General features: G+C 38.4%; 1 protein-coding gene across 1 annotated transcript; it reads right to left on the reverse strand.

Annotated features, from left to right (window-relative positions):
- Nucleotides 1–25,989: 25,989 nt before the first annotated feature.
- Nucleotides 25,990–99,443, reverse strand: LOC113080796 (ephrin type-B receptor 2). The gene is made up of 15 exons (XM_026252847.1): nt 99,438–99,443; nt 97,587–98,271; nt 60,760–60,915; nt 58,303–58,638; nt 44,115–44,239; nt 42,782–42,944; nt 41,176–41,284; nt 40,845–40,909; nt 38,844–38,966; nt 38,504–38,751; nt 33,887–34,102; nt 33,643–33,792; nt 30,244–30,437; nt 27,250–27,405; nt 25,990–26,410 (listed from the first exon to the last, which is right to left on the reverse strand). The coding sequence occupies exons 1-15, from the start codon at nt 99,441–99,443 to the stop codon at nt 26,302–26,304; spliced, it is 2,841 nt and encodes a 946-aa protein (XP_026108632.1). The 3' UTR covers nt 25,990–26,301.
- Between the last annotated feature and the right edge of the window lie 10,009 nt (nt 99,444–109,452).

The following is a 109,452-nucleotide window of genomic DNA, read 5'->3' on the forward strand; positions in this document are numbered from 1 at the left end:
CGTGCGGAAGTAATCAGTAACTTCGTTATTTTTTTAAAAAAGTAATCCGTTATTTTAAGGAAAGGAAAATCCCGACTGCAGCCTGCTTTTTGTCAGACAGTAGGCCTAGGTCTACTGTGCCACCTGCGGATGTATCAGCGGAGCCGAAGCTCTGTGATTGTAAAGTCAATGGCTGTGATACGTCTGTGCCCTGCGCCTGACCCTGTGTGTGTGTGGCTTTTTTTTCGAACTCCCGGCAAGATGGCAGAGAGGACAACGTTTGGTTTATGGAAGTAAGCACATTATTTTCAATTTGTCAACGAAAAAGAAAAGAACATAACGGTAAAATGCACACTCTGTGAGTGACACTTTAATAATAATTAGTTCGGCTATTAAGCGATTTGTCATTTGCCTGTGTGGCAGTGAAAGATTTAATTCGGTTTGTTATCATTTTTGTTTGACAGGCAGCTGTTAATTTCTGTTAGATCGTTGGCTGGCTGATTGTTCATCATTTCTAAATGGATTTAAATCTGCAAGCCTGTTTAAGGTTGTGTTTACAAGTAAGCATACTTGTACTTTGATAACTGCATTATTTAAAGTTAAAGAAAAATCAGGAGTTATCTTGTGGTGCTCATAATATACAGTAGCCTAGGCTACCCGGGCTGGGTAGGTGCGAATTTTGATTAATAATATGTTCTGTGATAATAAATAAATAAAACGCCATGTGGAATAGCCTATTGCTGACTGTCTTTCCTGTTATTGTTATCCAGTGTTAATTTAGTCGGATGACTGACGTTATTCATTGTCGGGAGTCACGACTTTTAGGTGAATTTAAAGGGACCGGGGGCTGTGTCTGTCATGTGTGAGCCGCTGCGAACTTCTTTTAATTTTTGGTAACGCATGAGTACTCTAACGCGTTACTTTTATGAATAGGTAACGCTGTATCATAACTGATTACTTTTAATTGATGGTAACGTTGTAACCTAACTAACTACTTTCCAAAGTAACTATACCCAACACTGTCTATAACATCACTCATGACTTCATAATGGTGCACACTCCCAAAGGTAAAGTTCTCTATTGAAGCTCCATGGTTGACTTTGCATGGTTGATCCCACAAATTGTCTTTGGAATAAGGCCATATTACAATAAAACTGCACAATTAATAAGATGCACATTGAAAACATGTAAGGGGGAATGTGTGTCTGTGACAGGGGATTGGAATCATGACTTTCATTGCATGGGAATAAACACTATACTGTACATAGGACAAAGATATGCTTATTTAAGACAGGCCATATAAAAAATGCCTTTTGCTGGAAGAATTGTATATATATATATAGAAACTGTGTCTGTATCTCATTATTGATTCCTGTTATTGATATTTTTGCCATGTAAAGTAACCAAGTCCAGTTAAAGTTTTATAGTTATGTAATTAGAACTACAGGAACAGAGACTTGCCAAACACAAAAATGGACTTCCTTTCTGTTATATTTAATATCACAACTCATGTAATGGCTGTATAGTCACTATTAATGGAATTATGTATATTGTAATGATGTCATTTTACTTTGTTTCTTCACATACTTCCAGGGCTAAATGCACTCAGAAAACAACTGTTAATACATGCATATTAAAACATACTAAAAACAAAAGTGTGGGGTAACATGACAATAAAACCTAAAAAGAAAACATGGTAAAACCTCAAAATAAAAGGCAAATTACACATTATTAATTGGCTGAAAACGAAGAAGCATACTACTAATCTTATTAAAATTCACTGTATATTTTTTCTTTAATATTTTAAGGTCAAGACTGCAAAATAACTATTTCTTATGGTTGACACTGTTTGCTCTTTATTTAAAAATCTGCTCAGCTGTGCAGACAGCTGTTTACGTGGCCTCTAAGAATTATAAAACCAGCCCGGACCTCTCAGATTTACTGTGCTTGATTGTTTGTCCATCATACAAATTAGGCATGTTCACACTTTTATATATATATATATATATATATATATATATATATATATTTATATATATATATAATTTAGTACTTTCTTTCTTTATTTTGTTGTTGTTGTACCTATTGAGAAAAACAAAACTAAAGAAGGTCATTTCTTTGTTGGTTTGGTGTTCTCCATGGCTTTCTTCTCACAAGAGAATAGCACTTCATGAAATAAAACTGTAGCCTACAACATGTGGTTCCCATCTTGCTTATGTTTTTGGCTCTGGAACTAAGGTGCTACGCTTTGTGGGTGGATTTAGCACCAGATGCTGCTAATGCAACTGAACAGTTTGATTATTAAAAGTGTCAGCTGTTTAAAAAGTTTATACGAATGTAAAAAATATGCTAGACTAAAGTCACCAGTTAATCGTCTTCAGATATTAATTAGGACATTACACTTATCAATCAACAACATTTACCCTATGTTTGGGAAGGTTGTTTTACTGCAGGTGTTATGAAACAGTAAGTTTCGCCAAATTACTTATTAAATCAATATAACTCACAGCTTCTACTATGAATAATAAGAATGTTAATAATACCACAATAATACACAATATTACATAAATCTCTATAAATCAGTTGTCATCACCAGTATTCATTAATCTTTGTACCTGTGAAGTTAGTTAGTCAATCTAAATTAGCAAATTGATCTAATATTTTAAAATAAGTAATCTGACTTAAGTTAAAAAGCACAGGGTAAATTTGTAAAACTTGGTAAAAAAAATAATAAATTCCAATCAGGTAGAAATCCAATCCAATCGTTCAAATCCAATGGGGGCAATCCAAGAAGCAAGAACGTGAAAACAGGCAGAATCGTACACAGACAGGCATTCAGAATAATCAATGGGAAAACACTTGGTAAGGCAGGTAAACTAGCAATACTTCACAATGTGTGAACACGCTGACTCTTACACGCTGCTGTTAAATAGTTCCAAACAGGAAATGATTGTAGAAGCAGAGGGAGCGGTGAATAGTCAGTCCTCAGGTGAGGGCTCCCTCTGCTGGCGTGGCATTACAACACTACTGCTAATTATGATTTACACTTCATTACAAGAATTACTAGTATTAAGCTGCAAAGTTGTTTTTGCAGAGTGCTTTTCCAAAACATGATAAACTCTATGTATGTTTTTTTTTTTCTCCTTCTTAAGAAGACAAATTATTTGTATTGTAAATGCATTGCTAAAGGGCAAGACAACCAGCACTGCCCAGTATGAGACGATGAGAGAGCTGGTTTGGGTTGGTATGAGAGAGCCAGCTGAGGAAACAGACTGAAAGCTCCCCAGATGCAATTAAAGCCTTCACATCAATAAGTAATGAATGTCAAGTGCAGCATGTTGTTTGGCTCAGCAGGGTGCTAGTGGCCTGTGGAGGCAGATGTCCAGTGCAGGATGGGCAAAAGTGTGGGGGGTAACATAGAAACAACAGGTGTTAGTGGATGTTGCCCTTGTATTCTGTTGCAAGAGCAGCTTTAAATGTTATGTCACAATTGTTACCGATAAGCATCTAGACAGAGCTAGCTGGTCCGGGAACAGAGCAAAAGTGCAAGATTTTCCCAAAGGAGGGGAAACAGAGGCTTTGGAAATACTTGAAATGTCACCTCACTTTGAGCCGATCTCGCAATGTGGTGGACATTCAAAACGCTTGCGCAGCTGTCTAGATTAAAGCTGTGGACAGAGCAAAAGGATGCCAAGTTTTTGCCAAGTCAGAATTGTGCTTAGTTATCAGGGATGAATGTGTTATCGCGAAGAAGAGCAGGTGACGAAAGCGAACACATGTGATCCTGAGCCACGATAGTGTTGATTCACACAAGTGTGCCTTCTTAATGTGCATGTTATGTAACTCACTATAAACCAGAGATATATTACACAGAAAAAGTGAGAGCTTCTAAAAATTATTTTTACATTTTTGTGTGAATGAGACACAAGATGCACGTCATGCAGCCTATTGAGATTAATGCACAGAGCTACATAAATGCAATCTCTTTCAATCTCTGGAAATCAATTAATGTTTTCCTTGTACTCACTGTGAATATAAAACAGCAATAACCTAATGACCTAAAGATGGCATACCAATGTCACATCAAGAGTAATATAGATAGATGATGTACTGAGTTTACTGGGGTCTTGTTCTTGAAAGCTCTCAGAAGGTCAGCTGTGCATTGAGCAAATGAGCACAGACAGAAGCAGATGCAATGAGAAAACAGAACAATTCCTATTTTTGCAATGAGTTTTAGTAGAATTGTCAGCAAGCCGCCTTCTTAAAGGGATAGTCCAGCCAAAAATAACAATTCTGTCATAATTTCTCACTTTCAGGTTGTTCTAAAATGACATTATTTATTCCATGGAGCACAATAGGAAAAATGTACTGTTCACTTGTCTCCATTTAGTTAGTTTGAAAACAACAACAACAACAAAAAGACACAAAAAAACATAAGTTATATCACACACATACAAAAGTTTGGAGTTGGTGGACTGCATTTATTTGATCGATAAAGTACAGAAATATACAATCTAATATAAGTGTTTTCTATTTTAATATATTTTCAAATGTAATATATTTCAGTGATTATTTATTCATTCATTATTCCAGTCTCAGCTTTTATTATTATTATTATTATTATTATTATTATTATTATTATTATTATTATTATTATTATTATTATTACCAATATTTAAAACAGATAAATACTTTTTTTTAATACTGATACTTTTAGATTTCTGGATTTAAAAACGATAAATCTCAACTGTTTAACTCTAGGGAGTTGGAAAATGATGCTTTAATTGTGCTTTTGCTTCCTTTATTGAAGCTTGAAAGAATCAGTCTCCGTTAACGGCAACCAGCAGAATTCTCAATTCACATTCCAAAAAAAGAGAAAGACATACAGGTTTGGAAAGACATGAGGGTGAGTAAATGCTGACAGGATTGACTTCTTAACTGGTTATGTCTGAAGTCAATTCATGTATTTTGTTTATTGTGAGTCTTGTTCATCATTGCTTCGTCAGTAGCATCAAGCAGACAGTCTGTGGCAATGCAAAGTCAGGTCTTGTTCCGGTGTCGTACAGTGAGAGGAAATTAAAAGTATAGATTGTTAGGGTACCACATCGATCCCCTCGCGGTGGGAACACACTGTCTCACTCTCTTTAAATGTGTCACGTCTCAGCAGGGGGAATGGGTGCGAATCACTCGCCTCCCTCCACCACAAGAACCCCGTGAGGCAAGAATGACACAATCCGCCTTGAGAGAAAAAGTAAAAAAAAGATTAAACAAACAGGGCAAGCTGGAGGTGACATCCATTTAGTTTCTCATTCCCTCATCACGTTGTTTGCCACCTGCCCCTGTCGCCCGTCCCCTCAGCGTCCTCATCCCTCTGTCTGGCTGTGGTTTGCTAGACGACAGCATTAGCATCATATTGCTCGAGCCGCATCTCAGCATCCTTTACACCCGTGCTATTACAGGAGGCGTTTATGTGAGCGTGACAGCCAAATGATGACGTGGCTAACAAAGTGAGCTCTATGTTTTTCTCAGCTTCAGCAGCTGTCAAGTTCTTTGGTGCCACTGCATTTTGCTTCGTAAAGAGGGATCTTAAGGCCATGGATTTTGTATGTCAGCATCAGTATCTGTTTTACTTTTAGTAATTTTTAACGATCATTTAATGAAACTTTTTAGGGAATTTATTATTATTATTATTATTTCAGCTGACAAAAACAACACTGCGATAAATATTTAACATTATTTCCAAAAGCACAACTGGACGTGCCTCACTGAAGTACCTAACGGATGCCTATATGCTAAGTGTGCTACAGCAGAAAATTAGACCTATGGTCGCACAGCTGAACATAATTTTTATAATTTTATAATTATAATTTTTCTTCTACATCGTTGTGATAAGTCATTACGACATGAAGTTAATGTATTTGTCTGCTGTGAAGTGTCTAAAGGGCATTATGTATCTGAAATCAATAAAGCATCATACAACATATTCTGAATGTCAAGATGCCCTAACATAACAACCACTTCTTCTGTTCAGTGCTGAGCTGTAATAGCGTCTCCGCACCCTGTCATGAACAGCAAAATCTCCTTCTCTCTACCTAGTTCCCGATTAGTCTGCTATTAGGGCATGAAGGTGCTCCTCCCTCTGTTAAATGTCAGCTGCAGGGGATAAATAGTATAGTATACTTTGTTATGATAGCAGTAATTTCAGCAGTTTTATTTCATATAGTCAAAGATAAAAGGTCATGAAATACAGGCTTGTTTCTGTTAATAGCTGTGACTGAAAGCTAAAGCAACAGAGCATGAAATGGGAAAACAGACACGTTTGGATTCAGAGGATTTTGAGACGGCCGTTTAAGGTATGGAAAGCCCTTAGAGCTAACAAGTGATGGCTGCCCTAATGCGACACAACAGAGGTGATAGCAGTGAGAGTGACAGGAGCATGTGACAGCTAGTGCAAGTTTCCCATGAACCTCTGCAGTAAGCCCACACTGGTCTGGGGCTTAACCTCGACAGCACTGTGTCTCCTGAGGCGGTAACTGAAGTAGCCGCTGATGGATATGTCGGCTCTAACTGCTAGCGTTAGCTGTTTTGCTGAGAAGGACATTATATGTGACATAAGGTTAGAGGACTGTGGTATGTTTAACAAGTTTTCAAGTCAATACCTGAAAAGAGAAATGTATTACTAATGCAGCAACTACCCAGAAAACCCCTGCAGCCATCCAGAACATCCTTGCAACAACTAGCAACTCCCAAGAACACTCTAACAGCCATAACATCTTAGCAACATCTTAGCAATTGCCCAGAGCATCCTAGCAATCTAGAACACCCTAGAGAGTGCACAGCAACTTTAGCAACCAAACAGAACACTTTGGCAACCGCATAGCCACCCTTGCATTGCGGTTGTGAGTTTTTATGTAAGTGTCACTATTATTTAGAGCTGCAATAGGAAAAAAAAAATTTATATAGTGATATGGCTTACTACTATAGTCAAATCACGAAGGCTTTGATTAAATTAAATTAATATATGCACTTCCAGTTTCACTGTGTATATGCATAAGCATATTTAGTGCATTTATTTATTTGCTGGCAAACGGTCAAAATACAATTTTGAAGTTTAGCATTCCAAGAAGAAAATAAAATGCTAATTTATTTGACAAATTAGAATTGCAAATTTACAAGTATCTTTTGTTTATATTATATATTTATTATACACAAGTATTATTGTAATGTTCTTATCATATTATAAAATCATATTATTTTAATTTCCAGTCATATAGAATGGGTCAAAAACAATGAGATTTTAGCCCATGAACCCTGAAATGGAAAGGAATTATTTGAATCATAAAACAAACAAACAAAAAATGTATGGTTACTGTTTGAGTTCATTATTGCATGTGTATTTATATATCGCGGAAAAAAAATTGCAATGTTCTTTTAGGGCAATGTTGTGCATCCTAACCTAACTTAAAAATTTGCTGTGTAACTCATCCCACAAGCTTAAGTTGGTCTATCCTATCTAGCCAAGCAAGTATTCAACTGGTTTCTCTGACTGGCAAAGTAGTCTCTGATCAGTTAGTCTCAGCCTCAGACGTCATGCCCACAGACTGTTGGCTGAACGTCTGATGCATATGGCACACAAACACAAAAAGTGGAAATGCTCCAGGAATGTTGAAGTCGTCATCAGATTGGTTGAATTCTACAAGATTTTCCTGTGAGACGTGTGTGTCACGTTCTTTAATGTTCCACCTGGAAACAAAGATGCTGTGGTGCCAAACCCCTTCACGAAAAAACAAAAACACCCCCTAACTAGCTAAAACCTGCAAATCAGCTAAGGCTGAAAGAACTCATTTTTTCAGAGTTTGATGTTGGGCTCCTTTAATTTCGGCGGGTATGCAACCACCTAGCAACCACATGGCAACACACTAGAAACCACTCTGCACTATTTTGGCAGCCACCCACAGCACTCCAGTACCGTGGATGTGAATTCTGCTTAGGCAAACACCACTCACATTTTCTTCAGGAAATGTAAAACTCTAGTTCTAAATAATTATAGTAATTGAGCTGAGCTAGTAATGTCATAACACTGGATCATGCCACGTTTAACACATAACAACATACCGAACACTGCAACTGCTGACAATAACGACTAGTGCACCTCACCGCACCACAGCTCTGTCACACTACAGCACCACATGACCTGATACACAACTTCAACCTACACACATGATCCCACACACACATCCACTCCCATGGCTGCTCGGCTTCACTTGACTAATCGAATTTGTCTCTGTTGCAGTCCTTTTAGTTCTGGGATGTGAGGTTTTTTGCCCATGAGCGGTGTGAGTGTCCCATGACATGTCATTATTCTCTTTTAGTTCTTTTACGTTTTGTTGCTCTCACTCCACCACCCCAAACTCTCTCTCTCTCTCCCTCCGTCTCTCCATTTTGTTCTCCTTTGCTGTCTCTCTGAATTAGATGTTAGCAAACAGGCATGTAATTAGCACTGGCAAACTGTGTCCTGCTTCCTGAAGAGTAAGATTACATAGCAGATAGATGCTAACTACATGTTGAAAGCCTTTAAGTCTGTATATGCTCCATTAGAAATGCACTCACCCACTCTGTTTTTATCTGTCCACCTGTGTTGTCATTCCACATTGGGTTGTAAAACACACCTGGACATCTTGATTCGACATCCTGTCAGCTTTGTAGGGATGTGGGAACACTTAAACAAACTGCTTGAGAAAATAGTTGCTCTGGGTAAATGCAGTACTTTGATGGCAAACTTAAAGACTCGTGACAGCCTAATTCTCCATTAATGCTCACTGACTGCTGATGATGGCAACACACATCCAGAACAAAGTGTGAGTGCTGTCAGTTATTATAGCGAATTGCTATTTTGCTACTGATAAAAACATGCATCATACACATAATATAATGTGTGTGTGTGTGTGTGTTTGAAAGAAGGCTCGCCAAAGCTGCATTTATTTACAGTAATATTGTGAAACACTATTAACATTTTAAAATATTTTAAATACACTTTAATGTAACTTATTTATGTGATGGCAAAGCATCCATTCAGTATCCATTAATTTAGTCTTCAGTGTCAAATGATTTTGCAGATGTCATTAAAAATTCTAATATGGTGCTCAATAATTATTTTTTATTATTAATGCTGTGCTGTGTAACATGCTTTTTTATTAAAACCATCATATGTTTTATATGTAAGATTCTGGAATGAAAAGACAGTGATATTTATTATAATTTAATATTTATTATTGTAAATGTCGCTACTGTCACTTTGGATCAATTTAAGGCATCCTTGATGAATAAAATAATTAATGTGCATATACCAATTCACACACACATAACATTTTTACAATACTGTTCTCTGAACTTTACCACCTCTACAGCGAGACTTTGGTGCAGAAACTAAAAACAAAACAAAACTATTAAGTAAAAACTATAGGATCTTTTAAGAAATATATAAATAGTATGGTCCTTTCTTATTATGCACCATTATGCAAAGCAGCTCAACAGACAGTGGAAAGCAGCATTTGACTTCCGAATGATTTCAATGGCAAAACTAGTGCAACTGTCAACTTGAGGCTGCTAGTGAAAACTCCCTCTACTGCTCAAAACAAACAGCACACGGTTGAGGCAGTATCCTAAAGGCTGTTGCTCAGGCTTTATTGCTACATTTAGCATTGCTTCACTTTGCAAGCGGTTTAGAATGCACAGTACAAATTGTTTCCATAGACAGCTCCAGCAAAATGGGGCATCTAGTCACCCTAACTCTGGGTCTCAGCAGACTGTAGAAAAACAACATGCATAGGTAACACATGGCAAGCCACAAATGGGACCATGGTGTCAGCATCTGTCTGGATTGTAAAGCTGGGTACAAGTACACCATGCATGTGTTTATGATAAACTAAATATGCATTTTTTTCTGTGTTTAATGATCTAATGTCTAATATGCTATAATGAGTTCCTATGGATAGTCAGATTGCAGCGTGAGTTTTCAGCCCAGTATAACTTCAGAGAAGCTGGACCATCTCGCAGTGATCCTGGCACACGATCTCAGTGCCTCAGAGGGATCTGGCACTCTGTCTCCCAGCAGTTCCAGCATATCCTCCACACACACACACACACTGCTCTCCTAATGCAGGACTGAGAGCTTTCCGCTCTGCCGTACAGGGCATCTCACATCACACGATATGGCTGTTTGTATCCTTTAAGGATCCAGTTCTAATTCTAGGAAGTGTTTATCCACTGAACATCTGCATGGCTTTTGCAGTTTATTAATTTCATGCAGCGAAAGGCTGTTCTCAGTTTAAAAAATATTTATAGTGGTCTATTACATAAGGTTAACTAATGGCACTTTCATTTAAAAAAAGTACATTTTCATAAGTTTTTATTGAGATTTAATTCATTGTAGTGAAATGATTTTTTTAAATTACAAAAACATACTATTTAGGGGATTTCTATATATATAATTTAGTTCCAGAATACATTTATCAAAAGTGACAGTGAAGACATTAAATGTTACAAAAAAAAAATCACTTTTGAACTTTTTTTCTTCATGAAAGAATCCAGGAAAAAAAAAAAAAAAAAAAAAAAGACTAACTGTTTTTAACACTGATAACAGGAAAAATCAGCACATTAGATTTGCTTATAAATATAGATTTGATTATAAATAAAATAATTATTAAAGAATCATGTGAGACTGGAAAATTGGAGCAATGGCTGCTTATTTTTTTTTTTAGCTGTGCCTCCATAAGAACAAGTAATTTAAATATATATATATTAGATATATAATAATAACCTTAAAGTAAAATTGATCTAACATGTTTTATATTATTAATATAAAACAACATTATTTATTTTCTTTTTGTTTTATTTAATTCAAAACTGTATTTAATCTTTTGACACAAATTTCAGAGAATTTCAACAACTTTTAATCCCAAATTTCAGTAACAGAACTGAAGAAGAAAAAAATGCAATATTTATCTGACCTCCTAGGAGGTGCATAATGCATCTTCTTTGACTGGCCATCTCATAAATAAAAAGGTTTCAGGTCTATTGTTATCCCTAAGAGCTATACCCATATTCGTAGAAACCACCTCCTAAAGCAAGGCCTCCATGCTTTTCATATTTTAAAATGTCACTAATACTGCTTCCTTGCTGCTGACAAGGTCAACAGGTCAGCTGAAGAGATGGCATCATTAACATGCCACCACCAGCCAAGCGGCTAGAGGGCAGGCCAGAAATAAACTAGATCTGGAAATCTGCTCTTTTTCTCCTCTCTATCGTCCCTTTTCCTCTATGCCAGAGCGACTTTACTGATTTAAAGCAAATCTCTTTCAACAGCAAAAAGACAGAACCTCCAAATACCACGTACATGTATAATCTATCATAAACGACCTGCTGACATGGATTTATTATTGCTCAAGTCTAACCACATCATGATTTCTCCTTACAACTAGAAAGGGCACATGTGAATTATGCGTCCATTAAATATTTCCATTTAATTCAACTGTTTTGGGATCAGCGCTAGGACACCCTGGCATGCCGGTTGCCATGGAGATAAGTCCCCCATGTGTGAGAAGTGACGTAAACTGCTGCGATTTAGCATTCTGCTCCCTCCTTACATTGTAGTGAAGAATCCCTCTGTGGGAAGAGAGGCCACGTGACACGCACATCAAGACACAGTCATTCTCTTTCAGAAAGGACACACACTGACTTTTATCCACGTTCTATCAAAGACATCCACTCGTCGGAGAGAGTGACACCAGAGATGTCCATTCAGCGGGCAGACAGGCGGCGGGTGAAAGGATGGGCCGTCAGTCATGGTGACTAATCTCTGGCATGCTTGATGACAAAATGTGAGATTTAAGTGGAGTAGGGTACATCTTGACCGCCCCGGGGACAGGAGCAGTGTTACCCTGCTGCAAAAAGCAATTTTAACAGGATTACTAACTACACAGTCTTGGGCGACTCTCAGTATATTTTCAGACATTTTCATTAAATATAAAATAATGAACAGATTGACCAGATATAGAGAAAAAGGCTCGAGGTATGAGCTATTACTATTATTTTTATTCCTATTTCTTTATGTATACATATTACCAGTATTCAAGTTTTCCATAAGAAGATTTCAAAAAATTATTAAGTAAACAGATACTTTTTATTCTGTTTTTCCCTCAATCAAATTTAGCATCAAACTAGTCATCAGAAAGGGGATATATATATATATATATATATATATATATAGTGGGGGGTGGGGGGCAGCAAAAGCAAGGCTCTGACTCTGTATATATCTTAGTATATATACACATATATACAGTAGAGGTGGATATTCAGCATTTCTAATACATTTGCAGATCAATAGGCCTACATCACACCAGAGCTGTTACATAAATAAATAAATTAATATTATGTTATGTATGTGTAATCAGAAACCCTCTTAATAAGTCGTAAATGTCACTATAGTTCAGGAGGAAACATCAGCTTTTAATGCGGATCTACCTGTAAAAGTATACGGTCTCTCCGCAGAGCTGTTTGTGTGGATTCAAGCAGCAGAAGCAGCTGTAGAAACTGGCCCTGATAGTGCGAGACATTAAAACAGCCAGTGAGGGTGAGAACTCACTGATATGTGACAGCCATTTTACTGTTGAAGTGAAGAGCACAGCTGTGTCTGTGTGCTCTCAGATAAAAGTCACGTGAAACCACCATGAGAAGAGAAGGATGCCGTGTGGAAATCTGAGTTTAATGTCAGACAGAATCTCCAGATTTCATTATAAATCATCTGAACATCTATAGGAAGGAACATCAGAGAAATAATATTATGCCTTTACAGTCACACCAATCAATCACAGCAATCGAGTGACATCACTTTTATTCTAGAATATCAGGTTATTTACATTTTAGACACAAAATTGCAGTTTCTTTATGTTCTACCGCCAAAAACAGTACCACATAAAGCACATCACTGAATCATCATTCAGTTACTTGTTTCAGTACTTATTAAATCAGTTTATTGAACGAATCGTTTGAGAGTATGATTCAATGAATCACTCATTAAGACAGCCACGCCTTTTGTTCCTGAATGAATCAGTGTTTTGAACAAATCTGTTGAGTGAATGAATCAACGTGTAATTCATAAATACAGGCACTTTCGGTCATAAATAACTTATACTGTATCTCTCTCTCTCTCTCTCTGTGTGTGTGTTGTAATGTGTATTGCAAATACGGATTCACTCACTTGTCGCCATCTACTGGCTTAACAATGTAATCTCAAAAAGATTCACTGGACAGACTGATAGTCCGTCTACATGTAAACACTAACAGGCAGAGAGATTCAAACAGTGAAAAGTCCCAGTGCTGTCTTAATATGGCACCCCCCCCCATCCCCCCCCCCCCCCCCTCAAACTACAAAATATTATGTTTTCGCTCCAAATACAAATCAACAAGATAACACTGCCATGTAATTTTATTGTGATTTATTTTAGCTATAAAACAACATAGAGTGCTATACATTATTAGCTGGTAATGATTTTGGTCTTGAAAGTCATTCCTGAGCCGCTGGCTGTGCTTCCTGGAGTGAGACAGTGCTGTAAGGTGGTCACAAATCTAGTGTTGTCCTCATAACTTCCCTGACCAATTGGCTTGCTGGTCTCTGCCAAATGACTCAGCTGTCCCTTCCAGGGTCCAGCCCATCGCTCTGCCAGAATAATGCCACAGGAAGCCGCTCGGTCATCATTCAAACTAGTAAAAAACGGATATAGAAAAAAATGATTTAAAAGTGGAGTGCAGATGGATTTGCCTTTCATCAACATAAAACTGATTAGTTATATGACTGATTCCATCTGTTATGGAAGCTTTTGGGATTGATGGATGAGGGGTGGATTGTGACTGAGGTAAGTAAAAGAAGAGATGTCCAAACCTCATCTCAACACAGTCCACCCTTCTGGAATCAATTGAGCTGGCCTCAATTTTATGCCCAAGCAGCAAAGTAACTGAAACACAGCATTAAAAATGAAAGAACCAAAGTATTAAACTTACAGAAACTCATAGCAAACTGTAATTGATATTTTTTATACATATATAAAATGAAAATGCAGAAAAAGCAGACTTCGGCTTTGTGTGGTATTGCTTTAAAAAAAGCCATAAGTGATTGATAACTGTGCCATGCTTCAGAGAACATCTCTTCTTCTGTGGATTCAATTTATTTGAAAATGTAAAGGATGTGTGTTACTGAAAGCTGGTGAGCAGGATTTACTGACACCTTGAGTGCATGAGGATTTGTTGAATCATAAATTCACTAATATGCAGTGTGCACTGAAGAATGAGTTTAAGTTAAAGATAATTAAAGATGAAAACGGCACCTCAAATCAGATAAAAAAATAAAAAAAAATCGAACAGTGAACTGTGAAGACAATGCTGCCATCTGCTGATCAAAGCAAACCATTGTCATTTCTGCAACTAAAGTAAAAAAAAAAGTAAATAAATGCTACTCTGTTATTAGCAGCATTTATTTATTTATTTATTTATTTATTTATTTGTTAATAGAAAGTTCAAAGGAACAGCATTTATTTAAAATAGAATTAAAATCTTTAAAAATATTTCAGACAGATCATGTGAAGACTGGAATACTCACTGCTGAAAGCTCAGCTGCCATCATAGGAATACATGACATTTTAAAATATATTATTATAGTAAACAGTTATTTTCAATTTTAATAATAATCCACAATATTACTGTTTTACTGTATCAAACACATGCAGCCTTGTTGAACACGAGATACTTCTTTCAAAAACATTACAAAATTTCTTGATTTATTTATAAATAACTTTTGATTGGTACTGTACATCACGATACATACTATATACATTTACATTTATTTACAAAAGTAAATTACATTATGTTTGGACAAAATACTTTATCTACAAATGTCAGACATTTTCAAAATTTTCACCACTTATACACTTTATAGCATTCAGAAATTTGAATAGGGTGAGCAGTTCAAAAGATGTTCTCATGCCTAGCATAGATATCAATCATTAACAATGTATTCAATTATTCAAGACGTTCTTTGTCGGTTTAGATAGTATATAAAAGAAACACATTTTTACCTACAGAATGCAAAATAAATAAACGTCCCTTTTTTCACTCTTCTTCTCTACCATTATATACTAGGCCTACGCACAAATTGTCACTAGATGGCGACAGAGTATGTGATTTTTTTATTTTATTTTTTTTCTCGCCAACTTTTTATTTTTCTTTCAGCGTGGCAGATGGTATAATAAAAACAATCTAATGCCAGAGAAGTCTTTAATGAAGCTGCAGGGTATGTGTGCTGTGAATGCTGGAGTTACTCAACGAGTGTTAAGTAGGTCAGACGTCTAGAGGACCGGTCTGTCATGATGAACCTCACACTCCACAGTCCACAGTGTTAAATAGGTCAGTCACAGCAGGTCACACACAACCATGTCGACCGTGGAGTAATTTTGGTTTGTGAAGTTTGTAAGAGTACGTGTGCGCTGTAAATATTAAGGTAAAGTTTTTTTTTTTTTTTTTTTTTTTTTACCGCATCCTAGAATGAAATTTGGTGTTAGGGTTTTCAAGCTTTTAGAATCTACAACCCCCAAAATATGATCAAAAGGCAGCTATATATTTTTATGAATAAAGACCCATTTTTTTTTATTTTTTTTTTTGCGCTACTCAGGTTCTGTACTATTACATGTATTTATTCATTTTTAACAAACATGGTCCCACTTTATATTAGGTGGCCTTAACTACTATGTACTTACATAAAAAATAAGTACAATTTACTTACTGTGTTCATATTGTATTGTAAAACACTTTTGCTGCTATTGAGGTGGGATGGGGTAAGGTTAGGGAGAGGGTTAGAGGTATGGGTAAGTTTAAGGGTGGGTTAAGGTGTAAAGTATGGGTCAACAGTGTAATTATAAATGTAATTACAGAAATTAAATACAGATGTAATTACATGTCGGTTTTTTAATTTAATATAAGTACAATGTAAAAACATGTATGTACACAATAAGTACATTGTGCTAAATTATTAATTAAAATGTAAGTACATAGTAGTTAAGGCCACTTAATATAAATGTATAAATAAACATTATATTATTTGTTTATTCTAACTTTTATATATCCTTATTTTAATTCTAACTTTTTTTTTTCTTTCTCTAAACCTTTCTATGGACCCCCTAGCACTCCCATGCAGCCTCTCATTTCATGTACAAAGACCCAGTTTATATATTAAAAACTCATATTATGACTAAACATTTTAATATATATATTAAAATTTGTATTATGATACATTATTAAGTTTTTAACCCTAATGAACTTTTAAATGAATGTATTATTTATAATACATGTTTTTGTTTATTACAATTTATTTATATATTTCTAAAAAGTTTTTTTCTAAAATCTTCTATGAATCCCTAGCACTCCTGTGCAGCCCCTCATTTCATGTGTAAAGACCCATTTTATACTGTAAACATATTATTATTGATGTGTAAAATATATTTTACACATCTATACTCACTAAAGTACAAGATATTTTAATGTATTTATTTATAATAAATATTTTATTTATAGAGAATTAAAGATTTAATTTATTACATTTCATCTTATTTTTATTATATATGAATATATTTATAAATAAATATTTATGTTTATTTAAAAATAGTTTTAAATGTATTTTGTTTTTCCTCTAAACTTTTACCCGGACACTTTAGCTCTCCCTCGCAGCCTCTCATTTCCAGCGTAAAATCTAATGTTATCGATTCTAATTTTACAGTCACTGACCTCAAATTGGCTTTTATAATCATCCTTAGAAAATATATAATACGAGTCTTTATCAGTTATACACAAATCACACAGCAAGTCACTTTCTATATTGTTTAATACCAATAGACTTCTTTCCATCCTTTTTAAAGCACTTAAATAATGCCTTACCTCAGTTTTTAATGTTTCACATGTGCTGAACACTGGCATCTTTTCATCCTCATAGTATATTTTCCATTCCTCTCCATTTCTGTCTTAGAAAAAAAGATAATTCCGTTATTATGAACATCATCACTGTATCTCTCTGCCTCGCTTTTCTCTCTATCTGGCAACTTGAGTGGGTCTGGGACAAATTTGCAAAGCCTTCAGATCTCTGTTTTGCATTAAGTTCCTCCACAGACCTTCAAAAGGCTCAGGTCTTTGGTTAAAGTTAGAGAGATGTGCAGATGATGTCTGGTAATTGTGGGGTGGAAGAGCTCCAGATCATCTATCTTAGAGCCCATCAAAGATCTTTCAGGGTTTAAGTGTTTTAAAAATGGTGGCTCTCAAAAGGAATGTGCTTTGAAGCAGCAAGCGGCAGACCTCTCATAATACGTCTTAATTCACTTATGTGTGTATCTTAATTCTATCCACGGTGTACAGTAAAATGGAAACAAATACATTCGCTATGATTTTGTTCCACATAAAGCCTGAAGGACATTTACAACTGCTGCTACTGAAATGAGAATTGACCATATACTGATCTGGTAGTCGGTTAGAATTAGCTTTTGCCTAAAACAATTACACAAATACATCCAACTGCTCAATAATTTGCTTAACCGGACCACTCAAAAATGTACATTTTGTGAATAATTTATGCTTTGAATGTTATAATTCACAAATAATGACTATGTTCTAGGCTGCTGTAGTACTATAGTGTATTATTACAGTACAAGCGTGCTTTTTACATTGAATTATATTATGACTGGAAAACCTTTTTACAAAGCTATTCTCTTTCTGTAACAAGGCAGGCCTGGAAAATTCTTGCATGCCGCTGAAATGTTTAATGCAAGCATTTCGATTTTTTTATGGATTCTAATGACCCCCTTTTCTTGTGTATTTTAAGCATTGTTAAAATAGCATATCTAACTTTTTCACATACCCCCCTAAACAACACACACCGACACTTTTTTTTTAATGATGATAATAATCACAATTATCATTCATTTATATAGTGGCTTTCCAAAAGTCACTGTACACACAGCAACAACAACAAATACTAATAATAATAATAAGAAGAATACAGATCTATATAGAAATTTGTACAAGAACAAACTGTGTCTGTTTTTTTTTTTTTTAAACATACAGTAAATGTTGTATAAATTGTACATTGTGAAGAGAGCAAAAAGCAACGGAAAAGCAGGAAAAAAATAAATAAACTTACGTAATGAATTTACCTAATTTAGAATCAGGCAAAAAAAAAAAAAAAAGGATTCCAGCTCAGGTTTCCGCGTGTAAGCAGCTGCTCTCACACACTGTCTGCTGCAGTCTAAATCAACACTTTCAGCAGTCTGACGAAAAGCTTCCACACCTGACCAGTGTTCATCTCATAACTGTCCTAATGATGAAGAACTCTGGGAAAGTGAACTGTTTAAAAAGGCTCATAGGTTTCAGAATATTATTACTGTGTTGAAATCTTAAAATGTTTTGATGCGACACTTTTTCTCTATTTTAATTATTATTATTATTATTATTATTATATGGTTGCAGTTGAAATGTTAGAAAGAACAACAGAGTAAGACAATTTATTTTATACAGTTAACATAATCTATATAGATAATTTTATTTATTTATATAGAACATTCTATTTTTTTTTTTTATCAGAATTTTCAGAAATAGTAAACATCATGTGATTCTGAAAGATTATTTTCAAAAAACCATTCCAGTGCAATTTTTGTTTTCAGTGCAAATAGTTTTAATAATAACAATCCATAAAGCAAAGATACATTTAGATAAATAAAAACAAATAAAGAATTTAGTAAAGTTTGTTCTTGAAACATTTCTAAAGAGAAAATAAAAGCATTTTAAGAATGTGTAACAACAGATATGCTTAAGAAAATAATTTAAAAAGTGTTTATTTTTTTATTTTATTCTCTCTTCAAATCTGTATTATATAGCTTTAAATGTTATTTCCTCCCATATTATTTTAGTAGTTTTAAGAATAGAAATATCAATATTTATATGAACGGAATCAATGAAATCATTAAGTTTTATGAAATCAAAACTTCATGTGACATCATGGGTAAGGCTTTCCTATCAAGGCTATCATACTTCTGTTTATTTTTTCACACAGCATGATTTAACATGAAAAATATTTTCATGATGCGGAAAGCTGTAATCGTGAGCACAAGTGGTCTTTTTGAACCGCTCGCACTCTCATGATTCTCTGTAATGGTTCGTTTGAATGGTGTTTCTGATATTTGTACGGACAGAGTGCAAATATGAGAAATGTTAGGGATGTGGAAGTAAGTCTTCCCAGCATGCGATGATTCAACTAAAATATACACGAGCCGAGCAAAGCCAGAACAAACCATCCGCTGTAAATGACTTCCACTTGTGATAGATGGATTTTCACAGTACGACGTGGCCATCAAAATCGGCCAAACGTATCAGTTGTCTATGCACTCATCATGGACTGGAGAGCTCACTGACTGCACTTTGATTTACCTAACACTCTTTTAAATATCTGCAGGTCGCATATGTGGAACAATGAACATAGTGGCCAATTAAATAAGTGAATCACAGGGCGGCGCACATGGCCACTGTTTACATAGATTTATAGTTTCTGTATTTCCTTAGCTTGACCACAGCATGATCTTTTAAAAATGCGATTCACAAGCAATGATGTGTGAGCGCAAACTATTCTGGTTAACAAGCGCCTACACTGTCATGACCATGAATGAAAAAGCACAGGGCGTTTCCATTAATCTAGATATTTCACGTGGAGTCTGGTCACTTTCATGTGCATTTCCAGTGAAAGATGATCGGTAGGTTTTTGGTCGCATTCTGTTGAGGGTCTGGCGCTCGTGCTGTTCCCACTGAGCCCGTGGTGACGGTGGTTAACAGGGCGTAAAGGAGAGGGAAGCAAAGGCGGTCGGGATTAGACGAGAAGAACTGTTTTGGATTGTCAGCGGGTTGCACACTGAACTCCTGAACTCCCACTTCTACTAGCAGGGGCTGCCTTTTTTCTTTCTTTTTTTTGCATGCCAGTCTCAGTGAGGTCAGTGAGAGGTCATTGGGCTTTCACACATTGGCCCGTTAACAAGGTCTCCGAAGCGGGGCGAGCTGTGAGGAGACACTGGGATCCGGTCAGAGAGAACAGCAGGAGGGGGAGCACAGAACCCAAACACCCCACAGGAACATCAGCATAAAGGCCGGTCCTGTGAGGAGTGATTTGAGGCGTTCAAATGCCTTTGTCAATTTTCTGCAAAGATATTTCAATTTACTCCTGTCTTCAGGGTAATTTTACATTAGTTTAGCATGCTGGAATGACTGTAAGGACTGGGAAAATAAAACAACAGGAACTTAAAACATTTAAAGCAACATTGCTGGTTCAGTGCTAGTTATTTCACAAATAATTACAAAGAAATAGTAAGCACAGTGAATTAAACATGAAATATTTGTAGATGGAAACAAATAGAAGTTGACTACAGTAATCTTTGTTTTAACACAATATTGAGGTGACGTTGAGGCACTTGTAACAGAAGTGAAAGAGGACAGTCTTTTGAAGATTCAAAAGCAATCGTTTTATAAATTACTTACATTAATTCTTCTGTTAAGTGCATTATTTGAAATGTAAAACAGTTTAAATCACTGATCTATATATTTTTATAGGGTTGATTGCATTGTCATAGTTTCAGGTTATTATTTCTTTAAGCATATTTTTCCACACTAAAACCATGTCAATGCACACACACACACACACACACACACACACACACACATACAGTACTCATTTTAATATTTTGTAGCCACTTTTATCTGAAACAATTATAGTGTATTCTATCCATAGATTTTTAGTATTATGCATTCCCTGGGAATTCAGCCCATGACTTTGCTGACGCTGGTGCAATGTAACAAACACAGAGGCTAACACACACATGCACACACACACACACACACACAAAACACAGAACGCTGTATAACAGATCTCATTTCATGTTTTAATGAGGAGAGTCAAGTTGGGCTTTTTTTCTTTTTCTTTTTTGTAATCTTTAGAAAATAAACCAATAACAATATTACAAATAATAAAATTGTTACATCATTCACAGGGTTACAGTCATATGTACATTTTATACAGCGAAACAGGACCCCCCCATCTCAGTCACAGTGGTCCAGGTGGGCAGTGCTCTATTTGGACTAGCGAGAGAGAGACAGAAAGAAAGAAAGGTCTGCTGCCCTCTAATGAAAATCAGGGCTGATGGACCTTGGGAAGAATGCACTACTGCCTTCCTAACAGCAGAGGGTGCTGCGGCCCCACAGCCACCACAGCTTTGTTCAGGGAGCCATTTTCTTTCTGAGAACTTCCCACCATATTTGGAGGATGCAGGCAGAAATATGGACCAATGAGAGTGAGCTGGAGCCAGCTTGTATTTTCATTCACAGTCGCAAATAATCATCATAATAACGGTTTTGCACTGGTATTATGCTTCGGCGGTAGCTGTCCACAGTTGCTGTCATCCAGCTTTCAACAAAAATCTTTAAATGGTGCACGGTTCTGTGCCGATCACATTTTTGCTTGCCAGAAAGAACATTTGCAGTTTGCATGTCCACATAATGGCAGCTCATTGGCTATTTTCTCAAGCCATCTGAACAAAAAGTGTTTTGAGTTTTAAAAAATGCCTACAGTATGTACCATCATTTGTATGAAGAAAAGAACTGTGCTGTGGTAGAAGCTATGCATTTAAGGTGATAATCCATGTGGGAAAAAAAACAATAAGAAGTGCTTAAATCTCTCAGCGTGACATTCTTTCACACTCTTGATGCCATGTCTCATTTGTCTGTGGTCTACGTAGTGTTCTGTTAAATGACAAATGAGAGAGGGAGATGTATGAAGTAATTAGTCCCCTACTGAGAAACAAACTTGAGTGGTTAAAGATTCAGTGGAAAAACAGAATTACACAAGACCTCCGCGATGAACTATTTCTATGTAAATACAGGTTTGTTGAAGAAAATGCGTAGCAAATGTCAAGCATGTCATAATCTTTCAACATATCAATATCTTAAAACAGAAAGGCTCATTGGTTGTTAATGTTCCTTCGGATCTCTCGATGCAAAGTGCCAGAAACTCATGTGATCATCAGCGCCAAGATGCAAGAAAAAATTGTTTTTGCAAATAGCACAGACCCATGAAACAGTACTTATGAAAGGACAAAATTTCATTGGAAGGAAAAGAAGATGAGGATCAGGAACACAAGATATCCCTTCAACACTGGATTTCATTCAAAGCTCCGGTAATCATGTGCTGTTAGGCTGATTTAAAACATGCTGGAACTTGTGGGCAGCACCTCTAAATATTGCCATGAGTGTCTCAACTTCTGAATTTCTGTAGGTTTTCTAGACAGCAGTGTGGATCCTGGTATGTGTGCTGGAGCTTTGAGTGACAGTGATTGTCCTAGGAAGGTGAAGCAGAAGCAGTGTTATTCTGAGGAAGACGAGGGATTCAGAACCTTAGGTTTCACAGTGCAGCAGTGATACTGCGCAGCCATTAAATATTGAGAGGATATGCTGAACAGACAGGTAAAGGTGGCTGCTGGCAGATTTATGATGTGAGAACATTTTTTACTCTCAATCTGTCTCTCACCTTCCTGACTCACTCCTTGTCCCAACCAGCTGCTGAACGCAACCAAGATGTCACGTATGGTATACCATAAAAATGGGTGTTTTAAAGGTTTTTGCATGTATTAAAATGTATTGTATCAAATTAATTATTTTAAAAAATATATTTATTTAGCTTATCTGTTATTTTAGTTTACATTAAAGCTGCGGTATGGAACTTTTGAAGCTCTAGCGGTTAATAAACAGAACTGCTTGCGTCTTGCGGAAGAACATCGTAGCCGGAACTACTTCTCTCTGTTTATGACTATGAAGAATCACGACGGTACTGGGTTACTCCGCCGCGGTATTCCCGAAGCAATCTAAAATAGTCTGAATATAAACACTTATTATAGGTGCACCCTAATGATTCAGAACAAGCTAAAAACACGGTTTGGAAAATGGATTCATGGTGTACTCGCTTATTATATACATTCTTCTACATTTTGAACACAAACAAAGTTACGGACCGCAGCTCTGATTGGTTGTTTCTTAACGGGAGCGGTTAGTAACTGCAAATGGCAATAGGACCACTGAGAGGAGCCAGAGGAGCTTGATTTTTTTCACAGATTATCTGTCTCTTATTCTACTGTCAGGACATAATGACAGATTTAACAAATATGTAAAAAAATATATATATTTACAAAAGTTACCTACTGCAGCTTTAAGTTTTTAGTTGATTTTATACTATTTTATTTTACAGAACATATTTTCAAATGCTTGATATTCATTTCAATAGTATCTTGATAGCCCCGCCCACAGTGAAATCTCATTTGTCCACATACACTATGATTCTAGTTTGGGCTCATTAATATAAATATATATAAATAGATAATTATTACTTTTATTCAGCAAGCACACATTAAATTGAAAGAAAAAAATAACTGACAGTAAAGGTTAAAGGCTTTCTATTCATCAAAGAATCCTGAAAAATGTTTTTATTGTACAGTTTTTTATAAAACTGATTCAGCTTTGCCATCACAAAAATAAAATACATTTTAAAATAAATAGAAGATATTTTAAATTGTAATAATACTTTACAATAATGCTGTCTTTTGACCAAAAAAATGTAGCCTTGGTGAGCATAAGAGACTTATCTTACGGACCCCAAACTTTTGAACGTTAAAAATTGGCTGTGACAGTGCTGCAATGAATTTTTGCTTTCAGTGTCGATGGACAAATTAAACGTTGCTGGTAAGGACAAGGTGTTAAGTCCAGATTCATTTCCTTTCTCCCTGTATCCTCCTGCTGGTGATAAAAAAGTGACCAAGAACGACTGAAAAGCTGAGACCTAAAACTTAAGGGCCATTTAGTATATCAAACTCCAGGGGAAGTAAAATCCTACCGTCTTTCTGGACACAGAAGAAAGTAGCCATCCGAATTTATGGCTACCTTTCTCAAGAATTCACACCTGGGATGACCTGTCTGCTGGAAGTTGTGTTTCATGCCCAAACACTGAACGACTGATTCTTCAGTCTAATGGAAGCATTATGTAATGGGAAGAACAGAGAACGGTCAACACCATCTGTTTAGAACTTCAGCAGCACTCTGAGATTCAGCCAATGGACCTTACCTACAGTAAACTGACCTCACAGTACTGCATGCTTTTAACACAGATACATGTTAACCCTGAGGTCATGGAATACAGCGAGCCCCTCGACGGCTGAGCGAGAAGTATATTGTTAAGCACAGTGACCTTAATGCTGGTAAGTGGACGTACCTGCATGTGCAAACACACAAACACACTCATTCACACACATAGACACTCCAGCATGGTTGAAGATACCTCTGGCCTGTTCATCTCTACGGCTGCTTCTCATCTCTCAGCTAGTACAAAACGAAAGGCCCAAAATAAATTCAGTTTTACCAACGCATAAAAATATTAATATGTACACTCAAATTCAACAGTTTCAAAAAAACCTCTCTCTGAGGGGGACGTTTCTGCTTCAGAATATTACATACAGAGTTTTATTGTTCTTACGCCTATCATGGAGGTTAAAAATCACAGAGAGCATTGTGGAAGTACCATACCATGGAGAACGGTAGGATGTATTTTCTGTAAAAAATAATATAACACCTATACACACTAATTTAATTTAAATGTCCTATGAAACTCCAAATGTAAGCTTGGCCCCAATTAGTGAATGTAACCAGTTCAAAAATATCATACAATAACAATATCCTCATATAAAACTATGCTTCACAATGGACAATCACTTCCCTGTTATGAAAACGTCCTCTAACTGCATACTTTATCAGATATTAAAACCCCTAAACACCTTATTATAAAACATATTTTTTATGATAGAGGTGGCAAAAAAATAAGCATATCAACACAGTGATCTGCAAAGTTTATCAAACCCAAGCTTCCTGTGAACTGGAGCTCCACGAGGCCCTTACACAAACACGCACGCACGCACACGGCAGGGATCCAAACATAAAAGAAGAGCGTAGATGATGTGAAGACCACAGCATACATGCACTCGGGGTCCTTTTCTGTAAGCAGTTCATGTAAAGAACAGGCTAAAAATGTTCCTTTATGCATCTGCGGGGGAGAATATCTTACGCCGTCTTTCAAACTAAATCATCTCAGCCCATGACTAAAAGGAGGAAGAATATAAAAGATGACCCCCTCAAGTCATCTACACACATGCACATGAAAGAAAATCCATCAAATGTCAGTGTAGATCCATCTTATACTGAAACTGAAACTTAACGTTTGACTACATCAGGCTTGTACTGATGACCTCACAACGTCAAGTGCATCTGATATGTACAGGACGAGGTACAAAGGGATGATGCTCTGTTTGGCAGGCTCTTATGAAATCTGTAAAATATTTCTTTTTTTCTCCCCCCAAGCAATGAGAAATCTGCACCACAAATTCTGTTATAACTATTTTCTTTCCCCTCCATTTGTCTGTTTGTTTATGTTGATATAGTAAAAAAAAAAAAACATCGGCTGCCAAAAGGAAGTCCCATTTCATGTGCTTCACATACTTTTCCCTCGGCTGTCAGCGAGGGGTTTTAAGGTCCCGCAGGTTTTCCCCTGTGTATTCATTGAGCAGACAGTCATTATTTCTACTCAAGATTTCTCTAAAACATTAGAAAGAAGCATGTATTGTGGGGCGAGTTTTTTTTTTTCTTCTTTTAATTCCTGTTTCTTCATTGCCCTTTTAAAGGGTAGCCTTTCGATTCAGTCCACCATATTCAGTCTGCAATTTTACACCAATCTTGTTTTCATGTTCTTGTTTCTTGTTTTAAATTCTTGTTTTCATATCTTTACAAAAACTCTTTTAAAAATAAGACAAAAAAAAGAAGAAAAGAAGAAAATTCGAGGAAAATACGGGGTGGAGCCTATTGCTGGCAGACTGAACGGTCACCCTGTGATTGGGGGTGGCTAAAGCTAAACGATCAGGTGTTGTGACCATATTTTTCAGACGCAGCTTTCCAGAGTCGAGCCCATTAGGGTGTCTGGGGGTTAATGAGGGATTCAGATGACACAGATGGAGAACGAGAGTGTTTCGGAGAAGGGGGCAGGTGGATATCCTAGGTGGTCCAGAAGGAAAATCAGGCTTAGGGTCTGTGGTGGCCGCCCCATCCCTTCACGTTGGCCTCCACTGCCTCCTCTTGTCCTCCTCCCAGTCTAATCAGGGCACGTGGTCAAACCTCTACCGATTGGATCTGGTTCATCTGTGCCCTCATCATCTGAACGCTGTTGAGAATCTTCTTCTGATGACCCGCTAGTGTCACTCCGACCCTGAGAATGTCCCTGTGTACACACACACACACACACACACACACACACAGAAAGAGGCAAGATTAAACACGAGCGCTCTTAAGCATATACCATAATGTTGTAGTGACACATTTTTATTCACTGGCTTCCTCACATGATGCCAAAGTAAACTGAGCATGTTAGTTCAAGACTGAGTAACCGGTAAATTCTTTTATCCCTATCATCCTCTGTTTGTTGCACAATCCAAGCGTCTATAAAACAACAACACCTCCTTTGTTTTCATGGCGTGTCTGGTTTGGCCAGGTGACTGCTGAAGTGAGAAGAGGAGAAGAGTCTAAGCATGCACTTCTGTGGCTTCCATTTCCACTGTGATTGACAGCCAGCAACAAAGATGAGAAAATATACCTTTATTTATTCTTTTATTTGAATCCATAAAGTGTCTAATCATTGAGGGATTGTTTTAGACTGCAATTTATAATTCTTTTTTCAATTTTAATGTATTTTAAAATGTCATTTATAGCTGTTATGGCAAAACGGAATTTTCAGCAGCCATTATTATTCAGAAATCATTCTAATATGCTGATTAGCTGCTTAAGAAACATCATATTATTAATGCTGAAAACAGTTATGCTGCTTAATATTTTTGTGCAATCCATGATAGACGTTAAGATTCTTTAATAAATAGAAGCAAATTTTATACTATAGTGTGTAGCCCTAATATATAGACTGAGAAACTTAGTGCAATATAGAACAAAACTAGGTATTGACAATCAGTGCTAATAGAGTCAAAGATCCCCTAGAGGTTCTGCTGACTCAGTGATCAAAGCGTGGCTGTTTTCTGAACTGTTTTCTCTCGTAGGTATAGCACTTACTCCATGGTCATCTGGGAAACGAGGTCAAAGCTGGTGAAGTTGCCATTGGCGAAGTTGTCTTTGTACTGGCCCATCTTAATAGCGTCCAGCCAATCATCCACAGTGTTAAAACTGGAGAAGTCAGGCACACTGCGGTCAAGCAAGGGCAAATGCACACTGGAGGGGCAATGAAAAAGAGATTGAGAGACAGATCAGTCACACTGTTGTGAATGTACGCAGTAAAAATAGCCTTTAACCACCAAGTACACACTACAATCTGGAAGTCACCAGTCATATATATATATATTTCTTTTTTTTTAGGTACAGAAACGTAATAAAGTAATCAAATTTAAAATAGCATTGCATATTTTACTCTATAAATTGAAGATCAGTCCTTATTAAATTGACAAAAGCTATTCTTCAAGAGCAGTGAGTGATTTCCTTGTCTTTTGTTGTTTGATTAACATTAAAAACACAGATAGCAGGTATATAGCCTGCTGTCACTTTAAGACAATGCACATATCTACGTAGTACATTGATACTGTACTGTACGTTCATCTGATGAAGTCTGCTAAGATTCTCACCAAGACTGGCATGTTGACATCATTTTTGTGTGAATTTGTCCATTCAAGCACAAGACTTGAAAAATAACTCAATATTTGCATGCTGTGAGTTTGCACAATTTGGATAAGCGCGCACACAAATCTTCTCACTGTGCACGCGAGTTCTGATTAGCATCTTCTGGCTCTTTAGTGTTTAAACTGGTAAGGCTTAAATGCGTTTAGTTTAAACACAGATAGCAACGTGTGCTGTTCAGGTCTCACTTGCGCACGTTAGCAAACAACACCCGGGTGATGACGTCGGTTTGGAAAGACAGAATATGTTTCTATCAACAGAAACATACATTAGCCAAATTCTATTTTCTTTTTTATATGGTGTTATTTTAAGATTTAAGTTGATCTACAGTGCAAATGTGTGCCGAACCATGGGTGGAGAATTGGTATGGATCGTTTTTTACAGTGAACCATTATACTCCTACTACAATCCCCCCATGGTATACATGGCACATTCCTAAAGTACACGTGGTTCACTGTTATTTGGCATATTATCATCAATGGAAAATAAATAAATAAAATCTTGTGCATATTTTTGGCAATTGTGATACACTTGGGAATACTGAGCTATATTATTTCTTGGTTCAATATAATTCAATCTCTGGAGAGGAAAAAAAGATCTTAGGGAAGAATTTAAGTGCAAAATATCCTCTGCCCTGCTTAATTCTTAAAAAATGTAATTAATGTCCCCAGATGACTGCACTTTCTAGCAACATTACTGTAGTGTTTAAGCCTCCAGGCAAAAAGAGCTGGTGAGAAGCACGCAAAACCCAAGCCTCTCACCATCAGCGTGATGACAGAAGAAACTGGCCCACTTTACATTTGTCCACAAAAAACTGACAAGAGTTGCTTCATCTCCCAGATTTACCAATGTTTCAAGTGTATTACTGGCTAAAGCCTTTAATAATGATTTGATCTATCAAACACAGTTGATTTTATTTACATAGCAATTCAATGCCAAAAAAAAATAAATAAAAAAAATAACTTCACAGCATCAATAAAGTCCACCACTGATATCAGAAGTAAAACCAGAGCATTGACCAAAAATTGAAAACAGAACAGAAATAATTTAGAAGAAGGGTTTTAAAGGCTCTTTTAAGGTCATATTCCATTTGGTTTTGTAAATATGCCTTGAAGGATGCAAGTGAGTCAGGTCTGGCAAAAGGTCAGACAGAAAATTATCCCCCTAAATGAACCATGCATGCAAAAAGGACACATGCACACAGACATACACTTCAGTGTAACGGTGAAACTGTCAGACTAATCTAAGTACTAAATACCTTAAAAAGGAAACTTCAAAGCAAGTAATAAAGTTGTTTTTGTAGCCACACATATATCATGTAACATGGATGGATCTGCACCTCTCTCCAAACAATACAGTATTATGTATGTGCAACGGTTAGACTGAAAACATCATTACAATCCCTTGATGCTGCCATGGCATACCATAGTGTAAAGTTTCACATCTGTGTCTAAAGCGCTTTCCAAAAAGGCAATGTGTCTCCATTAACTAAACGCTGTAGAAACTTGTTTAAACATCTTTCTGCATAAATATGATTTATTGTAATGACTATTGCACACTGCCTGAGTTAAATTGTGTCAGATGAGTCAAAGTGTTAAATGTACACCCTGTTCCAAAGCCCAGTGGGATGCCTAGCTGTCTACAGCCTTCTAGGTAGAAGCCTAAGTCAAAGGAAACCTCGAAAGTGACTGATTTGGAATGCTCTACACATGACATTCTTGAGAAACTAGATCTTCTTGATGTTATAAAGAAGATCTAATATGCATCAACCAACATAGCACACATATATATTTGGTAAAATGTTTATATTATAATCCACATTTGAATTTTTTTTCACTCGTTGTTGCAATGCATTCTGGGATTGCATACTCTAATTCATTATTTACAACATTTAATTGTACATCCTACTCAGTGTTGTCCTCCAAACAATGTGCAATCTGTAGTAAATGAAAACAAATATGGTGACTGTGTCTATGTAGGTTATTTTCAATTACACATTATCAATGTCTAACAAGAAATATTATGCTGTTACATTATTGTGCGCCGTCTGTTTGATGCACATACACACACTGGTTCACTGTACTTTGCTTAACAGAAATCCGTGAGTTTTTCCCACAGCCGCTCACTCCGCTGTTTTCCACGTCCATATAAATGTATTATTCACAGCTGTAAAGTGACGTTTCTGACAGATATTTTCTGTGCATAGTGCACAAACTCATTGTCAATTACATACATCAGTTATTATTGATAAGTTGTTGTAGCACTAGTTGATTCCTATCTTTTGCAACACCCTTCACGTAAAATGCTGTCTGGGTTTTACAACCACTCACTCATTTGCTTTTGATCATCCAAACAAACTGAACACTTTTTCCAACTCACCCTGATGACAGTGGAGTCATGGCCTTCAGGCTGTTGGGGTTACGGATCATCTTGTCCAGGTTGTTGACAATCTGGCTGTACTTGGGCCGGTTGTTACGGTCTTTCTGCCAGCAGTCCAACATGAGCTGATGGAGGGCACTGGGGCAGTCCATGGGAGGGGGCAGCCGGTAGTCTTGCTCAATAGCATTGATGACCTGCAGAGGGAGGCACAGATCTGTGAGGGTCTCGAGCTGGTTATTAAAAGGGGCGAAGAAAGATACACTAGTTGCATCCCAAGTCATCCCAAATGTCAGTGACAGGTGACAAACGATAGTGGGAAAGAGGGAGGGATGGCTTCAGGAAATGACACAAGCCAGATTAGAACTTGGGCCTCCTGCATGAGTAGCACCATGCAACATGCCTGCCTCACTATTTAAACTGTTCTACAATATAACATCTGTTATTGTTTCTCAGCCCTAATCATACTGTGGGCAACATTAATGTGTAACATTATAAGATAATCTAATGTTTAATCAGTATTAGCAGACGTTAAATTCTCGGAACTGTAACTCAAATGTTAAATAATGTGTAATGCATTAGATTTAAATTAATTTAATTTAAATAAATGTAATAAATTGCCATAAGCTATTGCTTTGATAGGAGCTGTCGGCATGGCGTGAGGCAGGTGGCAGTAGATATGAGCCAGCGTCTGGGCAGGGGGGTTGTAACACAACAGGAGACAGAGGATTGATCTGCAGTCTTCATAAATGCACTGTGATCATTATCTGGGTCTTAGAGGGACACAAGGAAGCCATTTGTCATTGGCCACAAACACAGATGATCACACACCCTTTACACTTACAAAACCACACACACACAGACAGACTATAAATAAGCACTCATAGTCAGCTGCTATCTAAATACCTCCTAAATCAGCTAATAGATCTTGATTATGAAGGTGCTGATAACAACAATTTGGCAGTACATGTGTTTCCTCTCTGATCAAATGTGAAAAAAGAGCGGCCTTAGTGTTACTAAGTTTTTTGGCAGCATATAGCAAGAGTCTGGCTCCCATCCGTTCTATTCATTTCAATCCATGCAACATCTGTCAGATTAAATATGATTAACCCATGGCCTGTAATCTACACGCTGACTAAATTGTACATTTGGAAAATGTGCTGCAATCTGTAACAGGAAATCAAGAACGTCACTTAAATAAAACTTAAATACATCTCCAGCAAATTAACTATGTAGCATCACTAAATGTGCAAAAAAGGTACTGAGCATTTATCCAAAACTGAGCCGACGGATGTACTGTCAGATCTGAATGAAACAGGGTGCTTCAAGTGGCCTTGATGGCCAGAAAAGAAATGCATGGCCACGAAGTGGAAAGTGCGTGCAGGACCCGAGTGAGACCCGCCGTTTCCCAACTCATTATCGTAGCCATTATGGTGTACCATTCAAGGCCTCATTAATCTCATTCAAACGGCCAGCCCGATGGGAGGACCCAACGCTATCTGGAGCTGCTAATAAGATAACTGCGGTCCCTCTTAGCGCATTAGCATTCACACTTTCAATTTGAAACTATTTTCATTATCTGGACCTATAATTTGCCTTTTCCCAGCCACCCAGAGGGATGCTAGAAAAGGGAGCTTTCTTCAAGGGCAGGGACTGTTTAACGTGGCACCGTGCTTTGCATGTGAAATAATCATTTTATTCAACAGGAAGTGAGTGTGAAATACAGTTGATTTTTTTCTGGTAGCCTTTGTGACAGATGCATTTGGTGAGTAATGATAGCCATGTCAGACTTTGTACTTCCGCTCAATTTCAGTTCGCTTCTGTACTCAGTCTGAGATAGCAAACCATCTCCCAGTTGGCTCCAAAACAGCTGGCCAATCAACAAACAGAGGGCAGGCTGAGAGCCTTGACATAGATGCTAAGCGCTGAATTTAAGATTGTAGTTTAGGTTAGGAAAATCAAAAACCACAGCGGACATGGAGAAACGGGATGCTATTCACTCTGTTGTGGAGAATATTCCCAGCATTTGTCAACTGAAGCCAGAACAAGAAGAGTGTTTGTTTCACATTTTGAATGGAGGTGATGTTGTGGCCCTACTCCGGACAGGTTTTGGGAAACGTTAAATTTATCAACTGTTACCAATCGTCAGCGAGAAACTGGGGAGGCAAAAGTCCGGCAAGGCGATAATTGTGATTGTGTCCCCTTTGGTTGCTCTCATGCAGGATCAGGTTAAGGAGGCAGTGAAACTTGCTCGATGGGTTTGTTTTTGCAGCATACCTGTGTTTACAGTGGTAGTTTAAGGCGGCTGAGCCGGCGAATAACACACGTCATAACTAAACGTTATGTGATTGGCTTACGGGTACACCAATGATTTAAACTTCAGACAAGCGCCCCCCAATGAGAAAGTAAACACTTGTCAATTATGCCCTTCCAGACTCTGTCTACGAAGCAAAGCAAAGTTTGGTATTAACAGGCTAAGTAAATGATCCCCTTTGACACAATACAAGGACAACAGCTTGATGATACTCTCAAAGTCACATGACGTACCCACCAAGAGCATATGTTCTCCAAAATAAACACAGATACAGTTCAAACCTCTTATTTAAACCCCAAAAATGTGATCTCTTGAAATCCTTATGTCTTCTTCTGCATTCTGAGGCGAATCTGATGTGATGATCGGTGCGGCTGTTTCTGCAAAGACTGACTACACTCATGCAGTGTTTGGGGTCTGAGGTTTGGCCTCACATACAACAGAGTAGCACATGGGCAGATTTAAGACGTGCTCTCTCTGCTGTTTACCCTAGCCTCTGATTCAACATTGCTGCACAGCATTCATCTATTACGCGCTAACATACGGCAGCCATCCAACAGCCTCTGGCACGACCATTAGAAAATTGTTTTATAAGAAATTGGTAGTTTTACTTTATAAAGATAGGGGATTTGCAGCTTAGAAAAGGTTATGAGGTTGGAGCACAAATTGGAAGAATTGAATAAATAAATAAAGTAAAAAGATTTATATAACTGTATAATTGTATAACTTGGAATTAAAATTTAACCATGAAACAAATCAACTAATAAATGTGCACCACCTTCCAAGATTAGGGTGAGTAAGTTTCTTTTTTTTCTCTCTCTCTCTCTCAAATTCAGCATATTAACCAGCAAAACTGCTTTCAACATTGATCATTTTGTATGAGAAATGTTTCTTGAACACCAAATTAGCTTGACAGAATAATTTCTGAAGGATCGTGAGACTTTGAATACTGGAGTAATGGCAGCTGAAAATCAAGCTATAAATCACATTTTACTATATTTTTGATCAAAATACTGCAGCCTCATTGAGCTCTACGGCATTGAGCCATAGAGACTTGTTTCAAAAAGTAGTGTAAGCAGTGAGATACGTACGTCTTGATTGGTCATGTCCCAATATGGCCGCTCTCCATACGACATTATTTCCCACATGACAATCCCGTAGCTCCATACGTCACTGGCGGAGGTGAACTTCCTATATTGGATGGCCTCTGGGGCTGTCCATCGAATAGGGATCTTCCCACCCTGTATAAACCCAAATCACAAACATCAATTCACCTCAAATCAAAGCACAAATCTGCATGAAAGTTTCAAATCAAATATAAAAATAACTTCTCACCAGGGCACTGGTATAGGTGGGATCAGATGTGTCGTCCTCCAGAAAACGTGAGAGTCCAAAATCGGACACCTTGCATACAAGATTACTGTTAACTAAGATGTTGCGTGCCGCTAGGTCCCGGTGCACGTAATTCATGTCTGCAAGGTACTTCATCCCAGAGGCGATCCCTCGTAACATGCCCACCAGCTGAATCACAGTGAACTGCCCATCGTTTTGCTGTAAACAAGTACAGAACATAAATGGGTCAAGACATAAAATATTGGTAATACTGGCCTTGATGTAAATCTCCCTTTTACTATTTAAAATATTCTTATTTTATGTTGTTTTATTTTGAGGATTCAATGTGTAAATATATTTATGAGCATATTATGCAGTACAAATGTTTTTAACATTGATAATGACAAGAAATGTCTCTTTAGCACCAAATCAACATATAATAATGATTTCTGAAGGATCAAGTGACATTGAACACTGGAATAATGAATGCAAAAAATTCAGCTTTTTGTCACAGTAATAAATTACATGTTAAAGTATATTCAAATAGAAAATATATTTATGATTACAAGTTTGTCTCTAAATCACAATCACAATTATTCACAAAAAACATGATTATTTAAAATTGTATCTTAAAAATCGATTCACAGCCCTACTTCTTATAAAAGGCATTTGTAAAGGTGAATTGTGCATAAAAAAACTAGGGATGCACCGATCATGATTTTTCATGGGCGATTCCGATACCGATTTTTTTCCAAGCAAACTGGCCGATTCCGATACCTATTTCAGATTTATTTATTTTTTAATCTTTTAAGCAACAAACAAGAAAGCAAAGTGTGCATAAACAAGATATTTGGTATTTAATAGGCCAAACTGGCTTTTGTCTATTGAAAACAATAACTGTTACCATCTGAAATTAACAGCAGTAACTGCACAGTAAGTAGCCTACATTCAATATAAACACAGATGGTACAAAGATCAGCATTTAGCTTTTGTTTTTGAATTGGGTTGAAACTACAGAGAACTGGCCTTAAATAAAAGATTAACTGTAACCATGTGAAGTTAAAGGCAACAACTGCATAGTTATACAGTCCAAACAACACAATCAATACACATTCAATAAGAGGTTTCTTAATCAGCATTCAGTATGTTTTAATTTTTACATTTGGTTTTAAATAAATAAAAAAAGGTCTTTACCAGTGAGACTAAATAAAAGTATGCTATATAAATACATTTTCCAAAATGTTAAAAATCTTCACGGTCTACTCATGTTCAGGGCGCGGACCGGTACAGTATAGGCTCGCGCAGCTTCAGTGCACAGAAAAGGGACTCTTATTTGTGCGCCAGTACAACAACGGCTGTTCGCTTCCTGCTTTCTGTGCCTCAGACATGTAGCTCTGCATTTCCAGTACTGATCGGCTGCCTGTGTCCTGTGCACAGATTTCGAAATACTCTTCCACACAAATGACATAGCGAACGATTACAATGTAGTCTGTGCACGCAAGCGCACTGCCGGAAAAATCGGCCTAAAAAAAAAAGAACAAAAACCGATTTATGGCCGATCAACCGGTGCATCCCTATAAAAAACAATAGCATTTTGCACATTCCTAATAAGTAATTGTGTTTCAGTTATCTCTGGGAATCCTATAAATTCCAAACAACAGCAATAAGGAAAGAATAAAGCTGTGAAAATCACGGTTAATGTTGAGTATGCCCAGTCGGATAAGAGTAGAGACTGAACACAGTGCATTGAGTCAAGTCTGGATTGGGTTGGCTGTGCAAACGCTCTGGTGAGGATTGGTAGAGTTTATGCAAAGCAATGCTAGATCAGACATTCGATGATCAATGCGGGCCGTGGCAAATCTTGCAGCTGTTGACCATGGTGGTCAGAAAGCCCTTTGCTCATGAGGAGGTCCAGCAGTTTCTGACCCAGCTGTGCTTGCAGCTGCCTCCATCTGCAGACCCTCCGCAGACAGCCATGAGGCAAGCAACATTCAGCTTCTGATCAGAGGAGACGAGCGCAGCAGGCATGGTGTGGACAGACACGCACGCGTCAAGTGGAGAGAGATGGAAAGCAATGGATGTTGGATGAAAGAGCTACAAGATGTCTTCATTTTGTGTCACATGCAAACCCTTCCTCCTCTGAGCAGCATGTGCCACATTTAAACCCTTCCCCCACATTAAGCCGACTTGATTGAATTTCTCCTCACCCTCCACAGCAATTAAATGGCATCCATTATTCATGAAGCAGAAATCCTTCGTAAATACAGCCTGGCACTCTAATCTGCTCACAGTGTTTGCCTATAGTTTAATTGGAGGGATTTTTCACTCAAAAGTTATTTGGAGTGAAGCAAACATTCTTAATATGTGAATTATTCTATCCATGCTGTTTCTTCTTAGACACGTCTTTGCTGTCGGTTCGGCTGTGCTTAACTTTTCATTTTAATGCTTCTCAAATCTGTCTGAAAGTTTTGGTAGCATACCTTTTTGAATTTCTCTCCCTTTTGCTCTCTTTCACTACTTAATCAGCCACAAAACAATGTTGGAAGTTGGATCAGTGCAAGGAAGACAGGTTAGTATCGAGTCTCCCTCTCAGTCGTGTCTTACAAGAGCTCCATCAGACTCATATTCTAGCACTTCAGCACTAACACAATGTTTTCTTCCGCTGTCATAGTGAGGTGCCACAACAGACGCATGTTTTTTTTTAAAAAGAAATCAGCATTCTGTTAGAAATGGATGACAGTCTTGCAGAAACAACACAATTGTACAGCTACACAAAGATCTGAGGAGTTTCAAAGCTCTTGCACACCACCAAACTGATGTTATGAGAGCAAAAAAAAAAAAAAAAAAAAAAAATTATTTTTGAATGCTTTAATATAAAATTGTGATTTGAACACAGAGTAAACCTGATGTATGAGGTGGTGTTGTAATATTTTCACTCTTCTACTTGTGTTATCAGAAATCAGTCATTTCTTCACTTAGTGGCACGGTGGGGGATGTGCGTTCTGTCGTAGGGTGGGCTGTGCAAGTATAAACACGAGCAAAACAACTGGCTAGTCAACAGTTAAAATAATATCAAAACCTCACAATTACAGAGGTTAGCAAGAGCTGGATCTGATTGTGGTGAGAATAAATAAATTCTGTTCAAATGTCTAACAAATGGCGGGTCATTTAGTTCCTGTTCACTCGCCTTCGTTTAAACGGCATAACCATGAAGGTTTCTTGTTTCAGATAATTACACTTCCTGAGCCTAACACTCCGAAAAGCTACGTGTCAAGGATAAAATAAATGTTATCTCGTGATAGATCAGAGGCAAAGCCTTGCTAATGAGCAAAACAAATCATCCCTTCCCCAAAGATTACATATTTACATAAATCAAAGGCTTTTTTTTTTGACGCAACACACAGTGAGCCCAATTACCGGCGATCAAGGCATCCAGATACCTATTTTATCCACATCAGCTCTAAGCTGAAATCAAATTGACGCATGCCAGTCATCAGCTGACAGCAGCATTTTCTTCTCATTCCAATGCAGATAGATACAAAGTATTTTTCTCATGCTAAGAGTTTTCAGATTATTGCACCAAGCACAATTTTTTGATCACTATGTGTGTTCTGTGATAAAGGTCGGAAGCAAATATGGAGCCTCAGTTTATCAGACACCGCTCTTCTAAAGCATGTAATGCAGAGAACGTGGTCGAGAGAGCATGACCAATGCAAAATGAGGGCACGACTAACCACAGTGCAACAATCCAACTATTTCTTTAAAGAGACCGCTTTAAAGCAAATGTTAGTGTGGCAACCCATAGAGACGAATGGAAGAGAACTGAGTTTATTACAACATTCCTACAGCTGGAATCAACACTGAGAGTGTTTGTTATGGGGGTAGCTGGGTATTGCAGAGAGATCCTGTGGAAAATTACCAGATGGACAGCATGAGAAATTAGGAGGAAACATTTGTATGATGCTGAGCATGCTGATGCGCATACAGACCTGCTGATGAGAGATTGAACTGGAATTTGTGTCATGTTTTAGTTACTGCGCTTGTGTTAGTGTGGGAAAATCCACATTATTTTAGTGAATCAGTTCATTGAGGAGGTTTTAGGAATTACTTGAAAAAAATATTAATTGTGATTTGTGATTCATTGACCTGAGACGCCTTTTTTTTCTTCATTAAAATAGTATGGGTGCACTTATAAATCCTTTTTGTCTAATTAAATAAAAAATGAAATGGTTAATACAGCACAATATTCTAATATACAGTATGAAATGTTAATATTAATACTTTACTAAATATTATATATATATATATATAGAGAGAGAGAGAGAGAGAGAGAGAGAATATCATATATCAGCCGATTCAATCAAGTAAAATGTAATCTCTTCAAACTAAATTTTACATTTTACTTTTTTAAATGTACATTAAAATTTTTTTAATATAACTCTGACTGTATTCGTCTGAAAACTGAAAGTCATATACACCTAGGATGGCTTGGGGATTTGTAAATCATGGGGTGATTTTCATTTTTGGGTGAACTGTTCCTTTAATTTATCACTGCTTTCGATTAGGTTATGTAGATTGCAACACAGTTATTAAATCAAGACTCTGGGCAAAAATGCTCACCCTGAGGAAAGAGTCCAATGAGCCATTCTCCATAAATTCTGTGATGATCATAACAGGGCTGCTCTTGGTCACCACTCCCTCCAAATGGATCACATTGGGGTGATCAAATTGCCCCATGATGCTGGCTTCACTCAGGAAGTCTCGTCTCTGTTTTTCTGTGTAACCAGTCTTCAGTGTTTTAATGGCCACAAACATTTCCCTCTTTCCTGGGAGCTTTAGGTTACCACTGCACACCTCTCCAAACTCGCCTATGGATAGAGACAAGCGCATCGTTCTTTAAGTCAAGGCACAAGAAAAACTTCATGGTAGAACACTGTTGGACATTTGGAGGTTTGATTACCTGCTCCAATGACCTGCTCGATTTTCACATATGAGATGTCAATCTCCTTAGCAAACTCCCTCACAGCTTCATTGGGGTCTTCATACGTAAATGGATCAATGTAAATCTTCATTCCTGGTGATACTTGAAAAAATTAAAAACAGCTATAATATTTAAATGCTGCAAAAAATACTGTACATCAGAATAGTCAGAGTAAATGTGAGAAAGAATTAGAGATGCGAGCCTCTGGGAATTCTGGAAATGGCTGGCTTTCCAGCAGCTTTGAATTCTGAGCATGACATTGGAAGAGCTTATGACTACAGTCAGTGGAGTGTAACAGTGTTTGCCAAGAGAAAGATTAGGCGTTTTAATGGTATGTATCACCTCTGGGGAGTCATAGTCCCCAGTGAGGACCATGTATCAGCACTTTCCATTGCTGCCAATCAAACTGCTTTTGATTGCAGGTAAATTGGCTTAAAGGTGAACTTAAGTGTGTGAGGACTTAAGTAATTCCTGTTTTAAATCCGATTATTCAGTCTTTCGGCTCTAAATCTATCCAAAGGTATTTTAATAGACATAGTGTGTTTTCATGCAGCCTGAGAGGTTTTCTGTTGGTGATCTGTCTGCTCAGACGTTTTTGGAATTGATACATGTGCTCTCGCAACAGACAAGAAGAAAATAACAGACAAGAAGAAGATAAATAGAGTGAGAGAAGCGAATGGCATCCACTATCAAAGGATCTGTGAACGTCACACTTCAATTCATGAGGTTATAGTGTATCAGCTACGCTGGAGAAAATTATTCTGAGCAGAGCTCTCTCTTTAAATGATAGTCTACCCAAAAATGAAAATCTGTCATCATTTACTCTCCCTCAAGTTGTCCAAAACCCATGTAACATTCTGTCCTCTGTGGAGCACAGAAGGAAACATGTTCTTGCTGCTTTTTTGCACTCACTGAACGTAAATATTTCCATTCCCTTTAATGATATGGACATGAGCAGCATTCTGCCTAACATCATTTTTTTCACAGAATGGAATGATAAGAAGGTAAGCAAATGGTGACAATTTTTCCCTTTAAGATTAAGAAACTGTTTAAGACAAAGACAGAAAGAATGAACAAGATACACGTACAATTGAGAAAATGAGAGCGCTTTCTGACTGGTGAGCACTATTTTGCAGGTTTTACTGGGCCCACACTGGCCCAGGAATCATTTCAAAAATACAGAATTTACAGCAGCTTTTGCCATTGATTACACAGCATAAAAGCTGTTTAAATTGACAATGAAGGGCAAAGAAAAATAAAACTTGAGGAAAAGTGCCAGACCATTTTCATTCAGCAGAGCGAGCAAGAGAGAGATAAACTATAAGCCCTCAGATTGAGAGCGAGCAAGAGCAAGTAAGCGAGTTTAGCTTTAAATTATTGCCTCGAGAGAATCTTAAAGATTTATTTCTATAAATGGAACAGCACTCCGAGGCTAAGGCGGTATTTACTGAAGTATTGCTCATTTTATGATGAATCTTTGTCGGATCTTACTAACTTTGAAACACCTGGCACTGAGCTTCTTTAGCATTAGTTTTGTGTACCGCTTTGATGGGAAAATAAACAAGTGGTGGAAAAAGAACTGAGCAGGAGAACAAAGATGAACAATGAAATCGCTTCTAGGGGATACGTGGTTAATTCACTCTACGATGGGATTTCGAGGGAAGCTGTGGGGTTAATATTTTACAGATTAATCAGAAACTGAGGTCCAACTTTGAGATAAAGGTGTGTTTGATGGTGAAAGAGATACAGCGGCTAAATAGAGCTGTGTGAGGGGGGAAGTGGGGGAAATTGAGGGCATTAGTATGTGTATGTATGTAACAGAATAAAGATTCAGGAAAAAACAGAATTGATTTAGTAACTGATGATGAGCATTTTTCAAAATACATTAAAAAAACTTACAGTTTCTAAACTTTTGAACCTGTACATACATTTTAATTGTATTCATAGTGTGTGTATAGTAGTCAAGACCGAAGAACTCACTGTGGCCGCTGGTGTAGTGTTGCAGCTTGTCTGTGTATTCTGAATCTGCTCTCTCGAATCCACGTCTGCAGGCGAACAAATACAAACAGCTCTACTTGTACTGTTTAAAAATGTGCTAAAGCCATGGAAACAACACTCACTACTGACCACCGTCATCTTGTTAACACAACCCCATCATTAAGTGAGTTTTTACAAGCTCTGCTGCTCTGTAAATGTCCGCTAATGAAGCAAATCAGGACAAAAGCGCAGGATTTTTATAAATGTTGCTGGTATAATTAGGGGAAGCTATACTAATGGTTTACATGTTAATAACACAGCAAGATGAACTCACCGGTTGCAAACAATGATGATGACCACCACCGCAATGAGGAAGACCAGACCAGCAGCCGCCGAGCCAATGATGAGAGGCAGCTTCTCTTGAATGCTAGTGTTGTACTCCTCTGTAGGCACACACACACACACACAATATCCAAAGTTAGCACTTCCTGACAAACCCCAGCAGAGTGTCTCTATATCTGTTGTAGCCTGGAGCAAGTTCAGACTCCACTTAGACACAGGAGTCCTGCAGTGAATGTCTTCACAGATGAGAGACCCTCACTTCCCCACTTTCACAGTGGGGAATCTGGGACAGGAAGCCTTGTGTGAGATACCTTCAGGCAGATGGGGCCGTACACTTGGACTGCTTAGCTCCAGCAGCATATGGGCATGCGGTGGAAGAAATGTGTTGGGTGGTGTGTACGGGTGCAAGACAGACGGATTGGGATGTTGGGAAGGCCTGGGGAACTTTCTTTTCCTTTCCTCTCCTGACTAGCTTTCTCATTCTCCTCTATTCGTGTATAATTACAGACTATCCGTTCACAATGCAGACAAACCCCTGTGCTCACTCTGCAACCCTAGAGGCTAAGTACATGCTAGCGTGCTACCAGATTTTACAATATTTAAACACTTGCTCCAAACTCCCAAAAGCTGAGGTAGTAAGTAAACAAAAACCTGAACTTCGTCGGGTCTCATGTGAATTCAACTGCACTGTAACTTCCTTTTTAATCGGTTTTAAACCTCTTGGTTTAAATCACTCAATGTGAGTGCAGCCTGCTGGCATGAGACATCCATGTTTGGATCACCTGGCTGAGTTGCTGTCTCTCATCATGCCAGCAGAGAGCTCAGGAGGATAGATCAGACTAATTCTGACTCTGCTCATAATAAGCGGCTTAGAGAGCGAGCAGGCATGAGTGAGGCAGCTGCCTCTGAATGAGGTGATCTGGGAAGGGCACAACGATGGGCAGCCATCCAATGACATGTTTCAGCTACCATTCTTTCTCTTCAGCATTTTGGAAATGGGACTGAATCAATAAATAAATAAATAAATTGTATATATATATATATATATATATATATATATATATATATATATATATATATATATATATATATATATAAAATATAATATAATATAATATAATATTATTGTTATTATTTACAAAATATTTAGTGTAGTGCATCTTTAACAAGCCTTCATATAAATATGTTCATATTTTCATTTTTGTTCTGCGCTATTATTCATGAAAGTGAAAGTGAAGTGACATTCAGCCAAGTATGGTGACCCATACTCAGAATCCGTGCTCTGTATTTAACCCATCCAAAGTGCACACACACAGAGCAGTGAACACACACACACTGTGAGCACATACCCGGAGCAGTGGGCAAACATTATATGTTAACTTTTTATCAGTTGATTGCACGCTTTCAGGATAAAAGTATTGACTGAAAAGTCAATTACACACAGGTTTGCTTTTATGATAAGATGTGGGAGATGTAAGAATGATTGGCAGAATCATATGCATGTCATTTCTTCTCAGAAAGACCAAATCTGAAGAGATGATGAAGATTTTTGGATAAAACAAACCATCATTTTGTCATTATTTTGATTAGATATTCACCCTCGGTCATGGTCTGGAAGTACATCTTGCCACTGTACCGTCCGAACCCTGCCACCGTACGCGCTCGGACCTGGAAGACATAGATGCCTCCGGGTTTGAGACCACGGATGACTGCGGTGTTGGTTTGACTCTTTATTATGGAAGAGTTATGCTCCGTCTGGTCCTGAAATAGAGAAATAACCAAAAAAAGGGGTAAATACATACATTTTACAAATCCAGTGGCGTTTTGGTCAGTTTTTCACATTGGAGGCTCACAAGAGACTCAGAGGTGTTCATATGGCTCTCTAACAGGGCTATCTATCTCATCAAACCTCATCAGTAGAGCTCGACTGTGGGTGCTGGGCAGACACTTTCAGGCCAGCCACGATTCATTAGTCTGGCCTGAAAGCTGTGGCCATTGTCACGTCGCTTGAGTGTCTGTTTGTGTAAGCGAAGAGAAAGAGTGATAGCGAAGGAGAAGCAGAGAATGTAGGACTCTGTGTGTATGTGTGTATACATGTACTACTTGAGTGCTCCGCTTTTTTCCTGCCAGCTCTATTTCTGAGCTCTGTGATGTGAGTTTTGCTGCAGTCTGAGAAGAGTGTTTTGACAGGCAGTCCTTAGCACTGTCTGAGAAAGGAATTATACTGAGGAAAGAGTTAGAACAGGAGCAGAACCCTGGAGACCGTCAGCTTGTGTATGTGTATTACAAAGGAAGAAAGAAATGCGGGTTGTATTTAAGGGTGTGGCTGTCTTATGTGTGTCAACCAGCGGAAACAAAGTGAGTGAAATGGGAGACTGAAAGAATATCGGCATACTATGTGGGCGTGAGTATTTCTGTGTGTTTTCTGTGGCCCGTGTTGACTGAGAGGAATCTGTTAGGGAAATCTATATTTTTTTTTTACTGCACTGAAATCTAACCACAACAGTGTTTTGAGAGTCACTGCGTACAGTATGTAATAGTGCTATTCGCTTTTCACATCCAACAGCTACCAAAAGCCTCAATTAAACAGAAACTGTAAATTAACAATCATTTTCACAAGGAACTTTAATACATCAACATTAATAAAGATAAAATAATAATACTTGCTTGCTGCCTTGCTTGCTTCTGTAGTGCTTGGCCCCTTAATTGCTCCTTGCAGCTATATTTATTATTATTATTATTATTATTATTATTATTATTATTACATTAATAAAAACAGCAATTTAATTTAACTTATGCATTTATAAATCACTCTTACAACACTGACAATTTTTAATGCATGCTTATAATAATGTCAAATGCACTGCATGCATTCTGCATTAAAAACGTGTATCATGCATTATACATTAATCAAGTGTATTAATGTGATACCTTCTCATAATACTGCAGCTCGTAGTCGAGTATGACCCCATTGGGCTGGTCTGGCTGGGACCAGGAGAGAGTGATGCTGTCAATGGTGCGACTGACCTGATGCATGATAGACACTGTAGAAGGAGCTGGAAAAAAAAGAGGCATATTATATACCGTATTTAAAAAGTAATGCAAATCACCCAGTGGATCAACTTACACATTAAATCTAGCAACAGTGATATTAAAGCACAGATCCTGGTGTGTGATTAAACAGATGTAAATTACACTGTGCCGAATGACATAAACAAAGTGACTAATTTTGTGGTGTGCTGAAAACAAATAAAACCAGTTTGATTTCTACTCGTGGAAACCACAATTATGGTGAACACAACTGGTGTTTTGTGTCTTTGAATTTGCGAATCGTAGAGTTTATTTTTCATCAGCATGCTTGGTAATTGCGGGGGAAAGAGTGTCAAACCTTATATTAGTGTCTCTTTGTGTTGGACTTGTCCAAACTAACTGCTGTAAAAGAAAAAAAAAGAAAGTTCCCCCTTGTTTATTACTGAAATAAACGTTCAGGGTGTTCCTTACGGCCATTAAGAATTAGAGCGTGGCATACCGGGTCAGAAAAACTCAATGGAGTTGCTCGAGAACGCAGTTGGAGATGTATGGGGCTTGGAGAGGCAGAAATTTATGGACCATGCCTTCACCAAGGCTCAGGCCCTTTAAGACATGGGCCTCTCCTCTGGCATGCACTTCTCTATGAAAAAGCCGCTCTGTGGGAAAGCCCGTGGCTGCTATCAGCTTGAGCTTACAGTCTCTGGGGTTGAAGGAGAGCTTAAGTGGCTTATTCATGTGCTTATTTCCTGCTCTCTAGATCACAGAATGACTTGTAAATATTTCTCAAATGCACAGGTGATACAGGTGAAGAGGTCTGAAGATCACTGTTCATTTTCAGCAGTTTTTCTGCCCTAGGGGAATCAGCAATATTTTGGCTTTTAATTAAATGTCATAAAATGAATTGTGTTTTATGATTTAATTGTCTGTTTAGTTCATGTTACTTACAGTATAGGCGTAATATACATACTCCTTAAGACTTAATGTTTAAAATTTTACGTGAAATAATAAATGTTAGCAAAAGTTACAAATAAAATAAAATAATAAAACATAATTAACGTGTCACTTTGTTTATTGCTAAAATTAAATACAATTAAAATAAATCTAATTTGTCTAGGCTGACTTCTGAAAAAAAAAAAACATCCCCCATTTATTAATAAATGCAAAATAAAACAATGGAAAATATTTCAATGTGACTAAATAAAATAATAATAATAATAATAATAATAATAATAATAATAATAATAATAATAATAACAATTTAATAAAATCCATTATGTTCATCTTGACTTCTATACAACGGAGAGTTATCCTGTTTATTACCAAAAAAAATATATATATATATATAAGAAATGCCATTTCTGTTTCTGAATGTTTGCAATATGTGATTTTAATTTACAGTGCACAACAATCTAAAAAAAATTACGATCAGACAATTATGTAATAATTGCTACAGGCCTAGTCTGCGGTGTGGCAGCAGGTGTTCATTTATCCAAACATACTTATTGGAAAACATAGGACATAATGCTGAACAAGCTGTAGTCGTGTTGTCCCAGCCAATTAATAAATATATGCCAGAGGTTAATAAATGGCTTCCCAGGACTCTGAGCACTACAGGAGGGATTGTGAATCCTCTGTCAGTATGCATCGTCGTGCTCAGTCCAGCCCAGAGCTGTGCAATGAAAGACAAGCGACCTGCAGCATCTTGTCAACCTTAATGTTGGTATGCAGAGGACTAATAAGGCAAGCAGTCAGGCTTTCTCAATGGGGAGGGATACATGCATCTTATTAAACATGAATATTTAAATTTAAGGGGATACCAGATTAATTTTTTTAAGCTTTTTTTTTTGCATATAGTCAGGTTTCTGGCGTATGTGCTAGAATAGAAAAGCTGAAAAGAAAACACACAGTTTGTAATGAGCTGTCTGAGACTATGTCATCCAGCGAGCAGTTTCAAGAAACATACCAACTTGTGAAAAATGAGCATCTGATATCCCCTTTAAAGGCTGACATATGCGCTTTGTGTGCTGCATTTTTATCACGTCCAGCCTGTCTCTGGTAATCCAATCTGGGCTAATGCAAACAAAGTCAGAACATGTACAACAGCTCATTAGGGGTGAACATATGCTGATTTGAGAGAGCTGAGTAGGCAGACTGTTGAGGTTTTCTGGTTACTGGGGGATGTTTAACTCATTGTGGAATGACAGCCATCCATCACTGAAAGTTCCAGGGAATCACAGTTGAAATGGAAGGAAAACAGTAGAATCATGGGTAAGAAAGTGACAACTTAAAAAATATCTTAGCTAAGAAAGTGCACTCACAGTCATGATTATCACAGCTAGTAAAATGTCCATTCTACTTTTGCTAAATTCCAGTGTTTACACACAATTGCTCTCTGTAGTACAGTTGATGAGGACTATTTATCTGCAAGCCTAGATGCTTAACGTTTTCCTGGCAGGTGGAGTGTTCAGACACATTGGAACGATCACAGTATGCGCTGCACGTGGTCTCTGAGCGTGAGGTGCAGAAAACATCAGCATGAGGAATAGATAACTGTTGCATATGGGTGCTAAGATGGGATGGAACAGTCATGTTTAAAAGTTGGATGGAATAATAATGAGTTTATAGATACATACATATCCAGATAGTTCAGTGGTTATTTAATCATCACGGTGCTGGGCATCAAAATTTATATGAGCTATTCTACTGAATCTAATATGATAGACACTAGGGTTTTTGCACCCTTTATGACAATTATGCAATAGTTTCTGAAGCCCAATTCCTGCCTTTATGCAAGTATATCTTTACTTCGACGTCTACAAGATCTATTATAAATAATATATTGGGTTTACCGAGTTAATTCCACTCATATACGTTTACTGGTCTTTAATGTGGCATGGTCTTGCATGTAAAAAAAATATATATATTGAGCTCTGCTCCAATTGAAGCTGGTAAATAAGTGCCTCTTAGCCATTATAACTACAGCCAGCCACGTCATGCTGGATTCTATCTCAGAATCTTAAAAAATACTATGCACAAAATTCCAAACAATAAAATGCATAAATGTGAAAAATGTTTTAACGTTAATTAAAGGTGACAGTAAAGACTTTAGATTGTTAAAACAAAATGTTTTTTAAATAAATTTGGTTCTTTTGAACTTTCCATTGATCTAAGAATGCTGAAAAATGCACAATCTTGCGAAGTTGTGTTGTAGTCAGTGATGCTCTCTATACTGCACATTGAATATCTTATTTACATCATCCTAACCAATCAAAAGCTGTATATATTTAGATGTATGCAGATATTTTTCACTTGCTGTAAGTGTTTTTTGAGTAATAAATGGAAAGCAAATAATTCTTGTATTGCTTTATTCTATTTACTCAAAGGATCTCCAATTTGATCAATCTCCCTTTTCATAATTCATTAAGTATCAATGGCTAAAAAGTAACCATTACTCTGAGTAGAATTTGTTTATGCTTAGTTTTACGTTAATCTTGAGTACCTATGGAGTAGTACTACATTCTTCATATCTCAAAGTGTTTTTAGTTATATCTGATTTATTAAAGACATATACAGGTGCACTACTTCTCTCTGGAAACAGTCGAGCTCCTAGAAGTGTGCCGTGATCCACGAACATGCAAAGATTTGCATAGCGACTGACTGTGACATCGACATAAATAAACAGGAACAAAAACGTTATTGACTTAAATTAACTATGGCTAAAAAGTTCCAGCAATATACATTCGATCCAGAATCGGATCCCGACATATTCCAAAACCTGAATGAAGCACCGGTGGGCGTGCTTTTGCTCTTGCTCTGATTGTGTGGGCACAATTCTTTCTGGAGAAATGCACATTCAAGGAAACCCGCCTTTTATGAATTCATACAGGGCCATACTCGAAAAAAAAAAAAAAGAAACTTTCCAAGCCTTATACAAAACCTGCAGGAGTGTCTTTGGCACAGAAATACTTTGTCATACTCCCAACTCGTTTTTTGAAATGTAATCATGTTTAGTATGAGAATCCAACTCCTACAGTGTATAATGAGTGCATGAAATTATCCCCTTTAAGTACTTTTTAACATATGTACTTTCACTTGTAATTGAGTATTATGTCATTAATGTAACAGTACTCAGACTTGAGTACAAAATTTTCAGTACTCCACCACTGACAGTGAGTGAGCAAAGAATGTGTACCCAAAAGCTTGGATTAATCATCATATAAAAGTCTCTGACTGATGTGGAATGTTCTCTCAGTCCCATTGGCTCTTCATTATGGGTCTGTATAATAGGTTTGGGAGGCATGTGGATCTCATTTGGAGCTGAGTTGTGGTGCGGAAGAGAGACATAGTGATTTGGTAATGTTGGTAGAAGTAGCCCTTGCAGGTCAGTGCTTATAAATTTTGTCCACCCCATTGACTCCTCTAGGTCCCTTAATGGGAAAACTTCCCCAAAGTGCAAGTTTTTCCCAGAACAATCTGACAGCAGCTGCTGTTCTTCTCCTGCGCGGGAACGTACACTGTGAGTATCCCCTATTTATGAAACTCATGTCAAAGAGAGCCAGAAAGGAGGGGAAGAACCCACTACATTTGCATGTAAAAATAAAAATAAAAAAGAGGTAGAGAGAAACAGTGCGTCTGGCAGGCGTCCCTATTTCCCATCTTTATTGGATTGAGGGTTTATGTCTCCACAGAGTACAGAATTCCAGTGCCGTAAAGCAGCGCACCCCTCTTTCAGTGCTTCAAGCTTTAAACTACCTGCACTGGAAAAGATTGAAACATTGATGTACTCATATACACACCATAAGCTGATTTAAAAATAGGCACTTCAGCGTCTTAAGAAGATTGCAGACACTTACAGAGAGTTTGAGTCTAATCTGAAGCCCTCTGTACAGTTTCAATGCTCTAAGAACTCTGGTGTTTAGAGAACACCTGGGTAAGTCTGCAAATGGCAGCTGTCCAATGACGTGCATTAGAATTCATTCTTTTATGCATATATGCATATGATGTATATCGACTGCCATCTGACAGATCTCACGATCTTCTCAGACAACCAGAGGTCTGTTGGCACATCATATCTAAACAAAGGAACCTGTTCAACTCTTGTTCTTTCTGTTTACAGAGATAAGGACAAATTATATTGACTCCCTCGATTTTATTATCCTGCCATGATTTATTTGGGTCAAGACGTCATATTTAAAACGGTTAATCTCAACTTGAATTTATGAATTTAATTGCATGCCATCTCTGAGCCTCATTAAACATCTGAGAATAGAACTACAAGCACTTTTGTGTACAACTGAATTTTGTTAATACTGATTTCATTTGATTGATAACTTATTCTTCTGATTAGTTTTTTTTTTATTCTATTGTTTTAATAATAATAATAAAAAACTTATAAAGTTAATTTTTTTTCAATTTGACATAAAAAAAATAAAATTGCATTTGTTGCAAAATGGCATTACAAAGGTAAAAAAAAACACACATAATTCCCCTGTAGGTCATTTTAAGGAGTCAAATATCACCTCTTCATGGGAAGGCTAATTTTTTATTAATCAGAAAGACTGCTGTACTCCTAAAAAGAAAAGTAACCGTAGATCCCCGAAAGGTTGTTTGTTGTATATTTTAAAGCCTCTGTGATTTTCAGGGTCACATCAAACAGGGGTTTTACACAAATTACACTAGATATTTGTTTATTCTTATCTGCCTTTTTAAACATTTTAGAACATCATGAATAAATACTCCACTTCCAGCAATAAATCAATATGTCTAATTAAGCTTTGCACCTGTCACTGCGGTACTTTGCTAATCCAGAATGATTACAGCAAAATACACTGTTCGTTGTAAACATTATTGGCCGTGATTAAATGAAAGTGATTTAAGCACAGAATCCATGTTATTTTTTATTTTGATGCATACACAAAATGTTTTTAAGCATCAAAGCATTAAGCAATTTCCAAGCTTTCAAATTTACAACATTGCACTTATATTATCGTTTTTCCGGTACACATGCATAATGAAATGGATATTTTATGCACTGGTCACTGCATAGTCAACAGCTCCAGCAGCCTGCCCTGCATACTTAAGAAGGCCTTTTCCCCTGGCTAATGCAAATGACACAGCCCTTGCTTTCCACCACTGACACCTGATGTGATTAGTATGCAACAGCATGTGACGGGACGGGAGCTGTGAATTTGGACTTTGCCAGTGCTCCAGGTGTCTGGTGTAGTCTCTTGACCGGCTGCCCCCTGACCCCACCTGGCACCTTCCATATGTGCCCTCTCTGCCACCTTCTGTCACAGTGCTCCCACATCGGCCACCCGCTTTATATTTATGATGCATGGCATGAAAAGGGGAGCCTTCTCGGGGAAAGATCAATGTCCGAGGTGAAAAAAAACAGCACAGGCTATTTCTTCAGCATTACAGGTGGCAATCTACATCCATCTGAATGCCTTACCAAAGTACTCACAAACTGAATATCGAAATAGACGTCAATCTCGGCATTAAGTTCAAGAAAGTAAAGTACAAGAGTGCACTTCTCAATTACATGGCAATACAATCATCTAGCTCACTATTGCCACTTTCTCCGGAGGCTGCCGGTGGCATCACTGTCTCTGGTGGCCCGGCGGGAGTTCGCTAAAGCAATTCTGCAGATAATTAAGTCATAAATCTTCCACCAGCACCCGACAGCGCCCGAGCCAGATTACCAGACCCATCTCTTCATAATGTAATTCAGTCATACAATGATTCCCCCATCTGATAAGGAACCAATTCATTTTCTCAGGTATTAAGCAAAGGCTGACACATGTGGTACTCCTCACCTTTGGCTAATGAAATGGATAAACAAACTGTATCTGGGGTGTATAATGCTGAATTACGCAATAGAGTAACGGAGTGAGCTGGCAGACGGAAATGGCATATGGGTCGGTCGTTTATCTTGGTGTGCCAAACTCTGAAACAGAAAGATACTGCCTGGGAGCTAAAGTTGCCAGGAGTTTGCCGTGATAGGCAACAACTGTTACACACAAACAGCGTTAGACTGGAAACATGCTAAGCAAAAATCTGACCATCTGTGTATATATATATATATATATATATATATATATATATATATATATTAGGGTGGTTAATCTGTCTGATTTCCCGATTCGATTCGATTACGATTATTGAAGTCCCGATTCGATTACAGTCGATTTTCGATTATTAACGATTCTCCATTAGCGATTATTGATTTTCCGTTTCACAACAGTAAGTAGTAAACAAACTGTGTAAATCATTACTAATAAATGGTAGAAACAAACCGAATGCATGTAGCGGTTGGGATTTTCAGTTTCTACATGCAGCAGGCACTCTGATTCCATGTATGGGGCACATATATATTATTCATATGACACACAAACACAAGTAGACAAGACCGGTTTAGTTCAAAATCTATGCCCCGTGTCACATCACCTCTGCTTCTGCTATGAGCAGCGCGGCCAGATCTGCCTCGCGCACGCGCCGAGTGTGCACAGCTCGGACTACTGTCAGTGTCATTGCTACTCTCCACCTTGCCTCCTAACTGTCCTATGAATACTTCGACCTCGTCTAATATACCCAGAGGCATTAGACAAAGTCTCCACTACAATACTGTCACCGCGATTGCGGAGAGGTGCGGTCAGAAGAGAAGACAAATATACATGTCTAGCGCGGAAAAAATCTCCCGCCTCATCCCCGCAACAATAACACGCCTGCTAATTTCGCAATGAACACTCCGACCCCTGCAAACATTGTTCACACTTCTGACATTTGGCAAAGGACAATTTACATTGGGCAAAGGATTCACCGTTTGTGCTTGGTGTAGGGCTATACTTTCAGTATCACCGTCATCTTCTGAATGCAGATATTCCCCTTCAGAATCAGTGTCCGCGAATAGAAGTCCCAACACTTCATTGCGGGTTTATTGAAGCTTTATTGATGCCATTAGATAATAATAATAATAATAATGATAATAATAATAATCTAATGCCAATACTCGCTGACGTTGACAACATTGGTCAGATAAAATGGCTCACTCTCACACTAGCTCCGCTTTTTTTCGCACTGATTCAATGCGCTCTCGAAGAATTTGTTAAGGAGCATGACGTTTTTTGAGTCAGAGATTAAGTATTACATGTCAGGTGCAGGGGAGGTCGCGTGAAATTTGACACCCTATTTGACAAAATCGGCCGTTTTATTCAGTGCCGTAACTCGACCCTGGCACCAAGAGGGCTAGAGCTCCTGCCATGAAAACCAAAATGAATCCACTCGCTTGCTTTGAGCCCAGATGGAGCTGGGTGGATCGGTTGGTTGCTCGTTCCTGTTTTTTCCATTTTACACACCTGCTCTGGCTGCTTGCTAACTGGAACTGGGCGCGTTCGTGACGTTCAACTCCCGGTATAAATTGTTCACAAAATAAAATAATGCAAAAAAAAAAAAAATCGATTTTTGAAAATTTAATAATCGATTCATACTCGTCCATAACATAATCGCGATTAATCAATAATCGATTTTTTTCACCACCCCTAATATATATATATATATACACACACACACACCGTATTTTTCGGACTATAAGTCACACCTTAGTATAAATCGCATCAGTCCAAAAATACGTCATGATGAGGAAAAAATATATATAAGTCGCACTGGACTATAAGTCGCATTTATTTAGAACCAAGAACCAAGAGTAAACATTACCATCTACAGCCACCAGAGGGCGCTCTACGCTGCTCAGTGTAGACTACAGGAGCACTGAGCAGCATAGAGCGCCCTCTCGTGGCTGGAGAAGGTAATGTTTTCTCTTGGTTCATCTCTCTTGGTTCATGTAAAATTAATTTTGATAAATAAGTCGCACCTGACTATAAGTCGCAGGACCAGCCAAACTATGAAAAAAAGTGTGACTTATAGTCCGGAAAATACGGTAAATACATTGTTTCCATCGATAGCTGTTATAAGATAAATGTACCACATACTGTAAATTTTACGCAAACATTTAAAACAGTTCTGAAAACATTCATTAAACTTCATTAAACAATTTTTACAGCGAGGCACTGAATTCAGGACATGGCAAATGAAGTAAAGCTCAACCACATGGTTCTTAGTAAATATCGTTGACAGAATTGTTGATATTTAATTTCCATTGATCCATCTCTGCATGGGGAAGAACAGAAATATGTATAAAGTAGGGATGCACCGGTTGACCGGCCATAAATCGGTTTTTGGTCTTTTTCCGGCCGATTTTTCCGGAAGTGTGCTCGCGTGCACAGAGTCACAGACTACATTATAATCGTTCGCTATGTCATTTGTGTGGAAGTATTTCGAAATCTGCGCGAGGGACACAGGCAGCCGATCAGTACTGGAAGTGCAGAGCTTCATGTCTGAGGCACAGATAGCAGGAAGCGATCAGCCGTTGGTGTAGTGGTGTACAAATAAGAGTCTTTCCTGCGCACTGAAGCTGCACGAGGATATCTGTACCGGTCCGCGCCCTGAACACGCGTGGACCGTGAAGAGAAGTTCAGCTCAACTTCTCACGTGTTGGATGAGAAACGAAACGGACTAAACTGTGACAAAACTTAAATGTTTTTATTATTATTATTATTATTATTATTAGAACTTGCATACACGTTTGAAAAGCCAGAAATAAACGTCAGTTCTGCATTAGGATGATTATTTTTATTTTACCTTAAAATTACATTTATTTATTTGCTTATTTATTTGATTTAAAAATCACCTGCTGTAGCACACTCAAAAAAAGTGTTCATTCATCCAATTAAAATATTTTAGGGTAATGATTCACATCTATATTTTTTTACTTGAGACAATAAGTTATTTATTTTTCATTGGCTCAAGTAAAAAAATATAGTGAATCTTTACCCTAATTTTTTTTTTTAATTGGATGAATGAAACTTTGTATCTTTGTTTTATTCGCACAAACATTATTTGATTTTAACATTTTGGAAAATGTATTTATATAGCATACTTTTATTTAGTCTCACTGGTAAAGAACTTTTTTTTTTTTTTTTTTAACCTAAAATACTGAATGCTGATTAGGAAACATCTCATTGAATGTGTGTTGATTGTGTTGGTTGGATTGTAGAACTATGCAGTTGTTGTCTTTAATTTCACATGGTTACAGTTAATCTTTTAATTTAAGGCCAGTTCTATGTAGTTTCAACCCAATTCAAAAACCAAAGCTAAATGCTGATGTCTGTACCATCTATGTTTGTATTGAATGTAGGCTACTTACTGTGCAGTTAATGCTGTTAATTTCAGATGGTTTCAGATGGAATCGGCCATGAAAAATCATGATCGGTGCATCCCTAGTATAAAGTGAAACTGACTGAGCCATGTGGCTCTTTGAATGACCCCTTGAGTGGCACTTCCTAAGTACTTTCTGACTGCAGGCAAATCACAAATCGCAGGTGATCTGTCACACACTGCTCGGATAAAACTTTCAGAAGAAAGTGACACCTGGGCGGATGTTTTCTATCCTTGCCCTGATAAATGCCAGTCTCAAATGCATGTGTGGAGTCAGTTTGTGTTTACTTGATGACTGATTAACCTTACATGCCCTGTTGATGCAGAACTGCAAGGGACAAGGGAGGAAAGCCAAGTAGAAGGGAAAGATAGAAACTATCTTTGTGTCTCCAGCTGCCTGACACAGACGTGCACTATTACTATAGCTGCCCAGAGCTCAAGGCCTTCATTCCAGTTTGCCTCTGTAAAATTGGCTCAATAAAACATTGTGCCTTTCTTCAATATGGCTTTGTTAAGCTTTCTGGTGAAAAATTACTAAACCAATGAAGGCAAAGCATGCAGTTTTTGTTTAGACCTCTAAGGGACACTGATCCAGATTGCCTTTTCTGTTGATTATCATCACACTATTATGTTCAAGGACACTTAAGCCACTTAATGTATGCACATCACTGTATTACAACAAATTATAAAACCAAGTGATTCAAAACCCTTAAAATTAGAGGTTGGCAGATATAAAAAAAAAAAAAATCAGGGAAAAATGGCAGAAGGAAGTGAACCAAACAGTTTTTGCAGCTTTGCTCACTACTACATTCTGGGTCAATGCACAGAACAACACCAACCTGATACTTAGTGGGCAGTCCAGTCATAACTTATCAAGATCTGGAAAAGAACTTTCCAAGGCCGAGATCATAACACTCACTCCATAATAGCAGTGTTTACGGATTGTTCATCCCTTAATAAGTGTGCACGAGGACAGTTTAAGCCCATGATGTATCACACATAAATATAACTCGCGACCATACAGCATACAAACATTCTGAGTTTTGCTCCCTTTGTCTGCTGTGCTTTTGGCCATTTGAGATGAGCTTCAACTGTATTGTGTGTGAGATTGTGATGGACAGTGTGAAAAGGCCTTCCTGAAGTTGCTGAAAACAATGCCTGAGAACAGAGAGAGAATACTGAGAGAACCGAAAATAGGAATTTCAATTCATCTGTCTATTGCAAATCCCATCATCCAGTCTAAGATCTAAAAGGGGGCCACTCGCATAAGAAAACAAATACTTTTAACGGCAATCACTTCTTATTTTCTTGTTTGCTTCACTTGCAGAACATACCTCTCCTGTTCAGCAGCCAGGCTTCAAAACTTGCTTAATTGATGCTTGCAAATGGACACGGCGAAAATGCGCACACAAAACTACTGCGTGTACAAAATGAGAAGGGGAAGCTCTAAGCCACCTTTGCTAATGAGGGGTGACAAGATGTTTATGTAACCCCAAAGCCCTCCAATCCAGATGAAATTAAAGGCCCGGACAGCCTGACCCAGGCGCCTCAGTCCTAGTGCCCTGTCCCAGCGAGCTGGAGTGAGTACTTTCACAGCTCCCCCTGATGGAGGTCCTGGGCTGCTAATCCAATGTGACAGGTGGAGCGGGGGAAGAACGTCCCAACAGCAGGGAGGGACCCCAGAACGAAGAAAGCATGGGTTAGAGCAGGGCACTGTCAAATGAAAACATATGGAAAACAATCTTTCTATAAAAATTATAGAAAAGCAATAGTAATTAATTATGTAAAAGGTATTAAAGGAGCCATATCGCCATATCTTTTGAAATAAAATTAAGTATTCTAAGAAGACCAAGTCTAAAATGTCAAATAAAGTGGTTGAGTCAGTTCATTCACTGAAACGTTATCACAGCTTAACTATTTAACATTATTTTTTATTAATTCTGGATATTTACAAACAATTTAATTAACTTACAGCCAACCTCTCAAATGCACATTAATGCATGAAAGATTTACATATAAACCCATACATTCAGCAACATGGCCCACCTTGATGTACCACTTAGGTTAGCAAACGACAGCAACAATAATCATGATCATCATCACAATCATTTAAAAATGTAATCTTAAACCTAACTTTAATTCTAAGATCAAAGAAAAAAAAAAAAACTATAAATGGACTAAAAAAGGTGAAAATATGGCCCCAAAATGGTTATTTAATAAGAAATCACATTTATCTTCTGTGATTAAATTGCCAGATGTTCTATGAAAATATATTGTAATTTTCACAACTAAAAACGTACTCTTCAGTAAAACCCAACATTTACCATATTGACAACACAATGCTAAAATCACATAACATAACCACCTATATTTAAACATTAATGACTAATAAAAGATCAGAAATCTAGTCAGCCCAGAATGTAAGCACCAAAGTACACCACCCAGGGCTGGTACTCATATTGCAACCAATGAGAGAGAAAAAAAGAATTATGTGTACTTAACATCGTGTGTTTAATTTTTTGGAATTTATACACAAAAATGACTGAAATTACCCCTTTTAAAAAATAATTGGGTTGAATAAAATGAAAAATTTAAATACAAATACTGAAATATTTAACAAAGACTTTTAACTTTTAATTGTAGTCCCAGTGTGCTTTTATGGGCAGTAATGTAACATAAATGTAAGGTTTGGGGAAAATGGCACAAATTCTAGGCGCTACTCCAAGAAGAATATGTGGACACATAAAGCTTGGGGGAAAAAAAGTTGGCTTTCGTTTCAAAGATGCCATTCAGTTGACTCAGTTGAAGCAAACCTAACCTAACAATCCTTCTGTTTTCAGCCAATCAGTCGTTTCTTGTTCAAAGAAACATTGAAAGCCTCATCATTCAGCTCTCATGGCAGTTTCACATACGTTCACAAGTCCCCTAAATGTCTCAAGTGCACTCACTGTAACTGTTGAGAGACTTAATGTAAAAAGTTGAAGTCTTAACAGGATCCCCCTGTCAGTTTATGAGAGTGAGTCTGAATCCGCCCTTCATGTCTGAGACCTGCTGCGCAGAGAACACAACATATGTACATCTACTAAATCCTCATGCTTACTCGTGCTTCGGGTCAAGAGTCTCGTCAGTTGTAAACACATCTCTTCCAGCATGCTTTCTGCACAACAGATTGTTTAAAGCCTCCCCTGAGCGATGCAAATGTTGGAAAATTGCTGAATTTTGAAGTTAGCGATGTGTCACAACCAATTAAAATCCTGTCAAATGCTAGAAAAAAGAGCTTTACTAGGCTAAAGCATGGATGGGTTTGATCTGTCTGTAGCCAGCAGGGATGAGGAACATAAAATAGTAGCTGTCTCGGTTCGAGCCCGTAAGAGCTCCCAGTTCTGATCTGGCACGATCAACCGCACATTTCATAGAGACACTTAAAGTACAAATCAATGATGCAGCCCTTCTGAAATAATTGGAACACAGTAATCTAAACCACAATGGCATGAGTGAAAAAAAAAAAGCAGATTTCTGTTGCCTTTGCAATGGCAGTTTCTGATTGTACGATGACTCCCAGCCATGGCTGCTGATTCAGGAGGGAGAAAAATTGTTTTAATCAGTAGCAAGAAGCTGTTTTTCATTAGAAGTCACCATTGGCTGGAGAGATTTTAGGTTCCGGATAATCTGTCCCACTATGGTTTGGGTTTGATTCAACGTGCATCACGTAGAGTTTTTGGAAATTATGTCTAATCTTATGGTGACGTGGTGGTATGCGAGCCAAAGAGTATAATCAGGATGTAAAATAAATAAAAAACTGATGGTGTGGACTTACCAGCTTGGTTAGTAGTGATGTTGACTGATGCATATTGGGGTGAATAAGGGCTCTGGTCCGATACTCCATTGACAGCCTGGACTTCAAATGTGTACTGGGTGTGGGCCAGCAGGTCACTTATGAAGACCCGGGTCTCGGTGAGTCCCAGCTGCCGTGGAACAAACTGCACGTTGTCCCCACATCGCGTGCAGCCCCCTCTGCCACCTCCGCAGCTCTTGCAGATGATGTTGTAGACCACGTCATCACGACCGCCAGTCTCCCGCGGAGGATTCCACTCCAGCATTAGGGACGTCTCGTTCACACTGGAGATGACGTTTTGAGGAGCCGACGGCACAGCTAGAGAAACACACAAGATGTACAAATTAATAATCTTTATAATATATATATATATATATATATATATATATATAGGTTTTAGTTTTTTTTACTAGTTTTTTTACTTAAAACTAAGAAAAAGTTAATCTGAAAGAAAAAATTATTTCCATCGATAAATGATTCAAAGATTTTACATGTATATTAATGTTTAAAAGGGGAAAAATATTATAAAAATATTATTTATATTATAATAATAATAATATTAATTGTGTTTTTGTTTAATATATATATATATATATATATATATATATATATATATATATATATATATATATATATATATTAAACAAAAAACACAATTAATATTTGTATATTCATATATTTGTTTTTTTATTATTGTATTTATTTGTTTTTTATAATTATTTTGAATCTTTTTCTTAGGTTTTTTTTCTTCTGTATTTTTTGTCGTTCAAATGAAAAAAAAATTCAGACTTGAGATACTGCTTTTAAAACAAATAAATAAAAATATAAAATCAAACCTTTATTAAAGGTAAATTAAAGTGATAAATGAAGGCATGAAAATTATTAGGAAATATCAGTTAGATTTGAACCCCCAACACAACCCAAACCCAACGTTTGCTAACCACTAAGCCATGGCTCTGTCGACTTTGGTTTTCATCTTTGGAACTGATGGAACTTTGGAACTTTGGAACTGAGGGACTGAATAATACAATGAAAAATGTTTATGCATTTCAATGTGCATTTTCTCATGCATTGCCGTCAGACTAATTGAAATTACGGTAACAATGCACAAATCATAGGCTTATTTGGGTCTAGTCAAATTGTTCCTGCTCTGTTCCTGTGTTTGTAAACATCATTTGTGTTCGCTCATGCACACGCACAGTATGTTGGAAAGAGAGTAAGAACATCCCAAACAAATGCACCTCCAAGATCTCCTTCTGACTGACAGCCCAACTAAAACTAACAATACCCCGTGTTTATCTTCAGCCGGCATGTGCTCCCAATTACTCTGGGTGTTCCTCTCGGAGCATGTGAGGTAATCAAGAAACAACCCACTGCCTTTTGCCCTTTTAAAAAAGCTACCCCAAGATAGAAGGCCCCAATTGATTACTTTTTTGGGGGGGGCCATTAGGAGGCATCTCTGTCTTAAAACTACAGCTTTGTCGCACGCACAACCGTTTCTAAACATCCCATTCCCAGGTTGGTGGGCGGTAAAGGCTGCCGTTTCCTCTCTTTAATCAAACCAAGGCCCACTGAGCTTCAGCTCTGCGACACGATGCTGATCTCTTATTCACAACAGCTGCTCTCCTCCCAGGGCCAAGCTTTTGCAAATGGCTTTTGTAAAGAAGCGGTCTCGTTCTTCCCCTTCATTCTCCTTCTTCTCTGCCCCCACCTTGCCTCTTTCAGGGAGAGACAAAAACATGCCACTCACAACAGCATAAGGGAGCTGTCTGCCACTCTCTCTTCATCTTCATGGTCTCATCTGTTTCAGTAATAAGGCCACAGGTCTGTTTTTTTCTCTGCCTGATCTTAAATCAGTCAGAATAAACAGAAAAGGCTGCTGTTTACATGTGGTGGAAAAAGAGGTGTGTTGTTGGCTATGCTGTTAGGATAATGACAATGAAAGTGAGCCAGAGGGGTTAGGCAGTAATCAAACTTTCCAAACTTTGTCTCATATGTAGCATATTTATGTATTGCCCAGTTTTGTGAATCCGTTTATATGGATTTTTCAGTGCAATCATGTGCAATCATGTGCATTTATAAAATATATTTAAAAAATATTTAGTTAAATGCTGCAGTCCATCAACATGCTTGCATCTCGTTTCTACAAATTATTTTTTCTATTTAGTGTAAATTTATTTTGAATTTAATCTAATTCATCTATTTGGGATTAATAAAGAATAATGTTGTGCAAGATATATACTCAAAGATTAAAAATACTTTTTAAAATGAAATATTTTTTCCATTTCATTTTCATACCAATACAATTATTATACTATTTCTATTATACTGATTACAAGTACTGATTAAATTACAGGTATGAGTCACATTGAGAGTTTGGAAAATATGGTTTGAAGGTATGTTTTACATATAGATTGAGACAAAGCAGAGAAGACGCACTTGTGCAGGGCATCTCTAAGGGGTCCGAGTCTGTGCGGTAATATCCATTTCTGCAGACGCAGTTGGTGGCTCCGTTGTTGGTTGTGCGGCTGTTGATTGGACACTGCAGGCATTTCTCGTCACCTTGTGCTGTCTTGAAGAAACCTGAAGGGCATGCTGAAACAAAGATAGCAAAAGTGATGAGAAAAGATGAAGTGAAGAGAAGATGAAGAAAAGATAAAGAACTTTTCAATATTACATGATGGCAAGGGCCAGAGAGCAACTAGGAAGTCATGGGCCACTGCAGTCAAGTTGAAACACACTTAAAAGCATTTCACACATATAAAAAGAAGCACTATAGTCAGTTAAACATAGAATGTTCGGTATATAGAGCTGAATTATTTAAACCCTGAGCTCTTGCATGACATGCTAAGAGCATTCCACTTGTCATCTGCTCATTGATGTCCTGGCTTCTATAATTAATAGGAATATTATACAGACAGCAAGAGGTGGTAAAAAGGAAGAATAAATGGAGAAAAAGGCCAGAAACATTCTACACGAGTACAAATACTCTGATGAGTGTATGTTTCATGTCTTAATGACTGTAACTCATCCTTTCTTCTTACTTTTGCAGAATCTTGTAATTTTCACCTGTGACACCCTACATTTTGGTTGGTTCTGGAATCCCTCCCAGAATTCAATGCACATGTAGAGTGTCAAGCACTGTTTTTTAATCTGTTCTGGCTGGAACAGATGTGTAAAAGAGTTCCCTCCAGGTAACACACACAATGTCTTACTATTTTCCCAGAACCCGCATCTAACTGTTAAGGAAGTCTTAAAATCAAAATGAAATGGCATTTACAACCATAGATTTTGAGTGAAAGCGCAGGACTTGATTTCATCCATAGGGAATTGACTGAATTGTGAAAAGTAGCCTCCAAAGCCAAAATGAAGCTAGAACTGATTGCAAGTTTGAGGTGGAATGCACACACTTTGGGCTGTGGAGGTCATGTTCACCCTTGAGAGCATCTCAACATAATGGTAATGTTTCTTTTCAAATCTACCATTATTTTCTGCAATTGCTGCTTTTAGCCTCTATTATGTTTACTAGGCATTAAAGAAGTCACTTTGTCCTTGTATTGAATTCACCCAAGTTGATTTTCACTAAATGATGTGTTTTATGTTAAGCAGAAGAGAGTTTGGAATGCCAAGGCAGCAGAGTTTAAATTTTCAGGTGAACTATCCCTTTAAGACCAGGATTGTGCATTAAGAAGATGAACAGGGTCATTTTTAATTTCATGTCAACTATTTTTATGTTTGCTGTTTTAATTGCAGTTGGTTTACCAGAGAGCAGGGGTGTATTTTCATGTGCACATGCCAGAATTCCCTGGAGGCCTTTCAGACCAGGAGAGTTTTCATATCCGTACCAAACAAATAAAACACTTCCCAATGAGAGGAACAAGCACTTGACCAGGATGATCAGTACATTGCCATGGAATACGTCCCTCGACACTAACCCAACCCTGAGCAGAAGAGAAACCAGAGCCAGCAACGTAACACATCAACACACTTCTGGAAGGGAAGGCCGTCTAGGTTTGCCAAGTTTGAAAAACCCTGTCACCCCGTTCACAATGGGCGACCTTGCTTCCACGGCGAACGATTTCAACACACCTTCAATATCTGAACTGTTTTAGGGGAGCTAAAAAACAATAAAGTGCATACGCTCGGCCTCCATAGTTTAAGCTAGCAATCATAGCAAGGATTTGCGCAGCGGGCCGGCCAAGGAAAATGTCTGTCGACTGGTTTATTTGGAGAAATCAACTCCAGTCAGGGTTCAGCTGTGCTCTTAAACACGCAAAAATAAGCCGGACTGTACATCCGCTGAGGCGGTGAGATCACATTCTTGCAGCTCAATTATAGGGACCAGAGGTTAACTGGTGCACAGTGGTCATTAAAGGGTGTCTGTTATTTCAGTGAAATGTTTCAGACAGAAAGGGCGCTATTCCCCATTTCCCCTCACCTGCTCACCCCAGACCGTCTTTCTTGATCCCATTTCAACACCCTGGCAAACCATAGGACCGGCTCAGCATCCAGGAACACTTTAGATTTCCATACATGGACACACGAATACATGTTTTTACATTCCCTCTTTGCACTCAACACATCCACACTCTTTTTCTTATTCCAAAACACCCACACGCTTTCTCCCTCTTAAGAGTTTAAGCAAACTTAGTCTTTCCCACATCCAGCTGTCAGGTCTCTATAAGCCTCCATCAGGAAACCAACAGCCCAGTTTCCCAACACACACACACACACACACAAAATGCTAAATCATGGTTAAATATCCAAGAATCCCAAGTGAAAAAGAATATAATAAACATTTAGAAATGGACTGGTGGAAAAAATGCTCAATGTGAAAGCGATAGAGCACCTCAGTTTAATATTAGATTTGGCATGTTTTTCTTTTCAAATGATTTATGGCAAAACTAGCCATGTGTAAAGTGAAATATGAGGCTTGTGTGTTCAGAGAACGTGTCATTGGAGTCACAGAGACAAGCACAACTGCAAAGCTTCACGATTTAGGATGAAACTCGGATAGAAAGGTAATAAAAAACTGCAATGGGAAAGAGACTGGACCCAAATAGACTGAGACAGAGACAAAGACAGGAAGATAGGGGAAAACTGCATCTATCTATCTATCTATCTATCTAACTATCTATATATATATATATATATATATATATATATATAAAACTTCTGTTAACAAAAAACAAAAACAAAAAAGTCATGTGGTGCAATCAACTTGCAGAAAAAAGCAAAATATAGAATATCATAAAGAGGACCCCTGCAGACCCTAATACTGTATGTGCAAAGGTCAATACATGTCACAAAATGTCAGATAATATGACCTTTTATGAAATGGTTAATTCAGGTTGCACGATATCATCTGGTGTGACACATTTTGTTTTTTTTTGTTTTGTTTTTCGTCATTGACCTATCAGCAGTTGTCTTAACACCTAATATTGTAGGTTGACATACTCTAACTAATGCTGAAAGGAAAATTGCACACCTTCCCAAAAAAAATAAAAAAACTGAGATGGGTCCGAGCCTCCCTCTACAAACTCTGCCAGCATCCTAGAGAGAGCTAGCTTATGCCACACTGACGAAGGAATTGAGAATCTGTGCCTGACTCCACCACTTGCTGTCTGGGCATGACCTTGCATGTCTTCATACTTGCTTCCAGATGGTTCCATCCAACCAATGGATATAATCAGCTGTGCTGAAATCATGGGGACTGTGCTGAATAGAGCTGTTGAAGCATACAGCTTAGCTTGCAGACCTACCCTGTATGGAGGAATGCAATTTGAGGATGAAGAGAAAAAGTGTCTGTAGCCCCAGGGATGATAGAACGCCTGATTAAAGAGCACATCAGTACTTTGATACAGCTCACATCCAGATTGGAAAATATCATGTTGTTTGATCACAATGTTTCTCTTGCAATCTTGGCATGAAAAAAAAATAAAAAATAAAAAAAATAAAAAAAAACTATATATATATATATATATATATATATATATATATATATATATATATATATATATATATATATATATATATATATTTGATGGAAGTGATGAAGTTATTTCAAAATACTTCTCTTGCTTAAAAAATATGCTTATTTCCAGCATTGATTTACAACAGCCGGTCCAAGCTGACCAGCATGTTCTTTAAGCTGAAGTTGCAGATTAATAGTTACAAATGTGTAAAATTACATTCACATAAACAAAATGGTTAAAAATGTATACAATATATTTACTTTATATACATATACAACTGCCTTAATTCCTCGTGGCATATATTCTAAGGGGCCCAAAGTGTGCCAAGAAAATATCTTTGAGACAAGACAAGAGGGATCCATGCTTTCATGTTGCTTTCAAATTCTGACCATACCATCTGAATGTCGCAGCAGAAATTGAGACTAAATGTTTTTCCAATCGTCTGTTGTCCAATTTTGATGAGCCTGTGTGAATTGTAGCCTCTGTTTCCTGTTCTTAGCTGACAGGAGCGGCATCCGATGTGGTCTTCTGCTGCTGTATCACATCTGCTGCAGGGCTCGACATGTTGTGTGGTATTCTGCATACCTTGGCTGTAATGAGTAGTTACTTGAGTTACTTTGGCCTTTCTATCATCTCTAACCAGTCTGCATATTATCCTCTGACATCAACCAGGCATTTTCATCCACACAACTGCTGCTAACTGGATATTTTCTCTTTTTTGGACCATTCTCTGTAAACCCTCGAGATGGTTGTGCATGAAAATCCCAGTAGATCAGCAGTTTTTGGACAACGATTCCATGTTCAAAATCACTTAAATCCCCTTTCTTCCCTATTCTGATGCTCGGTTTGAACTTCAATAAGTCATCATCACCACATCTAGATGCCAAAATGAACTGAGTTGATGCCATGTGATTGGCAGATTAGCAATTTGTGTTACCAAGCAATTGAACAGGTGTAACTAATAAAGTGGCTTGTACATTAGGGGTGGTGAAAAAATCGATTATTGATTAATCGCGATTATGTTATGGACGAGTATGAATCGATTATAAAATTTTAAAAAAATCGATTTTTTTGCATTATTTTATTTTGTGAACAATTTATACCGGGAGTTGAACGTCACGAACGCGCCCAGTTCCAGTTAGCAAGCAGCCAGAGCAGGTGTGTAAAATGGAAAAAAACAGGAACGAGCAACCAACCGATCCACCCAGCTCCATCTGGGCTCAAAGCAAGCGAGTGGATTCATTTTGGTTTTCATGGCAGGAGCTCTAGCCCTCTTGGTGCCAGGGTCGAGTTACGGCACTGAATAAAACGGCCGATTTTGTCAAATAGGGTGTCAAATTTCACGCGACCTCCCCTGCACCAGATCGCAGACATGTAATACTTAATCTCTGACTCAAAAAAACGTCATGCTCCTCTTAACAAAATCTTCGAGAGCGCATTGAATCAGTGCGAAAAAAAAGCGGAGCTAGTGTGAGAGTGAGCCATTTTATCTGACCAATGTTGTCAACGTCAGCGAGTATTGGCATTAGATTATTATTATTATTATTATTATCTAATGGCATCAATAAAGCTTCAATAAACCTGCAATGAAGTGTTGGGACTTCTATTCGCGGACACTGATTCTGAAGGGGAATATCTGCATTCAAAAGATGACGGTGATACTGAAAGTGAAAGTATAGCCCTACACCAAGCACAAACGGTGAATCCTTTGCCCAATGTAAATTGTCCTTTGCCAAATGTCAGAAGTGTGAACAATGTTTGCAGGGGTCGGAGTGTTCATTGCGAAATTAGCAGGCGTGTTATTGTTGCGGGGACGAGGCGGGAGATTTTTTCCGCGCTAGACATGTATATTTGTCTTCTGACTGCACCTCTCCGCAATCACGGTGACAGTATTGTAGTGGAGACTTTGTCTAATGCCTCTGGGTATGTTAGACGAGGTCGAAGTATTCATAGGACAGTTAGGAGTAGAGTTGTGACGTTCGCGAACGAACCGATTCTTTTGAACGGCTCATAAACATGAACGATGGGAGCCGAGTCGCGCTGGAGGGGAGCCGTTCTTTCTGTCATTCATTTTCCCTATGCGTGTTTCACACAGATGCACTCAAATAAGCTCCTCCGCGAGACAGAACAGTTATAGGGGGAGGGGCGCACCCAGCGTGATGATATTAAATTTGCCCAAGGACAAAAAAAGAGAGGCAGAAAAAGCCATAAAGTAAGGAACTGCTATGTATTTATTTACATTGAATTTTGTGTTCATTTAAAACTTGTTCTTTTAAAAACATTAAAATGTTCTTTTGTGATACTGTTCTTGTATAGAAATGTTTCACTAAAAGCTGTTTTGCACAGACATTCATTGCAGCCCACTTATTGTTCATTGACTTGAAGGGGCTGATGTCCTATTTGCAAAGTTTACAGTAGTAATAGTATGTAGTATGTAGACATTTCCATTTTATTTATTCTAATTTTATCTACTTTAAATATTTTTTTGTTTTCTATCAAAATGTTCTTGTGTGATGTGATAACAATGTTCTTGTGTGGAAGTGTTTGTAGTAAAAGCTGTTTTGCACAGAAATTAATTGCAGCCAGCTTTGTTTTTGATGTTTATTTGTGAGTAGGTATTGTATGAATAACATAAGTATTGGTGTGTCATATCTGAGTTTTAATTATTTGACTACAAATCTCACCTCATCATTCCTCCCAGTGATTATTTCCAGGATAAACTGAGATGCCCCCAAGCTGGCTTCTTAAAACTGACTAAATATTTAAAAAGAGCCAAAAGAGCCGTTCTTTTGAACGGCTCTTTGAAAGGAACGGATCGTGAAGATCCGGATCCCCTCAAAGAGCCATAAATCCCATCACTAGTTAGGAGGCAAGGTGGAGAGTAGCAATGACACTGACAGTAGTCCGAGCTGTGCACACTCGGCGCGTGCGCGAGGCAGATCTGGCCGCCGCTGCTCATAGCAGAAGCAGAGGCGATGTGACACGGGGCATAGATTTTGAACTAAACAGGTCTTGTCTACTTGTGTTTGTGTGTCATATGCAGGGCTCTCAAGTCTCACGCATTGGGCGTGAGACTCACGCATTTCAACCCGTTCACACGCTCACACGCCACACCTTGTATTTCTCACGCACAGAGACATTACGAGGATAACGCCCACCAAGTTGCGGCGCTATTTTTGTAAACAGTGAAACAGGTAACGTAGAGGAATCAAGTGAGTTCCCCGAAGGCCCTGACACGCACCAGCTAAACGAATAAAAAAATATAGCTACCGATCAACCAATCAGAAAATAGCATTGCTGTATCCGGGTAAGATTTTTACAGGCTCGTGTGCAACACAGATCCAGACGCTCGCTGAAGTAGGTAACGTTACGGTTACAGACTTGTCAAGACAATGACACAGATTTTCACTATATGTTTTTTTTATCAATATATTAATTTAACATTTTTTAAAAACAGTCTAAGATACGTTTTGGTCTGATGGTTATTATGACCCCGACACGCACGCAATTTTGGCCATTATACGTGGTCGGCCGTAGCTTTTGTGCCTATTATTAGCCCACTATTATTTTTTTATTGCCAAATTAACACGTTGAAGAGGATGCGGGGCTACTCTGACAGTTTTATATAAGATACTTCTATAATAGGCCTATTCAAAATACTTGTATGGCAGTATCCATAATAGTTTGAATTATTTTTTGTTTTTTCTTTCCTTTTATTTTTACTGCACCTCATCCTGGTCCCCATTTTGAAAACGTTTTGCCTAGGCTATTTCATTATATTTTATCCAATGTATAATATTGATTATTGCATTCGTCTATTTCAAAGATGTCAGGGAAGAGGCAAAGGAGCAATCTTTCATGCTTTGTTCTAAAAGATCTGGGCCCGTATTCATAAAGAATCTTAATGCAAAAAGTAGTTCCTAGTGACAAAATTCTAAGAAAATTCTTAGAAATATGGGCGTTTACTTTTAAAATTAAAGAAAAAAATCCTAGTTAAGAAAAAAGTAATTCAGAAAGCATCTTATCCCTTAAAAGAGGTCTTAAGGTAAAATTTGTTATGAGCACAGACGAGGACTTTTAAGAGGCTTAAGAGTTTCTTTAGCAGAGGAGAAAATGGCAGAAAGATGAAGAGGGAGAAGAAATGTGTTGCAGACAATGGATGACAATGAGTTAATAAGACGGTATAGATTATATATAATTTAATATAATATAATTTAATATATAAATTAAAGTAATCACTACATTACGATATTTGGCAACTGGGAACATGCAACAATGCAATAGTGATGATTTGAGTCTGTCACAACCTTCTGTAAGCAGAGTGATCACACAAACAATTACAGCACTTTCAGAACATCTTATTGTGTCGCAGTTCATTTCGTTTCCACTGGACATTCCCACCTTACAGGCTCAAAAAACTGCATTTATGAATATAGCAGGCTTATAGGTGCGCACAAGCAGGGGGAATGAACCGTTAATAGTTTGTGCTATACGCTCCCATGTCTGCTTCTTGCCCTTGCTGTGTCTGAATTTTCCTTTAAGAATGTCCTGGTGTTCATCCACTAACTGGGCTAACAGTAAACACTGTTCCTCTGTCCAGTTTGGCTTTCTTGCCCTTCTTGGCTTTGATTCCATGTTTGATACATTAAAACCAACATTCAAACCGCCACTTAAATAGGACAGCAATCACTGTAATTAGAAAGAGTCGAGCAATTTTTATCATTCTAACCAATCAAATATCTTATAGGAAATTAAAAGCATGGTAAATAAAAAAATAGAATTCATATACACACATATAATGTGTGTGTGTGTGTGTGTGTGTGAGAGAGAGAGAGAGAGAACGGTCAAATAGGAAAAATTACGCATGTAAATTCAAAGTGAGAATTAGAATAGACCCTATACTTAAAATCACTCTTTTTTTCCTTCTTGGACAACCAACCAATCACAGTCTTCAAAAGATTGTGTCATACATAGCAACGGGGTCAACCCCGCCTCCTCACTAAGATGAACGTTTTTGTCTTTTCCTTAGTCAGAGTTGCTCTCAGATCGGTCCCGAATCGCTTTAAAGCTAAGACTCCTACGTAAAAGTTTTTAAGCTAAATTAAGAGTTTTCTGAGAGGACTTTCTTAAAATCATTATGAATGCGGGCCCAGCTCCCTAAAAAGGTGGCTAGGTCAGAGGAGGAGGCTGTGGAGAATACAGTAGGGGAGGGAGTGCCAGTAGAGGATGGGTGCATGGAAGAGACTGTGGAGGACCATAGAGGAAACAGTGGAGAAGCCACTGGAAACAGGGAAAAAGAGAGGGTTATGTAGAGCAGCCACCTGTAGGTGTTCCTTTAAGAAGGAGTGGTCAACACGATGGCCATTCATCACAATGGGAACCACCAGCTCTTTTTACTGGTGCTTAGTCTGCAGACAAGAGAACTCCTGTGTCCATCAAGGTGTGAGGGACATAAGCAGGGAGGCTTTCTAAAATAGCTACATTAGTGTTAGTGCTCGCTCATTCAAATGCCTATGCTGAGAGGGTTTTCTCCATGGTGGGATTAAACAAGACCAAAACCAGGAACAGCTTAGCACTTGATGGAACTGTGAAAAATGGCTGGCCTGGAACCACAGTGCTTCAAATGGGAGCCACCAACCCCTGGCCTCAAAACCAGCTACCAACACCTACAATAAACAACACTGACCATTTTCTCTCTCTCTCTCACACACACACACACACAAATAAATGCTGAATTAAATAAATATTATTTTATTTGTAAGAATATGTGTCATTTATGAGATCAGACACCCGTCCCCATCAAACCCCTGCCGCCATCGCGACCGCGGGCAAAATCTCACTCTGAACTCAGTTCAAAACTTGAGAGCCCTGCATATGAATAATATATATGTGCCCCATACATGGAATCAGAGTGCCTGCTGCATGTAGAAAACTGAAAATCCTAACCGCTACATGCATTCGGTTTGTTTCTACCATTTATTAGTAATGATTTACACAGTTTGTTTACTACTTACTGTTGTGAAACGGAAAATCAATAATCGCTAATCGAGAATCGTTAATAATCGAAAATCGACTGTAATCGAATCGGGACTTCAATAATCGTAATCGAATCGAATCGGGAAATCAGACAGATTAACCACCCCTATTGTACATACACACATTTATGGGCTTTTAATGCCTTAACTGTGAGAGGACAGTTGACAGGAAAGTGTTGAATGGAGAGAGGATGAATGACCACCAGGAAGAAATCAATGAAACAAAATGGGCTGATGGCACAATACGGCTGTGTGCATTGTCATATCTGCCAAGTTCAAGAGTCTATAAAAAAAGACTAGTAATGTAAAAAAAAAGAAAAAAAGTATTTAAAATGTCCCTTAGGTCTGCTCTAACATGTACTCTATATGGCAGTCAAGAAACCACACTGCAAAATGGGTTGATGGTGCAATAGGTGGCACACTGTGCATTGTCCTATATCCTAAATTTAAAGGTTTCTTGTGTCCACACAAACGTTTATTTATTTTTTGCAAGGGTCAAAGGAAGTTATTTAATACGGTGCTAAGAATATTGTGTGAAGAAACCCAACATTCTTATAAAATGCATTTTTGTATAATGAAAAACTGTCATGTTTGACAATCATTGAAAAATCACCAAACATCCGCCATGAAAACACACTTCTTATATAATAAATGTATCTTCACTAAATTCTTAATTTTCTATTAGGGAAAACTAAATAGAGGCAGAAGTCTGGAAATGCAATTATTTCCTCTAACTTTTTTGCCCTATAGATTTCCAGACCTCAAAATTACACAAATCTAATTCCATACCTTTCAAAATTGCATAGATATCCTGTATAAAAGTCCATAAGGCTCAAAAGTGCGCAGAGTTAAATAAACCCCCATAAACTGTCAATCTAGTCCAGATCACATCAAAGAGGTTCAAGACCTGCCGTCGAAAACTTAGTTGCTGAATTTCAGTGACTGTTGAGAAGCAGAGAACACAAACTGCCTGGTGCTCTTTCAAACTTTGCCGTACTTGTGTTTATTGCCTCTAATAACATGTGCAGACCGAGGAAAAGGTAGCAGTGGCATAATGTCAGGCTTAGTGGGCTGTGCGAGTAAAATCCCATTGTGAATGTATGCTCGGCTGCCAGAACGCTAGTCATGTTTTATTACAGGTAATTCGCTGGTGATTTCAAAGATTGCCAGAGCGTTTTCATCCAGCCTGATTTACGTAGGTGCTAAAGTTGGCTGCATGTGTGGGGCTGGTTGATAGCGGGGCAGGAATGTGTGTGTTCATGTATCGGCGTATATGGCTCTTCCAGCTGCGTACACTTCAGGAGCCAGCAGTGCACACAATGGCGAAGCATCTCAGGCTAACATTTCCATCATAGCTAACTGGGCATTATGCGGGATTTTCTACAGCCACTGCTGGGTGTACACACTGTCTAATACAGCTAAAGTTACAGTTGTTTAGAAAAAACACATAACCTGATCACTTGTGTATATGCAATGAACATTTGTGTACCCCAACCCATACACAGAGTTAGATATCCTTTCTTTTCCCAACAGAACAAAATGTATCTTCTTTGTCTGGGGTGACTGTACAAGAGAAAAACTGCCCTCCCTTTTTTATGCTGCCTGTCTATTCAGCCAGTGAATAGCTGTCTCGAAAGTAATAAATTTAATGTAAAGCTACATTAAAGAGAGACCTGGGACAGAGGTGTGTGTGTGTATGTGAAGAGAGATGCATAGCAACAAAAAAAAGAAAGAAAAGTGAAGAACCAAGGGATGTTCAGTTTTGCTTAAACAGCAAAAAATGTGCTGAAAGCAGGAAAATGGGGCAGAGTCTGAGGGGTTTCGTGTATGAATGGGGGAAGTCCTATTGTGACCAAATAGAGCAGTGTGTGAAACAGATGGGTTGTGTGTTTGTTACACAACATCTAACTGTGCTTTAGAGCAGCTTTATAAACAGTATAATCAAACCTTTAAATCCATTTCAAATGAACTGGTGGTGCTTAGAAACCTGCTCTTCAATGTATTTAAAAAACAATAATGTGACATTAAAAGCAATGTGTGCAAAAGTATATCAAATTTAGACAGATATTTAATTGTGCATGCTATCTTCCTCTATTTTTCTATTTAAATGACATTTGCATGTCATATTTTAATGTTGTGATGCCTACATTCACTTCTTGCATTTAAAACAATTGATTTTAATGTTGTATTATTAATTTATTTAGAGAAAACTGTTAGTATCACTTATTTATTCATTATCGCCTATTACATTTAAATACTTTACTTTAGTTTACTTTATCATATTGGCCATAATTTTAATACTGGCCATAATTTGAATTCCTAGAAATAATAATCCACAGTCTTTCATGATTGAGGATATTCAACAATATGCAAAATGATGCAATAACAATAAATGGATGTGCAGACAGTAATTTGCCCCTTAATAAATTGGATACTAGTAGAAATTACTACTAATAACAAAAAGTTCTAAATTATTTTACTTTTACTAGTAGCTTAGAACATGATCAAAATATTTAATATATGAACATGCACAAATGATGTGTAATATGAACATGCAAGAAAGGTCTTTTGAATTCTGCTTTAAGATTTAAGTAAATTATTACTAGTTAGTAATTACTGGCAGTAATTACCAGGCCTAGGGATGATATACAGACTAATAAGTAATAAAAAAGTGAGTGAGAAAGAGTTGGATAACGAGCTCAGTTCGGAGAAGCATCAGTAAGTCTTGGAATTCAATTAAGGCTCAAGCCTGACCAGCTAATTCAATCAAGACTGTGTGAAAGCAATTAGACAACTGGCATTCACCTCACCCCGCCACACAGGCATAAATTACACCTTTATTTCCCTCTCTTTTTGTCTGATGCAATTAACATGCCAGAAACATGTTTGCCCAGCCTGTTAGTGAGGGACCAGGCTGTGGTCCAGGGAATAAAGGAGAGCATCAATGATCTTCTCAAGGTCTCTCAAAGTCAACTCTGATTCTTTCAGCACCATCAGTCAAAGTAACTGGTAACACAAAAAAGGGTAGAGTTTGACATAGGTTAAGCAGTGCCATATGCTAGGCTGTCTTGCCACAGTAAGCCCAGAATAGACACAATATTTAATTTGACATGAACAGAATCAAGTACAGCCCATTCAATATGAAACTTTGAAATGACTTTTCAATTTAAAGTGGATTAAAAACAAATGTGGAATATTATGAATAAATATTGGTCATGAATATTCTAAGCCTTAAAGACAAAAAGACTGCTACTTCTATCCATCACAACAAGGTTTTCTTTTACATCCAATTGTATTGCTGATCTATTCTGCCTGAAATACTGCTGCAGAATTTCACAAATCAAGTTATGTTAGCTACCGTAAATGAAAAGTCTTTAGACATAGACACAATGTGACATATATGTATACAAATATGCATACTTTTCTGCTTCCTGCAAAGACCAGTAGATCCAGTAAGTAGGATGTCTGTATAGTTAGGGATCGGTACAGAGAATCTGTATTTTTGCAGTAAATTTTTGCATTAAAATGTCAATTCAGCGGTAGAGTTACACTCACGAGACACTGCACTTATTTGCAATCAAAAAAGTACATTATTTGCGAGCCTGTCCTTCAACAAAAAACGACCATATAGGTTGTTTGTGCAAGCATTTATTACGACCTATATTTACGTTTTAAAGTTGAGCGCCCTCTAGCGGGCGTAAAAATAATGGCAGTATCGCGTTGCGTCTGTCGTCATGAATTGACGTATAACGCCATTACCAATCAAAACGCATGTTTTAAACCGATCTCACAGTATTTCCTACATATTTTACTACTGTAGGTGGCTTATTCGTTTGAATGACCACACCTAACCCCACCCCTGAACCTAACCCTCACTGAAATCATGCTAAATTATGACTTATTGAGCATATATATTTTCGTGCACGTCCGTTCCCTGGGATCGAACCATGATAGCATGATTACATATCAAGGTATAACGCAATAATCTACTAACTGAGCTACACGAAACGCAAACCAGAGGGCAAATAAAAGAGTACAAAACATTAATATGAAAACGACCTTTTGCCTATAGGGGCGCAATTGTAGTATACACTCTGATGGGTCGTATTTCAAGGATTTGGACAAACGACCTATACAAGCGTATTGGTTGGAGGACAGGTTGTTATTTGCGTGTGCTTTAAGGCCTTGCCGGTAAAACATTTTATTCGCGTGCTGTACTTGTGCTGTTCTAATATGTGCTTATTCAGAGCGCGTCTGTCAGGATCTTGGCAAGGAGGAACTCAGGTGCAGACAGGATTTACAACACAAACAGGTTTATTTACAAAAAGGGGAAAATAAAAACCCACGAGGGGGAAAACAAGGACTAGGGCAGATACAAAATAACTAAACAGGACCGATAAGGCAAGATAAACAAAGACTCAAAACTAGAGAACACTGACTACAAATAAACACTCACGGTATACAGGACACAGTATCTTAAAGGGGTTACCAGGGTATTATCACAATCCTTAGGGAACAAATCTCAATGAACCGACGCAAGACAGAGCACACTAGGAAAGCTAAATAGGGGGAACAATCAAGACACGACAGGTGGCACAGATGGGACAATCAAGACACGACTAGGTTAACAAGGGGGGCGGGGCAAGGGAACGAGACAACACAAGCACATGGCCCAAAGGCAAGGCCATGTGCTTGTACACAAAACACGGGTCTGCCATGATCCTGCCTCAAGACTAGGAAAAATCAAGGACACGAGGGCAGAATCATGACAGAACCCCTCCCTTAAGGAGCGGCTTCCAGACGCTCCTCAAGGGAACATCAGACACGGGACATGACTGACATGACAGACTGGGACACGGACACAAACCAACAGGACATGACAAATAACAACAAAGGCAAACATGAGTACACAACGGCAGGGTTGGGGTGACAAATCAAAAAAAACAAACAGGGAAGGGGAGGCGGCGGGACCACAAAGTTCATGGGGGACAGACCAGGGTGAGTGGGTGGGGCAGGAGTTTTAGGAGGACAGGACGAAGGCTGACGACGGGGGGTACGGGCAGGTCTGGGTGGTGAAGGGCGGGGAGGGGTCTCGGGACAACTGACAGGGGACATGATAGGAGCAGACAAGGGACGCGGGGCAACACTTACGGGACGCGGGGCAAGACTTACGGGACGCGGGGAGACGACAGCTGGACACGGGGGGACAACATCTACTGGACACGGGACGACAACATCTACTGGACACGGGACATCTACGGGACACGGGGCAACATCTACTGGACACGGGGGGACAACAGGACACGGGACACGGGGCCACATTAACAGGATACATGACTTCATCAGCAGGACACGGGGCAACACTCACGGGACACGGGGAGACGACATCTACGGGACACGGGGAGACGACAACGGCTGGACATGGGGGGACAACGGCTGGACACGGGGGGACAACGGCTGGACACGGGGGACTTCTGGGGACAGGGTCTGGGGACAAGACAGGACTGACTGGGGCTTCTAGAATCCGGACAAGACTAGACAAATAATCTGAAAAGGCTTTAGCCGCTAAGACAATTGGCATCTCCTTACGAGATGAGACACACTGTACTAAAGTCTTTGCTGCAGAGTCGGCCGCGGCACTCTCCTGCGCTCTCACGACTGCCGACTTGCATACTGCCCTCTTCTTTGACGGCTCGGGCACGCCAGCGCTCACCGCTGCTGGCTCGGGCACGCCAGCGCTCTCCGCTGCTGGCTCGGGCACGCTCACCGCTGCTGGCTCGGGCACGCCAGCGCTCACCGCTGCTGGCACGGGCACGCCAGCGCTCACCGCTGCTGGCACGGGCACGCCAGCGCTCACCGCTGCTGGCACGGGCACGCTCACCGCTGCTGGGTCGGGCACGCCAGCGCTCTCCGCTGCTGGCACGGGCACGCCCACCGCTGCTGGCACGGGCACGCCCACCGCTGCTGGCACGGGCACGCCAGCGCTCTCCGCTGCTGGCACGGGAGGAGACAGGGTCACAGGACCGGCAGGCCCCCTCTTCCTCCTCTTCCTCCTTGGGCGCGGTGCAGAGGCCACAGCTGGGTCAGAGGCGGGTTGGGGGAGTTTGGTCTCGGGCAGGGCAGTCTCGGACGCCGAAGACTCAGAAGTTGACTCCCATGAAAACCGTCTCCCTCGTTTCATGGGGAGACTGCTGGCTGTGGAGGGCACCTCAGGACTCTGGGAGGGGCTTGCCTGATCCCCCAGGGTTGCCACGGCCAGGACACGACCCTCAGGGATCGTTGGCAGCTGGGTAGGTGGAGGGGACCTCTGTGGCTCCTCCTGGGAGATGCTTTCCCACAGCCGGGCATAATTACGGAGGACCCATTCCCCCTCAGGCGAGTATGGGAGGGTGACCCCCTTCCTGTCGGCGGGGGATGACGTCCAGCACAGCCTCCGGAACTCCGCCTGACGCTGAAGCTCAGAGGCCCTCCTGCCTGCTGAGTTCCTTGGTGGTCGGTTCATTCTGTCAGGATCTTGGCAAGGAGGAACTCAGGTGCAGACAGGATTTACAACACAAACAGGTTTATTTACAAAAAGGGGAAAATAAAAACCCACGAGGGGGAAAACAAGGACTAGGGCAGATACAAAATAACTAAACAGGACCGATAAGGCAAGATAAACAAAGACTCAAAACTAGAGAACACTGACTACAAATAAACACTCACGGTATACAGGACACAGTATCTTAAAGGGGTTACCAGGGTATTATCACAATCCTTAGGGAACAAATCTCAATGAACCGACGCAAGACAGAGCACACTAGGAAAGCTAAATAGGGGGAACAATCAAGACACGACAGGTGGCACAGATGGGACAATCAAGACACGACTAGGTTAACAAGGGGGGCGGGGCAAGGGAACGAGACAACACAAGCACATGGCCCAAAGGCAAGGCCATGTGCTTGTACACAAAACACGGGTCTGCCATGATCCTGCCTCAAGACTAGGAAAAATCAAGGACACGAGGGCAGAATCATGACAGCGTCCATCCGAAGTGTCCATACGCTAGAGATTCTGGTCAAACAGCACCTGATTATTTAGTTAGTTATCATGTGATTATGCGAATACTGTCAAAAACACACAATATTTACATATCAACACAGTTAATTATTTATAAACTGAAAGAAAACATTTTTGGATGAACTATTCCCTTAATGTTAATAAAATAAAAGACAAAGAGAAAAATAACTCACTGCTCTTGACTGAAGAACATTAATACCGTTGCTAAAGTTCAGCAGTAGTAAAAAAAACTTGAAATTTTCAACAACTTCATATCTTTTTGCACCAAATAGTATCAATAACAGTATCGATAAGTATCGGTAAGCAGTATTGTATCAGTATCGATAAAGTGTAAATGATACCCATCCCTATGTATAATAAATACTAATGAAACAGTAGGCAAACAAGAAAGAATGTAGTTAAGTAAAGTGTGTTACCAATTCATACTTTGCTATCAGACCACAGGAGCTGATAAAAAAAATCTGAAAAAAAAAAACTTTGTATGTCTGGATATACAGTATAAACACATGCCTGTGACTCATAAACCCAAGCTCACAAACTTCTCATCATAAATTAGGGGATATATCCCAGTGTGTGTGTCCATCTCAGCCCCTCTGCAGTTGTTAGAGCTGTCTTCCGACAGGATCTGTAGCCCAAATCTGCCCAGCAGGCCCAGCCCCACAAATTAGGAGCACCGGTGAAGAGTGTGTGGAGAGAAATTAGAGGGAAATATGTGTGACACCTGGGAAAAGAGCTCTGTGGAGCGCCTGCAACAGCTGGAATGTGCATATACTGAAAGTGCACGGGCATATGTATGCATTCGTCTTACATGCATGCCTCACATTTTAGATCAGTGCATGGTCCCCAGATGTTGCAGTCAATAAACGCGTCCAGAGAGGGAAAGGGGAAAAACTGCTAAATATATTCCAGCTCTAAAGGAAATCATGCTCCAATATTTTCAGATGGCTGAAGTGAGAAGATGTGTGTTGTAATTTGAATAGATCATAATTGAGAACCTACTGTACCATGTATGGGTTTGTCTGTTTTTCTATTATTCTACAGAACGGATGGCCACACAAACATATGTGTAAATATATCTATATTGTGACGAGCGTCCTGAGCTCACATCAGCGTTGCCCTGGAAATGGACGAGAAACACCTGCACGCACTCATCACAGGCTGATTGGTCACAGCTGAGAGTCAACAGCCCGTGGCCAGATAAGCCGCGTGAGGCCCGACGGTGGGTGAGACATACTCTCCCAGAAACTGAAATATAATGTGTTCTCTCCTTTACATCCCCGGAAACCAGCGCTTGACCCATTAGCCCAAACACGAGCGCCACACAGACTCGCCGCCACTGAAACTCACTCACGGAGAAGCACCTAAATACATACTGTAGATAGATAGATAGACAGATAGATAGATAGATAGATAGATAGATAGATACAGTATTTCTATATAATTTATATTACACAAACATACTTTTATTTGAGTATGTCAATGGTATAATATAAAATAAATTATAAAAATAATAATAATTTTAACTCATAATAATAACCTTTCTCAAAACGGAAAAGTAACAGAATGACATTCTAAACACAGATCCATGCAGCATGTTGACAAAATAAATGTCTGTTTAGTAGGTAAAAGGACAAAGAGGGCAGGAGGAAACAGCAGAAATGCAGCCTCAGTTGCATTGTATTTACCGTAATGACAGGGGGAAACAGGACATCTGATAATGGCCCACTCTCTTAGCTCCGTTTGTTGTCCATAATTTGAAAAAATGTCAATGGGCAAATTAGTATTTTAGAGTGGAAGATGGATTCTCGCAATCATCAGATCACAAACATCTATACGTTGGAAAAAAGAAAACACACTGAGTTTAGATTTCTAAAGCTATATCTGTAGCACAGTTTCCTCCCCATACTCAGCAGTCTAAATTACAGGGATCTGAAAAGCCTGCTAAGAAAGAGACAGACAAGGATCATTTGATCCAGGCGGATTGATTGACAGAGTTCACAGGAAAGGTGTCACTTAAGGTAGACAAAAAAAATCCCCACACTGCCACACACACGCACCCATTTTTACTGCCTCCTCCTCTGGAGTCAGCTGCAGATGGTTAGGGAGGGGCAAAGTCAGTCACATTTATCTCCATTAAAAACAGATCATCAATCACAGCACAGTTCTCAACATCAACCAGACCCTTGGCTAATTTAATGTTTTAAGTTACTGAAAATGCTGAACTGATCACATTTACAACAGCCTCACACTTGTGATCATCTTAAAGAAGGTCAGACTAAACAATCATTGTGTAAGGAACCTTTCATTGTCTATTTCTATGGCATGGCTTCACCTGACACACTGATCTGGACAACGGAAGCTGCTATTGTGTTGGCAATGTTACGACAATTTGTAACTGGAGTGGGTTCTCTCTTCGTCTGTCCTCACCTTTCCTCTCAGGAGGGAAAATGACGGACGTGATGACTAAAGTGGTCTCAATTTTCAAGATATTTGTCCAACTTTGTGGGTCTAATATCCCCCCCCCACCCACCCACCCTGTGCTCTTGGTAACAGGTTACAATAGGCTACGCCCACTGCTGCAAGACCACATAGTTTATTTGTGTCTAACTTCTAAAAATACAACAAGCCATTCAACATGATGCAGTATCCCACCGTAGCCGTAGGCACAAAGGCCATGCCCCTTATTAGGATGATAAACAAGCAGAAGAATCATGCTATTTTGGGTCTGAACGTTCATAATAGCTTGATTGACGTGTCAGGACTCTTTATGAGTTTTGACTGTGCCTGTCAGAACCTTGGCCCCAAAACATAAAACATGCCATTTCCTCAAGGATGGGGAAGTTGCCAGGACAACCACAACTGTTGCAATATAGGGCCCTCCCTGGTTGTGCATGCATCCAATGTACCTACAGTATCAAAGGCATGAGATACCCCTTTCAGAAGGGGCGGAAGGAGAAAGGGAAGGGCTCTCTTAGCTGAAAACCAGGGTGTCTTTACAACAGAACCAAAATAAGATTTGAGGAAGAAGAGGAAGGAAGCGGTGTGAAGGTATACAAGAGAATCAGTCAGGCCAATGGAAATGGGCCCAGTTTTCCTAAACACAGTTTTTGCATCGCTGCGTGTCAAGATGGTTTTGCTCTGAAAGAATGGGAGGTGTTTTTGAAATTATGCCATTGCAATGCTTTTCACCTTAATGCTTTAAACTCAGCCAGACATAGAAAAATCAATACAAACACAAATACGTCTTCAGCTAAAAGGATGGCAGTTTGTTCCTTGGGTAAATAATAGCTGCAAAGTGGGGAGTCGGCACTTGATGAGAAGCAGAAATGAAAGAGAGAGAGTTCAGGAAATTGAGAGAGTCAAAGAGAGAGCGACAGGCAGTGAGACAGACAGGAAACGAGAGGGCTTTATTGTTGCCTGGCAGATGCAGTGTCTAATTGACAAAGACTGTCTGTGCACTGTCCAGTGACAGTGACGGCCCAAGGTGGGGTGCGAAATGATGGGAAAACAGAATAAAGGAGCTGTGTGTTTCCTGTCAGAGAGGCCAGCAGGAGAGGCAGGAGAAGGAGGGGACGGCTATGGGGCAGAGGATCTAGAGAGAGCAGCTGGTGTCCAATCCTGTTGCGATCCCTTCATACAGACATAAACATGGATGCGCTCAGATGTACCCACGCACGCAAATAAAATCGTAATGAGTCTAGCAGTGTTCATTTGATTCCCATCTTGTTTCTTTTGCAAATCCCAGGAGGGTATTTATGTAAGATTATATCAGTTCTGACCAAAAGTTTAATGAGCCTTCAGGGAGTCTGACCTATTATCTGTTCAATCTGCAAAAACAACAGCTGCATAATGCCTCCAGACACACAGAACCCTATGGATAGCATATGTACTACACAAATGTTTTTATATATCAATATAATCTACAGCAAAATCAATAAGAGTCAAAGTCCATCGTCTAGTCCCATTAGTTTGGTACGGCTGTGGGTAAATTTGCACAGAAAAACAGCAGAGCTGGTAGCAAAAGAATGATGATTTAATGGAGATCCTGATTGTGTTTTAATTATATCTAAAATGTTTCTCCTAGAATAAATACAATTTATTAACAAACATTTTTATTACTTCTTAACAATTCATATAACCATTTAAATAAATTCACACTACAGAACAAATGCAAGAAAGAACAACATAACAATGATAGATAGATAGACAAGGATGTTTATCCAGGAACATGTTGTACTTGGTGAAATCATGCTCACGTAGGTGTCTACACCTGCATTTTTCTAGGCGGGTATCATTCATTGGTGATTCATCTGAAGGGTTTAATGGTGGCAATTTAGGGGTGGAATACATTATAAGTGTCAATCATTAAGGCGACGAGAGGTTGCGCTCCTTCAAGGCAAATGATTTATGTGCGCTGCATCAATTAATTACCCAATAAACGATGGGTTATAGAAAAAAAAAAAAAAAAAAAAAACACGGGCTGTGTTATATGCACTCCCAAAATGTCTTCCCCTCACTCCAGTCTACTTAACCCTGTTACAGAGAGTCTGGGCCAGCTCTGTACTCCTGCATGTGTACCAAACAATGGAGCCTGTTAAAAGCAGACCCTGGGGGTCAGGGAAATTAAGCGGCTCTGCTTGTGTGGAGAAGGGGCCAGACCAGCACGAGGTGCACGGGGGGGATGAACAATGCTTCTCTGTTGCTATGGTGACGGGGTGCCAAACTGCAATTTGCAGTCTCCTCCGTATTGGCCGACTGGCCCTTTGAGAACAATGGCATCTCCATGGCATGGGGAAAGCAATATAAATGCTAGGTAGAAACGTGTTTAAAAAATGGGATTTATATATTTAAAAAGGATTGCTTTGTCAAACTTTTTGATGCACAGGCCCCCCAAATATGATTAATCCCTTTAGGGAACCTCATTATGAAAATAAAGCTACATATCATCCTGCATAAATGCACATATGGGATAAGTGTGATATTATGAAGATAACTATGGAAGACTAAACCTGAAGAAATTAAAAGTATTTAAATATAGATCGATCTTTTTAAATGTATGTATTCATTCATTTCTTTTTTTATATTTATTTATTTCCGCATGTATTTATTTCAAGATTTATTTATTAATGTTTACTTTTCCATGTGCGGCATGGAAATGGGGGAGGAATTGTTGGTTGAGAGCTCACGCAGAAGTATCAGATCAAACTAACTACAGAGATCGCAGTTTGTGGGATCAACTGGAGAGTTCCAAGATATTTTCAGATTCACATTATGATGTTATCGATTGATGATTATTTTACAGCAAATGAATTAAGCTACTTTACATTACTTTTCAGATTACATGTAATGAGTCAATCCAGTTAATGAAAAAAAAAAAATATATATATATAACCATGATTAAGTTATTTTCTAGGCCAAATCAATGGCTCCCAAAAGAATAATCATGTTGTTTTTATATTCTTTTTGGACCACACACACTGAGAGCTCCTAAGTTCAATAGTTCACACGGCATGAAAAATATGTGACATTTTCCCACATAGGCTAATGTCTGTTTTGTTTGCTGTTGTCAGGAGACAACATCTCATGACAGAACTGCTGTAGCATTTTCGCACACACTCCACCACCGTGTTCCCAAAATCCCACCTGAAAACAATAATCATAATTTATAAGACCACGATATGGATTGTTTCCGGATAGATCAAAAATTCATTCATACATTACTGCTGCAACAAAAACTGGTGCACATATCACGTAACATAACTGTGACAATAGCTTTCTAACTACGCAATGTGCCAAACCCCCAAATCAACACGATCCATCCCTGAAAGCACTGTAACTTCCAAAACCACTATGGAGTTGTGCATGATGAAAGCGTTACCATGGGAATGGAGGCCATCTCAGAATTCAGCTGATGCTGATTAGAATGGGCCAATTATGACAGGTCCAGCTGTCAATCATCACAAACTGCAAAATTATCAAACACATGCAGAACTCACAGAGCAACAAATCAGACATCCTGAAAACGTGTACCTGTCATATTCACACAGGCCAGTGTAGAACTCAATGCCGGGCAATGTGACAGCTCATTACAGTAATATGAGCTCATGGTGGTTTGTTTGCCAGAAGGTCACTTATATACTCTGTCTGAGAAAAGTGTGTTTATATATGGACTAAATACATATATTTATTTGCTCTTCATTGGACTGTCAGAAAACTTTAGCATAGGGAAGAGAAGTTGAGCAAATACTGGGAAAATGCCAAGGAAAAATGGTTCACATGGATGTAAATGCACACTTGCTGGCGTAAATATCAGTTTAAAATCTCATATTGTGACTGCAAAAGGTCACTTAGTCTAAACGAAGCGTAATGGGACTCCCAAAGGTTCAGCCTGAGAGTGAGTTAGAAACTAGCAGGATTAGACTAAGGTTTCTGGAGCTAGCAGTATTAACCCACAGGGTCTGAGAGGGCTGGTTGGATGGACACGCTTCACAACAAATATCTTTCTCCCTGGAGTGAGAAAGACATGACAGTTGGATGCTGCTGTATAAAAGTGCAAATACGGGTAGCAGAGATGTATTGCTCAGAAGACTGCTTGCAGTACAGGGAGAGAGAAATAACAAGACGAGGTAAAAAGCATGCATTCCGACATTCAAAGAACACTTAATGGCTTTCAGTAGATTGCATCAGCAAATCTTTACGAATGTGATGGAATTTAAATTCAGGGTGGATCATTTAATCTCAGCTATGGAGTCCAGATGCATGATCGGTGTCCAAGTATGGCTCCAGCCTAATTTGTCTTTTGCATATGCTATGTATAAACACAGATGCCTCCAATCTTGCTTCATAATTCATGATGAAATCCACGCTCTTGAAGGGCTGGACCTACTTTTTAAGGTCCAGTGACACTGAGCTGAACCGCTACAATTAAGAAGGCGCCTGCTGCTGGAGGCACATGGTGTTTAAACTTGAACATTTTAATTGTGTCTATTTCCAGAGAGCTTGAAGCAACCTGGGCCTCCCAAAGGGTCAAATACTTGCTTATCAGCACAACTTAGAGGTCATGCCCAGACAGGCTCAATTAACCAGCACTTCAGCTTTCTATGGGGCGGCCCCTGCTTTCAGCAAACACTCCATATCAACAGAACCAGGGCGATAACTGACATGCAGAACCCTACAATAGTCTGATTGTGAACTGTGCTGAAAGGCTAAAGTGGGATACTGGATGAAAGATGGATTGTAGTTATAGGAAGAGTAATTTGTTTGGATGTGACACACTTGTTGCTGATAATGCATTATGATATTGAACTTGTGATATTGTACTTCTCGATAACTTGTTTCATTTCCCTTCATTACTTTGGCTAAAGCATCTGAAACAAAACAATGTTGGTAAGTTTGTTTGAGGCCTCGTTGAAAGGCCTCAGAAATGCTTACACAACTGGTAATTTTAACTATCCAGTGGGTCAGTGTTTACATTATGCAAATGACTCACGCAGTGCTGCATCAGCATTCTTTGGCAAGCCCTGTTGGAGCTCTAGCTTTTAGGTGGGCTTTGTGATTGAGTCCAAGTGATCTATTGCTAAAATAGATTAGTGTGTGAACACATGTCATGAAAGAACCCTGTCCCCATATCAATACATGATGTTCTATTTATGGTAAAAGGGTCACGAGGAAGGAAGAGCTGCCATAGCTGTATTGGGAGGGAGTGACCTCATCAGAGCCTTAGGATTTTCAGAGTCAGTTGGCACTTATTTTAATTTCATATGACTTCCAAAAATCTCAAGACTTCTGTCACTTTTGATCATGCTAAATTCCACTCAGAGAGTCAAAGTCAGCCATGTCATTTACTAATTGCATCTAATTATTTACTATTGATAGTCCATGGTGGACTGAGAGAATTGTTTTTTTTTAAGTGTTTTAATACACTTCACCGCAAGCGTATTCAAAGTTGTAAAAGAGACTACAACACACCAGCCAGTTCAAACAAGACCTGAATGAAGGGCACACAGCATGGCTCTTTGATCACCAGGAGCTGGTAAATAATGCAAATGTGTTTTTCTGGACCCTGCAAAGCCATTCATCAAATGGCCCTTTTGATACTGGACAGCAAAACAAATCACAGTTTACCCCGGCTGTTCCAGTAAAGCATATAAATAGAAAATTGAAATATAAGCAAATGGCTACATATATATGTACTGTACACACACACACACACACACACACACACATTCCACAATAATATTAAGCAGCAAAACTGTTTTCAACACTGATAATAATGTTTCTTGAGCAGGAAATCAGCATATCAGAATGATTTCTGAAGGATATAACACTGAAGACTGGAGTGATGACTGCTGAAAAAACAATTGCCACCACAGGAATACATGACGTCTTAAAAATATACTAAATAAAAAAGAGTTCTTTTTGAATTGTTATAATATTTCCCAATATTACCGTTTTACACTATTTTTTATCTTATTAATGCAGACTTGGAGAGCATAAGACAATTTTTTGTAAGTCTTACCGACCCCAACATATGGCCAGAGAGATAGAGAGACTAAGAGGAAATTAAGAGAGAAATGAGGTCAATGGCAGTCTGAGAAAGTGTTAGCATGTAGCAAGGCCTACTTTTCACTGTGAAAAGAGCACTGTGGTCGTACAGGCATATTTATCATTGTTGGTTAGTCTCGACCAAAGCTATGTTTTTTTTTTTCCTCCTTTTTCCTGGTTTCCCTTTGGTTTCACCAAAAGCCTTTGCGACAGCCTTATTTTCATACTTAGTTTGCAGAATGCCAGAGGGACAAAGAGAGTCATTAATAACAGGTTCTAATCCATTTCTGCTGGTCCTCTAAAGCTGGCCTGCTTGTCTGAAGCAGGCTGCCAGTTTGGTGAGCCACTGTGGTGCCACCACACAGTTTGCTGGCATTAGCTTGAGAAAAGCGAGCTGCCTTGACAAGTAGTACGTCCAGGCGCCTCCTCGCCCTGCCCAAACCTCCCCACATACCACTACAGTGCCAGTAGCCTTGAATCGACAACACTGGACTAAAAAAGACCATGCATACATATACAGTTACACACATGAATATAGAGTAGCATCATACTGAATAGCTCACTTCTTGTAACAACCATCTGGAAGTTTTTTTTAGGTTGTTTTTGTTGGTTTTATGTAAAGCCTATAAAAGCCTATACAAATATAACAAATAAGTTAATTCTAATGGAATATTAAAAAATAATAACTTTCAGAACCAATATGCAGATGATTAATAAACGGACTGTGGCTGTGGCTCTGAGGCTGAGACGAGAGCTACTGCAACCAAAAAGGTTTCCATATTGGTGAACCAACACAAATGTGTTCAACCTTCTTACCACAATCCACATTTATCTTAGAAAACATGAATTAATTTTCTCTTGAATAAATACAGTTTTCGTTGAACTCAAAGTACAATATGCATCATATAGCATCATGAGAGTTATAGTCTTCTGCAGTGGACTGAAGCATTGGTACCTGTTGGATGTTGGATGGCCTCCCTGTAGGATTCCTGTCCCATATTCTGCAGCTATCTAAGCACCTCACAATCCACAAGGCTACGATTCATAATTGGAGATTGCCCAGGCCTCACTTACCACCCTACATTCTATTCCATCATTAGAAAATGGGTATTATCGTATTAGTCTTGGAATGTTCCTTTTCATGAGAACAGAGTTAACCATCCTCTATCCCACATGCAAGGAGAGATACTGCATATTCAAATAGGGCTCTGACTGACTGCCATCAGTCTGGTCAAAATATTAAAGATTTTAACGCTGAAGAAAAGGCAGCGAATCATTGTCATCTGTTTTCTCCGTGATGTCCAACACATATGCTTTGAATTACCAACTGTACCGAGTCTGAAAGCAAGTCAAATAATTCAATTCAGTATGCGCCCAAAATTTGCTGAGAGATTGAAAATCCAAACATAATAAAAGAAAGAGAGAGAGAGAGAGAGAGAGAGAGAGAGAGAAATTATTTGCTGCATTTATTTATTCACAATGTGTTTGTTCAGCATTATTCTGGAAGGGAACTGAAAAAGGGATTACCTATTCAATGCTAGTTTACTAGGCACACAAGGCTATTCATTATGTGACTGCACCAGAAGAATTCACTCCAGAGACATGCTACATGGACCACACAACTCTTCATTTCAGTTTGTCCATAGATGTATTCATTATTGTTCATTCTTTTTTTTTGGCTCAAACATTAGACTATTATAGTCTCTAGCAAATCTGTCTGAAAGTATATGACTAAAACAATGTTTTAAACTACGGTACGTTACTTGAAAATGCCTTCATAAGTGTCAAACAGCAGAAATAACAGCGTGAGGCAAAGCTAGACGTCTATGAAGGCGACAGACAGTTTGTGTGATTAAACAAGTGCTCTTCGAGAGGACACTATCTGAATGTGCCAAATAAAACCACAGGCAAGTGAGAAACAAATTGTTGCTCAGGACGGGGTGAATTTAGTGTCCGCAGAATGTTGAACTTGGCAACAATTTGCTCAGACTATGGCATGCATTAGTTGCTGAATATTTACTTTAGTCTTTCTAAAACAGAGTCCAAAGGAGACTCACTTCATATTTAGATTCATACATCTACAAACAAACAGCAGGCGAGTATGTGATGGTATCCTCTGGATGAACTCCTTTCCCTAAACAAAAGTTTAGCACCGAGGTGGTGAGAATATATCCATCTCACAGCGTGGGGCTCTAGGTATGCACAGAATCTAAGAATAGCTTTTTAGATTGTGTAATTGGCACTGCAATGCTTGGGGCAGGTAAGATTTTACATTCTTAAGCTGGGTTACTGAAGAATTTGGCCGGAATTAGACAAACAATCAGCTGGTTTTTAAATATGAATTATCTATTTTAAAATCCAATTTTCAAACTACTACTGTGCTTGGTGATATCATAGACATCAAACGTGGTAAATATTATAAATATAATGTTCAGTCAGCACCACTCTTGTTTGATTACAATTATTATAGAAGTCCTGAACATTATTTTGGTGGCAGGCTTTGCTCTGAAGGGTTCAGATTCTGAGCTGTCCACAAGCAAACCTCACTGAGGTTTGAAACCCTCAAAGCCTAATGCAATTACCAGAATTTTTAATATGCAACAGATATAAAATTCCATGCAGGAGTGACACAGGTCTGTAAATGAGATTGGACAAGATTAAGAAACGATTAGCTGATTTCTGTGGACAAGACAGTATGTGATCATGCCTGTATGAGGAGGAATAGGGGATGGAGGAGGGTAAGCACAATAAAGCCCATGAGAGTGAGGAATGCTTAATTTATTATCCCCCAACAAAATGTATTATAACGTTTAGCTTATGTGAAGATAGGTGCTCCTTAACTGCAGGCTGTTGGAAATAACCGAAAGCCTGAGCAACAAGTATGTTCCTAAAAACAGCTTAGTCAAACTTTCCAATGATAAACATAATTCGTGATTAACACTACATGTTCCAATAATGACTTACTAACAATCACATTGCCAATAACCTGTTAACTTTAAGTGTGAGCATCAAAGAAAAACTCAGATGAATGGAGAGTGAAGTACTGTATATCCCACAACTGCACACCGTCACACAACTCCAACCTCTTTATTAAATTTGCGGATGACACGACAGTTGTGGATCTCATTAGCAACAGAGATGAGACAAACTACAGGAGCGAGGTGAGCTGCCTGGCCAGTTGGTGCAGTGACAGCAATCTCTCTCTGAACGTGCACACTCAGCATGCTCATCTGACCATCAACGGTGCGACTGTGGAGAGAGTAAGCAGCATCAATGTTCCTGGGTGTGGTCATCTCAGAGGAACTTTCCTGGACCGACAACACCACAGCACTGGCCAAGAAAGCACTGCAGCATCTCTACTTCCTCCGCAAACTGAGAAGAGCCAGATCCCTGGCCCTCATCATGTGCACCTTCTACAGGGGCACCATCGAGAGCATTCTGACGAGCTGCATCACTGTGGTATGGCCATCTGCCATGTGCCTTGTGCTGCTTTACTTATCTTTCTTTTTACATGACCTATTTGCATATTTGTATAGTTGTACTGCATATTGTTGTATTATTTTATTATCTATTTAATGTTCTACTGTTAGTGTTATCTGTATGCACCAAGGGTCTGAGAGTAACGCAATTTCAATTCTCTGTATGTATGTATGTACTGTGCATGTGGAAGAATTGACAATAAAGCAGACTTGACTTTACTTGACTTGATCCAGATGTGATGAAGATGCTTTATCTTACTGATGTCACACTTCTTTATGTAAGGTGGGCTGATCTTGACTGTTTGTTCTGAAGTCACTTCCAGTCAGCCGCTCAAACTGGTTGATGCAGTGAATTGTGATCTGCAGTGAATCTTTTCATCTTTTTGAAAGCTGCCCTGTGTAAGCATTTGTGAGGAAGTAAAAGGCGAGTATCTGTGTGACAATTAAAATTTTGAATCCATCAGTCTGGCACCAAACTAGAAGCAAGTGTCTGTTCGAGACTAGTGACTGAATATACAGACTATATAGTTACTGAAAACTGACTTAACACGTCTTAATGCATCTGTCCGATTGCGTGTGTGTGTGTGTGTGTGTATGTGTATATATATATATATATATATATATATATATATATATATATATATAGCAATTTGGCACAGACAAATCCAAAAACCTAGACTGTCTAAATTCTGATTGCTTGGATGAATTACAAAGTGTTATCAAACAAAGCTCTGTAGAGGTGTTCTCCTACCGAACAAACAATCCCACCAAGTCCAAATAATGGCAAACATTTGTTTCTCCAGTATCATTCATGTTGTTCGGCAGAGTTAAACAGTTGAGCTCTATTCAGTTCTGAAAAGTCAAATAATATCTTTTGTTTATTTTTTTTTAATTCTGGCCTTTTACTTTTTGGTCCCCTCCTTACACTACAAGAGGAGAGACTTGCATTGTCTGAAGAGCTGACAGCTGATATTAATACAGTATGTCCATTACTGATGATCCAGTCAAGGGGTGAACATATGCTCTTATCTTCTTCCCTTCACCCACTTTCTTGTTTAATTTTTAATCACCATGAGAGAGGGGACCGGAGACATCATGTAGGGAGACCTTTTGTCAGCAAAGGTTTCTTATTTTAGAATCCATTACTACTCTGCAAAATCTAAACCCCATGAAGGAAAGAGACACTCCTAGTGGCTTTATTCACAACTGTAAGTATCACACATTCACAAAAAAAAAAAAAAATACATATATATGTTTTTATAATGTAAGATCATTTTCATTAAAGTTAAGCATTTCCCGAGAAATGCAATTTTAAATACATTTTAATATGCAAAAAAATATATATATATAGTAAATACATTAAAAATGGGGTAAGAAAAATTTATTAAAATATGTAAATAAAATTTATTATTTCTAAAATGTTACTATACACTTAAACATTACCATTCACATAAAATAATAAAAACTTTCAAGCAAGCAAAATATACCTTCAAATATGACCAAAGTTTCACTTTACAAAGTAACCATTAGTCATACATCCTTCTTTCTCTCTCTCTCTTTTTTATTTTTTATAAATATAGTCATTCCACGCAGACAAGTGTAGCTAATTTATTATTTTTGCTTCCAGAATGAAAGAATGCAACCTTTCAAAAGTTCTCTTGAGCCACATGTGGAGCACATCACACTGAAGTAAAACCTTGCAGAACCTTAACATACAGTGTAACAAGATCGTTTATGTGATCTTTGTGAGGTCATATGACGGATCAGCAAACGACACACTTTGTAGCCTATACCCTTCATTACATAGCTGGAGGTCAACAGAGTGCGAACAACTGGAATCCTGCAGTAAGGACAGTCGCAGCGTGACACAGATAGCAGCCCTACCCTCGTATCAGCATGAGAGCCATCTATCAAAATCTATTGAAAAAGGCTTGAAGTGTAACAAATTCCTAACCCCGCACTAACCTCAAATGTCACTCAAGGTTAAAGAATTGCAATTTATATTAGCTTGCGTGTCAATCTAATTCATCCATCACCAGTCTCTGTCATGGCGGCGCAACAGCTGTACTGCTATTTGATCCTGATTTCTTCCCCAGAATTGATTGGCATTTGCGACAAAACATGCCCTGCTTTCTGTAACCCCTTGTTCATTATTTGCCAGTGGTAAGTGCAGAATTGTAGCTCTTTAAAAGATGCACGTCTGTTTATTTTCTTTAGACCAATGACAAACTGATAGTGGATCCTGTCTAGGCCTTTCAGTGGTCAGAGCATGAATCAAAACATGAAAGAGATCTTTGGCATGTTTGTGAGAGGTCCCATGTATGAAAAAAGCATCTGCATTCTGACATCTAAAGGAGAAACCTCTTTTCCACCATAGCCTAGTCATGCTAGAATAAACGGTTCTATCAGCAACACCTCTTAACCCTTCGGTCTTTGACTCTGAGAACTTTCTAAGGTTTCCTGAAAGAAAGGCAGGCATGACAAATCCCTCAAATGATCAGTGATGCCACAGAATAGTGATTACTGACTCTGAAGATCATGGGACTCCAACAATTAGAATCCCAGTTAAGATGTGAGCTAATGACCTGCTGCGCTAAGATGCATGTGGAACAAGATAACAGATCATGCTTGCTGAGCTCTAGACCGTTCACAGTCATTTCAGTCTGGCATTATCACTTTCAAGATGAATTTGCTGAGAGAAAAATGACGAGTACTCCTCAGTGGAGCAAGTGTGGGTGAGTGAGTGGGGAGGATAGCTTTAGTTTTCAGAAATGTTACATCTATTCTGCTTCAGAAAGGATGAAAAAAAGAAGCCAGGAGAAAAAGAAAACAGCTGAACTAGCTGAAATCTCCATTACAGCTAGGCAACACGAAATAAAAGTGTATCACTACTCCCCTAGGTCTCAGTAGGTGGGTAGACAGCTCCTATGGTACTTGTGATCCTAATCCTTGGCTAGCGCAGAGGAATCTTTATTTTCTGGCCACAGGGCTGTGAGCGACGAGGCTATGGACTCGACTTGTTGGCTTTACCGTGTGTCTTCTGTCACCAAGAGCACTTTGAGCTCTTTGTCACACTTCCACTCCCGGAGTCGGGCTCTAGAGCGAACAATTCAGTATGAGAGGGTTTAATTTCACTGCTTAATGTTCTTTACTTTCCCAATTAAAGAGCAGTGTAGTTAGAAGCTAAGCCATAAAAGCCTGCCATGGGTCACATGTGGATTGAAGCTGGCTGAAAATGGTTGCTAAAAGGGCTGTATTGTACATACTCACTAGGTGAGGGATAAGGGCAAAAAGAAAGTCAAGAGGTTTTTTATAACACTGCAGCCCTGATATTCTGAAATGTGTGTTTGTGTACATCAGCATGAGATAACGCAGGAAATTGTTTGAACAAGTGTTGAAGGGGAGATGTGGTAAGAGGCCACTTCAGTGGAACAGCACTGCAATCCATGGACATGGGATCACATCAATGCTCGTGACTGAATACTCTGGGACAGATTGAGCACCAGAGCTGGGTCTAATATTGTCTTTCGATTTTGATGTCTGGGGAAAGAGTCTCTGAGAAGCCCTTCATTTAAACACGGCGGGCCGAAAGACTATGATGGGACAATAGTTTTTTTTCATGTGCCCCTGGGATTTCAGGCTGACCACAAGCATAGCAGCACCCCACGTTTGCTGTTAGCCTATTAGAGCTATCATTAAAAGCAGATGGGCCACGGCAAATAAAGGGACCCTCAATGGTGTCTTTGCATTTTGATGATTTCGTTGTCTCCTGAATCCAGAGAGGACCCACTGTCCTTTACTCTTTTCCTCAACATCTATATCATCATGACATGGTTGTCTTTTTGGTATCGAGAATTACTGTAAGATTACATGAAACCCCAGTCTTAATCTTCTGCCTATGAATGTGCCATCACTCTACTGTCCCCTACTAATTCAAACCCAAAGCTGTGGTTGGAAGCAAAAGTTAGTTTGTGAATTATTCACATCATTATTATTTACGATTTGTGTTTCTCGGTTGTTGTCTGCTGTAACATTTTAGAAACAGCTTTGAGGGATTTCCCATTTATAATGTCTAAAATGTAGATACCATAAATTAAACGCAACTGTAGAAAGACCTAAAGGAAATTGTGCTGTATAATTGCAGAGCCATAAATAAACTGTTGTGGATCTGGATTGCACAGCCACAGTCTTGAGAAACGTATGATTGTAAAACCTGCTCGCTCTCTTTCATCAGACTCAAGTTCATGAGAATTTCTCAACAGGTGGAGGGTCTGCACTTAATCAGCTTTAGCAAAACAAGCACTTTGTCTTTCATCGACAATGCTATGTAGCTTAAAATACCTTCACCAAGAAGTCCCTCAGTGCCGATGCATTTGTTTGTATTCATTTGATGTTCATGGTTATGTGTCATAGTTTTGTCTTGTTTCCCAGTTTTCCAAGAACATTTTTTAACTACTGAAAAAAAAAAAGAAAGTTGGCATTGGAGGAAGATAAAAACATTAATATTACAGAAATATTTCCTGAAAACAACTCTTTATATCAGTATTAATATGCTGTGCTGCTTCTCAAGTGAATTTACTGTTTTAAGGTCATTTGTAGAACATTTAAAACTTGCAGTGTACAATATGTTTGCTATGTTCAGTAATATATCCCTATAGTTCACACTTCTCTAAACCTGTATTCTATAGATACTGTGGTTAGATTACAATTTGTGACAATATGACTATTGTTTGAAGAGTTAGAGCCCCTGGCCTAACCATGAACATATCTCCTATTATGTCTTAGTATTCTGCTACCATTTCAAATGAACACGTTCTGCAAACAACACCTTGTGCATCTCTGGAGGGTCTCCCCCCGTCTCACATATCTCTAAACGAAGTCAGATCTGTCTTTATAAAGGGCATTTCTGCTAAAGGAACCTGGCATGCTTTATTTACTTACAGTGCCTCCCTGGGAGGAAATTTAATATTGTTAGTAAAGCGATCTCAATTCTCTGACAAGAAGCCAATGCCATCACATGCATAAACAAATTGGTATGTTGTTAATATTTTGTCAGACATCATGTCAAAGAAGCGTTATCTGGCGAAAGTGCTGCTGAAGACTTAATTAAAACATGCGTAATTAAACACTCGTTTGTACTGAGGCATCTGCATAAAGTGTTAGTCGAGTTGTGAAAGTAGCTAAGCAACAGATCTTTCATCTGCAGATCTTATGACCTCCTGCAAACCAGAAAGTAAGCGGATACCCAGGCATCCCAGTGAAAACATCTTTCACAAATCAATTCATTACGCCGATTCTCAGCAGTTAAAAAGCCCCTCTTTCTGGCATCAACCCATCCCCCGACCACTGACCACAGTCCTGACATTGTCTCATGCAGCGGTATCAGCTTTCCCCTGCCAGAGAGATAAATGGCTGGCAGAATTGAAGGCAGACCTCGATCAAAACCACTTATGTATATTATAGACAAACCACCATCAATAACCCTTTTTCATCTTAAATGATTTTAAACTGTTTTCTTCTAACTTTTTTATTCTAAATATAGCCTTGGGACTCATAAATATTGAAAGTTCTCTTTAAGTGATTCAATATTTTTAACTGCATTCTAACTAGGGTTCACCCAAATTCAGAAATAAAGAATTTGCTCCCTTGCAATTATTGAGTGTAAACTTGAATTGTGAAATGGACAGATATATATCCATCAATCCATCTATTCGCATATATATATATATGTAATTCAGCAACATTTTACAACAAGGTTGAAGATTGCTTGAAATACTTTTGCTGTAAAATGTTCATTTGTTGGTTCATGAAATCAGAGCTTTTAGAAAATTATTTGGTGCATTTCTACTTGATTTCAAACAAATTCAGCCACTTCTATATCCTCAAAACACATCAAAGCAATGCTAAAAAATCTATGACGCTCCATCAGTTTTCTCTAACCTTAAGAGTGCTGATCCAAGGTCAGTACTAGCGCCTCATTAACATATTTTAGCTCATGGGACCATAAGTGGTGATATAAGATTGGAGAAATGATATTACATTAGCACTCTATCACCAAGATTTGCAATCATGTCCTGTTGTCATAAAATATTATGAAATATTCCTTGATGCATTAATATTCACCAGGCTTTATGAAGATGAGCTAAACGCGCAGTGATTAGGATCATTATTCTCTCTGTTAGGAGTTACAGTCTTTCAGCAAAACACTGACAGTGTGACGTGAACGCACCTTTTTACAGCTTGTTTGATTTGACTAGGAGCCTCTACATTACAATCACTCACAATTATATTATTTTTAAACCCAGTGTTTATAGAGATACCTCAAGTCCAGGCAGACCATTGGGATATTACAATCTGTAGCATGCGGTAAATTACAATTAATTATTGTCAAAAACAACCAAATGAGTATAATTATGTAGGCTCTTTAATTTAGAGTAGACTGCTCCATGATGATGACAGGTGCTCCTGAGGAAGGATTGTGACTGTACTCATTAACTGCCATTGAATGCATATCGGCAGAGCGCCGCCCTGTTAGTGCCGGCAATGAGCGGCTATTATCACAGCTCATCCTGGCCTAGACGGGGAGCCGGTGTGGTAATTACAGCCAGGCTTACGAAGAGGCTGTGTGAGTGTGTGCGCATCTGTCTGTATGAGTGGGTGTGAAGTGGGGTGGGGGGAGTCTGAAACACATGTGGGCATTTTATTGTGTCGTCTGTGTCAGCGTGGAGCCTGTCTGCAGGCTGTCGTTGCTGTGGGAACAGGACCCGCTGTCGGATGAATCAAGAGCTCCTGCTGTAGAGCGAGTTGAATTACAGGTGAGGCAGGCTGAAGGAGAGGAGCGCTGGGGTTTGGATAAGAAACGATCAATACACTCACGCTGTGAAAGGGCCAGCTTACATTGATGCTGCACAGGGATACTGTAAAAGGGGAGAAAACAGCTGTACTACCCACATCAACACATTTGAGTTTCCTGGGATATCACAGTGAAACCACAACATCAACAGCAGGCTATTTCTAGAGATTCAGCACTCCAGCTTGGAAGGAAATACTTAATGTAGCTTGTAGGTTTTTAAAATCCAATTATTATTATTTTTTTACAAAACAAATATCAAAAAAATATATATAAATGGCCGATAAGAGATCTTTCCGTAAAACTGTTAAGTACTTTGTACTCAATATCTATATGGTATTGGTGTCTCACATGGATATTTGCAATATTTATAAGAAATGCTGACATTATCTGTTCCTTGCATATATATATATATATATATATATATATATATATATGCAAGGAACAGATAAAAAAAAATATATATATATGTATATATATATATATATATATATATATATATATATATATATATATATATATATATTTTTTTTTTTTTTTTTTTTTTTTCTGGTGTTTTGCAAATGTAAAGGGCATCTAAAAAGCTGTAAACATGATATATTTATGAAGCAAACTTGTGCGTTTCGTTGCTTTCAAACAATATATCTTAACAAAACATAATATTTGTAATATTCTAATCATCATTAATTTATTATAATACGGAGCCCCGCACATGACATGCAAGACAAAATTAGTAAATTGTGCGCACGATTTACTAATTAGTTTCTTCAATGTACTAAAACGTGCACACGATTACTATTGCGTTCCCTCGATTTACTATTGCATTCCCTCGATTTGCTAAATCGTGAGCACGGTTTAGTAAATCGAGGGAACGAATTTGTAAATCGTGCACACAATTTATAAATCGTGAACAAAATAGTAAATCAAGGGAATGCAATAGTAATCGTGTGCATGTTTTAGTACATTGAGTGTACGAATTAGTAAATCGTGCACACGATTAGCCTAAGATGTCTAATAATTATGCGTTTAATAATTTAAAGACTAATTTTGCCAGTGGGTTTCCAATATTTTCTCTGAGAACAAGCTTTAATATCACATGCTGTTATGCTTTAATGTATCCAGATGGTTAGATATTTTTATTACAGCATATGAGACCAGAAGTACAGTGCACTGAAAATACAACAGAAAACCAAAAGACACAGACAAGCAAACAAAGCCTTTTCTGCTTCTCAGTACTCAGGGACAGAAGAAGCTGCGACCTGGAAATGAGAAGTTTTGTGCAACATGACAAGACCACTACACATTAACTGAAAAGCGTGCTTACCTCTGCAAACAGTTCCATTCTCCACTGCCTCATGACCTGCTTTACACATACAGCGGCCAATAGGGACCATCCACTCCCCATCTCCATTACAGTACAGTTTAATGGGAACGTCAACCTCCTCCGCATTAGGGATGCACTCTCCCCTCGCCAACACCAGTGAGGTGCTCTCTGCTCCCGAATGCGTCTCCTGAAATAAGGCTCCATTCCGAATAGTGCGAGGGCACTTCCGGTAGAACACTCGCACAGCAATTAACGACATACACCCTCCGTAGTCCTGGAAGGCTAGATAGAAACCTTTATGGGAGATGGGGCCGAAACTGCGAACCTCTGTGTTAATCTTCATCAAACGTCCGCCCAGGTCTACTTGCGAGAAACTCTCGTCTGCAGCAATGGTATCCACCTTGATCCAAGGGTTTTCCATCCATGGAGGAAAGTCTTTAGTGGCCCTGTCGGTGTCTGATTCATAGTAAAAGAGGTTGAACGTTTCCTTGCAGGAACCAGGGACTCCTGGGATGCTGCTGCAGTCTCGCACAGAGAACTTCATCTCCACGTGGATGCGTTGAGCCCCTCTTCTTTGGATGTACTTGGTGCGCACCCAGTTATTTTGGTTGGCATCGAAGACATTACACACCTGATAGGTACGAATGGTGTTCATGTTCTCATCGTACCCACTTACTTCTTCCCACTATAAAGAGAGAAAATGAGAAAACAAAACTTTAGAGATTTGTTTTATATGCAACTTTTTACTTACTTTAGCATATAGACGATGAGAAATTAAATAAGGGTTAAAACGATTTACATTTCAAATAAAAATACAAAAAAAAATATTACTCAATTTAACCCTCAGCTACCATATTGAGGGAAATGCTTTATTTATTATAATGGTTAATCATCAGTCTAATTATTCTATTTGTATAAATTATTAAATATATGGTCATGTGCACAATGGTACACTGGATTTCGGTTACAGGTCATTTACTGTAGCTAGGCCTGACAGTAGAAAATATGTTATAGACACGTCTGTACTTCTGCATCAGGTATCTGGAGGGCTTTACGAGCACCTGGGCCATTTTCGTTTTTACTGAGCACAGGTGGAATGAGGTGGGAAAGAGAGCAAAATTCTCCTAGTTTGCCAACAGGCACTGGCACTAGCCATAGAGAGGGCTGGCTTTGGCTTGGGTTTTGGCTTTTGGCTGGCTTTGGCTTGTGGTGATTCTGGTCTCTATTTATTTTTATCTCTTACTCGCACTGTATAAAAAATATGTATTATTAATATCCACCTTATTTTTTCAACGTGGAAGTAAGCCTTTTTCTGTGAATGTGTGAGACTTCCGGTTCATTAGCCACTGTAGAGAAAGAACGTGAAAAATAACAAAGTCCAGTAAATGGTAAAACTGCACTACAAACCAGTGTGTTCATAATTAAGATAATACGTTAAAATAATATGGTAAAAATTTATGCTAAAGTTTGCAATATCAGGCAGCAAAACAATCTGTTATTATGCAGCCAAAAATAGCTGAAAGCAGATGAGACCAGAAGCCAGACACATTAAATTTACAAATGGCCATGCCCACTCTTGCGGGAAATAAGATGTATAGCTTACATAGAGACAAAGAAAAGGTGATACACTTTAATGTTTACACAATTATTTATTATTGCTGGGCTGCCTCTTTTTTTTTTTTTTTTTTTCTTCAGGCAGCTTAGAAATGAAGCCAGCATTAGCATAATTAAAATCTTTCCCCTCACAATGAGAAAACAACTGAGCATCGTTTGGCATAGTTAAACATACATTCTGATTCTAGAAAAATCATCAAAAAGCAACAAAGGCATAGTTTACTTAAATATTCTTACCCTCATGTCAAGAGAGGAGAGGAGAGGAGAGGAGGGAAGAGGAGAGGAGAGGAGAGGAGAGAAGAGGATTTAACTTCAGTTGACTCAAGAATACCACAACACAGAGTACCACATAAAAAATAAAAAAACTCCAAAACCCTTGAAATATAACAAATTAAATATATGTATAATTGCTCCCTAAACTGTCAAAACATACAGAAAAAGTGAGGAAATCAGTCAAGCACACCAACACCATGGTCATTTAACGAACTTTTGGTGCTTTTGGCAGTGTGGGCAGGTGCCAAATCCTGCTGGAAAATGAAATCAGCATCTACAAAAAGCTGGTCAGCAGAAGGAAGAATGAAGTGCTCCAAAATTTCTTGGTAAATGGGTGCAGTGACTTTGGTTTTCCAAAAACACAATGGACCAACACCAGCAGATGACACTGCACCCCAAATCATCACAGACTGTGGAAACTTAACACTGGACTTCAAGCAACTTGGGCTATGATGCCTTGACCCCAGCCTCAGTCCATTCCTTGTGAAGTTCACTCAAATTCTCATAAGGCTACGTTTCTCATGGTTGGTTGTGCATCTTTTTCTTCCACACTTTTTCCTTCCACTCAACTTTCTGTTAACATGCTTGGATACAGAACTCTGTGAACAGCCAGCTTATTTGGCAATGAATGTTTGTGGTTTACCCTCCTTGTGAAGGGATGACAGATCAGCAATCTTCCCCATGATTGTTTAGCCTAGTGAACCAAACTGAGAGACCATTTTGAAGGCTCAGGAAACCTTGGCAGGTGTTTTGAGTTGATTAGCTGATTGGCATGTCACCATATTCTAATTTGTTGAGATGTGAATTGGTGGGTTTTTGTTAAATGTGAGCCAAAATCATCACAATTTAAAGAACCAAAGACTTAAACTACTTCAGTCTGTTTCACAATTTGAGTTGAATTACTTGTGGGCAGCTATATATCCAGTGCCCAGGAAGCAACTGGGGGGGTTCAGTACCTTGCTCAAGGGTACTTCAGCCATAGGTATTGATTATGGAAGAGAGCGCTGTTCGTTCACTCCCCCCCACCTACAACTCCTGCCAGCAACAAGACTCAAACCTACAACCTTCGGGTTATAAGTCCAACTCTCTAACCATTAGGCCACAGCTGCCCCTGTATACACAATTAAATTTGATCAGCTACAAAGTGCTCATGTCGTTAGTCAAGAGAGCAGCTAAAACAGATTACAACTTCAGTTGACAAGGAAGATGTAAACATGTTCACAGGAAAAATACCAATATTACTGTGTCAGAGCTTAAGACATTTTGTAACAAAATCAACATTACACACACATAATAATTTACCCCTCTATCTTCTGTCAAGTTGTGATGATCGACCTTTAAAATTTTACATTTTAATCGAACTGGTTGCGCTGTTATAGAAATAACCCAATACGTGTATAAATAAGCCAACAAAGTGGCCCGATATGTTTAACCCAGATATTGGGTACAGTAAATAACACAATGTTTTTACAGAAAGCCGATTGATAGAGTGAAAAAGACTTGTAAAATTTACAAGTATATATTGTGCATACTAAAGCATGAAGGGTACAAGGCTATATGCACCAGGGACTTCATTGCTCAGCCTAAAGTGACTCCAGATGACTTCATTGTGGTTTTCAGCCAACTTGCCTGCGATAAAGCCACAGGCTTTCAGCACTAAACAACTCAAATACCAGTCACAGAAGCCCTGACCTCGTCCAACAGGGAAAGCCCTTTTCTTCACTTTGAAACATTTTTTGCACCACAGCCTCAAAGCCCAACAAGCATATGATCCCTCCCCAAATCACCCACCCCTCAAGTGTCTTACTCTTCACTTAACAGCTGACATAATTTCCCAAATTAGTTGCTGCTTAACAAGGATTTTGACAGAGTTTTGACAGGCTGGGGGAGAAAGTCATGCCTGCACAAGACCTCCATTCTATCAAACCATCTTGCACTAATTAAAACAGCTTTCTTTCCTCACAGCTTTTGTTCTTTATTCCCATGTCGCTGTTATTCAGCCGAGATGAACTGAAATGATTCTGGATAGGATTGTGGTCATTAACACTTGCACTGTGTTTTGTGTCTGTGTGTGTGTGTGTGTGCTCTTGTTTTTGTGACATATCAGGACACAACTTTCTATAATGACATGGGTATGACACAGGTATTACAAGGAGAGGGTGACTTATGACATAACCCATGTCTCCATTTTTCAAAACCCTTATAAACCATACAGAATTCTTTTTTTTTTTTTTTTTTTTTTTTTTTGAGAAAGTAAAAATGCACAAAGTTTCCTGTGAGGGTTAGGGTTAGGTGTAGGGTTGGTGTAGGGCTATAGAATATATAGTTTGTACAGTATAAAAACCATTACGCCTATGGGATGAACCCACTTTTCACAAAAAAAGTGTGTGTGTGTGTGTGTGTGTGTGTCACGTCACTTTACTTCAGTCTTTTCAAACAACCAGATGTGTCTCGGATCACTGGCTTGCCACCTTTCTTAAGGATGACACATTCTTCCATGAACCAAAATGGGGTGAGAATAAAGGGCAAGAGAAGGCAGGGTGTAGCATCTTCTTGTTTTTAGTCTGTCACTCTTGACTAATCAAATTAGAAAGAATGAATTAAAAAAAGCAACGTTGCTAATGAGAGACTGAATAAGTGAAAATACTGCACAATGAGATGTGGCGAGAAAAGGAGTGGGTTAAAGATGCTCCAAACAAACCAGACTTTAAACGGAAGGCCTCCCTTTGTGCCATCAAAAAGTCTTTCATCAGAGGCAAAGAAGAGACCCAAATGAGACATAATAAGAGCCAAGCGATCAAGTGCAAGTGTGAAATTAAAAGAAACATCTTCATTACCATAGGTTTTCTCCTGGACTTTCAGTGGGAGTGTGGCTAAAGGGTGACCATGTGTTTTAAGATATAAAAAAAACGATTCAAATGCTTTTAGGGTCACAAGCAAATAAGGAGAACTGCTAGTGCAGTACCCAAGGTTTCAGTCCACTGGATGAGAACACAACCTGGGACTTATAGGGTCCACATGGTCCTGATCTGCAGTCTTTTAATCATGACAAGACAGACTAAATGGAGTCAGTGTTCCTCTCTTATTCTACAACTGTCCTGTGATAGTTCAACAAGATATTTGGCATGTTAAATTAAGCCAAGCGTCACTATTATTACATTTCATAGTTAACGTTTGAACAATTCATAGTTCAAAGAGGTATATCATTCAACCTTAAAATTCAGTATTTATAAACGTTCTAGCTAATAACAGTTACACAAATTTTCTATGAATATTTTTTTCTTATTCTACTTCGATTCAAATTCATTAATTAAATCTGAATGAAAAAAAATGCATTCTTGATTTTAAATAGTGCACAACTCTGCAAATTATTAAAGGGGTCATGAAATGAGAAATTAAATTTCCCTTGATCTTTTGACATATTATACAACAAGTTTCAAAACTTAGAACTTTCTTGTTAGTTTAACGAAAACGAATCCTTTTTGAATGTGCCACTTTATGACGTAATAGTGTGACTAAGCATCACCTCAGCAGGAGAAGATCAATGCCTGCTTCTGCATCTCTGCCTATTTAGCCCCGCCCACTGATACATGTAAACACGGGGTAAAATTAGCAAAGAGCAGATCGCATCCGTGAAACACGGTTTGTTTGTTTGCTTTACTTTGCTATGGATTCATTTTTTTAAAAAGACAGTATGATGCAGGCTTTTCAGAGAGACTGAAAGTAAACGATGATGTAAAGCTGAGTCTGACTAGAGTGGATCCAACACATTGTGTGAGTAAATGTGCTTTTAACACTATTGCATTGTCTGTTCCAGATTGTTTGATACGTATATACTGAGCATTCATATGTTTTTAACCCAAATGACTCATCTTGTTTTCAGAGTGCATCACAGCAGCATCCACCTCTTATTTTAATAAGCAAAAAAACTTTAGCCAATCATAGCGGTGGGTGTTTACTTGTGAGTCTTAAAGCAACTCGCCTACAAAAACAGACTGTTCTGCAGAGAAAATAGCCCATTACTTCTAAATTGTGATGTTTTTTGATGTAAAATCACACAAACATTATGTTTAAGTGAACCTCAGAGAACATTATAAAAAAAACAGTTCATGACCCCTTTAAATTGAGGCATATAAATCACCCCATGCCATTTGTGCTAAAAAACATCATCCTAAAAACCTACAACATGAGTATTTATCAAGTTAAAAACTGTTCAAGTTTTGTAGACACTTGCCTTCTGCCCCTCCGTCTTGATTTTTTTAAATGCAAAAAATGTGTCCTCCATGAACATCCCTAAAGGCACCCTTAATGATGTTGATAATACTTTGGCAAACAGCATGTTTCAGATATGACTAATTTAATGTAAACAGTGTCTTTGGCACAGCAAAGTTACTAATCTCAATAAATCCACCCCCTCCAAAAAAAAAAAAAACAAGTCACAACTGAACTAAATTAAACTTGTAATTTGCACTGGGAAAAGGAGACATGACACAATGTTCTTGTGGACAGAAGTTTAGAAATGTTAACTCCCATGCCACCCAAGACGAAAGAAAGTTCACAACCGAGCTGTGATCTATAAGTCTCCCAGACAGAGGCTCTCCCGGCTAGAGAAGAGGCGTGAGTTTGTGCTGAATTATGAAAAAGTCTCGCTTGAGTGGAAGCAGAAATTGGCCGCGATCAAGGTTTTGTGTTATATTAATTGTGCCGCTATGACATGACTCTGAACTTTCATTTGGACTCCAGCATCTCTTACAAATAAACTGTCAGAACCTTATGAAGTTTACACAAAGCCAGCAATTAAAGCTCTCCCAGGGCTGTCATTTGTATTCGAGCGTTTGTAACTAGTTGAGCAGTGCTGATGAGTCCTTCAGTGAAATATGCTGAGTTCACATCTCACAGCAAAGCAGTCCGTGGACTCAAAGATATACAGAGTAAATCTGCATAAATACATAATTCACACAGAGGGGTGAAAGGGAGCATGTATGACAGCTCCTTTGGGAAAGTTTCCCAATTTTCAGTTGTGGGAAATCTGACAGATAGAGTTGCATAGAGACATTTGTCCTGAGGGGACGTGTGGGACAAATGACATCCAGATATTTCAGCTAAAGTGCAGTGGGATTACAACCCTAAGCGAGATACTGAGCTGCCAACCATTAGAAAGATTGACAGAGGGAGAGAAAGTGATTGAGAGAGACAAAAAATGAGGGGTGACCATAGAAACTGAGCTGTCTTTGGCAGTCAGTTTCAATTACCTCTATCCACTGGTAATGCACAACATGTGAAGACAGACAAACAAGCTCCTTATTGCTCCCTTAACCCTTGTGTCTATCTATATCATGTTTGCATATCTGATATAAATCTTGACAAAAGTGCCATGCTGCCAAAGGACTTCTTGTTTCAATTTGACAAGTGACCACACAAAGATTTGATTCCCCGTTGAGGGGAGCCCAAACAATGGTAAAATATTGTTTCATATATCAATCCTCAGTGGAACTGATTTCAGGGCAATTTTTAAACCAAATTATTTTTTATATACTTTTTTTTTTTTTTAAATGAGAGAGCAAATAGTCATCATGGTTGTTATAATGTCAAATCAAAGAATATTTCCAACATCTTGATATACTGTACAATATTAAACTTTCATAAATGATCTATGTACATATTCCATTTTCCCCCAAAGCTTGTTACATTTTTCCAATTTGAGCCTTAATATAAATGTAAGTCTCTCCATATAGTATATTTCATTTACCATTCCTAACCATTGATCACTTGTTGGGGGGGGTCAACCTTCAACCATTTACGAGTAATGGCTTTCCTACTGCTATATAAAGTATCTTTAATAAGTATTTATCCTTGTCTAAAAATGTTACTGTTAAATCGGACCAGTTTTCATCTGTTACTTTCTCCCATTTTGTTTGGTATATTGACGAATGGTTTCTAGATGCTTGTATACATTCATATAATCTTGAAACCAGCTTTTTTTTTAATGGATTTGAAAATATTGTAATTCAATTTCAATATCCGTCAATATACTTTTAACTTTTTTGTTAAAATAATCTCTAACTTGCAGATATCTATAAAAGTCCTGCTTTTCTAATCCAAACGTATTTGGAATGAACTGATAACTGTAATCTGTCCTCCATCCTAGCCGGCTCAAAACCTGGGTCAAATGCTAGCTAACTTATTACTCCAGCTTGTTTCACTAATTGTGACTTCTTCAATAACCTACACCATACCCTCGATGCAAATACAGTCCAAGTATTCAATCTGTTATAGCTCCTCTCAGCTAGATTTTTATTTCCTAGTATTGACTCTATAGATATATCTGTGAAACTTCTAGGGTTTTCCACCTTGATTCATAGCTTGGTATACACCAGCATACCAAGGATTTCAATTGTGCAGCATAATAATAACCATGAAGACATAGTAGAGCTCTCCCTCCCTTTTCTTTTGTCAACTGCAATGTTTTAAACTTTACCCTAGGTCTTCCAGACAAACCTTGAAATCAAACATCCCAACCGAATGATTTTCTAAGGTGGTTCTGATTTGTGGTTAGTGTCAGTTGAAACATCTTATGCAATGCCGATCAGAAATACTGAAACTACAACTTACTTTAATTAAGTTAAAGGGATAGTTTACCCACCCTGATGTCATTCTGAACATGTATGGCTGTTTTCTTTGGAACATGATATGAGATATTCTGAAAAATGTCTCTGTTGTTTTGGACCTCACTGGCTTTCATTGAATGGAGGGGGAAAAAAGAGGCATTCTTCAACATTTCCACAGAAAACAAAATCATAATCAGATTCAACTGTTGTGAGGGTTAGAAAAAATTGTTCATTTCCATTTTGGGTGAACTATCCCTTTAACAGAGGGCATTTGTCAGCATACTTCCCTTAACACTATCACATTTCATTTCATTGTTCATTACTTCCAAAACTGACAGTAGCTGTTTATAAGCATGCAAATAGAGTCACAGATGACTAATGACAGAGCTTTGATCTGGACCTCGAGGCAGTCTAGTGAGAACCACATTATCACACCGATTCGTTACACAAATGTCCTGGCATATTTTCATGTTCTGCATCAGTAAGCAACAAGTCTAGATGCATGACCAACACTGAGTTCGAACATTTACACACATTTGTAATGTCCCCTGCAACACTGTTCTCTAACTAAGCGGGTAATGGTTTAATCTGCAGCATTATGAGGATGTCCACTGCAAATAGCAGTTACAAATTAAAAATCAGTCATTTTAAATATAATGTATACATCCCATCGGTCTTTACATAAAATGCTCAAGTGAAATTGTATTCATATATAAATACTTCAAGCCTAATGATTTAAACTGTGAGGTCAAGAGAAAGAAATCAAGAAGTTCACGTAACGCTGTTTATTGGAGTGCTCTCCAACTTAGCATTTTCTCTACCACTTACTTTATTTATTTTTTAAAGTAAAATGAAGAATGTGTCTGATTCTATGTAGCTGCTCAAATCAATTACTGGATGCCCTGTACATGCCGAAAATCTAAGACCAAATTAAAAACTTATTAAACAATATCTGAAATGACATGCGTTTGAAAAGCTGCACAGGTCCAAACAAGTCTCTATGCATTCATGTGGAGTAATAGGTACAGTCAAACATAATAACAGCAGAAAGCACATGAAGTATGTGCTCCTCACACCTGGCTGTGATAATGGGTTGCCATAAATATTTCTTTAATGTAGGTGTTAACTTCCATAATTACACGTTCTATACAGTATGTTTCCCCTGCATGAAACATCAAAGTGTTTCGAATAAATTCAGCACACAAATGTGAACAAATGAAAGAATGAATGAGTGAACCACATCTGGATTTTTTCTCCTTGACACTTCGGCAACAGGGGTTTGTTTTGCAAAGATATTCGGTGGCATGAAAGCCAACTGTTGATGCGGTTCTCTATATTTTGACTGACACTGATACTTTAGTTAAACCCACAAGGCTCTGCAAGGGTGTAAGACAATAACTTAAGGCCTTTCTCTCTATAAGGTTTACAGAATCCCACCTGTTTAGTGCTGCTGTGGGGGACCACCCTTCCCCTTACTGAAGCTAAAGCATGATATGTCTTCCTATGACTATTCTCCATATTTCATTTACTTTAAGACATTTGATATGCTCTTTGAAAATAATGTATATAGTGTCAAACAGCAGAGTAACTGAAAAAAAAAAAAAAAAACTAAGGGAAAGTTGGACTGATCCCCAGCATTCCTCACTGAAGAATCCATGAACGAATGAGATGTTGAGGCCATTTTAGACATCTTCGTTTCTGAACGTGTCAAAACAGAGAATACATTTGCATCTGAACCATGTGATATTTCATGTCACTTTATATTAAGCCATTCTTTCTCGCTATTAACTGTGGTACTGGAATAATTTGATGCTTGCAGTTGTTTTGTTAAACCTTTAGAGTTGTAAAGATGGAAAAGATATGGTGATGCAAACCATGTGTAATTCCATTTCTTTTGTTAGAAAGGAAAGGAGAGGTGAATCTTATTCAGTGCAGATTGAAACCAGAAGCCTCAGATCCGGAGACACCGGACCTCTTTGTTCTTTATATTGATTGCTCCAATCAGTACAGGAGAAAAAAGCTGCATGCCCCAAGGTTTGAAAAGAAGATGGTGAGCAAAATTATATCTGAAGAACTTTGAAGTTGTTTAACCACAATGTCAGCCTTCTATCCTCTTCTCTTGCACCACTTTTTTAGTCTCTCTCTCTCTCACAGTCTTCCATTTTTATTTTACTGTTTCCAGATGCATGGAATGGTATAATTTAAACATTCCCCCAAAACTGATACAGAAGCATAAATAATTATATAAAATAGGGAGTGCTTTTTCAGAAATACACCAGCAAATTACTAGGGCCTTATAATTTCTGTTTTGTGGAAAATGTGGACAGAAACATGGAATCATAAAAAATTGAATTTACTGTATTACGCAGAATGTCAAGGAATTTGTCAAATTCTGGGTGAATTGAACAAAAGTGGGTCATTTCACTTAAATCAAATTACAATATGGACTAGTATCTGTAAATATTGAGCCGCAAAAAGAATGCTGCACGTTCTGCATGTCTCTGTATCAATGAATGGCACAGAAGCATGGTTTCGTTTACAATACTGATGCGTGTTTGACGCTCACGGTAATTTCAGCATCTGTCGTCTCACTAAATGAGGACATGGTTGCATAAACATAAACAACATCCCCAGATCTGCTCTGAGAGCATTAGCATTTCACCATTTCATTTGACAAAAACTTTCATCATATTACACGCACACTGAAACTTGAAGGTATTCATGGCAACCTATTAAAAAAAAGTTTGCTTTAACTGGATAAATAAGTCAGAAAAATATTACTATTGTGCAGTAGAATGCATTGCATGTAATACTACAACTACTATATAACTATTAAACTTTTTTTTTTTTAAGGAATAATCACACAATATTTCTCCCATGTTTTATTTTAATAGTATATCCTCTTTGTTGCAAAATAAAAATAAGAACAACGTTTATTTAATTTTCATTTGATTAAAAAGATTTCATTAAGATTTAAATTTCATTAAGATTTAAATAATAATAATAATAATAATACTGTTTTATGCCTTCATTTGATAACCACAAATATTAAAATACACAACACAGAATTTATGAAAAAACGAAACATTTCATTTCATAAGGTTATTGTAAAAATAAATGTTAATACATTAAGTTGTTTTTGTGCATTCAACTAATTTGACATGCTTAAACACAGATATTTCACAGATAGACTCATAGGGCCCTAATAATGTAATGTTTGTTAAACTTTTAAATGTATGTTAAATTATATAAGTTTCACAATTTTTATCAACTACACATGCTGATTAATACAATTTAATTGAACTATTAAAAAGGGCACCAAAAAAAAAAAAAAAAAAAAAACGTATTCCAGAAAGATTTAAATGGAAAAA

Source organism: Carassius auratus, unplaced genomic scaffold (genome assembly GCF_003368295.1).
Source record: "Carassius auratus strain Wakin unplaced genomic scaffold, ASM336829v1 scaf_tig00032050, whole genome shotgun sequence".
In the NCBI taxonomy this organism is placed as follows: domain Eukaryota; kingdom Metazoa; phylum Chordata; class Actinopteri; order Cypriniformes; family Cyprinidae; genus Carassius; species Carassius auratus.

Coding starts and splice junctions, on each gene's coding strand:
- LOC113080796 (XM_026252847.1), bottom strand. Junction 42,945..44,114: donor AGCTGCAGTATTATGAGAAG/GTATCACATTAA, acceptor TCTCTATTTCAG/GACCAGACGGAGCATAACTC. Junction 40,910..41,175: donor ATCATCATTGTTTGCAACCG/GTGAGTTCATCT, acceptor GTTCGCCTGCAG/ACGTGGATTCGAGAGAGCAG.